General features: G+C 33.2%; 2 protein-coding genes and 2 pseudogenes across 3 annotated transcripts; 2 read left to right on the forward strand and 2 right to left on the reverse strand.

Moving 5' to 3' along the window:
* Positions 1 to 2,538: 2,538 nt before the first annotated feature.
* On the reverse strand, positions 2,539 to 73,594 carry LOC145280044 (structural maintenance of chromosomes protein 2-like). Its single transcript, XM_080131713.1, has 25 exons — positions 73,341 to 73,594; positions 61,971 to 62,120; positions 60,104 to 60,265; positions 59,257 to 59,367; positions 56,545 to 56,682; positions 54,519 to 54,596; positions 52,411 to 52,473; positions 50,919 to 51,068; positions 46,975 to 47,164; positions 42,385 to 42,439; positions 40,712 to 40,832; positions 38,379 to 38,497; positions 35,459 to 35,597; positions 34,612 to 34,758; positions 32,098 to 32,302; positions 30,199 to 30,334; positions 27,759 to 27,883; positions 24,334 to 24,527; positions 21,701 to 21,844; positions 19,589 to 19,783; positions 15,504 to 15,704; positions 13,979 to 14,104; positions 8,912 to 9,063; positions 5,117 to 5,264; positions 2,539 to 2,939 (listed from the first exon to the last, which is right to left on the reverse strand). Exons 1-25 carry the CDS (start codon positions 73,506 to 73,508, stop codon positions 2,799 to 2,801), a joined length of 3,558 nt encoding a protein of 1,185 aa, XP_079987839.1. The 5' UTR covers positions 73,509 to 73,594; the 3' UTR covers positions 2,539 to 2,798.
* LOC145280046 (2-(3-amino-3-carboxypropyl)histidine synthase subunit 2-like) lies at positions 73,595 to 111,146 on the forward strand. 2 transcript variants are annotated; one of them, XM_080131725.1, is made up of 8 exons: positions 73,595 to 73,735; positions 84,841 to 85,003; positions 88,927 to 89,039; positions 95,299 to 95,519; positions 97,996 to 98,640; positions 100,140 to 100,313; positions 105,689 to 105,833; positions 110,671 to 111,146. In XM_080131725.1, the coding sequence occupies exons 1-7, from the start codon at positions 73,695 to 73,697 to the stop codon at positions 105,823 to 105,825; spliced, it is 1,494 nt and encodes a 497-aa protein (XP_079987851.1). In that variant the 5' UTR covers positions 73,595 to 73,694; the 3' UTR covers positions 105,826 to 105,833; positions 110,671 to 111,146. The 2 variants fall into 2 exon arrangements, with proteins under 2 accessions (XP_079987851.1, XP_079987850.1); XM_080131724.1 differs by lacking the exon at positions 110,671 to 111,146 and having other exon boundaries at positions 105,689 to 106,163.
* LOC145280675 (5S ribosomal RNA) lies at positions 80,604 to 80,720 on the reverse strand (annotated as a pseudogene).
* On the forward strand, positions 96,225 to 96,343 carry LOC145280440 (5S ribosomal RNA; annotated as a pseudogene).
* Positions 111,147 to 117,485: the final 6,339 nt, after the last annotated feature.

The following is a 117,485-nucleotide window of genomic DNA, read 5'->3' on the forward strand; positions in this document are numbered from 1 at the left end:
TAATATAAAACTGGAGTATTAGCATATTTAAATAAAAATTTCAAATAGAATTTGATGTGAAATATTAGGTTGATGCAAAAATAATGCTTTTGACGTTCATTTGAACGTCAAAAAATGACATTTTTGTATCAACCTAATAGAAAAACAAATTAAAAAAGATAAAACAAATATGTTTAAATTCACTGCAGACACTTGAAATATAATAATATATATTTTAAACAAGTCTTTTTCGTTTTTCCTTTCGAAATAATTAAGCCTAAATCGTAATGTTTTCAAATTAAATAATAAACAAACGTTAATTTTCAATATCAATAACGAGCGTGTTTTGCGACGGTGAAATCTAAAATGTTTCCACCCCCAAAAAGTTCCTGAAATGAAAAAGCGAACTTTGGTCGCTATTATTTAAAAAAAAAACATAATTTTGCCTTTACAGTTAATATTTATTTTATTAATGCATTATCCTCACTCATTTTATTTAAAAATGCAGTTTAAAACATATTCTAAATAATGATTCCATTTTCTTAACAGTACAGATTGTTTTGATGACGGGACATTCTTGATAATTCACCCAAAAACTTTTAATAGCTTCAATTTTTCAACTTTTAAAGTCATTTCCTCAAGCAAAGATAACGATTTTGAGAAAAATATTTCGTGTAGGTCTTTTCTATGTCAAACCCAAACTATCATCACCATTGCCTCACCGGGGTTCTAATATCGACCTGCCCTAACACCTCATAACACCCAGGCTAGTTAGGAATAAATAACTTGATTGTTAAATATTTAAAGATTTATAAAGAATCGGAATCTGTAATTGTATCGGAATCATCCTATCACTAGTACTTAGTCATTGTCCTTGGTCAATACACCTTTCCCTACAGTTGGAGGGAAAATACTCTCTTCCTATTAACTTTGTTCCAGATGGTGCCTCAAAGAAATGATTATAAAAAAAAATAATAAATAAATAAATAATCTCCAGATTTTGTCCAAAGCAATTGTGGAAAAGAATATCTTGTGTAGTTTTTGCTTTTTAGCTGTAGATAAAAAAAACACAAATAACTGCTTTTCATATAATAGATAAATTTCATTTTTAATTGCCTTTAAACATCTTTATTTCATTTTATTACATCCTTAAGAAAAAAAAAATACATGATTAGTATTGTTCATCTGTATTACATAATAAGAAAGGTAAATTTTAATATTCAGAAAATGTCTCAAGTTAATTTTGAACTTGATTTCAGCTTTGATATCTATTTTAACTCATTAATTTTTAAATGAATACACCACATCTCTATGTTCGTTAGTCAGTCACAATCAGGGGAAGACTTCTCCTGGATGCTCCTGCTAGACATACGAGGAGCAAAATACACTAAACAGGCATGTGTATGTAGGAAATTTATTCTCCTTTATACAAATTCCCTATATATATATATATATATATATATATATATAAAAAGGTTCTACTTCCTATTAAAAACTTTTGAAAAAATATTGGTTCTAAGTTCATTTTATCAATATTCAAACTCGTGTGTGTGTTATACAGATAATATTATAAAAATCTATCAATGCTTTGTATCTACTGCCATTTTTATGCAACATCCAACTTTTACTGGATATTGTATGAAACGCATTGTATAATGAATATCTACATTATAGTATTAAAAAAAAAAAAAAATAATAATAATAATAAAATAAAAAAGCATATATGAAAAACTTAAATTGTTCTTGGGGAAGAGGATTTTTATTTTTCATAATCTCCCACAAGAGCCAAATATGCTTTTAAAATGGAATTACATTTCAAGGCAAAAGCGAAGTATTAAACGGTTTATATTGATGTTTATTTACAGGATTGACCGTAAGTATCACTGATGATAATTACTTAACTATACACGAAAATAAAGCATAACAAAGTAAACTTTTATTGGTTATAATATAGTTAAAAAAAAAAAAAGTTAAAAATCATGAACCTTATAAGACAAATTTGGCACCTTCAATTCAATGATTGATTCAGCTTTTGTAATGTAAAGTTCAAATCTGATTTTTAATGTTAATACTTTGAGAAAAGTATGAACCAATATATCCTACTCGGTTATGGGCATAATAGCAACTTGTGTTCATATGATTGTATACAACAAATTGTTTACAATCAACCTCATAACTCTTGCTTCCTTTATTTTATCCTTTAGTCTTTACATGTCAGGAGTGTTGTTTCTGACAAAAGGGGGAAGAATTGCTGTTTTCTGGATTAGAATCTATCCATCTAATACTTATTGTTAGTTAGTTTTTAGCTTCTTACATCAAGTGGCTTAATGCCTTGTCTGGAGTTATTTCCATTAAAAAAAAAAAAAAGTTAACAGTAAATAATAAATTTGGCTTAAGACTTTTGGGTAACTTTATTATTTATAAGAAGTCAAATTAATTAATGTTCTAAAGCTTTATCCAAAAGGATATTGAGACCTTTGCTTGTGCAACGTCTGCTGTCTTCATTTAGCTCCGGCCAGATTTTGAATGGTTGATTTATATAAAAATTAATTTTATTGATTTTTTTTTTTTTTATAACAATGAACTTTATCACAGCATGTGATTAAATGAAAAAAAAAAAAAGATGAGAGAGGAAGAGAAAAGGGCAGATGAGAAAAAGAGAAAGGCAGAGGAAGAGAGAGATAAGAGCAGGAGAGAAACAGAAAGAGTAAGAGAGGTTATGTAAATAACAGTATGAAAGGTTCAAATGTAGATGAAGATTTTGTAAGAAAAATACAGATGAGAATCAGATAGAATGATGAGGATGATGATAATAATGACTAAGGATTCCTCCGTTCTTTGGATGTGGATTTATGGCTCTGGGTATGTCTGGTGACAGTTGAAACGCCATCAACAAATTTTGTCTTGAAAAGGGTGTTGGCATTGTTGAACATTCCATCTTTGAGAGATACAACAATAAACTGGAATTTAAAAAAAAAATATATTTATGTTAATCAAAAATACAATTATGTTTATTTTTTAAAATTATTGAGTTTCATTCATAAACTGAACAGAGTATTCTTCAAAAAAGTTAAGAATTTCCTGTCTATAAACATAGAAAAAGAAACACTGAGGCAACACATTAATCCAAAATGGTCATGCTACCTGCTTGTGCCCGATGGACGTTTTCTGGTAATTATCATTCGGTTTAATCACAATTTGTACAATTTTTCAGAGTTGATTTACTCCTCCAAATAAGTCATACTTTGAGGTGGTAGCAGGACACATTACTCCCTCATTATTTTCTACTTTCACTCTCCAAGATTCACCAGAGTAAATATTTCAGTCTACACTTATTGTGGATTACCATAAATATTTTATCTTGTGATTATGTGATTTTATATTTCACCTACAATTCACTTCCTAGGAAAATACTATGTTTCCGTTTTTTTGTTTTTTTTTCAATTCTAATTCTAATGACTATTTCATTGGCAACTCAGACATAAATCTTCATTCTATAGTTTGGCTTTATCGAAGACAACAGAATACTTTTTGTTACATTTTTTTTTTAGTAAAAGGTTTTTTATTACAAATAATTAAATCAAAATTTTTGCGATAAGCAAGGGCAAGAACTATTAAATCAAAATTCAAAAGGTTTTTCTTTTTCAGACAAAATGTTCCTGCAAAAAAACAAACAAAAAAAAAGTTATAACCATTATGTCTAGATAGATGTCCTCCGATCATGGTTGAATATAGTGTAACAATGAAAGAAGCAGGGGATTTATTGAACATAAATTATCAGAATCATTCAATCCCGGTAGAGAGTAGTACATTTACATTTAAATTTCATTAAACAATAGCTAAAAAGAAACTTCGATGAATAGTAAAAAAAAAAAAAAAAATTCAAAGTGAAGTTATCCAAGTTTACGTAACGATAAAAAAGACGTGCACACAAGATGTCTGATAGTTTTATAAATACAGTGATGAGAAGTTAAAAGCCAATCAGAAAGTCGATCAACATGAGGAGGGGGAAGAGGCTGTTAATACCTGACAAATGCAAAGAGAAATGAACTGGCCACATGCTTATTCTGTGCAAGAAGGGTCAGAAGAGAGTGAATACTAATTTAGGTATTCATTCATAATGAACTTTTTACCTCACTTCATGTCACTAAATTAAATTGTTTTGGAAATTTTTATATACTAGTGCACCTTATGAACTGGATTTTCGTAAATGTACGCTAAGCTTGACCAGAAACTGACGCAAACTGTCAGAATATGTTGAGCGCTTTATCAAAGTTGACCAGCCAATCAGAAAGCGATAACAAACATGATCAGCCAATAAAAAGCAAAGCAGACAACTTAATAAATTGGAAAAAAAAAAAAAAAAAAAATTTAGTTTTTAATTTTAATCAGTCATAAGAATGGAGCACATGACAATGAATCTAACTATGATGGTAAAATTATTAACAGATGCCGGAGCAAGTCATAACTAGGGCTATAAAACAGCATATTCTTTTCATTGTTTTGACTCTCGAGTATATACCCGACACAGACACAATCAACTGAGAACCACATCATTCTACATAAAAAAATAAGATATCAATGGATATATACCTGAGAATCAAAACAAGGAAAAGAATATGCTGTTGTCATAGCCCTACTCATAAATCTTCAAGATTATTTACCTATGGACACACAACATGGCCACTAAAAAAATCTGAAGAGAGAATGTGAGGTGGGCTTGGAACATACGTTTATCAATTGGGGGAACTACCCCCACCCCTCCCAATTGTTTTTAATCCTGCAGAAAAGAAATGTTTCTACTCATTTAAAAAAAAAGAAAAAAAAAAAAAAGAAAAAAAAAGTCATTTTCTGTTTTCTAGCGTTTTTAATTTCATTGATGCTCGGCATATCCTGGTGGTTTACATTGAATCCGGTTATCAAGATGCATCAGTACCCAATTTTGGTACAAGTCAGTAAGGAGGTGGCAGCTTTCACACTCATGTTTTTACAATTGCATGTGTGCATATGATTGCTGTGTGCATGTGCATTTATCAGCAATAAAAAATCTTTGCATTATTGTAGGTTAATATAAAATTGAAATTCTAACGGAAAACCAAAAATAATACGACTAAATATTTGCAACAAAAATACTGACCTGTGAATGTTTGAAATGGTTCTTGATCATATGTCCAATGTTTTGCGTATGTGACAAGTCCAACGCAGCATCAACTTCATCCAGAATGTATATGGGAGCCGGTTTAAACAACAACATCGCCAGAATTAGAGAAAGAGCCACCAAAGACCTAAAAAAAATAAATAAATAACATTACAAACTCATTGATACTTAGTTTTTAAGATCAATAAATAAAAACCATTAGTATTTGATAATAGAGATGATACATTGCTATTTAAGATATATGCGTGTATGTAATGGAATTATATACTTACTAGTGGGAAATTCCACAGCAGCATCTTTCATATGCAAAACATTGCTGCTGGGTATTTTGTAGACGTTCAGCATGAATGGAGACCCCTTAATATTATTGTAGCTCTTTTATTAAAACTGTAAAAGTATTTATCTAAGTAATCTGGTTAATGCAGTGTTAGAATATATCTGGTTATTACGGTTTATCTCCAATATCCCTATAGGAATCTGTGACATATTTCCATTGCATAGACACCCGGCGTAAACGAAAACCCCACGATATGATTATACCATCTTCAGACATTTGATTTGCACTGGTATACGATGTTCAACATCTTCTCGGACAGAGCTTAATATTGCACAGGGCTCTATGGACAAATTTTTATTTAGTTGAACTTTGACAACTAAATATTTTTAGAAAATAGAAAAGTTACTAGCCAAACTCATATGATTTTTAGAATATGACATCTTCATTCTGTGATGAGTATTTACATCATAAAGATTTTCTGTATAGTTTTAAATTATTGTAATTCTAAATATACAACAAATTTTATGTTGATACTTGAAGGTATAAACATTCTGATTTTTTTTAGATGTTTTTTTTAAAGAGCCTTCGTTAAAAAAAAATTATATTGCTCTATTAAACTTTTATTGTTTAAATAATTTTACTTTGTTTATTTTATTAAAAAAAGTTGAAAAGATATTTTTCACTGAGTAGTGAGCTTTGGAAGATTGTCAGTGAAATACAATCACCAAAAGATAAGCGTTTCATTATTTGTAGTCGCCACTTTGAAAAATCACTCGCAAATGGGACTGTTTCACTCGCAATGTAGAGCCCTGTTGCATTAAATTTTTCTCACATTTATGCATAATAGCCTCCTCGAAACAGCATAATCTGCGACAAGGTTAGGATACAACTGAATTTATCTGAGGATGGACATAAATAACATAAATCTTAAAGAAATTTAGTCAAAGTAATGAAACTTTTTAGTTATTCAAACACGAGTCACAGAAAATTAAAAAATAACATTTCTTGAAATAAATGCAAATTCTAATCAAAAAAAATTTTTTTTTTCCTTTTTTATAAAAATCAACCAAATATTTTAAATTAACATAAAATAAAATGGTAATAGAATATTTATTGAAGTAACAGTAATTAGGTGAAAATATGTGACCTATCCTAAGATGAAAAACAAGTAATTGCATCCAAACCATCATTACTGTTTTGCCGGGGAGGCTATTATGCACACGTGCCAAGGTTTTTTTTTTTTTTTTTTATCTCTATTACTGTTAACATGGTTTTACATAGAGGCGTGATGGCGAGACAAAATAATCTCTGAAGCTGAGGCTGAAGTCACTCCGACCTTAAGGATTCACACACATCTGTCATGAACAATAGTGCTGTTGTTGAGTAGTGAAAAAAAAAAAAACTGTACGTAAGTTTACGAAGAAGAGGAATGCAAAGTGTGAAGAGTGGGTTAGTCGGGATTGAGTTACTTGAAAACAAAGCAAATATTAAGATAAAGAAACGTTTTTATTTCAGTATTAGCAGGGACCCGAGATTGAATGAGGAGCAACGAATGTTTCAATCCATACTTTTATCGATTGAGATTGTCGGAATGACTTCCTCATTTTGGTTGTTATAGTCACAACGGACCACTCGACCATATGTCCTAGTGACATATGGCCGAGCGGTCCGAGACGTTGTATCAAAGTTTACAGTTACCCAAAGGTGCTGAGTTCAATCCTGAATGAAGGCAGTGAAAAGTAACATTCAAAATAGAGAATCAGCAACTATGTCCCAGAGGCTAGCTGGAGTCCGAACACGGTACCCCCGTAATAATAATAAAGGGTTGGGTTCGAGACTCCTAACAAACGGTTCCCCAGTTCGATACAAAACACCTGATGAAGGCTGGAGGGAAAAACGGTTGAAATGTTGTGACTATAACAACCAAGATGAGGAAGTCAGTCCGACAATCTCAATCAATGAAAACACCTCATCTCAAAAATACAGACAATTACCATACTTATATCATCATCAAAATCAGTGAAATTACCCATTTTTCAATTAAATCGATTGATTACCTGTTTAAGTTGGGGGTCTCAATGTGCAGGGCTCTATATTGCGAGTGAAACAGTCACATTTGCAAGTGATTTTTCAAAATGGCAACTAGAAATAATGAAACGATTATCTTTTGGTGATTGTATTTCACCGACAATCTTCCAAAGCTTACTGCTGAGTGAAAAATATATTTTCAACTTTTTTTTTTTTTTAAAACAATAAAAGTTTAAAAGAAAAATATACTATTTTTTTTTTTTTTTATCAAAGGCTGTTTAAAAAACATCTAGAGAAATGGGAATGGATTGTGAAATCGTGAAACAGGGCTCTACGTTGCGAGTGAAACAGTCGCATTTGCAAATTATTTTTCAAAGTGGCGACTAGAAATAATGAAACGCTTATCTTTTGGTGATTGTATTTCTTTCACTGACAATCTTCCAAGGCTCACTACTGAGTGAAAAATATCTTTTGAACTTGTTTTTTGTATATAAAACGAACAAAGTTAAATTATTTAAACAATAAAAGTTTAATAGAACAATATACTTTTTTTAAAGAAGGCTGTTTAAAAAAACATCTAGGAGAAATCGGAATGTTTATACGTTCAAGTATCAACATAAAATTTGTTGTATGTTTAGAGTTACACTTATTTAAAAATACACAGAAAAATCTTTGATGTACATACTCGTTACAGAACGAAGATGTCATATTCTAAAAGTCATATGGGTTTGGCTAGTAACTTTTCTATTTGTCTAGTAAACGAAAATATTTAGTTGTCAAAGGTCAGCTAAAGATAAGTTTGTCCATATAGCCCTGATGTGGTAAAGCAGGAAGAAGCTTCACATACCTTCCTGCAGTGACTCATTGCACCGTAGAGAACTTACTATTGATTTTATAAAATTATTTTTTATATAATGGCTTGAATTAAAGTTTAAAATCTAAACATGAAGTATCATGCTTCAGTTGTGCCCTAAATAGAAAAATTTATTTCGAACATGTCTCTGTCTTGTTAAAGAACCTATTGTTGATTTTATATGCCAGGCCCTTCTGCTTGTACGGTGATAAAACAATTCAAATGCACTTGTGATGTTAGGCTTTATAAGGGTGTTAATTTTGTTCAAAATCAGACTGTTCATTTTTTTTTTTTAAATCGGATTTTTTCAATTATCGATTCTTAACAGAGACATTCTGATACAAAACCTCTCTAAGAACACTCCTAAACACAAAGTACATTTGTGAGAAATTTCAGAAAAACCGGCCCAGCTGTTTCAATGTCTATAGGAACTATCACACACGCACACAAAGTGCCTTTTATATATAAGTAGATTATTAATGCAGAAATAGCCACTTGAATTTAGCTCAGCGTGATCGATTTCAAAGTCTGCTACGGTATCTATTCAGCCAAATATGCACAAACTCACATGTATACTTTAAAAAAAAAAAGAAAAGGAAATGAGCCTCAGCCTTACCTTTGACCACCACTCAGTTCACTAAGAGATTCTTTCCAAACATCGCCAAAGGCCACTTTCACCTCAAGTCCATCCAACACAGTCATCCCCTCAGGCGGCTGCAGTTTGGCTTGCGTACCAGGAAGTAATGTAGAGAAGATCGAACCAAAGTCCTGCAAAATTAGACATTTGTAAACATTAGAAACAGAGGAAGGAGGGAGAATAGTTTAATCAAAGTCATCACAAATTTATATACAAAATTTTCCAATTTCATAAATCCAATTTTGAAGTTATAAATACTGGATGTTTTTTTTTTTAATTTATTTATTTAAAAAAAATTTTTTTTTTGGTGCTTCTCTATAAACGGGCCAAAAAAAAAACTTTACAAGAAAAATCTGTAAAAAATCTTTATAATGACGTACTTGTCACTGCATGAAAATGTCATATTCCAAAAATCATGTAAATCGATCAAGTAGTTTTTTTTTTATTTAAGAAAATCAAATATTGAGAGATTTTATCAAAGAATGACTTCACGCCATCTTGTTTATGAATGATACACTGCTTGCGACACCTATTGGGAATGTTTGGAATAAAAGCCAGCAAGGGGCAGACAATCGACTTTCCACGCTCTAGAAAAAAAAAAAAAAAAAAAAAATTGGAAAATTAAAACATTTATAGGGGACGTTGAAAACGAAAATAATGTTTAAAATTCCAGCAAACGAGTAGTTTCCAAGATATGAAGAAATGTTAGTTTAAAGAAAGTGGAGGATCACTTTTCTAAAACAATTAAACGTATAATGATCACCAGTTTTGGTGGTCAAATAATTTACGCCGCTAAAATACACATTTGCCAAATTTTTGTTGGAGGAGCGTCAACATGTGGGTGCTCCATTTATGTAAAATTCCTCATATCTTGGAAACTACTCGTTTGCTGGAATTTTAAACGTTATTCGTTTTAAACGTCCCCAAAAACCTATAAATGTTTTAATTTTCCAATTTTTTTTTTTCCTAGAGCATGGAAAGTCGATTGTCTGCCCCTTGCTGATCTTATATTCCAAACATTCCCAATAGGTATTGCGAGCAGTGTATCATTCATAAACAAGATGGCGGTGAAGTCATTCTTCGATAAAATGTCTCATAATATTTGATTTTCTTAAATAAAAAAAAAAACTACTTGATCGATTTACGAGATTTTTGGAATATGACATTTTCATGCAGTGACAAGTACGTTCAATATAAAGAATTTTTACAGATTTTTCTTGTAAAATTTTTTTGGGGCCCATTTATAGAGAAGCACAGTTTTTTTTGTTTTTTTTAAATTACATTTTCACTCCAAACAAGGCACACTGTCACTTTGATGTAGGGGGCTACTATGTAGGGAGCTGAGTATCAAGATGTCTGTTTACATTACACTTGAAACTGCATGTCAGTAGTCGGGGAAGCAGAAACCAGAAAGGGAATTCCAAAGTCTAGCAGCTCTAGGGAAGAAACTATTAGAGTAGAAGGCTTTTCTACATCTAGAGATCTCTACTGTGTAGGGGTGGGATTTTGTTACTTGTCAGGTTTGTTGAGGGTTATTTACGTCGAGGTGGTACAAGGGCTTGTAGTTCGGCAGAGCATCCACCATTAAAATACTTGTAAAACAGGCAGAGGAATGCAACATTTTGTCGGTGGGACAGAGGTTGAAACTTAGATTAAAGTTCAGGACCTATCAGGTTGGCGACTCTTTTGAATCCCGTCCAGGAGTGAGAAACTAGTAGCAGATGCCCAAGCCCAAATATGACAACAATACTCCATACATGGGCGAATGGTGGCTTTGTAGAGGTACAGGATACTTTCAGGCGTAAGTAACTTTCTAGTACGGTAGATTATTTAACAAGTTTGATTGTTTTGTTTTTATGGCATATCAACCCTTTTCGGTTTATTTTATGCTGAATCCAATAATTTTGGAAAAAAGTTTTTATGCTTCAAGTTCTTTTATATCTCCAAACATTTATTTATGATATTTGGTTGGGTTGTTTCGTAGACAAAAATTGTTTCTGTTTTGTTTTTGCATCAATGTTTGGTGCATTTTACGTCAGGAAGTCAGTACCTTCAGACAGCTTGGCCTATGTTTCTTCAGAGATGTTTTTCATGTTAAAGCCGGTTTTGTTTTTTTGGTTTTGCTTGTATGTTTACAGCTTATCAACTTTGTTTCAGTTATTTTTACACTGAAACACAGTACATGATTTATTGAACACAAGTTGCTATTTTAATAATAGAAAGGGATGAGAGCATATATTTTCCAACAATATTGGTGTAAAACTTAATTGTGACCATATCCATTTGATCACGCAGTCCATTACTTTTAATCCGTGACAATCAATAACTTGATGACTTGAGTTTTAGAACAGTTATTTTGGCTTAGCATCCTCAGGTTGAATCCTCAGTGATCAAACTTTCTTTTCATTTTCATTCCTGATGACCCAGCATGAGGTAGATAAATCAAAATAAAATTGTAGCCAAAATATTATTTGCAGATACATACTCAAAATGTTTGGATAAATAAAAAACATATCATACATTTATATATATATATATATATATATATAAGAGCAAATAGTTAATAGAACATGTTAAAAAACACTTTGCAAAAGAGTTAAAAAAATATTTAATTTGAAAAGTAAACACTAAATGAGTGGATAGTCCTTAATCCGCGGAGTTTCGAAGAAATACTTTTCTTCTCATCAGAGGGTAGGAATTAGCAAAATGCGGGATCAGAAGTATTTGATGAAACTGCACACACACCCACACATTATATATATATATATATAAACATATATATGTACCTATTTACTATGCCTCCCCACGGGACAGAGTTAGACACCAGGGTCGTTTTTTAACGTGGAGAAAAGGTACAAAAATAAAAATTGTCTCAGTCGTGAAGGATTTCTCCTCCACCGAAAGAGAACAAGAAAATGAAGTGCAGCATTTGAAGAACAGATACTACACTTTGATCTTGACCAAAAGGCCACTTAAACATATATATGTAGCAAGATCCCAGGCAATACCAGATGGTCTTGCTTTACAAATAGAGGAAGAGAAAGTAGGAGAGGGGGGGGTTGATATTTGATCAAGAAAAAAAGAAAAATGTCCCTGGGACTTTATCAGGAGGGGAGGAGGATAGTAGATAATAATTGTTCTTTAAGCGGTTTTAATTTCCATTTTGTACTTATGTAGCGAGAAGAGGCAAAAATGTCCATAAGAAATATAATATTTCAATGGAATAAATAAATATGATAATGAGATTCTTGAGTTTGGCAGAAAAACAATACAGGATCATTTTCTGGTTGAGTTAAGAAAGAATAATTCAAATATTATGGAAACAATGATTTGGGTTCAAAATGTCTGCTTTGGGGTCTGGGAGATGTTGTCATTTGGGTCCATCTGTTGTATTTAACTACCAGGCCACCAGGTCAGATGAATGAATAAAATTGAACCTAGGGAGAGATATGGTCACAAAAGAGAAGAAAGAAGTTCACGAGAGAAGAAAAGGAATATAAGATAATGGGATAGAGGAAAAAAGAAAAAAAGAAAAATAATCTTCAATATGACAGGGGGGGGAGAGGCCAGTTTTATAAAAATGATTGTCTTTTTAGAATTAGGGTCTTTTTACTGGCTGGCATCGAGACATCCACATCACTTTCGCCCCGGTGGGGGTGGGGGACGAAACCCTCATAAGAGCTAAGTTGAAAAGCTCTTGTTCTTAGCTGGGAAATTAACTAGATGAACTTAAGTTATACAACCTGCATCACGAAGCTCAGATCAAAGAACTCGACTTTAAACAAGTGTAAAAGGATTTTTAAATATTTTGCTTGGTTTATATAAAAATGACCCAGAGTTTTTCTTTGTTTCACAATTGCCAGCCTAAATGAAAATGCAGTTTATTTCAGGTATGACCTGACGCCAGATGATGAAAGAGATAGACTGGATCCAGCACGAAGCCAGAGTGACGGCCGAAGTCGACAATGTTGCTACACGGACTTAGGGTCATGCACATTTTGCATGCCCTGAGCAACAGAGAGATATTTTCCAGTGACCGGTGAGAGTCTGGTCACGCTGGAGAGGTCCACCACTAGACAAGTAAAAATGTAGTCCTGCTGGGTTGCATCTATGGTCCTGTGAGCCGGGAGCGATGAACACGGCCAAGAGTACATCACAAGTATGTTCCTGTGAACCAGGATAGCAACGGATGCGGGCCTGCCCCCAGACAAGAGAGGGCATTAGGGTTATATATATATATATATTGTTCAGATCTGCTTGATTTGTTCAGTTATATGCAAGTCAGTCGTCTAGAAGAAAACAATTATCATTGTAATTTCTCTCCAAGTAAAATATTGTTATTTACTTTCAACTGAAGTTGTGGTTTTTGTTTGGAGAGAGAATCATTTTGTTACAACAATGACAAAAATCACATCATTGACATTGTGCACGGTATCAGAATTAAGCACCAACTTCGGATAACAAGTGAACGACCATGTCCTATGCAGCAAACACAGATATAAACACACACACACACACACACACACACATAAATATTAATTTCATAGACCAAAATGATATTTATAAAAGTTTTTTCCCTCTCTTTATCTGTGCTAAAACCAAAATGTAGATTCCATGAACAAAGCTTCTTTCTTAGAAGAGCACACCTGTGGAATTCTCTTCCGTTACCCTGTTTCCCACCTGACTACAACTTGGATGTCTTCAAGTCCAGCATAAACAAATTCCTGATGAACACCCCTTTAAGACACTTTATCAAATCCCCAATACTAACGATTACTACGATACTATCCCATTGATTACTGTACACGCAATAACCCTTATCCCTGAGTGGCTTCCGGACCTTGATAAGTGGTGACTAACCATGTAAAAAAAAAAGAAATAAATAAAAACAATCATGCACTTACAAAATAGAAATCAAAAATTAAAAAATAAACAAAAGATGTGATTTTTAATATGAGCCTAAAAACAACAAAAAATTATTATCAAGTTTTTTTAAAAAACGATTTTATCAAGACTTAAATTTCCACTAAAAATTTATCAACTGACCTTGTTGACCTGTTCCCAGGCTTTTTTCAATGCCTCTTTCTTCATCTGATCCAAGCCAGCAATCACTTCTGCAATTTTCATTTTGTCATTCAACACAATCTTTCGTTTTTTCATCAAATCATTATACTTGAAAAATAAACAAAGCAAAAACAAATAACATTAATATGGACGTGTCTAAAAAGTGCAATGAAAATATTAAATTAACCTTGATACTTAATAATGATAGTATTTATTGCCATTGACAAAATTATGGTTATTTATTAAAAACAAAATTAGTGTTTGTCTACCTTTTTTTTCTTCCGAAAATCCTGTCTGTGCTTATTAAGAATTACACTTAATTAAAAATTTTCTTTAAAAATACAGAAAAATCTTTATGATGTACATACTAGTCACTGACGAAGATGTCATTCTCCCCAAAATTAAAAAATTGATAACGTTTGTATTTTTAAATTAAATAAAATTTTACAATTTTAAGCAATTAATAATTTTTAGCAGCCATAGTTGTAGCAATTAATAATTTTTGGCAGCCATAGTTTTAGCAATTAATAATTTTTAGCAGCCATAGTTTTAGCAATTAATAATTTTTAGCAGCCATAGTTTTAGCAATTAATAATTTTTGGCAGCCATAGTTTTAGCAATTAATAATTTTTAGCAGCCATAGTTTTAGCAATTAATAATTTTTTTTTTACATGGTCTGTAAATCTCAGTAGTCAAATTGAGTTTTCTGCTATTGAATTAAAAATTTTAAAAAAACATGGTGATGGACAGCTCTATAGTCTCATTGCTGGACTTTGAAATTCTCTTCCAGGTCTCTGCTTTCTCAGCTGTATTAAGATATAGAAGTTCAAATGTAATATAGACACAACATCTTGCTGCTCAACTTCCTACAAATTATGTCCTAGATAGTAGCCCCATATATTGAAGTGGCACTGTGCCTTGTCTGGGGTGAAAATGCAAAAAAAATAAAAATAAATAAAAATAAAAAAAAATAAATAAAAAAGCGTTGTTAGTGTTTTTCTATTTGATCATTATTTACATGGGAGGTAGTCGACTGAGCTCTAATCCTGGTTCCTCCTTATAAGACATTCACAGCAAAAACTCATCTCTTTCTATCACAACTGAAAACAACTTTCTTCCTTTTTGTGCCTCATATCAAACACAATTTTAATGAAGACTTTCTTTCAAAGAACTTTCCATCTCTGGAACATGTTGCCACATAATTGCTTCCCTGCAGAATACAACATGGTTGTCTTCAAATCCAATTTCAACAAATACTTCTTATAAACCGTCCCCATAAATAATCCAATTTTGTTCATTACATTTATCAGCAGCAATTATCTCAATATACTTCGCCATTCAACTAATAATCTATTCATTAATGGGTTTTAGTTTTGATAAATGGTAACGCATTCGTTAAAAAAAAAATAAATAAATAAAATAAATAAATAAATAATAATAAAAAAAAAAAATAGAGCATCGGGAGTAAGACAAGAAAAACCATAAAAAATTGAAAAGAAAGATTCACCTCTTCTTCTGCCTTTTCCAACATGTTCATCGCTCGCATGTTGATCGTATGACACAACTTATCCTTTGTCTCCTGCAATTTGTTAATACGAGCTTCTGCAGCCACAGGGTCATTTGCTTCAAAATCATACGCTGTGTTTGACTTGCCGAAAAATTTCTTTTCAGCTGTGATCCAATCGTATTTCTTCAGCAAATTCTCCACCTAGAATACAAAAAACAAAAAGACATTGATAAACAAATGTAAAGAATTAAGTGATGGGAAGAACAGGAGTGTTAGAAGCGATGCAATATAATGTAACCTACACACTTTGTGGGTTCAGATAAAGTGCACTGACAAGGCTCTATGAACAAATTTGTCTTTAGTTAACCCTTGACAACTAAATATTTTCATTTACTCTAGCCAAATAGAAAAGTTACTAGCCAAACACATGATTTTTGGCATATGATAGCTGTTCTGCGACGAGTACATACAAAGATTTTTTTTTTTTTTAAATAAATGTAATTCTAACTATGCACTGAATTTTATGACGAGACTTGAAGGTATAAACATTCAAATTTCTTCAGATGTTTTTTTTTTTTTAGTTTTTTTTTTTTAAAATAGGCTTTGTTAAAGTATACTGTTTTAATAAATTTTATTGTTTAAATAATTTGACTTTGCTTATTTTATTAAAAAAAAATAAATAATGGTTGGAAAAACATTTTTCACTCAGTAATGAGTTTTTGAAGATTATCGGTGAAAAAAAAAAAAAGACAAAAAAAGGAAAAAAAAAATGACAAAAGGAAAAGACAAAAAAAGGAAAAAAAGACAAAAAAAGGAAAAAAAGACAAAAAAAAGGAAAAAAAAAAGGAAAAAAAGACAAAAAAAGGAAAAAAAAAGACAAAAAAAGGAAAAAAAAAAAAGACAAAAAAGGAAAAAAAGACAAAAAAAAAAAGAAACACAATCACCAAAAGATAAGCATTTTATTATTTCTAGTCACCATTTAACAAAAAAGAATCACTCGCAAATATGACTGTATCATTCGCAACGTAAAGTCATGATTGACCCGAAGTATAAATATGCCTCAAACCTCAACTTAAAATGTGAAAATGCATAGAAAAGGCGCGTTCTATTGACGATGGTATTTGCAAAGAGATGGTGCTAGATGATAATACCTTGGAGGTAATAGATTCATTCACTTGTAAACATGCAGAGTTCATATGAATTAGATACGAGTACAAAAATGAAGGTAGTTTGGATGAAATTGTTATCTGATAGCATCGCGAGCTGTCTCTCTACATCTGGGGTAAATTGTATATGACAGTGAATGTTGCCCCTTCCCCCCATCGAATACAATCTGTAATGTAAAATCTGACTAAACCAATACGATCAAGTTCTATCTCAGCATTGAGATAATTCTAAAGATCAACTGATTATGCTTCTTGGATAGACCCTTAAAAAATCATGATGTCGTAAATCACAGGAGCTTGGCCAACCAAAGAAAATTTGGAAACAAGTGATAAGACAAGATTGCACATAGAGAAATTTGGAAACAACCTGTAACTTGTCCTTTACACTTGAACTGTGTTGTTACATTTCAACCACTTGAACCCATATGTTGCCTAGTACCGTTGCAGGAACAAACAAACAAGGAAGGACATAAGAAAAATATGACTCAGCATTTTTTTTTTATGAATACAAGAAGCATTTATTCCAGTAATTTTCGACAATGCATTTCATTGACCTCACAGCGCATTTTTTTTTTTTTCACTGCACACGAGTCAAAACACCTTCGATCGCTTCCTTTGCTCGACCACATGCTATCCATTTTTCTTTTCTTTCCTTCTTCCCATGTCAGCGCATGCACACTTGCCAATTTGCATAAATGCTTTAACGGCTGCTACTGCTAATATTTTCCCTAGTCAGCTATCTTGCGGCTGCTGCTGATTTACCAAGAAAGCGCACCGCTTCATTACAAACCGACCTGCTGAATTGTGGGAGTAGGCTTGCGCAATATCAGAAAACACCTAACCCAGAAAAAAAAAAAAAGCAAAGCTAAATGAATAAAAAAAATCAGTGTGTTTGCTACCGGAAGCAGTGACAAGGAAAATCAATTCCTTTACTTTTTTTTTTTCATTAGGTTTTTAAGATAGATTTTTTTTTTTTTTTTTTTTTTTTTATTATTATTTAATAATCGTTGAAAAGTTTTTTGGTTTGAATTAACATTTATTGAAATTAGTTATATATTTTTTTATTATTATTATTATTTAATAATCGTTGAAAAGTTTTTTGGTTTGAATTAACATTTATGGAAATTAGTTATATATATTTTTTTTTATTATTTAATAATTGTTGAAAAGTTTTTTGGTTTGAATTAACATTTATTGAAATTAGTTCTTTATTTTTTTTTTATTATTTAATAATCGTTGAAAAGTTTTTTGGTTTGACTTAACATTTATTGAAATTAGTTATATATATATATTTTTTTAAAGAATTATTGAAAACATTGTGTTTTTTTTTAATTATTGAAAATATTTTTTATAAAATTTCAAATAAAATAAAATTTTTTAAAAATTTGTTATTAAAAGCGCAAATAAAGATAAAGACTAATTGTGTTATTTTTATCTGTACAATTTTTAAAAACTTTTATTGTATACTTTTCAAGAATGTCCTTTTCTTATATTTTATCTCAATAAATCGTTTCACAACAGAAATACTGAAGAATAATAAAAGTGAAGGAACTGATTTGCTTTGTTACCACTTTTGGTAGCAGACACACTGGAAGTTAGGAAGTACGTTAGCTGACTATAGTTGAAAATGTTTATTAAAGGGTCAAATTGAAAGATCAAGGGAAGATAATTCAGAACATAGTCGTTCAATCCAGCATAAAAACGTCTATTTATTTAGCTCCTCTGCAGAAGATTAAACATAAGATCTGGTGGGTTTTGACAAATCAGCTAATTAAGTGACGTGCACTCTGGCTTACACAGTTCCATCAGTATTCCCAAATAGGCACACCTCAGGCAATTAGCAATAAACTAACCCCTTTTCGGAGGAAGTTAAATGTCAAGAACATGTCCTTAACTGGTATGCACAGCACACAAACTTATATGACCTGTATTTTAAATTATTAAATGTATGGGGTTTCATATATTAATAAAATCCATCTGTATATACGTGCGATAAAAACTACATCTTATAGATCAAAATTTGATATTTAAAAAAAAAAAAATTCTGGCATTTATCTGTCTCAAGAGACAATGGAGTTCTACACCTCCAATCTGTCTGTTGCCAAATTGCACTGTCTGCTGTAATTGTGCAAGGATCCTGGATCGGCAGGCTCTATTGCAGTTGCCACAGATGTCTGTGGCATTTGAGCGCTTCTACACGATCAGAAAAAAATTTTGTAGTCGATAAATGGAGTTTTCAGATAAAAAAAAAATGGTTTCCACTAATTTTTTTTGTCAATTCTAATAAATTACAATGTTAGCTTCCAAATTATGCAGTCAAAATTACCTGAATATTACTGAATTATAAAAACAAAAACAAAAAAAAAAACGACTTTAATTGTGTTAGCAGGTGAAAAATTGCAGCCATCTTGTTTAAATCGAAACAGAAAATTACCTCCTTTTTTAACTCTCCTGTGTCTTACGTAAGCAAATACGATTGTTTTCTTTAAATTCTATTTTCTATAATAAATTATTTTCTACCTTATTGATTTTCGTAATTTCTGGATAAAATCATCTTAAAAATACCAGAAATAAGTAGATACCATTGTTTTCATGTGAAATTCAGTATTACAATTTCCGAAATTTCCTCCCAATAGTGTAGAAGAGCCGGCATTTGGTTTGGAAAGTTTTGATGAAACCCTCTGTAGTCTCTCTCACTCCTCTCAGAGAATTCCTTCACAGCGCTTCTCTAGCAGCTACCAAAAAATATCACAGAAATAATAATATTGACTTTGTGAGAGTTTTTTTTCTCTTACAAGGTCAAACCTAGCTCATTACCAAAACTATAGGTAAACTTTTAGACATGCATATGCAAAATCTTTTCTTTTAACCTTAAAAATATCACTTCGACTTATGGCTGAAATGAGATAAAAAAATTACCTGTAAGAGAGTATCTTTGGACTCTTTTTGTAATTTTGCTTTCTTGTAGTCCAGTTGTTGGATTTCCAGGTTGATTTTCTTTTCTTTTTCTTGAAATTCTTTACATTCTTTGTTAGCGGCACGGATTTCTTGGTTGCAGGCATTTAAGAGTTCTTTTTGTTTATTCAACTTTTCCTGAGCCTCTTTTACTTTGCTCTGGAAAAAAAAAAAAAAAAAAAGAAAACCCTTTTTGTCAGATCACACGTTGATTTCATGTTATAAGTATAAAATAAAATGCAAAACTAATGCACCGATAACAAAATTACTGTTAAATATATGCACTATGTTATTAATAGTATCGACACTTCCGCACTTGCACAGTTTAATCAAGACATTAAAAAAATGAAAATATTGAAAAATGGTTATATTCTACGTATCCGTTTTGGACTGAAGATCTCAAAGAAAAAAAAATTCAGTTAATTTGATCAAGTAGTTTTTTTTTTGTTTGTTTTTTTTTACAGCAGAAAAACATGTTTTTATGACAGCGCGTTGAAGGTAGACATCTTTGAATGCCAAGGGGAGATAACTAAATTTAAAGCGCCCACACTCCCTCCCCATCTTTAATACTAGCTTTTCTTGCTAAAAATCGAACCTTTAGCTCTGTATCATAACAAATTGTTTTTTTAACTGTAAAAAAAAATAAAAAATAAAATAAAATAAAAAAAAAACTGATGAAATTAAGTGAAATTTTTTCAAATAACGAATACACACAATTTAAACTTTTTTTCGATATTTTCATTTTTAAATGTCTTGATTAAACTGTGCAAATACCGACACTTCCTTAATAAGTCTCATACTTTACAATACATGATAGTTAAAAAGATAGTAATAAAACAAAAAAAAAAATAAAATAAAGATAAAATTGTCTTACTGATTCAAAAATGTCCAGAATTCCTATCCATGAAAAAACAAAAATGTTTGTTTGTTTGTTTGTTTATCTATAATATAAATCTTAACTGTCTGTTTTAAATGTATGTATGTATGTATGTATGTATATCTGTCTGTCTGCCTAAAACTTTTGACAGAGGGGAAAGATTTTCAAGAGATCAGTACAATTTTGAAGCTTGGATGACAAATATCGAAAGATTGTCCAAAAACATTAATTCCTTCACCCTCAACTGGGCAGTTTCTACAAGGAGGGGGTCGATTTTTTGCAAGTCATCATATCGGTTGGATTAACTGCCTATTTTTAATGTTCCAAACTTCTGGTCGCGTCATGGAGTAGGTGTAAGATGTCAGATTTTCTTTCACTTTCTTTTCCGCTTTCACGTCACAGGTTCAAGCCTGCCTACTACCACTTTTTTCTTTCCTCAACACACACCTCCAAACACACAATAAAAATTAAAAAATTTAAAATAAATAAATAATAAAAAAGTGATTAAAAGAATCTTTAAATTATCATCATCCTTTTTTTCAATTTAAATTACATGAAAATGATTTGTCATATCTCTACTATTATGCGATTTAAAAAAAAAAATGTCACAATTATACTTTATGTATCTGGCAGTGTTCTTAGATAGGTTTTGTAAGGAGAATTGAAAAAACGTGGAAATAACTATATATATATATATATATATATATATATATATATATATATAGTGAAAGTGTCTGTGTGTGTGTATATTTCCCTACGCAATAACTGTTAATTTTCAGTCTACAGACTCGAAATTTGATATACAGAGTACTGAGATTTGGGAAAATTTTTGTAATCCGTTTTCGGTCAAAAATTTGGCTGTTAAGGAGTCAAGTTCAATGATTTGACCTTTGAGAACTCTACCAAATTCCTCCTCTAAGTTTGGGTATAAACAATTGACATTTTCGATATAGGTTCCTTGGACATGGATCGAGCTTAATAACTTGATTTAAGCCCAAAACAATAAATGTTAAGGGGTCAAAATAGGGATCAAAGTTAAAAATAAAATGACCGCTTTTTTTTTTCTGCTCAACATACACCTCCAAACACCCAGGCAACGCCAGGCTGACATGCTAGTATATATATATATATATATATATAATGAATGTAACTATGAAGGGTCTGTGTTTATTTGTATTCCAATGTGTTACATAGGTTACCTTTGTTTCAGTCAATTTTTCTTGAATTTCCTCAATTTGCTGCTCATAACTAGCAATCGCTGCATCAACATTTTTCAATTGTTCTTCGTAATTAAGAATTTCTTTTTTCAACTCTTCAATGTCAAACTTGATGCTATCGATTTCCTGTGAAGAAAAACATAAAATATTTAAAAATAGGCGTTCAATAAAAAATATTTAAAAATAGGCGTTCAATAAAAAATATTTAAAAATAGGCGTTCAATAAAAAATATTTAAAAATAGGCGTTCAATAAAAAATATTTAAAAATAGGACTTCAATAAAAATTTCTTAGAATAAATTTAGTTTCAATGCAGAGTTACATAGTGAAATGCAGAGCAGCGCAAATCTTTACAAAAAGAAAGTCTTTCTTTCAAGCAAGTGTTTGGTGGAATATCAACCTCCAAGAAATAGTGGCGACGTAGATAACACGGACTGACGACCCGGGTACGCCAAGTTGGAATCCAATCAGTTCCATAGAACCATTTTCACTATGGATGTTGGCAACTTTTACTCATCACGTACCAGATTTGAGATAGAATCAAAGAAACCTATGCCAACACCAAAATCAAGCCGTAAAATAAATAAAAATAAATTACAAAAAGTTATACTATGGTAATTTATACATAACTAGCGAGAAGCGTCCAACCTTACCCGATCGTAAAATACACTTAAATATATTTTAATTCATACAGATTTCATATTTATTATTACAAAGCCAATTCTCTATTGAATATTATATTGTACCTAATATATAGTAATGATTTTAAAAGTTAAAAAAAAAAAAAAAAAAAAAAATTGACTTGGGTGCCATCAGCTAGAATCAAAACTAAAACTTTTAATGCTCCAGCCATATTCCCTACCATTTGAACTATCATCAGATAAATAAGAAAGATTTAAAATTAAACCACTTCAAGCCATGAATTAATTAGGGCATGCACAGAAAGAAATATGTCGGCAAGTTGAAATAAACATTTTGCATTTCAACTTGCCAACGTATTTTTGTATGTGTTATTCACCCATCCAAACAAAGATTTTATTTGTTATAAACCATCCTTGGTATATGATTACTATTTCCTATTAATTTCATTGTTATATGACTAGTAGTTTAAGAGTTTAGTGGCTAAATATTTTAACACAGACACATACATATAGAAGATTAGTTAAAAAAAAAAAAAAAAAAAAAAATCCGGTCCATTTTTAGACCAAGGTTTTTCAATCCTCACCATATATCATAATCCTTTTCACATTTGCTTCCAACCCATATTGGTGGTTTTTGTTTTACGGCATATCAACCCTTTTCAGGTTATTTAATGCCAAATCCAAAGATTTTGAAGAAAAAAACTTTTTAATAGAATATATTTGTTGTTTTCAAGTCGGTTTCTATTTAACCCATAGTTGGGACCCTAACAGGTCCACTCCGGGTCAGAGTGGATCTGGGAGCAATGGCAATTAAAGGGTTGCTCCACACTCCCCAAAGCCCGCAAGCTGGGGCCTCACCACTGGATATAGTTTAAGGTCGTATCCAGGACCATTCCAACCCATAATACCAAGTGTCTCTTAGTCTGCATCCTACTTAACGGGTTTAAAAAGAAAAGCAAGGTTAATCCTGTACTAGATGGAAATCTATGAAGAGTGTGGTTACTGTCTTTTTTGCTATTGCTGATCGTAAATGGCCAATGAATTTTGAGGATTCTCTTGGGGAGGGGGGAGGGGGAAGTCTTTGCTCCCGAGAACAGAACTGGCTTCACCATCACTTTTGAAATCGTAATAAGGTTATTGGAGCTTTTACACTTGCATCGATCACTGTCGGCTTTGTCAATGAAGCTGCTTAACTATGTAAAACCCTTCACTTCTGTCAATGTTTCTCTTTCTAGTTGGGTTAGAGTCAAAATTGTATTCCCTCTGAGATGTTAACATATGAATACATAAATAAAATAATAAACAGTTGAGCCCATGGTCTGTTGGTTAACAAGGCTTTCACCATGACTAATGTTTGTGCAAATTTTTTTTAAGAAATGTACAAACAGATGAATGATTTGGGAGGCAATTTTACCTCTATAATGCCACCTAGGGGGGCAAACAGAGTTATCCTGGAAAATCTGTTCTGGCAAAAACTTACTTTCACCATGACTAATGTTTGTGCATTTTTTTTTAAATCCAAGGCGTGGTTATTGAGAAAAGTTCAAACAATCGAACGGACGAACGCGAGTAAATTACGAGGTCCAATCTCTACTTTATCAGGGAGACTAACCAACAAACATCTTTGACGAGAGAAATTGAAATAAACATTCAGATTTTTCTTTTTATATTATGTATTTCATTCTCCTGATCAAGGTTTCATCAGATTACGGTTAAATAAGAGAAGATGAAAATTAAAATTTCTGTATCAACAGTGATATCCTTCAGATAAGTTAATTTAATAAAGTCAAATTTTATGAATAAATGATGATCATCTGAGAGAAAGGATGGGGGGATTACTAGGAAAAGAAATATTAAAAGGGGGTGAAGTTGAATGAAGCAGAGGTCGTGAGGGAGGATGAGAATGAGGTGAAAATGTAAGAAGAAAAAAATATAAACCCGATAAAGATTAGGACGACTGATTCCTATTCCTGACCTGTTGTTTTTTCTTCATTTGTTTTCCGGATTCTTCCTTCTTTTTCTTGGCTTTTTCCAACGCCGATTCTGCTTGTTTTAATTCTTTCTCTCGGATTTCTTTGGCATTTTTCAGTTTGTATTCCAAATCCTTCACCTTCTTCTTGGCTTTCTTGTCAGTTTCCTCAGCATTCTTTAAAATTTCCTTTTGCTCCTCTGAAATAAAATTAAAAATCCAAAACTCAAACACAAAGTCACAATTTAACTCCTTTCCTCATCAACTACATACTTTACATGGAAAAGAATTGCAGGTTTATTTTTACCCCAGTGATAAATCTACAATTTTTTATTTTTTTAAACCACAAACCAATCATAATACTTAACTTTTGCATACAAACCTTAATTTAAACCAGAAATTACTCCCCAAAAGTTATCTTGTATAATGATGGCATTTTTTATTGGCCATTTAAATTAATATAAAAACACAATCAGTCAACTTTCAGGTAGATAAAGACAAAACTGACAACTGCATTCAAAGTTTAAAGTAAATTTTATATAAAAAAATTCTTTTTTTTAATTTAAAAAAAAATTAGCTTCAAAGGAGAATATTCAAATTATGTTATGTTTGGAATGCGTCTGGATAATTCTATACACTAGCGATGATATGCGCGGATTTTATCAAAACGTGCAGAGAAAATTAATTACACCTTTCTGCTCTGCAAATAAACTGTTTTGAATAACAATGTATTTGATACAAATTACAACTTGATAAAAATGATCAACCAGTTTAGCATTGAATCCTAAAACTATTTTATGACGAAGAAAGCTATAAAAATGCATAGTTATCATCTTGAATGCTATTTTCACAATATTTCGGTCGCAAGGACTTATGGTGCAGTGGTTAGAGTACTCTGAAAAATTTAATTGTAAAAGTTCCGTTCCTCTGAAGGTTGAATGTTCAATCCTCAATGTGGGTGAACGAAAATACAATTACATATTATTTAGGACTTGTATCCAGTCATAGCTGATGGAACCAAAGCAAACTACCCCCATAAATTAAATAAAGAGTTCTGTTCTAAATTCTGTGCAGATTCCCGAGTTCGCCAAATAAACCTGAAGAAGGTCGATGGTTAAATTAATCGAAACGTTATGAAAATGACACTCAAGATTAAAGCAGTAGTCCGAAATATCCAAATAACTAATCCTCATCTTAAAAATTCAGAAACAGAATTTATATAAATCTATCGATTTTTACATGGTATTCACAGTTGAGTCTATGTGAAGTTGCCTTTTAAAGGCATTAAAGGAATTAAAATTGGTGTCGACTTTTACATAAAAGAAAAAGAAACACCTGGATCAGACAGCAAACTGGAGTAAATGATATCACCACATGAATTACATAACATAGATGGACAAGTCACCTTTCAAAATATAAAGATCACAAGTGGATATATATATATATATATATATATATATATATATACACACAGTGCCACAGAATAGACACTGAGGCAATAGAAAAGACCTAGACGAAGACCAAAAACCCAGTAAAAAAACAACTTCAACAACCAACGGGGTCCAATGTAGCTATGCCTAGGGTTTCCTCCTTCAGGAGTGACCAAAAGCCCTAACGATGATGATGATACATCAGCTGCCGATAATCTATACATATAAAAGGCAAAATATACGCAAGCATTTGTGTATGTCTACAAAAAGGCTTTTTGGGTGTGGGTTCTTACGTCAGTTAGATTCTGGGAGAAGATCGTAATACCTCAGATTCGCAAACAGACATCTATCTTTTTTTGATCGAGTTTTAAAAAATTCCCTCGTTTCAATGTTTGTCTTTTTTGTATAAATAAAGCGAAACTAATCAGATGCAACTGCCTTCGGGCCAGGTAGTATCTGTTCTGTAATTGGTCCTTGGTCAATGTAGGGAAAACCTTCATACTGAGACAATTACTATTTATTTGGATACTGCAAGAGTGACTCCTTTTTTGAATGAGCTGCTCCCCCCACCCCATCCACACTAAAAATGACCTTCGTGGGAGGTTTAAAAGCAATGCCATTTTTGCAAGTCATTTTTTTTTTTTTTATTGATATTGCTCAATTTGAACACTTTACACTTCCAGTTGCGTCATGGTGTAAGGGTAAGACGTCAGGTTTTCACTTTCTTTTCCACTTTCGCGTCGCAGGTTCGAGCCTGCCTGCTTACTATGACTTTCTTTTTTTATATACCTACAAACACCCGTCAACGCCGGACACCCAAGCTTGTCTATTATATAAAGGGCAAAATGAGCACAAGCGTTTGTGTATGTCCGCCAAAGGCTTTTCAAATTCGGGTTCTCGTGTCGGTTAGATTCCACAAGAAGTTTTCACATACTTCCCAGATCGTAATATTTCGCATTCACAAACGGACATTGTCTTCTTTTTTTTGACAGAGTTAAACAAAATTCCCACCGTGCCATCGTCTCCAGTGTTTGTTTGTCTTTTTCGTACAAATAAAGCAAAACTATTCGAACGCAACCGTCTGGCCTTCGGGCCGGGTAGTATCTGTTCTATAATTGGTCCTTGGTCAATGTAGGGGAAACCCTTCATACTGAGACACTTACTAATTATTTGGATACTGCCAGAGTGCCCCTTTTTTTTTAGGGGGGGGGGGGAGGTAGTAGTATTTTTTAGCTCCTTACATCAAATGGCTTCCTACTTTGCCTAGATTAATTTCCATTAAAAAAAAGTGTAGCCTTATGATCGTCTTTGTGTTTGCATTAGGATAAAAACGGCAAGTTGTTGGTATAACTCAATTGGGTCCTGAGAGTGTGTGTTATGCACTGATAGCTGTCTATCAAGGCATTTTTGTCAGTCAGTTGATCAGTTCATCTCATATGCTAAAGCTCTGCTTGATTTGCTCAAAGACGCAAACTAAAACCTACCTGTTAACTAACTCTGACTCCTAAATCTATAAACTCAAAATCGAAAATATAATGTCCAATCTTTTGTCTAAGAGTAACTTATAAGTGAAGAATGACTTTCACCCCCATCCACCAATCCCATTTCTGACTGCTTTTGTATCCTTTCATGAATCATTTTCTACCATTTTCCTGGCTTCTTTTATTTAGTTCTTTATTTTTAACTTTTTTTTTTTTTTTTTTTAAATAAATTACTTCCTAACACTTCGGGGAGATGGGAGGGGAGAGAAGTATCACACATGAAAATATTGAAATAATAATTAGAACCCAGTTGCAAGTTCCATTAAAATTGACAAAAGTTTCTTTCTTTTCACTGACGTTTTTAAACCTATTTAGAAATAGTTTTTAAACAAAAGGGTTACAATTTCATGTGATTTGAGAATAAGAACATCACTTCGAATAAACGTGGTTTCGGACAGCAAACAAGCAAGAAGTCTTCAACTTATATTTGGAATATTTGCAAAGGATGATCGTAACTTACCAATATGTGCCAATAGATTGTTAACTTCTTCCATTTGCTGATGGTGAGACGTTTGTTCTAGTTTAGTTTTCAACAGTTCTGTTTCATGCGTCTTCAGTTCATGCTGCTGCTTTAGCTGCTGGAATCTATAGTCATACAAAGAGAAATTCAGAAACTTATATCCTTTGAAATATATTTTTTTTTTTACTTGGGAATCAACCCTTATGAAGGCCACTTGCGGATAGGGATTAATGAATATAAGGTGGTAGTGCAGTAATCGTTAATGGTGCAAATTGAGTAGAATTTGAGTATTTATGGGGGCGGCTCAGCAAGAACTTGTTTACATTGAATTTGAAGGCTATCATGTTGCATTCATATAAATCATATTTTACAGAATATCAGAACAACATTGGTACCATCGGTTTCAAAATCAAAAAGAACAGGTGATCGTCTATTTCCCAAAGCATTAGATCATAACAAAAACTGAAAACAGTCCACAAAGAACAGTCACATGCTGCTCCCCTACACTAATTCAAAAATATATATATATATATATATATATATATATATTATATTTTGCTCACAGAGAGTTGTTAGATCAGACAAGTCATTGGTACCGTTAGTTTCAAGCCCGATAGTTAAGATCGTTGAAGATATCTATATCAAGCTCTCTTCAGCCAATACTCATCTCTCATCTAACAACTTTCTGAACACAAAATATAAATACGCTCTTATATTTTGGATTTTCCTTTTAATTGAGCACTGCTGGATTTCTTTTTCCAAAAAACTAATCACATATATATATATATATATATATATATATATATATATATATATATATACACACACACACACACCTATATGTGTGTGTGTATATATTCTACTTTTACTTGGTGATATTAAGAGGAAGTAGAACTAAACAAACCGCGAAAATATCAAAAGCATAAAATATACTTTCAGAAGGGTTAAAAAATATATACATTAGTTCATTTTTAATGATATATTTTTTAAGTAACAGAAAAAAAAAAAAGTTAAAATTTGAATTAAAAAAAAATTATAGAAAAAGAAAATTAAAATATATAATTCTGACCTAATGTTTTGGATCTGGTTTTACTTGTCTACCTAATCAATAACACATCATTTTTCTGGAGTTGGGCAAGTGAGACCAGGGTAAAGGCCCAACACACACTGCCACATGACATCAGTCTTTTTACATAGTCATCATAGACTTTACTCCTAGGAATAAGGATAGTTCGTGATGGTAGGATTGAGGGAAGTTCTGTTTTGGTTGCTTGAATTTCGTGGCTATAAACTAAGTTGAACCTTTACGGTCAAGTCAGCTTCTTTTTTTTTTTTATTGCATTTTCACCCCAAATAAGGCACAGTGCCATTTTAATGTAGGAGGCTACTATTGGAGACATCATTTGTAGGGATACTACATAGGGAGTTGATGTCTGTTTACATTACATTTGAACTTCTGCATGTCAGTACAGTCAGGGAAGCAGGTACCCGGAAGGGAATTCCAAAGTCTAGTAGTCCAATGGAAGAAACTATCAGAGTAGAAGGCTATCTGGCATTTGGGGATTTCTACTGTGTAGGGGTGGGATTTAGCTGCTTGTCGGTTTGTCGAGGGTATTTACGCCGTTGGGGTACAGGGGTTTGAAGTTCTTCGGAGCACTTACCATTAAAATACTTGTAAAACAGGCAGAAAAAAAAAAAGTAAGTATGAGGATCGAACCCGAACCGTTGAGGCAAAGTTGTAAATTAAAGTGTGAAAAAAAAAAACAAAAAAACCGTGCAACGTTAACGATTGCCCCACCGCGAGATGCTAATGGAAACATGTTTGAATTTATTTAATTGCTTGGATTTGGCAGGTGCCCGTTTTAATGAGTTAATGAGGTCAAGTTTGACTGCGGGATAGTATTTCATTTACTGCGGAACGCTTTTTTTTATTTTTATATTCCCAAGATGTTATAGGAAAAAGACTAACCCACATGCGGCGAGCAACAAATGTTGAATATTTATCTTCCCGAAATCGAGCAAATTAAATAGACAGGCGAGCTTCGTTGTTAATTGTGAGATATTACGATTTATATGTGATATAAAAAGTTTTAAAAAGTTGTGAACCGACCGACCGCTTCTCTGAAAAAAGCCTTTTGTAGACATACAGAAAAAGAGAACATACATACATACATTTTCGCTTTTATATATATAGATTATTTTTCAACTGGACAATTTTTCTATAATTTTTAGAATTTATACTAATTTCAACATGACAGGTAAGTACGTAATAACGTTTTTCTCTAAAACGCATTTTTTTTGAAGATGCACTATAGTAGAGTTGCACCATATTTGCTTATTCTGGAGTGCCTGAAATTTAATTGGTCTCAATTTTTTATGCTTAAAAATTCTTTTTGTTGATTTTATTTGGGAGGGAAAGGGGGGAAAAATCCAGACTTACTTTCCAGACATTTTTTGCATAGCATTTAATTCTTTTACAACTTTATCTAAAAGTGATTTCTTTGTTCGCAGTTGTTCCTCAACTTCAATCAATTCTTGCAGTTTAACCAAAATGGAACCTGTTTGTGCTCGAGAACCTAAAAAAAAGAAAAAAAAAAAAGAAAATTTTTTAATAAATCTATAACAACCAGTAAGCCGTTTCTTTGTTATAATAACAAAAATCGAAATACTGAATTTCAAGTAAAATGAAAAGGTATCTACTTAATTGATCTGTCACAGTAACGGATGTCCAAAAATTACGAAAAACGATAAGATAGAAAATTAATTATTAATGAAAACAGTTTCCGAATAAAAATAGCAAAAAAAAAAAATGAGTTTTGCTAAATTTTTCAAAGATTTCAGAAAATATTTACCTTCCTTGTTACGATTCGAACACTACGGGTTCTTTTTTATTTAGCAAAACTTAATTTTCGCTAATTGTTTTGAAAAACAATTTTCATTAATAATTTTCAACTATCATTTTTCATAATTTTTGGTTTGGTTTTGTCATTTTTGTTTTACGGCGTATCAACCCTTTTCAGGTTATTTAATGCCAAATCCAGTTATTTTGAAGAAAAATTTTTTAATAGAATATATATATATTTTTTTCAAGTCGGTTTCTATTTAACCCATAGTTGAGACCCTGACAGGTACTACCACTCCGGGTCAGAGTGGACCTGGGAGCAATGGCAATTAAAGGGTTGCTCCACACTCCCCCAAGCCCGCAAGCTAGGGCCTCACCATCGGATATAGTTTAAGGTCAAATCCACGACCCATAATATTTGGATATGATCATTACTACGACATACAGATTAATCCCTTTGTTTTAATTGAAATTCAATATTTCGAATTTTGCTATTATAACAAAGAAGCACTCAAGTGTCAATCAAAAAGTATTTCTATAAATCTTTAGAAATAGGAGTTATATTTTACATCTTTTTTGAAAAAAAAAAAATCAAAATTGCTTTTATGAAGTTGAAAATCTGTTGGATAATCAAATTAGTGTCCCAGAATCAATCAAGAATATATCTCTGAAAGGAGAATGATTTACAATCACCAACAGATATGATGCAATAGATGACAAGTGGAGGATGAAATGAAAGGTGATTGGAGAGGGGGAATGGTAAGGATATATTAAGCAAAAACTCTTAGAATCTTAGAATCTAAAGGCTCTAAGTTCAATCCTTGTATGGAGAAGTATATTTTCACTTGCTCTTCAATGATACCCAGAAATAAATTTTGCTAAAAAAAAAATAAATAAATAAATACCTATTTAATCCCACAAGAAATGGTTATGTTAGTGGTTCGTTTAAATCTAGATACATACATAGCAGAGATTAAGAGCAATGCAGAAAACCAGCAATGTGAAATGAAAAACAAAAACAGATGAAATCGTATTGGAACGACGGATTAACAAATATCTATTTATTTTTATTTTTTCGAATAGTTCACAATAATCAGTAAGCTGGGCTACCGATATAAGTCTTTGGATGGTATAAAGTCTTTCATTAATTTGGGGAGAAATCTTCTCCTTTTCAAAAAGAAACAAATCAATAGTATTCAAAATGGCGGAAAACTTAGGCATGCATCCCAATACAATTTGTTCTGTTTGTTTTTCATTTCATGTTACCGGTTTTTCTACATTGCTCTTGGCTCTCTTAATTTCTCATATTTGTTTACCAACAATGCTTTAAGCAAACTACCTCTTCCTCTTAAATCTAAATACATTTTTGCTTTCAAGGTTTCATTGATTTACTTTGAAAAATAAAGATATATAATAGTTCACCTCAATCATTTTTGATCGAGCAAGTTTTCTAATCTTATAAAAAGTTTTTGAAAAATCTTAAAAAAAAAAACTCACCTCCTGTTAAAGTACCGGCAGGATCAAAAGAATCTCCTTCCAAAGTCACACTCCGCTTCATGATGGCTTCATTAAAAGTCACTTTTTTGGCTAATTCCATGTCGTTACAAACAAAGCTGGAACCAAAGACGTATTCCATGGCAGCTCTAAGTTGCTCATCATATCCAACCAATGAAATAGCAGTATGTACATTTTTGTCACCAACCTAAAAACAGAAAATATAAATTAGTTAATAAGAACCCTTCATGATCAGACTGCGTTCTAACCTTGTTCTCAAAACTAAATAAAACTCTCAGTTTTGTACATTTTGATTAAAATCCAGAGTTATAGTCAACTAACGTACTTCCTAACATCCTACTAGAAGTGGTGACAAGGCAAATCAGTTCCTTCATTTTTTTCCCTCTCATGCCGATATCTCTTTTGTTATGTTTTTCCGATCGTTCTTTTTTTATTTAATAATCATTGAAATTTTTTTTTTTTAGTCATATTTTAATTAAGAATTATTGAAATTAGTTTTATTCCTTTTTTTTTTTTTAATTATTGAAAACGCTTTTAAAAATCTTTTAAAACTATTTTGGGAATATTATGCATTGAATACATTTTTTTTAATTTGAAATTTTGTTATTCAGATTTCAACAATTTTATTTTTATACTTTCATAAAAATATTTATTATATAAATTCAAATAAACTTAAAATTCAAAAAATATATTTTCATACTTTCATAAACAGTTTTCTTATAAAATTTCAAAAGTAAAACTTTATTTTTTTTCAATTTTGTTATTAAAAATCCAAATAAAGAAAAAATGTGTTACTTTTATCTGTACAGTTTTGTTCATTTTTATTGTAGATTTTTCAATAATGTCCTTTTCTTATATTTCATTTCAATAAATCGTTTCACAATAGAAATACTGATGAACAATAAAAGCGAAGAAACTGATTTGCCTTGTCACCGCTTCCGGTAGCAGTCATGCCAGAAGTTAGGAAATATGTTAGCCGACTATAACCAAATTCAGAATAGTTAATATATCTATATATATTATGGTCTACGTTCAGTCTTCAGAGAGTATGGATAACCCTTATAAGGGTTGGTGCACATGTAATTGTGAAGCTAGTGTTGCACAATTGCAACCACACCTCTCCTGAATTTGCAAAAACGGAATACAGTCACAAAAAATCCAAAATAATGTCAAGCAGAGAGCACATACAGTAACTGGTATTCTCAAATTTGACCATTTAATACTGGCCAAGCTCAACACCATTTAACCATGAGTATACTAATATATATACACACACACACACACTGAAAACAAAATGGTTTGGTATGTCCATTTTATGCAATCAATTCCATTTCAGGATTTAATGTTGAATCAATATATATTCAGGCTTGTTCATTGCATATGAATATATAAACAAGTTATTTAATTTTTTTACCATAGCTTAGGAGTAATTTGGAGGTTCATACCTTCTCCCAGTGGCATTAGTGCATAACTGAATACAAACAGATTTAATAGGATTTAAACTCAGCATAGCTAATTCCGTAGTGCTCTATCTGAAGGAGTAAGTTTCTAGGAAATATCAAACTCAAAAACAGCCTCCAGTCACACTACTAGCCAGTATCCTCGAGTGTCTAAGGTTTCTCTGTAGAGGGTTTGTCAGGACAACCTGGCATGAGGAAACTTTTCCATATAAGTAAACTGATTAAATATTTAAAATCACATAGTATTCGCAGCCCAAATAATATCTCCTCGGTATTGCTAACCAACACTGGCTTTTATGAGGAATAGTGCACCTTCTTCAAGTGATGTTACCTCAAATAACAGCACAAAGCTGGATACTCCACCAGACAAGACAAATTCTTGTCCTGGAATCGAGTACGACCAAGAGACCACAAGAAATGTATACTATAACATATTTTTGACCACAAGAAATGTATACTATAACATATTTAAATGGTCAATTAGGGAGAGGAACATTATGTTCTTAACTTCTTTACTAACTTTGTGTTTGAGATGTAAAGGAGAAATTTGTTGGAATTTTCAAATATTTATGTATTTCATATCGTATAGAGATCAAGTGTTAACCCAAGGAATTGGGACCCTTGATTTCTGAGAATTTCAACTGAAGTAAGATGAAGCAACGGGAGATAATTTTACTGTTATTTTTTGCAGTTTATTGAAAGGAGTTGTCACTATTTGCCCATAGACAGCATGGTCACCCATCCAATACTGAACAGGTTCAACATTGCTTAATTTCTGTGACCTAATGAAAACCAACATGTTAATGATTAATCCATATATCCATCATATCTATTAGATCAATAAAACATCCATGTTTACAATATCGTTGAATAAACAATTCGATAAAATCTGCACATGTGAAATGGTTTAAAATTTTTCTATGGTTTCAACTTAAAATTTTAACGTTCTCAGTAGTTGCATTTCCAATGTAGATTTCTATTCTGATTTGATTTTTCAATAAATTTTTTTTTTTTTTTGCTCACTAATATTACTTACCAAAGATTTAGCTTTTTTCACAATGTCCGGGTTTATTTTCCGGGCTACAATCTTATTCAAAGGAATAATAGTGTAGCGGCGTTTCAATTTTCCTTTCTGCACAAGCTTTTTACCAATAATTTCTGTTTCTACGACAACATTGTAGAGCTTAAAAAAAAAAAAAAATGTTTAAATAAATAAAAATTAATAATTAAATTCAAACACAATTCCTTGCATACTACACTTGAAGCAAATTACAACACCCTCCTCATAAAAATTAATCTTATCTAAAAAAACAAATCATAGCATCATCATCATCTTCAGTTAATGTCCGTTTTACATGAGAGTATATTTTGGCAATGTCAGTTTACATAAAAAACTAGAAACTTTATTATTTTGGGGTCTGCCTTTCATGCAAAATAACTTCATTTTTTTTTTTTTTTTTTTTTTTTTTACATATGAATAAGCTTTTGCATGTCATATAAATAAGTTTATAAATAAGCTCTAAGCTTTTACACATAAATAAGCTTTTACATCTAAATAAGCTCGCCCCCCCCCAGGAAACAGGGTCATCTTCAATAGGGTCTCAACAAAGCATAAATGCAAAGTAATAACATCAACTCATCCAAGTATCAACACGAGTATACATTTGACATGAAGTGAACACTGTTACAAAGAGACAAAAATACTTTAAGCTGCTTTCAAGAAATAAACTTTTGATGAAATAAAGTAAACTGAATTGCATTAGTAATAATACCCCAACAATAGTGACGTTATATTAGCATATTCAACACAAAATCTTGTAGAAATAGAATATATTTTTAAAAAAGAAAAAGGGGGGGGGGGATGAATTAAGTTGAGCTTTTACCTTGCCGCCTGCAACCACTTCAAGCGCAGTTCCGGTCTCAGGATTTTTAACTTTTACCAGTTTACACACTAAGCCATGCACTTTACTCCGGTCAAAGCCAGGTTCAGGATCTGTGTAATTGAAATTTAATTGAGGGATCCTGATTTAAAAAAAAAAAAAAAAAAAAAAATTGGAAAGTTAATAAAATGACTAAAATGAGAAAGCGAACTTGTAATTACCATATTTCCCTCAAGATAAAACAAATATTAGGAAGGTGGGCTATGTATTATATTGAAAAGGTTTCTACAACAGTGATATTCTGAGAGTTTGGTAAAAATTGGTATATGACATACTTCATATTGACAAATGTCTTTTGTGGATCAAAAAATTACCTTGCATTTATTTTATGTAATGTACATTCTGTTGCACTTTAAAAAAAAAAAAATAATTGAAAATTTTATATCTATATCATTAATTGCTAAATGAAAGATAATGGTTTTAAAGTGCACCAAAATGTACATTACATAAAATAAATCCAAGGTAATTTTTTTGATTCAATTTAAATTAAATTTTTATACCTTACTTTGTAAAAGTTATAAAAGTGCACTTTGAAGATAAATAAATTTCAAATTGAATCTTGTACCTTTATTTTTAAAGCCTATAGTAAAAACATTTTGTTTAACAATTTTCATGCCTTGGATGAAATGTTTTTCTAACTTGTATCTTATCTTTTTAAGATTATATTTTAAAACTCTACTCTCTATTTCAATTTGTATTTCTCCTCACACCACAACTCATTTTTGCAACCTCCTCTTTGTAATACAGGTATGAATAATGAGAAAATCTGAATTACTAACTGAACTTTTGTAAAAGCAATATCGCTTAAAGAGGTCTCTAGTTACTTGTAACTGGCTGACTGAAACATGCTCATGAATGTGTAGCGACATATTAATGCTTATGAAAAAGATGGCTGCTGGAACAAACATGGTGTTGTGTTTTCTATGAAGTTTATTTTCTTCTTGCAGCATTATACTGTCTGCATATTTCTGTATCTAACCAATGAATTTCTAATTTTTCTGAAAAGTATAGGCACGAAAAGAGATAGTATTGACCTAATAATAATCGTTTGTTTCTGCATAACAAAACAGATCTGTAAAAAATGTACCAAAACTTTAACATGCTGGGAGAGCCATTTTGCATGAAAAATAAATATTTGGATCTGTATAGTTACATTCCAAGAGATTATATATATATATATATATATATATATATGCACATACAGGGTGAAACAATAAAATTTTCGTCCTAGTAAAAACGACATAATTCCATTTCCATTCGATGAAAACTGTTTTTTTTGTTGCTGACCATCTACTAGTTGGCCAGTTGTGTACAAATTCCAAGAGTGATAGGAGCCTTATACCATGTCTGAAAGTGACACAATGTTCAATGAGTGAGATCGGAGATGTGCCGCTGTACAACTCATGCTCTCTACAGATCCAAGTTATGGCAATAGGACTATTGCAAGCGCCCTCAAAATGCATCGCCGAATTGCCACAAATAACAAGGACATGCCCAGGGTGATAAAAACAAAGTTCTGACCATGATTACAGTCTTTGGTGTGGTTTCAAGTAAGCTTCGAAGTTGGCTTGAAAGTCAACACCAAAGTATACCTGGATGTGCTGAAGAGTGCATAGATCCCCTGGTGCAAACTCTAGATGTGGCAGCAGGACTCGGTGCCAACCCACAAGTCCGAAGAGATCCAGGCTTCACTTCAGAAGTCCTATGACTTTGTATCCTTCTCTCACCCTCCATTTCCTGACCTGAACCTGCTGGACTCCTTTGTTTGCTCATATGTTGAGAACATCACCAACATGACCTTCCACAACACCAAAAGCAAGCCTGGTTGCTGCCATGTGCCAAGTATTCGCAGAGCTCTCGCCGGCGTTTGTGGAAAGAACATGCTTCCAGTTCTGGACCCATAACAAGGTGATAATTGAGGCTGAAGGTGGTTACATTGAATAGATGTCAGCTCTACTACATAATCAAGTTACCTGAATTGATTTTTTCAATAAAAGGGCAACAAATTTATCGTTCACCTATATATATATATATATATATATATATATATATATACATACACACACTTCTCCTCTGTCATGCGAAAGATGTCGGAGGAAACCATTTCAAGTGTTTAAAGAAAGGAGAAAGTAAATGGCAAGTTATCACTCCCATCCATTCGAAATGGATTTGGAAAATATTCTTTACTATTTTATTTCCATCATGAGATATTCTTTTTATCTTAATTCTTTTCTATTTCCATCATGAGATATTCTTTTTATCTTAATTCTTTTCTATTTCCATCATGAGATATTCTTTTTATCTTAATTCTTTTCTATTTCCATCATGAGATATTCTTTTTATCTTAATTCTTTTCTATTTCCATCATGAGATATTCTTTTTATCTTAATTCTTTTCTATTTCCATCATGAGATATTCTTTTTATCTTAATTCTTTTCTATTTCCATCATGAGATATTCTTTTTATCTTAATTCTTTTCTATTTCCATCATGAGATATTCTTTTTATCTTAATTCTTTTCTATTTCCATCGTGAGATATTCTTTTTATCTTAATTCTTCATATAGATACAATTTTCCTCTTTTCTTTTTTTTTTTTAACTTTTCTCCATTTGAGACATTATTTTCTTTTAAGTTCATTGATTGAGATGTTTTATATATTAATTCAAACATCAGCAAAGCATAATCCCTTCCCCACCCTTGTATCATTTTTGATGGAAGGTGTAATATTTGTCAATATTGACCCAAGAATAAAATCAAAATATTTGTATTTTGGTTTTATTCTTAGGTCAATATATGCAATAAAATATTTTCATAGGATTTATGAAGATTAGAAATAACAGTATCAAGAAAGTCATTCATTTACTTGGACTCGAGGGCATCAAATTGTTCTTGTAATCTATATACTTCTTCCGTCAGGTTTTTCTTCTCAACAGTCAAATTTTTTTCCTTATTTTCATCGTAGTTCATCTTCTTCAGTTCGGCCTAGAAAAAGAAATAAAAGAAAATCTTGAGAAATAACTGTTTTATCAATTTGTTAAGAAATGTGTAATAAAACATAAATTAAACCAACAATGCGAATAATTACTGGTAAAAAAGCAGATATTATCACCTCCATCCTCAAGAGCTGACAAAAAAGCAAAAGCTTGTATAGGTGACAAAAAAGCAAAAGCTTGTACAGATGATTAACTGACAAGTCATTAAAAAAAAAGCAAAAGCTTGTACAGATGATTAACTGACAAGTCATTAAAAAAAAGCAAAGGCTTGTACAGGTGATTAACTGACAAGTCATTAAAAAAAAGCAAAGGCTTGTACAGGTGATTAACTGACAAGTCATTAAAAAAAAGCAAAAGCTTGTACAGGTGATTAACTGACAAGTCATTAAAAAAAAAGCAAAAGCTTGTACAGGTGATTAACTGACAAGTCATTAAAAAAAAAGCAAAAGCTTGTACAGGTGATTAACTGACAAGTCATTAAAAAAAGCAAAAGCTTGTATAGGTGATTAACTGACAAGTCATTAAAAAAAAAGCAAAGGCTTGTACAGGTGATTAACTGACAAGTCATTAAAAAAAAAGCAAAAGCTTGTACAGATGATTAACTGACAAGTCATTAAAAAAAAGCAAAAGCTTGTACAGGTGATTAACTGACAAGTCATTAAAAAAAAGCAAAAGCTTGTACAGGTGATTAACTGACAAGTCATAAAAAAAGCAAAAGCTTGTACAGGTGATTAACTGACAAGTCATTAAAAAAAAAGCAAAAGCTTGTACAGGTGATTAACTGACAAGTCATTAAAAAAAAAAGCAAAAGCTTGTATAGGTGATTAACTGACAAGTCATTAAAAAAAAAAGCAAAAGCTTGTACAGGTGATTAACTGAAAAGTCATTAAAAAAAGCAAAGGCTTGTACAGGTGATTAACTAACAAGTCATTAAAAAAAGCAAAAGCTTGTACAGGTGATTAACTGACAAGTCATTAAAAAAAAAAGCAAAAGCTTGTACAGGTGATTAACTGACAAGTCATTAAAAAAAAGCAAAGGCTTGTACAGGTGATTAACTGACAAGTCATAAAAAAAGCAAAGGCTTGTACAGGTGATTAACTGACAAGTCATAAAAAAAAAGCAAAAGCTTGTACAGGTGATTAACTGACAAGTCATTAAAAAAAAGCAAAAGCTTGTACAGGTGATTAACTGACAAGTCATTAAAAAAAAAAAAGCAAAAGCTTGTATAGGTGACAAAAAAGCAAAAGCTTGTACAGATGATTAACTGACAAGTCATTAAAAAAAAAGCAAAAGCTTGTACAGGTGATTAACTTACAAGTCATTAAAAAAAAAGCAAAAGCTTGTACAGGTGATTAACTGACAAGTCATTAAAAAAAAGCAAAAGCTTGTACAGGTGATTAACTGACAAGTCATTAAAAAAAAAGCAAAAGCTTGTACAGGTGATTAACTGACAAGTCATTAAAAAAAAGCAAAAGCTTGTACAGGTGATTAACTGACAAGTCATTAAAAAAAAAGCAAAAGCTTGTACAGATGATTAACTGACAAGTCATTAAAAAAAAAAAGCAAAGGCTTGTACAGGTGATTAACTGACAATTTATTAAAAAAAAAAAAAGAAAAAGAAAAGAAATATTGAGATCAATTTCTGCTTTCTGGACGTTCCTGGAACGATTGCTGGGAACAATGCCTTAGCTTCGAATTAGTTTCGCTTTTATACAAAAAAGCTGAATGAACGCAAGAGGGGCCAAAATAGCCAGAATTTTGTAAAAATCGACGTAAATAAATCTAGCCGTGACACGCGTTCGCAAATCATACATATCATGATATGGGGGTATATAAACAGACATAGTAAACCCCTCCCCCTCCCAGAGAAGCCCAGCGAAAAAAGCCCGTGTTGGACATACAAAAAACTCGCGTGCCAGTTTTGCCTTTTATATATAGACTAGCGGGGGTTACCCGGCGATGCCCGGGTGTCTTGAGGTAAATCAAAACTGGAGGATGGGGGTGTTTAAATAATAAAAAAAAATGTTTGAAGACATACACGAAATGGTCACACACATTTTGCCTTTTATATATATAGATTAGCTGGGTTATTTTTTCTTCTTAAGTTCCTTCGATAGGGATTAAACTCACAATAAAAAAAAAAGAAAAAAAAAAAAGAAAAAAAAAAAGAAAAAAAAAAAAAAGAAAAAAACTCAAAATCTACCTCAATTTTTTGTAAGCAATCTTGTGCAGATTTGTATTCTGCCTCATTCTTCTTATAACTTTGATCCGTTTTCTTCAATTCCATCTGCTTTTTCTTCACTTCCTCTTGGGAATGTTTCAACCTGTACAAAAAGAAAACAAAAATTAAGTTTCAAGTAATGTCAGCATAATATTCAGTTTAACGTCAATTTCATATGAAAGCAAGAAAAAAAAAAAAAAAAAAAAATTATTTGTATCACATTCCAGGTGCCCTACCCTCATAATAAGTACTGGTGATAACAGATCAGGCCGTCCAAAGATACTGGCTTCCCAACCTAAATACACTAAACATCAATGCCCCTCCACCTTTGCAAAACTATCATGCTTTTCTTCAACCAAACAATGAATAAATACTTGAAGATATAAAAAACTGTAAGCAAAAAATTTTTCCCAAAATTAACAGATTTAACATTAAATAATCTGATAAGGGTTGATATGCCATAAAGCAAATCAAACCAAATTCATTACAGGTCTAGAAATTGCACTGTTTGAATATGTATGGAAACAATAAAATAATCTAATATAATATGCTTTGTGTCTGTTTTAACATTTGTAGACTAATGTATACATATAAGTGATGGGACGATTCCAATATATTTACTGATTCCAAACTAAATTTCTGATTGCGATACAATTACCGATTCTGATTCTTTATAAATCTCTAAATATTTAACTATAGAATTGTTATTTCCCCCCCGATTTCTGTATAAAAAAAAAAAAAATAAAAAAAAAACACACACACACACACACACACACACACGTTAAATATGTGGTTATTTTCCTAAACATAAAAATACACTTGTGGGGAATAGTCTGTAAATTTTATCTTTACTGGTATTTTAAAATCAACAAATATTTATAATTTTATCATTATTACCAACAATGGAAGATTTTGCTTTAAACAAATCAAATAAAAAAAGACAAAAGAATCGTTTTGGCATTGGGAAATAGACACCAATTTTTTCGATTCCGATACCCCCAAACTTGTTGATTTTTCCGATTCCAAATCATGATTAATCGCCCCAACACTTATGTGTGCGTATATATATATAAAACTCTTGTCTTCGATGATAGAGTGATTACATCTTTTAAAATATATATAATATAATATATGCATATGGGCATGGCTTACGGGCTAAGGAATCAGGGTTGAGAGTTGTAAGTTTTAGTTTCGATTCTGGCTGATGGCACCCAAGTCATATATATATATTTTTTTAGTTTTGATCTCATTATATATTAGGTTCAATATAATAATCTACAGAGAATTATCTCTATAATAATAAATACGTAATCTGCATGAATTAAAATATCATATTAAAGCATATCTTAGGATCGGGCAACACCAGCAAGCTTGCTAGTATATATGCCAGGTTAAAAATATTCAAAGAGTGATAACTAATTTAACAAGTAATTAAGAGTGCTCAATAAAAGAAGAGCAACATTTTTATTAATATAAACAAATTTACATGATCATGACAATGGAATACTAATGTTTTGAACAAATGGTTGGTTAAAACCAGAAGTCCTTGCCAAACAACTTAAACGGTTGCTTTCACAGAAGAAACCAATCCTCAAAATATATATATGACCCTCGTATTAATATTACTAATTAAATGAGGGAGAAAAAAGCCTTACCTCATTTGAGCTTGTTTTGTTTCTGTTAAAGCATTGCTGATTTCATCTTTGGCAGCTGTGAATAATTATGAGAATAAAAAAAGCCATTAACATTTAAATATCGTAAAATTCTATTCCCCAGACTAACCGCTATATGTAATACTGCTTGTAAAATGAAAAAGAGTGCAGTACAAAAACTGTATTTATGTTAGGCCCCCCCCCCCCAAAAAAAGATAGTACACCAAAAATAACAACTTAATCCAGTATTTTAATGTTTGTTTTGTTTTTAAATGCAACCAAATTTTATCGGAAAATGTTAGCAACTGTTTTCTGTGTTATTAAAACCAATGGACATAACTCAAACTTTAATCCAAGCAAGGACAGAAATAACAAAGCCACCCTCCTTTCCATAGTAAGAAGAGCTTTCTACATTTGCACAAGATTGGTTTTATTTTTTTTAAACTATTGGACGAATTTATGTAAATTTTGATATCCAGTCTTTTTTAACCAAACAGATAAGTAAATAAAAAGGTTTTGTGCGTTTTTTTTGTTTTTTTTATAGATATAGAGGTTAATTTAGGGAATGGCCAAGGGTCATAATTCAAACATTAATTCCAAACACGATCATCATAATAATACCAGCTAGAAATTGTTTACTTGTTAAATTTAATTTATTTTAGAAAAACAAAAAATACTGGATGAATTTGTGTATATTTTGGTATACAATTCTTTTTGTTTTTGTTTTTTTTTTTAACTAAACAGGTAAGTACATAAAGATTTTGTGCATTTTTTTTTTTATTTAAACAATTTTTTTTCCCCCTTTTTTAGATATAGAGGTTAATTTGAAGAAGCACAAACAAAATTCAGGAAAAATACAAACTACCAGAGTAATTATAACCAAATTTTATCGGAAGCTGTCGGCAATTGTGTTATTAAAACTTTAATTCAAGTAAGGGAACAAATAACAAAGCCAGCCTCCTTCCCATGCTAAGAATGGCTTTCTACATTTACACAAAGTTGGTTTTATTCATTAAAATCTATTTGACGAATTTATGTAAATTTTGGTGTACAGCCTTTTTTTTTTTATCACCAAACAGGTAAGTACATAAGTTTTAGTGCATTTTTTAAGTTCTTTTTTTTTTTTTTTTTTTACACAGTGGTCACCACTTATCAAGGCCCGGAAGCCACTCAGGGATAAGGGTTATTGCAAGTACATTACATTAGTGTGGACATTTGATGAAGTGTTTACTTAAGGGGGCGGTTCATTAGGAATTTGTTTACGTTGGACTTGAACACATCCAAGTTGTAGTCAGGTGGGAAGCAGGCAGACGGAACAGAGTTCCACAGGCGTGCAGTTCTAAGAAAGAAGCTTTGTGCATGGAATCTATGTTTTGATTTAGGCACAGATAAAGAGTGGGGGAAATTTTTCACAGTGAATTCAGCTAGACGGATGTTTTCGTGAAAGATTGGCGAGGGGGGACCAGAGATTGGAGTTCAGATGAGCACCTGCCATGGAAATAATGATAAAACAAGGATAGGCTCGCAATGTCTCTTCTGTGGGAGAGAGGTTGCAGGGTAGAGAAAAGGGCATCCCCCACTAAGCCACAAAGTCTATTTTGTACTCTGTCAAGGCAGGATAGGCTGTTTTTAGCAGCTCCTGCCCAGATATGGCAGCAGTATTCCATCCTTGGACATACTTGGCTTTTATATAGATAGAGAATTGCATCAGTAGTGAGATATCTTCTGGAGCGGTAGAAGGATCCCACCATCTTTCCAGCAACCTTGGCAACAGACTTGATGTACATGTTCCATTTCAGATCAGGAGTAAAGGTCAAACCCAGAAGCTTATCAAAACATGGAGCCTCTCCCAGACGAGAGCCATCCATCTCAATTGATGCCAGATGGGGATCAGAGCGTTGATGATGTAAGGATAGGAGTTTGGTTTTAGATGCATTAAAGGTAACCAGCCACATCTTCCCTCACTGAATCACGCGCTCGAGATCAGAGGAGAGAGAATCGGAGAAAACTTTGTCATTTACAGCCTTTGATGTGTTGCCGTAGAGGGTCGTGTCATCATTTTTAAGATATAGGGGTTAATTTGGAGAAGCACAAACAAAATTCAGGAAAAATATAAACTACCAGAGTAATTATAATGAAATTTCATAATTATACAATTGTGATATGAGGTACAGTAACATAGAAGCAGAATTAGAAAGAAAACAGAAAGTCAATGTATTAATAATGTATTACTTAAACATTAAAATTTTATTTGAGCTAAAAATATTTTGAGTGCTCAGTTATTTCTAACACATCCTGTAGATATTACAAATTTAAAAAAGCTACAAACCATTTAATTAGTGCAAGTAAAATATCAAAATGACCAGGCAGTTAATGGATTTGTACATTTAATATATTACCTAAATACAAATAATTTCTAGGTACTTCTTTTGGAATTTGTATTTCAAGCAAAAACATTTTTGTACTTACTTGCCATGATGAAAAACTTTTTAATAAAAATTGGTTTTATCGCATTTTCTCAACCTGCCACAAAAGAACAGAACTATTGGAAGTTCTCGTATTGCCCCGCAAGGCCGCTGCAAGGAAGGTGGGCTCTCTCTACCGTGCTAGAAAACTTCTAACACCCGAAAGTATCCTGTACCTCTATAAGGCCACTATTCGCCCATGTATGGAATATTGCTGTCATATTTGGGCCGGTGCATCGGCTACTAGTCTCTCGCTCCTTGACAGGGTTCAAAAGAGAGTCGCAAATCTGATAGGCCCTAAACTGGCATCTAAGCTTCAGCCTCTGTCCCATCGTCGAAACGTTGCATCCCTCTGCCTGTTCTACAAGTATTATAATGGTGAATGCTCTGAAGAACTGCAAGCACTTGTGCCCCCACGACGTGAACACCCTCGACAGACCCGACAAGCTGCAAAATCCCACCCCCACATTGTAGAGATCCCTAGATGTAAAAGATCTTTCTACTCCAGTAGTTTCTTCCCCAGAACTGCTAGACTTTGGAATTCCATTCCAGGTCACTGCTTCCCCAACTGTACTGACATGCATAAGTTCAAGTGCAACGTGAACCAACATCTCGCTGCCCTAATCCCTACATAGTACCCCAGTAGATGTTTCCCCTGATAGTAGCCCGCTATACCAAAGTGGCAATGTGCCTTGTTTGGGGTGAAAATGTAATAAAAAAAAAAAAAAAAAGGGAGATAAATTGTTCTTTCATTAAAGCAAGCAAAAATGAACAATGTTCGTGCTACCCGACTCAACAGCTTGCCGACTCCACACGTTGTGTGCAATGGATTTCTTCTCCATTTTATGGCTGTATCGACAACCTCTCAAACTGGTGGCTGTCGACTGGGGCGTACAGGCTCACAAGTATAAAACCAAAATAAAATGAGGAAAAACAAAAAGGAAAACACAGATGCCGACACTTCACAAATATACTGACTGGACTGTATGCGTGCGAAATCATTAACCCTCTACATGCTAAGGCCAACATTTATATCTACTGTTGAGGCCATTTCCATCAGTTAGTTGATCAGCTCATTTCCACATCTGCTCCAAACGCATCCAAACTCCAATAGTTCGTCCAAATTATGACTGTTGTAAAAACTCCAGATCCCCTGAAAACTGTTCCTACTATTAACCCATAGCCACTCCCCAGTGTCATAAAACTCATTATCAATCCTAAAATACCAGCAAACTTAATCTAAATATACCTCAGGTTCATTGTTACCTTTACTCTGACCAGCAATCCCATGTCAGGTTTCTTTTGTCAACCTTACTGTTTATTGTCTAATGATAAATCCTATTTCCTATTTCTTTTGTTAACCGATGACTTACTTTTCTTTTTTTTTGTTATACATGTTTTTTTTTTCTTTTCTTTCTTACTTCTTTATACGCGAGTAGGGTGATCAACATTGATAGTATCACATTATGATAAAACTGCAATTTATTATAAAATTGATTTTTATCTGTAATTAATTTTCTACTTGGTCATTTATTCTAATCTTTGTTGATACTTATTTCAACGTGACATGTAAGTACATCGAAACATTTTTACTTGGAATGCAAATTTCAATTGTAACTAGTAAAGATCCAACAATTTTTATTTCAACAAGCCGAGCATGCAGGGTCCCCCTCTATGAGTGCAAAATGTATTTTTACCGTGACTAATGTTTGTGCAAAAAAAAAAAAAAAAAAAAAAAAAAATCTGAGGCATGATTATTGTGAAAAATGTAAACTAATGAACGGATGAATGATTTAAGAGCAATTTTACCCCTATATTACCCCCTGTGGGGTAACCAGAGTTATCCCGGAAAATCCGTTGCAGCAAAAATTTACTTTCACCATGACTAATGTTTGTGTATATTTTTTTTTTTAAATCCATAGTGCGATTTTTGAGAAAATTGCAAATAAATGAGCGGACGTGAATTACTAGGTCCAATCCATGCTTTGTTGGTGGTGGTGGGGGGTGATGTGATGTGATGAACTAAAAATAGTTTGAATTTCCTAATTTCTTCTCATGCATGTGGATTTATAAAAAAAAAAAAAAAAAAAATAGGAAAGGGGGAAGGGTAGTATAACAAAGCACTTACTAAGAAGTTGGTCATTTAGAGTGGCTGCTTGTCCATCATCGTTACTGGACAGTCCAGCCGTTATCGAATGGAGATGTTCCTGCGCAGTCGTGTAATTCACTGCATCCTCCTCACTTTGTTTTTGTAACTCTTCAGTTGCAGCCAGCATCTTCTCTAAATCTTTTTCACGGGTTACAATAGACTTGCCATTCTGCAGTGAAAAGAAAAACAAAAATAAGAAAACCATCGACAATGGAGAATTTAAGAATTATGTTCCGGAGTTTCTTTTGAGATAACGATCGTGTTACCTGGATTATTCAGACTATGATTCTCACCAAGATTCGGTTGATATGATCTCCAACTTTCTTCAGGTAAATATTTTCAAACTTGGGAAACTAGCAGTCAAACTATAGAATTTACAACAAATTTTGAACTGAACCTCTTAAAAAGAGTAATATTATATGTCTAGATAAAATTAAGTTTTAAGGTTTCCAAAATTCATATAATCTCATAAGGAAATTAATGAAACTCCCCTTATATGACTCAGCAGAAAGCTACAGTCTTGAGAAAAAAAGAAAGAAAAAGGTAAATTGCATCAGACTTTCTGTTAACATAAGCAAAACAGAGCAAATTATCAGAAAAATAACGAAACTCCTTTACAACATGCAATGACTACCGAAAAATCTTAGCTCCAATGTTCAGAGTTCAACTGATATATGCATAAAAGCATTAGAATGTGTTTTGTTTTTTCCCCACACTATTTTATTTTTAAACTTGTGAGCCTGTATGGCCCCCTCAATGATCGTCAGTGTGAGAAATATGATGATATGGCTTGTCACATGGGGTACCATGTGGTGTCACCAATTAATCAGACTTATTTAAGAAGATGGCTCAACAAGGATTTGTTAACAGTGAACTTGAAAATAATCATGTTGTAGCTAGCTGGGAAGTAGCTCTTTGGTATTGTGTTTCACAGATGGAAAGTTATCGGAAATAGAGTTTGTTAAAGTAATAATTGAAAAATCGTTTTATGTGAAATAAGCTTTAGTGTATATGAAACTTTTTTGTCTTTAGATACGTAAAAACCATTAAAAAAAAAAAGAAAATGTTACAAATAAAGATGATTACAGAGTCAAAGAGAAAACAGACAAGAAAAAGGAAATGGGGGAGGGCGTAGAAATTGATTTTGAGTGACTTAAGAGTTCAAACTGTAGATGTCACATGATTGAGATCTATTTGTTCTGCAGGTATACACAATCTATTGCATAGTACTGTACTGAAGTGGCAACTTTACCCAAGACAGGTTGAGCTGGCTTCACCCAAACGAGGGAAGTTTCATATGAATATCAAATTCATAAGTGATCCTCAACTGCTCTTGCATAGTAATGTTTTGATTCAGTTGGCTAAAACAGACATATTTAAACTCAGGTAAAAATAAAAATGATTGGTGCATCACTGGGTGTCAGTGTGTGCGTGTGCAACAGCATTAACCCTATTCGGGCTTAACCAGCTTCCTCCAAAGGAGGAAGTTTCATGGGAGTATGAAATTCACAAGCGGTCCCCAGTCATCATCTCCCCTAACAAGGAGATGACAATTATACACAAATTAACATAGTTACCCAACATTGTCTGAGGTTATTGACAAAAAAAAATGGGGGACAAAACTAACCCTATGCAGGTTTAACCAGCTTCCTCCAAACGAGAAAATTCCATGGGAGTATGAAATTTTCAAGCCATCTCCAGTCACATGTATATCCCCATTAGGGGAGATGATGACATTAGGTTTTTGCAACTCTTGCAGGGAGGTGTCAACGTCCTCCTACATACAGCACCTGGAATTCCCAAATTGGTTACCCATTTTAGTAATGACCAGGCTCAATGTTGCTTAACTTTAGTGATCCGACAGGAAACAGTGTGTCAATCTGATTATGCCGTGTATGCACACTCTTAGCCTTTTTTCATAATTTCCATCCAGATATTTTTTCAGACAAATACAATCTATATAAATCACAAGACATTAAAATACTGGCTCGTCTTATCATTTGGATGAAAGACTAGTCCAAAAAGTGCAATACAAATTCATACTCAAGATCAACATTGACTAAATTACATTGCTGCACTCGTGTTTGCCTAACTTGCTTTGCGTATTTGATTCCTGTATTTCTATTTTCTTGTTAAATAAACTTGATTTTACTGCAGTTGGTATGTCCTAAGATGGAGTACTGTTGTAACGTAGTCGTTACATGTCAACACTCATGCAGACGATCACAAGGAAAACAAAGACAAGGAAAAAAATTTAACTCGCTTGTTTCTTAGTGAAACAGACATTTATTAACAGGTACTTTCCAGAATGAACGATGCCTTGTTTCTTGTTCAAAAGTCTTTTCATACGCCAATGGTCTTAACAAGACTGCTGTGTCGAACACATGGTACTCTGTCTTTGTCCGACCATGTTTAGGACACATCTTTTTCCTGTCACTCTCAGGCCACCTGTGTAAACGTTTCTCTCTCTATTCTTCTCAACCAGGTTTTTCTTTCTTATAATCATTTTCTTTTCTTCTTCACTGTGACAACTTGCACAGGGCTCGGTCATTTGCATACAGCTACTGCTGCTATACGCGTTCTGTTACACTGTTGCCACATCTGGAGAGGTGCTACTTGGAGCACCCTTTCCTACCTGGACAAGAGTACAAAACCAGCTTCGAAATCTAGTGGGTAAATACCCTTTTCTCCTCTTTACTACCATCTTTCTCACAGAAGAGACATTGCTAGCCTTTCTCTACCCTATCACTATTTCCATAACAGGTGCTCGACAGAGCTTCAATCTATGCCCGCCTGTAAAACATTCACAACAAAAACTCATCCTGCTACAACTAGTCGATAGTTTCCCTTTATCTCATTACCTAAAACTAAAACAAAATTTCCGTGAGCAAAATTTCTTTCCTGTCCATTAGTGGAACACAATACTGCAGCTGACTACAATGTAGTCATTTTCAAGTCCAATGTAAACAAATTCGTGTTTAGCCACCTTCTAAAATAATCCAATTCCGTCCAGTTTTAACCATCATTACGAATCCTCAGTGTTGTCTCACCATCCACCTAACAATCATTCAATCCTCATCCTCGAGTGGCCTTTGGACTTTAATAAGTGGTGGCATCTTAGTAAAATGTTAAATTAAGAAAAAAAAAAATTTGGAATATGGTGACTCTTGTCTTCATTTCAAGTCAGATAAGTATAGACACAGCTGACTCAACAAAATGGATTTCTCCTACCTTGCCACCAACCACTCTTCAAAATCTTTTGATCTGTACACTCTTTCACGTTCAACAGAAAAGGTCAAGTGTATAACTAAGCAAGAGAATTACTTATTTTAACATGGAATTATTACAATAACCATTTGCTTGATAAAGAAAAAAAAAATGGGGGGGGGGGTAATTGTACAGTTTAATCAAGACATTAAAATATGAAAATATCAAAACAAAAAAAAAAGTTTAAATTGTACATATCTGTTATGGAATGAAGTTCTCCGGAAAAAAAATCTCACTTAATTTCATCAAGTAGTTTTTGTTTTATAGCGACAAAACAATTTGTTATGATACTGAACAAAAGGTTTGATTTTAAGTATTAAAAGATGGGGAGTGTCGGTGCTTTAAACCGAGTTATCTCCCCCTTCTCGTTTCTAAAATCCAAACAAAAATTTAAAAAATCCCAAGATGTCTGTCTTTAACGTGCTGTCATAAAAACGTGTTTTTCCGCTGTAAAAAAAAAAAAAAAAACTATTCGATCAAATTAAATGAAATTTCTTTTTTGGAGATCTTCAGTTCAAAACGGATACGTACAATATAACCTTTTCCCCATATTTTCATTTCTTAATGTCTTGATTAAACTGTACAAGTACCAGCTTTTTTTAAATAAAAACACTGAAATTAAAAATGTGTGAATGTTTCATAGTACAATCACTTACATCATCTTTCTGTTTAAGCAGAGATTTCTTTTTATTTTGTTCGGCCTTTAAACTTTCCTTTTTGTTGTCCATGGCACATTGAACCTTGGCATTTACCATTTGGGCTTCACTCAGTTCTTTCTGAACTATGTCCATTTGCTGACCGCTTTCCTATTATAAAAAAAAGTTTTGTATTTTCAAGAAATTGAAATTATGAAAATAATGAACAAAACAACACAAACAGAGCCCTTGAAAATACTGCTACTCTAAAGTAGGAGTTAACATAATATTTTTTATTTTTTTTTATTTTATTTATTTATCGCAAAGGTTATTTTATTTTGTGTATATGAATAATTATTAAAAATAAATTAATTTTAATTATACCAAATCTGTTACATAACATGTTAGGGAAATGGACATTCCTCACATAAAAAAATTTTTTTTAAAAAACCTTGTGTTTAACTTCGGCCTTGTAGGGAGTCAAGTAAATAGCGACAACAGTATTAACATATGCATCTTAGTAAAAACATTATGCAACCTCCACTCACAAAAAAAATGCTTATACAAATAAAAAATTAGGAAAATACAAAAATTAGGAAAAAAATATCAAGTAGAAGTTTAATCAAAATTAAGTTAAAGTTGCAGTTTTTGAACGCCATTCTTAACTTGGGGAAAGAGGGGGGTGTCACATTATGTAGGAGTATCACCTCATATGAGAATTATCTCCCCTGTTTTAGATAACTCTTCACAAGGGGTCATCGTGAATCATGCAAACTACGATGAAAGTGATTGTTAATTGAACTTCAAATTTTTCCTAATTTTTTGTGAGGATATTTTTTTTTTTTTTTTTTTATACTTGATACATAAGTATATCAGAGTTTTTATTTAAAATGTGATTTTCATCTGTATAAGCACCAAAAATTTAATAATTTCATTATCTGGTACAGTTTAATCAAGACATTAAAAATGAAAATATTGAAAAAGATTTATATTGTACGTACTTGTTATGGAATAAAGTTCTCAAAAAAATAAAATTAAAAAAAATTTACTTAATTTGATCGAGTAGTTTTCTTTTTACAGCCGAAAAATCCATTTTTACAACAGCGCGCTGAGGTAGCCATGTTTGGATTTTTAGACCACGCCACAGAGAGATAAATCAGTTTAAAGCGCTGACACTCCCTCCCCATGTTAAATAATAGCTTTTCTTCCTAAAAACCGAAACATGGCTGCCTTTTGATTGGTTCATAACAAATAGTTTTTTCGCTGTAAAGAAAAAAAACTACTTAAAAAAAATTCATTTAATTGAATTTTTTTTTTTCCGGAGAACTTCATTCCATAACAGATACGTACAATATAACTTCTTTTTTATATTTCCATTTTTTAATGTCTTAAATTAAACTGTACAAGTACTCACTATTTTTTTTTTTTTAATCCATATAACTTCTCATAAATTCAGATTCTTTTCTAAATAAACAAAATTACAATAAAAAAAAAAAAAAAAATTAAAAATCACCTGATTCCTTTTCTTTTCCAATTCTTCAATAACATTGCTCACGCGTTTAATATCTGCTCCAACCTTTACACGCAAGATAAAACAAAATTTTTAAATAAAAAAATTTAAAAAAATAAAATAAATTCTGTATTCACGTTAACTTCGAAAATACAGGGATTTTCACAAGTTGTGTCACTTACAAACAAGGCCGATAGCCATTAGTCGCGTGCTCTTGTGTAATGAATGAATGCGTGAATGTAAGATTGACATGAAATTCTTACAGATAAACTAAAATGACCGAAAAATGGGCTGAAATGACTTAAATAAATAAAAAGTAAATGACTTAGAATGACTAATGAACTTAAGGATGAATTGAATGACCTTAAGAATAACTTGAATGCTTAAAAATAACTGGAATCCTTCAAAAACAACTTCAATGATCTGGAGAATGACTTGAATGGCTTTGAGACTGACGGGTTGTAAAGTGGGTGATCATTTTACATTAAATTAATACAGAAAAGTGATCCCCCACTTTATATCACAACGTTACAAACATAAGTACAGCATGTAGTAAGAACAGATACTACACTTTGAGATATTAAATCCTTTATTCATGTTAAAAATACAGTGAAACTTGGCCAAAAGGCCAGGAAAAGCTTAAAAAGCTAAGAACAGCATCTATTAACAACAGACCTTTGATCTTAACCAAAAAGCCAAGCACAAAAGTGTTACGGACAGACCGACTTATAGAGTCGCTTGCACGCGACAAAAAAATTGAGGATATATAAACACAATCTGAAAGTATATATTTTTACGTTTCTGTATGAAAATAATAAACACAAAAATCAGAAACCTTTTACAAACATTGAATGTGTGCCCCGTTGAGTTATGTAACATACATGAAAATGGTAGTTCCTTTTTTTTTTTCCTATGTTTGTATTAACATGTATATATATGGCATAATCACGTTGACATAACAATTACCATTAGATTACTAAAGTTAAGCAACATTGAGCCTGGTCAGTACTAAATAGGTGACCATTTGGGAATTCCAAGTGCTGTGTGTGCTCTCTGCTTATCTCGGCATTGTTTCCAGTCGTCTAGTACTTCTCATTGCTACTGAACTTGAGCAGTGCCGATTAAGGAGAGGTGTGGTTGGTAATTGTGAAACCTTTGCTTCACAATTACATGTGCAGCTACCCTTACAGAGGGTATCCATTGTCTTTAAAGATTGAACAGAGGTGACGATATATAATTAAAGGTATTTAATTATGAATTTGTACATTATTCATTGTATTTTTAATACATGTGAAATTTATTTAAATTAAATTAAATCCTATTTTTTTTTTTAAATAAAATAAAATCAATTACTTTGTGACCTTTTGAAATTTAGAAGGATTTACATTATGTGGAATAGAATCAATTTTTCTGGTTTAAAAAATTCTTAGCAAATTCTCATGTTTTGAAAGTTTTCAAAGCTATTTAGATCCAATCATTTTTATAGAGATTAAAAACAATACCATAACAAAATTAGTTATAGTTTTATAACAATTTAGTTAAAAAAAAATTGAATAACCAAATGACATTGTAATGATTCAATGCAACTTTCAAAATCCTATGCTTGGGATTGTGCAACCTTTGCCTCACAACCACACATGCCGCTACCCTTACAGATGGTATCTGTTGTCCTTCGAGACTGAACGGAGGCATCGATTATAACTAACATATCAGGATTGATAGTTGCTAAATTAAAATCACAAAAATCTTGACAATAGAAAAAAGGGTTGCCTTTTTTCTTTCTTGGCCTTCGAGCCAAGATCAAAGTGTAGTATATGTTCTGACGCTTCCATACACTCTTTGGTCTCGTTAATGAACGAGAAATCCTTCATGATTGATACATTTTTTATTTTTGTTACTAACCAGGGAGCTCCTTATCAGAGCTGGTTCCCCCACCCACCCACCCCATATCAAAATAGAAAAAAATTACATCTTGACAAACTGCACTTTCAAATGGCACCAGTCTTACTTTCTGCTATTTATAATTTCTGAGAATGTGACAAACTTGTTTAATAATTTATATAAGTTCAGTTTAGGAAGAAGAAGTACATAAACTAAATACAAAAACTCACTGAAACAAGGTTTTCATTCAACTTCTCAATCGTTTCAACAATTTCAACCACTTCATCAGCAGATTTCTTTTTTCTTTCCTAGACAAAAAATAAAAATAAATAAATAAAAAAAAAAAAATTATTTTTAAATTAATAATTGAATTTATTTATTAATTCATTCATGTATTAATGAATTTTTTCAGTGACCAAAAACAATAAACATCTGTATTACAGGCTACTTACACATACAGGCTTAAAAAAAAAAATAATCTGATTTTCTTAATCATTTGAAAGAAAAAAAAAAAAAAAAAAAAAAAGGTGCTGCTTTGGTTTATTTTATTTACCTCCTTTCCAGAAGGTTAGACATAATGTTACGTGTTGATTTCGTTAAAGTGTTTCTGTAGAATGAACTGGATTCAAACTTGGCACACCCAGGTTTTCAGTTTGTGTCGTTACCATTTACATCTATATATATATATATAAAAGCGAAAATGTTTGTGTGTGCATTTTCATGTATGTCCGCAAAAGGGGTTTTTCCAATTCTTAATACTTAAATAAATTCAAACATGTTTCTTCTACTACTTCTTGCTGGCCCAGTGGTTAGCGTCGCACGTTTCTTTTCACACTTTATTTTCTAACTCGCCTCAAGGCTTCGGGTTCAATCCTTCCTACTTACCTACCAAAACTTTATTTTAACCCCCCCCCCCCCGACACAAACACCCGGGCAACGTCTTTTGTTTTGATTTACCCAAAAGCCACCTTAATCACCCCCCCCCCGACACAAACACTTGGGCAAGAAGTCTTTGCTTATTCTTTTGTTTTGATTTACCCAAAACTACCCCTCGAAACACCCGGGCATCGCCGGGTACCCCCGCTAGTCTATTATATAAATCTCATCTGTCTGTTTAAATGTATGTATGTATGGATGCATGTCTGCCTAAAACTTTCGACAGAGGTGACAAATTTTTACGAGATCGATATCGTTTTGAAGTTCAACCCTTCTGATGACAAATATCGAAAAATTGGCTAAAAACATTAATTCCCTTACCTTCAACAGGGCACTTTTCTGCAAGGAGGGGCCCGCTTTTTTCAACGATATTTTCAAAAGTCATCCCCTCTTTTTGATTGACTAGCCTTAATTTAAACCTTTGCCATTTCTGGTTTAGCGATGGACGCAATGGCAAAGAAGTCACGTTATTTTCCACCTTTGCGGTACAGGTTAGAGTTTGCTTACCTACTACCACTTTTTTTTTTTTTTTTTTTGCTCAACACACACCTCCAAAACACTCTAGCAACGCCGGACACCCAGGCTAGTATCACATAAATCTACTTTGGTATGATATCATCTTGCAATCAACACAGTAAAAAAACAAAGAAAACACTTCTATTTTGTTAACCCTGATGTTGTGCAACTTTTAAGTCAATTATTCAACAAAAAGTTGCTAATGACTCAGTAATCTATTCTGACAAATGGAGAGCTTACATAATCTAAAACAACTCAGTTTTTGCAGTTCTGAATTTGCTAATAACACTGAAGATGAGAATAATAGTCCGATTAAATCAACATAACACAGGAACTCAATTTTTGTCCTTTATTTTTGTAAATCATTCAAATTTTGTCAGCATTAACACCAGAGAATATGCACAAGGATTTGAAAGATCATGGATTGATGCGAAAATTCATATACTAAGAGGGGGGGGGGGAGTGGAGGTACTTCTATCTTGTAGATATCTAAACCAAAGTAGCACCAGAAAAAAAACATTCTGATTACAAACAATAAGACTTAATGACAAAAAATAATCTGTTCCAGATACCAAATTCTATCAGACCTGGATTGATACACTCATAATTCTACAAATACACACACCGACATAAGAAAAAAAAAACATTTTCCTTAAATTTTTTTTTTTTTTTTTTTTTTTTTTGAAATCTATAAATATCAACTTTCTTGAAATCTTGTTACATAAGTTAAAAAATGGACGCCAAAAAAAATGTTTCAAATCAATAGGTAAAATTGAAGGAAAGAAAAAAAAAAAAACCACAAACCTCCGCGCACATGAACTGGTAAGCAATGTAGAGCTTGGTTAAATGCTCAAGTTCACGGGTAATCTTTTGATATTCCAGGTAAGAAGATCGCTCCTTACGTAACTTTGTTAATGTGGGATTGATGTCCTCACGTAAAACCTAAAAAAAAAAAACATCAGCAAAGAATTAACACAAATTTTAAGGAATGATTCAAAGTTAAATTACATGTCAAATTTGGGCACTAAAGGTTTTTTTTATAAGTGGATATGTTTAGAGATGCTCTCTCTAAATGACTATGTCTGGTCAACTCCATTTAACTGCAACATCTTGAAGCATAATTTACTCTTACAAGCATTAAGAGTCTTTGGTTGGTTGGTTTTACGCCATATCAAGTGGTCATTTAATTCTGAAGTCTTTTTTTTTCTAATTTTGGTTATATAACTATATACATTATAAATTATAAGTTTTATGCATCTAAGTATTTGGTGTTCAGTGTCTATGTTTATATAGTTAAATAAGGGACTTTTTTTTTTTGGGGGGGGGGTTGAGTTATCTTCAGATATTTGAGGAGGGTAGTTGGGTCTACATGAGTGAATGTCCTTTATAGTTTTTTCATTATATAGATTTAGGCCGCTTATTTTCAGGTTTTCACATCTTGTTAGTATATGATTGACTGTGTATGGCTCCTAGCAGGGTATGCAGAATGGGGCTTCCTCTTTTTTTGAGTAGATGTGACAGAAGTATGACCTATTCGTTGTCTTGTTATTATAACTTCCTCCATTCTGGTCATTCTTTAAGTGTCTTTATTTTAAAATATTTTTACTGCAATAAAAGCTAAACGTGAAAGATTTTAAATTTGAAAAAAAAAACTTAAGATTTTTCGGTTATAGATAAGATTGTCTGCTCTTTTTCACTTGAGGATTCTGTCGCCTGATTGGCTGAATAATGAGACATGGTCAAGTTGACATGAAAACCATTCTTAACATGAGGAAAGGGAGAAGCTTTTAGATTAAGCGAGAGGAAGATAAGCAATCACTAATCAAAAGGAACCATGTCCTGCTTGTCACAGTCGTTCTGTCTGCAAGGCAAAGATTGCAAATTAAAAAGTAGACAATTTTGACTATAACCAACTTTTTTTCATTCGGCTTTTCTAATCTAATAAAATTCTCCTTTGAAAAAACAAAAACAATAACTATCTTCACTAAATTCAGCTGTACTCGTTTATAACTTAACATAAACAAGCAGCAGCAGCTTAAGGTAAAAGGTTACAGTCAAGGTTAATTTAAATTTAAAATCTTTTTTTTTTTTTTAACTCGTCCAGATAAGTTCGATTAATATTAGAAGAAATCAAATTTTTATTGAAATAAAAACAATGCAATAGCATGAAATCAAATAATGTTTTTAAAATCTTATTTCAAACTTTGTTAATATTCATGCTCCCCTCCCCTCCACCCACACACGAGGTAGACAGCCCCCACCCACCTCCTTGCATTTAATACTTCCTCTCTATTGGCTTACCAATATGACATCTTTGGGATCTGACTTCTTATATATCTCAATGTTTGTATGTATGTGCATGTCCCCCATAGAAAGAAAGGTTAAAGAATCTACATAAAATCAAAGTAAAATTTATCCGGGAAGACAATGGAAGTGTTCCTGAATCTTTGAGTGCACTCCTAAGATGACTATCAGAGTGTAACCCCTTAAATATTCAAATATATGCTATTTAAAGGAAATTTAAATCCTATGTATACAATTCTTCAGGAAAGACAAATCTCTACATAACCCTCTGTGCACCAAATATCTAAGTGGTCCGACCTCTTAGTGACACACGGAGAGAAAAGCGCCTTAAAATTTCAACTATATATATTTGATTTTGATGAAATGTAGATCATATATGTAAGACACTAATCTGGAGTTTTCCAACATTTCGGTTTATTCCAACTATATTAGATGGAGAAACAAAGAGAAGGTAGAGCAGTAATAAATAAAGTAATATGGTTTTATGATCATAGTAAAAAAAAAAATGTACATAGTAATGAGCCTTATTCAATCCCGAGCAATATCAGTTTTTTTCTGCTAATCTATATATATAAAAGCGAAAATGTATGTGTGTTTGTTCGCTTTTCCGCGATGTCCGCAAAAAGCTTCTTTCGGAGAACCGCTCGCTTGCTTCGCAACTTCTTAAAACTGTTTATATCATCCATAAATTGTAATATCTCAGAGTTACCCACGGACCTCGCCTGTCTATTTAATTTTATTCACTTTCAAACCTAAATTATTCCACATTTCCTGCATCGGCACGCGTTACATTCGCTTTTCGGTATAAACAAAAGCGAAACTCGACTCTACTCACAGGCCCAGAGCCAGTTTGTTCAATGTCGAGCGTGGGTTTTTCAAAACAAACAATTGACCTCATTAAAAACTGTCCCGAACAAAATCACCGTCACGTCAATCAAAAACGCGCACCTGTTTCTTTTTTCACACTTTACTATTTTTCCAACTGCGCGGCGTAAAAGCTTCCTTTTTTTTCAAACCCACCGAAAAACACCCGGGCAACGCCGAGTACCCCTCGCTAATTATTTATAAATATAAGTAAAAAAAAAAAAAAAAAATCAAAGTCTTTCATCCTATGTTTATCCTCTGAATATTTGTCAAAAGAAAATAGCTTCTAATGAAAAAAAAAAAAAAAAAAATGTCTGAATCATATTTTGGAAACTTTGACAATCTTACCGTTTCAATTTCAGCAAGTTTGGCATCTTTCTTTTCAATTGTACGTTGAGCCGATTCTTTCTTTGTTTCATAAAGTCGAGTTCCTGCAGCTTCTTCAATCATTGAAAGAATCTAAGACAATACAAAAAATATATATATTTGCAGTAGAGTATCAATATATTAATATCAGTGCAGCTACTTAGATACCTATCTTTAGTAAACTGATATTACCAAGAATGTTTGATCAATAAAAGGAAAAAGAATAAGGCAGGGCTCTACGGACAAATTTCTGTTTAGTTGACCTTTGACCACTAAATATTTTCATTAACTAGCCAAATAGAAAAGTTACTAGTCAAACCCATGTGATTTTTAGAAGATGACATCTTCGTTCCGTGATGGACATGTACATCATAAAGATTTTTATGAATTTTTCAAAAATAAGTGCAGTTCTAAATATACATAGAATTTTATGTTGAGATTTGCTGGTATAAACATACAAATTTTTTCAGATGTTTTTTTTAAACAGCCTTCATAAAAAAAAAAGTATATTGTTCTAATGAACTTTTATTGTTTAAATAATTCGACTTTGCTTATTTTTATTAAAAAAATAAATAAAAAAAAATAACGGTTAAGACAGACATTTTTCCACTCTGTAATTAGCATTGGAAGATTGCCTTTGAAAAAAACATACTTGTGAAAAGACAAGCATTGTATTATTTTTAGTCACCACCTGGGGGGGGGGAAGAGTCATTCGCAAATATGACTGCTTTATTCGTAATGTAAAGCCCTTTAAGAAAAAAAAGAATGTAATAAATAAATAGATAAATAAAAAAATTTTTTTAAATTATAAAGGGATATTTCAAATTACCTCTGGTGGTTTCATATTGAGCACTTTCGTAATTCGTCCTTGCATGATGAGAAAATGTGGATTGTTTACATTCAGCTGCACAGACTGGAACAAATCCTGGACACGCTTGTGCTGCGCAGTGATTCCATTGATCATGTATTTGTTACGGCCTCCGATAACAACCTTTAAAATAAAATTAGTTTCATTTAATAATCTCAGAGGAGATTGCAAATTGCATTGTTATGATGACTGAACTTATGCATTCATGAAATGAAAGTCTCAACTCTCTGTTGAAGATATTGACGATGTGAGATTAATAAAACAACCCCCATCATGGATGCGTGTCAAAAAACAGAGATACATCCAGAAAAGCACAAGAAGACATGCGTTCATTTATTATCGGGTTACAAAACTTGCATTAGACAGCAAAGAACAATAGGGCAGATACAATTCAACATAAAGGCACGCAGCCACAAAGGAAGAAGAAACACAACAGGTACGTTGCACGATATCATATTGTAATGAACACATTTTGGTATGAACGTGTAATGTTGTATGAGCAGCTGAAACAACATGACCCACATGCTGCAAAACACCTTTCTAATATAGAACATTTGTTATAAAACCCAAAAGGGTTGATGTGTATATACACAAGAGAGTATCATCAAGACAAGAAGCATTTTTCAACGTAAAGCAAAACAAAGGGGGAAAAAAATCTTAAGTGTATTTGATACCCAGTTACTATTTAAAATTGTCTTCACATGAGGGTAAAGTTAAACACAAGATCCGGTTTTAATGGGGAAAATTTAGTTACTCTAAAAGGGACATTGTGGATTGGAAGAAAAATAAAAATTGACTAAATCTAGAAAGACTTCTCCTTCATTGACTAAGGGCAATAGAGCAAGTGCAGGATCAGAACAGATACTACACTTTTTTCCTAGCTAAAAAGAAAAGAAAGCTTGTATCTGATATCCAGTTATTCATAAAATCTCCATATTAATTTTTTTTTTTTTTTTTTTTTTTTTTAAATCAAGGACAGAGTACTGCTCAAAATATTAAAAATATACTGGGTTTGCTGAAAGTTTGTTTTTTTGAAAACCATTTTTCCGTCCTACTAAAGATCAGTTTATATTCCTATTCTTCAAATCCTACATTGGTTGGTTGGTTGGTTGTTTTATGGCGTATCAACCCTTTTCAGGTTATTTAATGCCGAATCCAGTAACTCGGAAGAAAAATTTTTTAATAGAATATGTTTATTTTTTTCATATCAGTTTCTATTTAACCCATAGTTGGGACTCTAACAGGTACTACCACTCCAGGTCAGAGTGGACCTGGAAGCAATGCCAATTAAAGAGTGGCTCCACACTCCCCAACGCCAGCAAGCTGGAGTCTCACCATATAGATATAGTTTAAGGTCATATCCAGGACTAAATCCTGCATTTGGTGTAGCGAGTGTGTTAGCGTCAGTGTGTAATAAGTCTCTGGGGAGAGGGGTTCATATATTTTTGGTTGTACTTAAGGCTTTGAAATGGAAGATCAATAAGAGCACTATAGACATCTGATGATTTTTTTTTTTTTTTACAACAGAAAATTTGAAAAAAAAAAATACAGAAACCTGTATAAAGATATGTCAGGTATAGAATTGGAATGCAGTTACAGAACAGGTGTGCTAGAAATGGTTTGCTCGATTCTAAAAATGAAGTTTTTCAGTAGGACATACTCCTTGCTTTGGCCAAAGATGATTGGCAACAATCAGAGTTGAACGAGTGACAATCAGACAAAATCACAAACATGGCCTTATTTTTTTTTTTTTTTCAGAAATAAAACCAGTTTTCGCCAAGACAAACAGTCACGTACAGTAAAAGAGATTATGATTAAATCAACTTACCTGTCTGGTGACAGTAATGTCATCATATTGTTCATAACCAATAGGTCCATTTTCTTTATCAGAATTGTCAAAGACAATACTAACTGTTGCTTTGGTGACACCAGCCTGACCACTTTTATACACCAAGTCTTGTAAATTTGTCGCCCGAACCTATACACGGAAAGAAACAAATGTAATATGTAAATAAAATCAATATTTACTGATGTAAACTTTCTTTTAATTTTAAGTCGGATTTCAAGACATTACACAAATACTGTTTTTAACATTACAATATAGGAAGTTCGTTGGATAGAAAAGACTGCCCCCCTCCACCTGCACACTTTGTACAGCTTTCTTGTATAGCTTGTTGGTGCATGTAGAGAGATAAAAAGAAAACATTTTAAATAATTCAATTAGATATCATTTAACAAACATGAACATAACTCATATCTAATAAATTTCTTTATTAAAATATACTAGTCCTGTGTGGAAGAGGAGGGGGGGGTGAAGGATGAAGGAAATGGTGTTGATGCAAGAGAAAATGGAGACATAAAAAAATCTATATATCTATAAAAGTGAGAATGTGCGTGTTTATGTGAAGACAACTCTTAACCTATATACTCAACAAATTTTTGATCCAGGCTTGAAATTTGGTATATAGAGTATTCAGATATGAACTTTTTAATCAGGTTTTCATCCAGGAAAAAAAGGGGGGGAGGGGCTGCAAAGGAGTCAAAATTAAAAAATTGGTGGTGGTGGTGGTGGTAGAGGTGGAAAATCAGATTTTTATCTGTTAGTCAACTGTTTTATGACTGCGTGCATGAATAGTTCACATGACATGTTTGAAAACACTTTAAAGATCGTGGCAAACTGGCCTAATGGTTATCGTAAATTGACTCACTGTCTTTAGGTTTTGGTCTCAGTTTGAGTACTTTTTTTTTTTTTTTTTTTTTAACTTTCAAGAAGTGAACTGTTTAGAAAAAACATACTACTCGCAGGCACATGTCTCAGTTTCTTTCTATTTTTTTAAAGGAATTTAACGTTAGGTTTAATATCGGGCAACGCCAAGTACATCTGCTATTAAATAAAATGCAAGAATACATACAAGTATCTGATATTATTGTATATAAGAATCACATGCTAGTTTACCAAAATAAAAATTTTAAGGCTGACCTATACAATGCACACTTCCCTTATATATATATATATATATGTATATATATATATATATATATATATATTTTTTTTTTTTTTTTTTTTTTTTTTTAAGGCATTTATGGAGAGATTTCTTACCAAAATTCTTTGAAATTTAATGAATAATTATTTTCTTATTGAAAACTTGTAAGAAATGTATGAAAAATTGAAAAAAATTTCTGAAGAAAAACACCCCAAACCTATACCAGTTTAGTGTCTTCGTTGAACGATTCCAACATGAGGAATAGATTTCCGAGAACGTTGTATTAGAAACTGAGTATCCCCCTAAAACAACTTTAAATATTGAACTGCTGGGCATTTTTTTTTATAATCTGGTAGATTAGTGTCAAATCGATGATAATCCGCTGCAATAAAATGAAAAGATGAAAAAAAAAAAAAATTATAAAAAGGTGTGTGTGCATTGGACAGCCACTTTTTTTAAATGAGATTCTATTGAGGGAGAGAGGGGTACGTTTTAAACACCCAAAAAAAACTTGTTAGTAAAAATAGATACTTTAGATTTTAAGGTGGGGATTTAGTTTCAAGACACATTAATTTGTCATAGTTTTAGTGTCATTATCCTTTCGCTTATGAAATGTCATAGTTTTAGTGTCATTATCCTTTCACTTATGAAATGTCATAGTTTTAGTGTCATTATTCTTTCACTTATGAAATGTCATAGTTTTAGTGTCATTATCCTTTCACTTATGAAATGTCATAGTTTTAGTGTCATTATCCTTTCACTTATGAAATGTCATAGTTTTAGTGTCATTATCCTTTCACTTATGAAATGTCATAGTTTTAGTGTCATTATCCTTTCACTTATGGCATTTGGTGTCAGGTCGTGATGGCAAAGCCAACACTTTGGGAGCAGTGTTCTTCTAGTGCTTTACCCTTTCAGAAGGTGTATCCTGGCCCAATTTCAGATATCTGACCTTCACCAGGTAATCTTGTCTTGCTAAGAGCTGCCAAGCCGATGTTGAATCTTGCTAGTTCTCTTGAGACTAGAGCTGTTCTCTCTGGGCGGTCAGTGTCTCTTGCATCCATGAGGGTGTGCACGTTCCAAGCACCTACTTTGAGGTGCGGTTTACATATTTGTTTTACTGCTGCACTTACGGTGCGTCACTGGGTACAGAAACCTAATGATTGAGAGGTGTGGCTACTAATTTTAAGCTCACTTTTTATAGGACCCTCCTCAATTTGGGTGAGCAGTGATGCTCCTGGAAAGGCCTGCTCAGTTGCAGGTGCAGGACCGAGTTCCTGTGTGGTCACAGGAGAAGCGGCCATCACATGCCTGCTGCCAACATGCAGGTCCGGGCCAAGAGCTTCCAGCTACACCAAGCCTACTCCCACTACTCTAATCCCATTGCCACTGGTTTTTCGCATGAGGAAAGGGAAAGGAAAGGAAAAGAAAAGATAGTAGAAGTAGCAGTATTTGGACTAAAAAAGCCATTGACGTATCTTGTTTAGGGTGGACAATACCGCCAGAGTGAAACTCACATTAGGGGTCTATGCTTTCTTCCTGTGGCACTCATGTGTAACATGCAGGATTCTAGTACAGCGTTGCATCGGTCTGCCGACGACCTTGAAACAATCTCGCTTTACAGCCAGACAGACTGGCATGGTTTTATATCGGAGTGTCCTTCTAGCCTTTGCTTAAAGAAGCAAACTCTACAAGGCAGCAGGAGAATAGGGTCTGATTATACCGTCAGATGCTTGGTCACTTGCATGCATTCTTTAAAGGAACGGGGTGGGAGGAACTACAGGAGGTAGCATGCAAGCAGTTAGGAGGCAGAGGCTATAAAGGCTAGCTTAACCACCTATTACACAAGTAATCCAATCACCCCTATCTGGGAGTAATAATACTAGTGTCTTCAATGAGTTTCCAGATTTTTGTTTTTGTACAGGCATTTAAATTTGTCGTAGACTCTTGAAAATTCAGTGTGTTATTGCTATACATCTTATGAGATGACCAATTTTTATGATTTCACGTTCAAATGAACAGCTACAGCAGGAAATGGAAGAATACACTCTAATAAAGCCTGATTGTTACAGCTGGTGAATTTCAAAAATGCAATCTGGATGTGAGGACACTTTAGAAGAACGATATGCAATGAAATTATGTTATAAACTTGTAAAAAATGCCACAGAAACATATGGACCATTGGAATGCTTCAGACTGCTTTTTGACCATCTTGCATGAATCGAGCATAAGATTTTGAGTAGATAAAAAGATTCAAGGAAAGCAGGGAATCTATGAGGGATGAGGAGAGGTATGGGAGGAATAAGGAAGTCGGAACACCAGAGTTGATTGGTCAAATAAAGAATTTCATGGATAAGAACTGTTGTGTGTCTATAGAGACAATAAGTGCACAGTGTGATGTCAATGTAGGAACTGTACACACAATTATTCGCGAGGAACTGAAAATGCCGAAGATTTGTGCAAAGTTTGTCCCAAGAGTGCTCAGAAAAGATAAAAAAGAAAGACGTTGTCATGACAGCAGGAAGATGATCAAGCTAACCAATTCAGATCCCGCAGTTCTTAATGCTCTGGTGACCCGTGATGAAAGCTGAATCTGCTGCTATGACCAAGAGACAGTTTCCAGTGGAAGCATGCTGGCTCTCCCAGATCCAAGAAGGCCAGACAGAGCAAATCCACTCAGAAACTTATGCTGATCCTTTTTATGACAACACAGGCATGATCTACATGTAACGGATTCCTATTGGACGCTCAACAAGGAATACTATGTTCAGGCTTTAAGGGAGTTCAAGAAGAGATTCCATTGGAAGAGGATAATACTCTTCAAATCGGGTCAGCAGCATTTCCACCAGGACAATGCACCAGTCCACAACTCCATCTTGTCACAGACTATTTGATCAAGATGGGCATCAAGTCAGTTCCTCACCCTCCCTATACTCCAGACATTGCTCCCTGTGACTTTTGGTTATTTCCTATGCTAAAGTAGATGAAAGTGCCTGTGGCAAAGGTCACTGACACGCTTACACTAAAGGACTTCCATGGGGCTTTCAGAAGTTGTTGGAACGGTACAAGCGCATTGCAGCCGGAGGAGATTACTTTGAAGGGGACTAGAGTTTAATGCGTGTAATATCAATAAAAGTGCCCATACGAAAAAAAATCTGGGAACTTATTTAAGGCATCTCGTATCTAGGAATATCAGGTTTGACAACCACTTGTCTCATGTATCCAACAGGGTTCATAGCTTTACATGTTGCATATTCTGAGCTACCAAATTCCTCATGAATAGCATTTCCTGACTAGGCTTTACAAGGCAATGATTCGTCCTCATTTGAAATACGGGTCCCTAGCGTTCGCCGGAGTTGACAGGGTGTTCTGATTCTCATTCTTCTGAACATCTACAACATTGTGCCATCCAATATATACTACATGTTCCCTGTCAAGACTGTTCCTTCTGGAGTATATGATCTGCTGTCTACTCGCCGGAATATGACGTTTGCATCTGCTGCCTACAGACTATTCCATGGTTCTTGCCCCACCATAATGCTTAATATCATCTTGTGCTGTGGCTGAACAAACCAAACATGCGACGATATATATTCACATTAGACCCACTGCATAATCACACCAATGTTTGCTCAGAGATGTACTGGCAATCTCCTTGCACATCGTGCTCTGCAGTCCTCACTTAAGGGAACAACGAGGATACTAAAAAGAGCTCTTGGTTGGTTTCAATAAAAAGCAGGGCAATGTTGGCAGCCGGTTTGGTTGCCCCATACCTAGCGTTACAATCTTCAAAGGAAGAAAATAAAAAAAAATTTAAAAAAAAAAAAAAAAAAAAAAAACATGCAGTCTCAGAATTGTGTGAATGAACATGTCATCACCGTCATATTTTCAGAGTTCTGTATTGTCTAAATATTGTGATGTCCCAAAGTTTTATGCCTTTTCTAATTAGCTAGGTAGCCTCTGTCTATTGCAAATGGTCATAGACCATCTATAAATATAAAAGCAAAAATGTATGTATGTACGTTTGCTTTTTGTGTATGTCTGTAAAAGGCTTTTTTTCCAAGAAGCGATTGATTGACTCACTTCTTAAAACTTTTTATATCACATCTAAATGATAATATCTATGAGTTAACAACGGGGATCGCCTGTCTATTTAAATTTCTCGACTTTGAAAAGATAAACATTCAACATTTTTTTCATCACCGCATGTGGATTACGCTTTTTCGTATAATAAAAGCGAAACTAATTCTGGCGGCAGAGTTCCGGTCACAATCGCCGGAAACGTCCAAAAGCAATCAGCTTTGATCAATATGGAGTTTCTCCTTATATCAGACAATTGCTATTCAATTTGGACAATCCCCTTTTTATGGGGAGCTGGTTCTCCCCACAACATCTTGGAGAAAAAAAAAATAAAATACTGCCCCGCAGTTAAAATTGACCTCATTAAGTACGGGCACATGCCAAGTTTTAATACTTAAATAAATTCAAACATGTTTCTGTTACTATTTCGTGGTGGCCCAGTTGTTAACGACGCACATTTTTTTTTCTCACGCTTTAATTTCCAACTTCAACTCAAGGGTCCGGGTTCAAGCCTTCATACTTACCTACCAAAACTTTTTTTTTTATTTTAACCACCCGGGCAATACCGGGTATCCATGCTGGTGACTTAAAGGAGAGAAAAAAGGTTAGCATTCATGTAAAATGATCCTTCATTTTCTGACCAGATAGTGTTTGAACACGTGCCTATTTTCTAGTTTTAGTTAAATCTTTAGTTTTTTTTTTTTTTTTTGTTTTGTTTTAGTTTTTTTTGTATCAAGTTGTCTGTTGCCATGTGGGGTTATTGATAGTGTTAATGGAGAACATGGAGAACCTGAACTATCATTTTTTTGTAATTTATTTGTTTTTTAATTTTTTTTTTTTTTTTTTTATATTAAATTTTTCTGACTATTTCTTATAACTTGTGAACCTTTGAAATTTATGATGGGCCTGCATTTGAAATTTGATTAGAAACTTCTATCCCGGAAAGAAGTGATCATTTTAAATTGAATTTATGTGAAACTGACCCCCCCCCCCCACTATAAATTCTAAAAAAAAAAAAAAAAACTTTTACCACTAAATTTTTCAATGTGTTTTCATATAAACACCTTAAAAATAAATCCGTTTTTCTTAGGGGGGGGGGGGGTTAACACGGGGTCCTCATATACAAATTTACCGCGTATGTTTTTTTTTTTTTTTTTCGTTTTTTTCTCTTAAAAGTCGTTTTCATTTTTCTATCACTACTTTTGTATCTTGTCACATATTTCCGAATTTTACCATCAAAATATTTTTTATTAAACTTGTTAAACATGAAACTAAAATCAAAAAGAAAAGATTAGAACAGCAACTTTACTTGCGTTACCTTTTTTTATATGTAGATTATTCGGCTAAAAAGGTAAACAAACTATGAAGCAAGCAACTTACGGAACAAAAATTCTTTGTTCTTCGTTTACCTATTTACAATGCCCCACCCCCACGGGACAGAGTTAGACACCAGGGTCGTTTTTTTTATTAACGTGGAGAAATGGTACAAAAATAAAAAATTGTCTCAGTCGTGAAGGACTGTTCCTCCACTGACAGAGAACAAGAAGTGGAAGTGCAGCAGTGCAGCAGCATCTGAAGAACAGATACTACACTTTGATCTTGGCCGAAAGGCCAATTCTTCGTTATTGTAGCAAAATTCGAAAAATCGCAAGATTGAATTTCAAGCGTATCCCTGAAATGTCATGAGTATTTTCAAGTTAAATTCAAATTTTAAGGTATCTTTCATTTATTAAATTGTTAGGTGAAAGTACAGAATATTTACAAAAAAAACTCCCCATGTTAAGAATGAACTTTTAAATAACCTTCTCTGCACAAATACCCTTTATATTATAAGCTAAAGGGGTGAGATTATTAATAAAACTTTTATTCGAATAAAAATGTTTTAATTCTCTGGTTGCTTCAGAGTCCAAATCGCCACGGCGATTTCTCCATGTCTTTTCGAAACTGATTTTGAAGCCTTCAAAATGTCAATTGGAAATAATTTTTAGTCCAAATCAAAATGCCAAAGTCGGTTTTGTTTTATCATACATATTGGTACGAAAAAGTTCTAAAAAACAAATTAATGTTACCAAAGGCAAGAAAAGTTATTCTTCTACCTATCTTGGAAACTTTTTAGTGGTTTTATTCACTTTAAAATGTTTATTAGATTCGAAAAAAAAAAAAACATGTAGTGTTGAGCATTAGGTAAGAACAAGAAAAATGGCCGCAAATTGACACCTAAACATTTGAAATCTTGAAAAGGATTTAAAAATGAAATAAAACAAAATACCGTTCCAAACCTACCCAATAAATGTCACGGTAATATTTACTGGGTGAATTTCAAACAGTAGTATTTTGTTTTATTTTGAAGTAATTATCGAAACTTCCAATACTTAATTGTCAATTCGCGGTCATTTATCTTGTTCTTGCATAACGCTATTTGTTTTTCGAACTGAATAAGCATATTTAGAGTAAAACCACTAAAAAAAAATTTCCTTTTTTTTTTTTTTTTTAAGAACTTTTTCGTACCAATGTATATTGTAAAACAAACCCTCAAAGTCGAGTATTATGGTTCATTTGTGTGCTGTAATCGTCATTTTTTATCATATATATATATATATATATATATATATATATTACAAAGGTGTCACTACTTATGAAGGCCCGGAGGCCACTCAAGGATAAGGGTTAATGAGGGTACGGTAATCAATGGGACGATATCGTAGTAATTGTTAGTTGTGGAAATTTGGTTAATTGGATTACTTAAGGGGATGGCTCAAGAACTTGTTCACGCTGGACTTAAAGACAACCATATTGTAGTTAGTTGGAAAGCAGGCAAACGGAAAACAGTTCCACAGGAGTGCTGCAGTGCACTGCAGTAGTTCTAAGAAAAGCTTTGTTCATGAAATCTATGTTTAGTTTAGGCACGAATATATGTCAACCTATGTCACGGTAACATATATTGAGCGAGTTTCTAACAGTATTTTGTTTAGTTTTATATTTATAGCACCTTTTCCCAAACTTACTGTGTTAATGAGAGAGTCGGGCGCCGTTTTGAATTTTCCAATACATCGGTAAACACAGTATGTTTTTCGAGCTGAATAAACATGTTACATTAAATAAAAACACGAAAAATTATCCAGTTAGGTAGAAAAGTAACTTATCTTGCCTTTAATAACATTTATTTGTTATATATTTGTTTTTTTGACAACTTTTTCGAATCTATGTGTACAGTAATACAATCCAAAAAAATTTAAAAAGTTATGATTTTGAACTTCGTCAAGGCAGGATAAGCTGCTTAGCTTCTAGCAGCTCCTGTCCAGATGTGTGTGGCAACTGGAAACAGTACTCCATCCTTGAACGTAGTTGGTTCTTATATCAAATAAATAACGAAATGTCCAAATAATTTACCCCCCCCCCATTGCCCGAAAAACAAAATAAATAAGATATTTTTATCGGATTTCGAATTCTGTAATAATTTGCCGAGTCAAAGCAGTACGGACTTTATTGTAGTAATTCGAAAATTAGTTTTATTATTGAAAAGGCAAAAACCGGTGTATCAACAGGACTAGACATTTCAGAATTAAACTGACATTTTAATGAAGTTATTAAAAAAGTGACAACGGATTTCGGTATTTGAATACGAATCGTGCTGAATAATATTTACAAACCAATTTTTAACATGGTTGGGGTTAAACTATTGTATACTTTCAGCTAAAGATTTAATAAACAAAAGACGGTAAAAAAAAAAAAAAAAAAAAATTGAATTTAATTCAAACATCACAAATAAAAACCAGCACGGCCCGTATTCTGTACCCAGATTTCTACACGCTGACCAAAGTGATCATTTACTTACTAAATAATAAAAAAACTTTTTATTAAAATAAAAAATAAAATCAATCGTCAGAGCAAACGCATAATCGATAAATACACAAGAAGACCAACATTTGTTGCGGTTGAATTATCAATTAATCATTAACGAAAAACTAAATGTTTTTGAAAATGCTAAATCTTATCAAATCACCTTAAAAAAAAAAAAAAAAAAAAACTATGTAGGTAATATTATAGAAGAAAATCAGTTAAACCCGATTTTGTTTTGCCCTCTCGTCTGTGACCTATTTGAGTTAAAAGCTTAGCCACACAAAGTTAAGTCCGTCATGTAAAAACAAGAGCCTAAACAAAGTGATTTACTTTGCTCAGAACCGATATTTACGGCTAATCAAAATGTTTATTTTTATATTATATATATATATAACGTAAATAGGTCTAGATTCAATAAGTAAACCCAAATATTTCTTTATTTCTCGACTAATTCTTTTAAAATATTTTTGTCGAAACAGTAAAGAATATCGTAAGGAGTTTCGTAATTCTTTGTTGTCAGTCTTCCTAAACTGATGTAATATATATATATACACACACCTGGTTGAGATTACTTTATTAATTCTTTAATATTTATAATTTACTTTATTTTTTTCCATCTTGGATCATTTTGGTAAATTTAACTGTAATTCTTATTTTATTTATAGAAATGCCCTGGAAAAGTCACTTCTAATTAATGTCTATTAGCTTTAAAATATGCAAACAAACTTGGCTGCTTTTTGTTTTTGATTCTTTTGTTTTGTTTTGTTTTTTTCAGAATAACAGAATATTTTAGAATTGGTAAACATTAATCGGGAGTAATTTTTCCAAGCCATTCATATATGATGAATAATGATGATGAAGAATGTTAAAGTACAGAACTTGATTTTATTTTTAACCAACTTCCTTCTTGATAGAAAATATTTCGATATTACTGTGAAAACAAGAATTAAAAAAAGATTAATTTTTACGACGTGTCCCAGCGTAACCTCCAAATGTTAAGAACGGCTTTCGAAATAAACACCACCCCCAACCTTGAAAGCCGTTCTTAACATGAGGTAGGTTGGGGTGTTTATAATACGATGGGGCACGACAAAATGAGAACAATCTACAAGCCCCCACACGTAGATTAAATAAAGGGTTTAGCTTGAATCCAAACTAGTGGTTCTTTTCATTACGAATTGCAGATTTTATCTTTCGCAAACGAATTTGTACATGGCCGGTTTACGATCTTTAGATAAAACGAAGTCAATTTTCAAATTCTCAGTTTCCCTATTGTTGAAAGTAAAAACCATTTTGGTGCTTATCATAAGCACCAAAATGGTTTTTACTTTGCTTATGTTACCGTGCTAGTTTTTAAAATAGTATTTTCAAGTTTTACTATATATCTTTATTAAATTGTTAGGTGAAAGTACAGAATAATTAGAAAACATGTTAAGAATGGCTTTCGAAATAACATTATTCTGAAAGCTAGGGCGTTTTGTAAATATTTTGTACTTTCACCTAACAATTTAATATAAAACAAATCTTAGCATACCATAAGTGAATAAGCACCAAAAAGTTATTTGTGCAGTTTACGGACCGTACTGAAATAATAAAAAGGTGCTAATGCACTTACTGATCCGCGCTATTTTTTTAAATCGTATTTCCAAGTTTAATTAAAGTTTTATGATGTTTTTTTTTTTATTATTCAATTGTAAGGTTAAAGTACAGAATAGGTACAAAACACCCTCCCCTCCCCATGTTAAGAATGGCTTTTTTAAATAATAACGTTATTATTTCCAGCACGGATCAATAAGTGCATGAGTACCAATAAACAAATATATATATATATATATATATATATATATATATATATATATATATCACGGTCTGTTAACTGCACAAGTAAAAAAAAAGTTGTTTTTTTTAACTTCGATATTAATTCACCGATCCAAAATTAGTATATCGAACTACGATGACTTCAAATGCAACACCTTTTTATATTCTTAGAAATATAGAACGATCGATAAACATCAAAATCATTTTGGATAAACAAAATTATGAGTGTTGGCGATTGTCAGTGGAGAGGCTGGAGAGAAAAAAAAAACCGTTGGGTTGAATTATGATCAGTTTTGAAAAAAGAAATAAATAAAAAAACACCCATGCATAAACTTTTTATCAAAACAATTTTTAAAAATATGCAAAATTAAAAAAACATATTCAACCCTTTTCAGAAAAATATGTTTCTAATTATAAAAATAAACTAAAAGATTAAAATCGGAAAACGTATTTTAAAAAAGAACGATTTGACCGACCTGTGAAAGGTTTGAAATACCCAGTAAAAAACATATCGAATCCAAAATATTCGATTTACCGCTGCCATTTAAACCTGTAATGGCATTAAACAACGGATCAAAACCATTGATCTCTGTCCGATGTGCGTATGACTTAAATCCATCAATTACTACCGATTTGATGTACATGTTTGCAACAAAAAATGAAGAAAATCACGACAATTGATTGAAACGATTCAAAATTAGAATCGTTTGCCTCAAAAATGGCGCCGAATTGTTATTTCCGTTAAGACATGCGCACTACGTGCAAACGTACACAACTTCCGCTTAAGTCCACATGAGTTTTCTTTTCCAATCTGATCACTCCAGATTATTATGTCTGATGACGACCATGAACATATTACAAATGGGGAAAGGTAAATATTAATGCTTATTCTATATATATATATATTTTTTTTTTAACTAACTGCTGTATAAAAATCTGATCATTTCAAATTTTGGAATTTTTATAGATGAGAATTATCATTCGATCTATGGTATTCTTATTTTGGTGTTAGATTCGCAATTCTTCAACTAATGAACGCTTGAACCTTCTTCAGATACAATTTATCGAACTTCGAATTGTGGAACCGGTATTGAATTTCGAAATGACCCCTTTATTCACAGTAGCTGGATTCTTCGAACTATTGTTCTCATTTTGAGTGTTATTTGCACAACGTTTCAGTCGAGGTAATCTCCGGCCTTCTTGTCGAACTCGAGAATCTGTATGGAATTTCGAACGGGACGATAGAAAGATGTCCGAGTTCGACAATATACATCTGAAGAAACGTTGTGCAAATAACGTTCAAGATGAGAACAGTAGTCCGAAGTATCCAAATAATACGAATAATCAAACCTTATCTAAAAAATTTAGAACCATAAACCTTTTATTTAATTCAGAGGTTTAAATTGTTTTCATTCCGTCAGCCATGGATCCATGGTCTTACGATTAACAACGTTAGTTAGTAATTAGTTCTAAGTGACAGTCTTATGAAGATTGGGGGTTCAGTTCTTGGCTAATGAACACTTTTACTCGGCAATGGCTGATAGAATAAGAATAATCTACCGGCTTGATTTAAAAAAAAAATCCTGGTTCTTCTCCAGTCGTACCGTACAGCTAGATGAAATATGGCTTTTAAAAACAAAACTAGCAATAAACCTCCTTTGTGATTCTCCAATCGTACTCGCAGATAAAATTCGCGAGAAGGGTTTTCAAGTTTGAAAAGATACATCGACCGTTGTGAATATAGCAACGCAACGGCGCAACAACGCAGATGAGAATAGTGTATTTCAGTGTATATACAAATAAATCAGTTACATCATAACACAAAGAAATTTAAATCATGACCGCATAATGAAATGAACAACAACAGTAAATGTCGGATAATATTGATAAAATTCGCTTTGAAATTCAAGAATTGTAATTTAAGTACAAATTTTATTATCTTAAGTAAAGGTCATTGGTTACCTGACAAGAGTATTAAGACCATATGTCAAGGTTTGACCATCTTCTATCGAAGAGTGTCTATGGTATTAGTTGTGTGTTCATGGAAAATAAATGAAATAAAATATGGGAAGGTTCAGTAGGAAAATTGGTAATGGTATAAGTCTTTTTTTTCTTTTTACATGGGGGTCACCACTTATCAAGGCCCGAAAGCCACTCAGGGATAAGGGTTATTGCGTGTACAGTAATCAATGAGGTAGTATTGTATTAATCATTAGTATTGGGGGTTTTGATGGAGTGTCTTACTTAAGGGCGCGGTTTGTCAGGAGTTTGTTTATGTTGGACTTGAAGACGTCCAAGTTGTAGTCAGGTGGGGAAACCGGCAAGTGGCAGAGAGTTCCACTGGTGTGCAGTTCTAAGAAAGAAGCTTTGCTCATGGAATCTACGTTTGGATTTAGGCACAGATAGAGAGTGGGGAAAATTATTGACAGTTGTTTCAGCCAGACGGGTGTTTCTCGTGAAAGATTGACGAGGGATTGGAGCTCAGACGAGCACCTACCATGGAAATAACGATAAAACAAAGACAGGCTTGCAACGTCTCTTCTGTGGGAGAGAGGTTGCAGGGAAGAGAAAAGGACATCCCCCACTAAACCACAAAGTTTATTTTGTACTCTGTCAAGGCAGGATAGGCTGTTTTTAGCAGCTCCTGCCCAGATGTGGCAGCAGTACTCCATCCTTGGACGTATTTGGCTTTTATACAGATAGAGAATTGCATCAGTAGTGAGATATCTTTTGGAACGGTAGAAGGATCCCACCATTTTCCCAGCGTCCCTGGCAACAGATTTGATGTATGTGTTCCATTTCAGATCGGGAGTGAAGGTCAAGCCTAGAAGCTTGTCAAAACATGGGGTTTCTCCTAGACGAGAGCCATCCATTTCAATTGATGCCAGATGGGGATCAGAGCATTGATGATGTAAAGATAGAAGCTTGGTTTTGGATGCATTAAAAGTGACCAGCCACCTCTTCCCCCATTGTACCACATGCTCAAGATCAGAGGAGAAAGAATTAGAGAAAACTTTGTCATTTACGACCTTTGATGTGTTGCCATAGATGGTCGTGTCATCAGCATAGATGTCAACGAATGATTTAAGTATGTGTTTTGGTGATCATTGATGTAGATCAGGAAGAGAGCTGGGCCCAGGATTGACCCCTGGTGTTGGTGGTTCTTCCATTCTGTTGAGAAGCAAGACTTAAAGGCAAAAACTGAAGGGCATCAACAGTGTGGAAAACTTAGCTCATCCAAACAGGAGTAACTCTGCTAAAGAGGAACTGACTGACCACGAGAGCCAGGATGATGTATCTTCATCTTCGGATTATATCCCTTGGTGGATGGATTGAGGGCTGGAGCGAACAAGCAATTGCCGCAGTTGGTGTAAAGTCTGTTATGGTAGGCATTATCGAAACCCTTTACTATCTGGTAGGCCTGTCAGTGCGTTTTCAGCAGAATTCAAGAGTAGGGAGGTTGAGGTAGGCAAGACATTGTGAGTATGGCAATTATCAGTGATGTATTTATTTTTTTTCGTATCCTCTAAAGTTTTCTGATTTAAAAAAAAAAAATTTCATCTCTATCTTTTTTTACCAGATAAAATAAGTTGAAGAAAGTATTATTAGGCAATTCTTTTTACTTTTTCTTTCATTTTATTTCAATCAAAATACTTAGAAATGAAGGGACCCCTTATTGGGGCTAACGCTTGATCGTTATATAAGATGCATGTGTTCTATTAAATTCTCCTTTACCGCTCAATTCTTGAGTTAGTAAAAAGTGAAAAACATTCTCCCTTTCATTAATTGATAACTTTGTTATAGTAGTATATCTTTGTTGTGGTCAGTTGGTTTTGCAGGATTTCAGGATAAGAATTCATCTAGTCTGGTGGAGTATCTTGTTTAGTGCTGTTGCTCTAGACAACATCACTTGAAGAAGGTGCACCATTCCTCATATTAGCCATTGTAGGATAACCATACTGAGTACATTGTAGCAGTCGAAACTTGCTACAATATCAGGCAGGGGCAAAATCTTACGGCTCGAGATTAAAATCAACCATCTCCCTGGTTTGTTCAATCACAGGCCAGCTCTCAATCACGTCACCGAGTACATAAAAGGTGAAATCGGCAACTCTTCCTTCTCTTTCTTCCCTGTTTTACTTGACAGCAGACCTCACTAATGTATGTATACCTGGCAGCAGACCTTGTTAATGTGAGTTTTACCTGACAGCAGACCTCGCTAATGTGAGTATACCTGGCAGCAGACCTCGCTAATGTGAGTTTTACCTGACAGCAGACCTCGCTAATGTGAGTTTTACCTGACAGCAGACCTCGCTAATGTGAGTTTTACCTGACAGCAGACCTCGCTAATGTGAGTTTTACTTGACAGCAGACCTCGCTAATGTGAGTTTTACTTGACAGCAGACCTCGCTAATGTGAGTTTTACCTGACAGCAGACCTCGCTAATGTGAGTTTTACCTGGCAGCAGACCTCGCTAATGTGAGTTTTAACTGACAGCAGACCTCGCTAATGTGAGTATACCTGGCAGCAGACCTCGCTAACGTGAGTACAACATGGCTATCTTTAAACACCAACTTATTTCCTTGTTCGGTACCCACACAAACTTTCTTTATCATGCTACAGAACTGCTCTCATCAATACACCGACACACACTCCTAGTACACACGTAAATACACTGAAGACTTTGCTCTTTCTTTCTCCTTTAACCGACCTCCTTTGTCCCTACGACTACTAACTACAACAAGTGTATAAAGAACTATTCTCTTCTTCAACAAACCGGCATAATATTAAATCTATCTCTACACAAGAACACTTCCATCTATTAACCCATTTCTCTTGTGTACATGCTACTAACGAAGATAACAAATAAAGTTGCTTCTGAATATAGAATGAAACTCCATTTCGTTGTCTCTTATTCTTTAAGATCTTATTTGGGCTGCGAATACCATGTTATTTTGGATATTTAATCAAGGTTTACTTATAGGGTCAAATATCCTCACGCCAGGTGGTTGTGACAAATCCTTTTACAGAGAAACCTTAGACACTTAAGGATAATAACCAGCTTCAGTTCAAGACCAGCCAGTGTTTGTTTTGTTTAACAGATCTTATTCTAGTTTGTTAAAACAAATAAACTTCAGTCCATGTTTGACTTGTCCACCAGATTTCAGACATGAATGTCCAACAGTTGTTGTTTTACCGCCATACAATGACAGCTACACTTAGACACGGCATGCAAAATTGTCAATACTCTGACACACTCCTCTCTTAGTACTGCTCTGATTTTTGATACAATGGCCAGCTTCAGTTCAAGAATAGGTTAGGGATTGTTTTCATAGCTATTATCTTTGAAACAACTCAATGGATATAAAAATCTGGAGGATTAAGGTCATATAGGCAGAATTACTTGAAGAAAATGCACCGTTCCTTGTGTATGTCAGTGAGATAGCTATACTGAGGAGATCTTATTTGGACTGCGAATATGATGTTATTTTGAATATTTGATCAGGTTTACTTGTAAGGGGAAGTATCCTCATGCCAGGTTATCGTGACAAACTTTTGTACAAAGAAACCTTAGATATTTGCGCATAGTGTCTAATAAACAGTCAAGTTCTTGCCTGTTTTTTTTCTAATTAGTTTGTTCGAGCTGGGGATGGGGCATCCTACTGAATGCCAAACATTCACCCACTAACTCAGATATTCCAACTGAGAGATCTTTTTAAGATTCTGACCGTCCCTTTAAGTGCAATTGTTTGAATCACTCTTACACTTGGTTCACCGGGTGTATTAGATTTTCCAGGTAATTTTTAAAAATTCTTTTTCATGCATCTAGTTGCTCCTATAATTATTGGAATGATGGAGCGCTTCCTTAGATTCCAGTTTCTTTTCATGTCATACATATGACCTTGGTATTCTTTTCCCTCTCAGTTCTGTTTAACCCAACACAATTGGGGACGCTAACTTCTACTAAGGTTGCTTCTTTCTCCTTCCTGTCTCATATGACTATGTTAGGTTTTATGGCTCCGTTTTCTAGGTACGCAGCTGTAGGGATTGTATAGTCATATAGGCTCTTATATAACAAGGGAGATAACTGTGAATTTTCAACTTTATTTCTTAGCATATTCTCAAATCTACTCAAGCATCATATATGAAAAGTGATGCCGCTTCCTTATCCTGCCTTGACAGGATAATGTGCTTCTAGCAGCTCCTGCCTAGATGTGGCAAAAGTACTCCATTCTAGGACGTACTTGGCTCTTATAGAGGTAGAGAATTGCATAGGCAGTGTTGCTTCTTCCACAAAAACTCAATTAGATGGCTTTCAAAAGGTGTTGTCAAGTACCAAACACCTTTCTGATATTTTCTTTTGCCATGGCGCCCATGCCTTCCACAGTCTGCATGTGTTTGTAGGGAACTGATACTGATGGTGCACTAGTTTGAGCACTCTTGATTGTTATTCCTAGCTTAGATTGTGTTTGGAAGGTGAAGCCTTCCTGTGAAGCTCCCACAAAAAAATGAAGAATCTAGGTCTCCTTGCTAAGAACTGATCCTATCTTGAAGGTAAAGTAAGAACTAAATATCTTTTATTGTTTTTTATAATGCTTATCTTTCATAATTGATCCCCAAACGAAGCACGGATTGGACCTAGTAATTCACTCCTGTTCGTCTGTTCGTACTTTTCTAACTACGCCTTGGATTTTTTTTTTTAAAGATTTTGCGTGGACATTAGTCATGGCGGAAGTAAATTTTTTCCACAACAGATTTTCCGTTCTGACAAAAATTTGTTCTGTTTGATAACTCTGGTTGCCCCCCCCCCTCTAGGGGGCTATTATAGGGGTAAAATTGTCCCATTCGTCTGTTCATACTTTTCTCGATAATCAAGCCTTGGATTATTTAAAAAATTTGCACAAGCATTAGTCATGGTGAAAGTAAATTTTTAACTCCTTGAGGGGTATCCCACATGCTTTGCTTGTTATCAACTGTAAATAAATGTGTTAACCATACTTTTGTTCTAATGATGGATATGTTTGGAATACATGTTTAATACATGAGCTGTGAAATAAAATAACATATATTCCAACTTGTGTATGCCCGTAAATCTTCAAGATCTTTAACAATAAAGCTACAAGTCAATCGTAATGGTATGTTGGTAAATTTCATCTTGAAGAATATCCAAACAGAGCTCATGCATCAGATAATCTTTTCTTTTTTTTTTACGCGGTGGTCACCACTTATCAAGGCCCGGAAGCCACTCAGGGATAAGGGTTATTGCAAGTACAGTACGTTAGTGTGGAGATTTAATGAAGTGTTTACTTAAGAGGGCGGTTCATTAGGAATTTGTTAACGTTGGACTTGAAGACATCCAAGTTGTATTCAGGTGGGAAGCAGGCAGATGGAACAGAGTTCCACAAGCGTGAAGTTCTAAGAAAGAAGCTTTGTTCATGGAATTCACGTTTTGATTTAGGCACAGATAAAGAATGGAAAACTCCAGACTCCAAACCGAAGCGCCGTTACTTAAAAACAATGACTCAGACTTAAATGGGCTTTAGATTAACCTTACATGGTTGCTTACTTTTAGTCTTGACAAACTATGGATACCAACTGTAAGAATGTCTGCACATGGAATTTTTGTGGCAAGAGTTACACAATCTCCAACCACATCTCTCCTGTGTCCGTGTTGCTAAACATCAGTGGCAAGTAGAGGTTCAGAACGACTGAGAACAAATGCCGAGATAAACAGAGAGCACATACAGCACTTAGAATTCCTAAATAGTCACCCATCTGGTACTAGCCAGGCTCAATGTTGCTTAACTTCGGTGATCTGATGAGAACCTGTGTATCAACATGATAATGCCGTATATTAACTGTAGAACACAGCATTGGTTACTTACATTTTGTCTACCGTTCTCCTTTGATCCAAGACTGTACCCTGTTTGAGTAGGTCTTTGATAGTATAGAGACAGCACTCTTGTTAGATCCAAGTGCCCGGATACATATATTTGAGAATTTTAATGTTCACCATCATAATTGGTTTGGATTCTTGAGCAATACAGACACAGCTTGCATCATATTAGATTATAGTGTTAAAAAAGCTTCAACCAAAACTTGCTCCCATACTTACGAAACTATTTAAGCGCTGCCTTAAGAAGTGCTTTCCGACTCCCTGGAAGACCTCATCAGTTTGCCCTGTATTTAAGAATTCAGGTGATAAGTCATCTCCCTCTCAGTACAGACCTATAAGTCTCCTGTGTGTTATGAGTAAGTTGCTGGAATCCATATTAAATAGAGAAATAGTCAACCACCTCAGCAGAAATAACCTTCTTAGTGACACACAATATGGTTTCCGCTCTGCAAGATCTACCGCAGATGTGCTGACGGTTATATCCCACAGGATTAGTGAATCTCTTGACAAAGGCTTCCTTTCTAGGGCAATTGCTCTTGACATATCAAAGGCCTTCGACAAGGTATGGCATAAGGGTCTACTTCACAAGATTTCCAGCTACGGTATAACTGGAAATGTTTTCTCAATCATTAAATCATTTCTCTCTGATAGGCTCATAAGAGTAGTGGTAGATGGACAAAAATCAGAGGCCTGCAATATAAATGCTGGAGTCCCTCAAGGATCAATCCTGGGCCCAACTCTCTTCCTGATCTACATCAATGACTTCCCTAAACACATACTTAAATCATTCGTTGGCATCTATGCTGATGACACCACCATCTACGGCAACACATCAAAGGCTGTAAATGACAAAGTTCTCTCTGATTCTCTATCCTCTGATCTCGAGCGCGTGGTTCAGTGGGGGAAAATGTGGCTGGTTACCTTTAATGCATCCAAAACCAAACTCCTATCCTTACATCATCAACGCTCTGATCCCCAGCTGGCATCAATTGTGATGGATGGCTCTTGTCTGGGTGAGGCCCCGTGTTTTGACAAGCTTCTGGGTTTGACCTTTACTCCTGATCTGAAATGGAACACGTGCATCAAGTCTGTTGCCAAGGTCGCTAGAAAGATGGTGGGATCCTTCTACCGCTCCAGAAGATATCTCACTACTGATGCAATTCTCTATCTATATAAAAGCCAAGTACGGCCAAGGATGGAATACTGCTGCCATATCTGGGCAGGAGCTGCTAAAAACAGCCTATCCTGCCTTGACAGAGTACAAAATAGACTTCGTGGCTTAGTGGGGATGCTCTTTTCTCTACCCTGCAACCTCTCTCCCACAGAAGAGATGTTGCAAGCCTGTCCTTGTTTTATCGTTATTTCCATGGCAGATGCTCGTCTGAACTCCAATCTCTGGTCCCCCCTCGCCAATCTTTCACGAAAAACACCCGTCTAGCTGAGTCCATTATGAAAAATTTCCCCCACTCTATATCTGTGCCTAAATCAAAACGCGGATTCCATGAACAAAGCTTCTTTCTTAGAACTGCACGCCTGTGGAACTCTGTTCCGTCTGCCTGCTTCCCTCCGGACTACAACTTGGATGTCTTCAAGTCCAATGTTAACAAATTCCTAATGAACCGCCCCCTTAAGTAAACACTTCAGCAAATCTCATCACTAACGTAATGTACTTGCAATAACCCTTATCCCTGAGTGACTTCCGGGCCTTGATAAGTGGTGATCACTGTAAAAAAAAAAAAAAAAAAAAAAAAAATCAGAAGGCATAGTTATCTCTATTGCACACATTCCTTCACAGACTGTCACTTTATCAACCCACATCTCAAATTATTGGGATCAGCAAACCTCACTTTTCAATCTATTCTTGACTGCACTGCCTGAGGCTTGTATGACAGAGGCCAGTAGTCCAATCAGGAATGCTGATCACGTGATAATGGTTGATATCACCCTAAACCTGAACACAAGGCAATCAACTGTTACTCAAAATGCTGAGATACTATAAATGGGCTGTTTGGAAATCCATTAGGGATCACGTTAGAGATGCTCCATGCTGATCCGTGCGCAGATGAAGCAACAGAATTAGTTCAAGCTAGGTATAAAAGCTTGCGTCTCCATGCGGAAATTCTATAGCAAGCTCCACTCTCCTCCAATCGTTAATTGTGCAACTGTTATTGTGCATAGGCAGCAATCGTTCTGACAATTCAACCACTACAAGTCGATTAAAAATAGACAAAAAATTTATAGCATCAAGAAATCATTGTTTTGAATTGAAATCCATTTTTGGTTTTGAAATAAAAAAAAAAAAAATGTTGTTTCAAGCAAAATGACAATTAAATTTATTTGGTTCCAGGTGAGCATTGTTTTGGGTAGCTGTTTTAATCCTACCCAAAGCAGGCCGGAGAATTAGTTGCCCAAAACATGGTAAGGCAACAACAACTATGAAAGACAGTAATTATTGGCGTACAGTTAAAAGACTCAGCATTCCTATTCCATCATGGTTAACTACCTGAAGAAGGCTAGAGGAATAGTTGGCCGAAACATTGTGAAACCGCAACAACTATGAGAATGAGGATAAAAGTCCACAAATAAATAAATACACAAATTACTCATCTCAAAGGATTCCAATAAAAAATATACATAAAATGACAGTCATCAATCAGAAGTTTTGAATTGAAAAACTCAAGACAAAGACTAGGGTTTTCCATTGGATAGTTGATCTGTACAAGTGTCGGATTGTAAAAGTCTGCAGGCGGAGAGTAAATTCCTTCTCATGTTGAATATGAAAAATCATGTACGTGAATGCTAAAAGATCCAATATCTTTTATGGAACATTTCTGGTTTCTGATTGGTTGCTAGCAGAACATGGCTCCATTTGATTGGTCAATTCTTGTTGCCAGTGTCTGTTAGTAGAACTTTCCAACTTTCCACGGCTAATAGCACCCTACCCAAGTCTAGCATTCCAGCTCCTCAAACTAACATTCACAGGTAACTTGAATTGGAACAAATACATAAAAGCTATAGCCAAGGAAAACGGGCTCCCTATACTGTATTAGAAAACTTTTCACATCTGCCACTATCCTATATCTCTACAAAGCCACCTTTCTTAGTTAGGATCTAAAAAAAAAAAATCTCAAATCTTATAGGTGCTTCACTATCTACCAGGCTCCAATCCCTGTCCCATCACCATAATGTTACATCCTTGTGCTTGTTGTACAAGTAATTCAATGAATGTGCCATGGTATCTCCTTGACGTAAATATCCTGACCAACCTGAGAAACGGCTAAATTCTACCCCTTCACTGGTAAGATCCCCAAAATACTTGTAGGCTTTCTGCTCCAATAAATTCTTTCATTGAACCTTTGGAATTCTCTCTCTGCTCTGTTTCTCTGACAGTACCAATATGCAGAAATTTTCAATGTAATGTTAACAAAAATCTTGCTGCACAACTCCCCACTTCGAATACCCCTTTAAATATGGCTTCTGATTAGCAGTAACTCTTACATGTCAGTGGCAATGTGCCTTGTTTGAGATGAATAAAAATAAAAAAAAATATTCACAGAATATCGCAACACTGCGGTGATGGGACAGATGCTGAAGCTTGGTAGACAGTGTGGGACCTATTAGATTTGATGCTCGTTTGTGGGCCCCTCTCTAAGAAGGAGAGACTAGTGGTTAGTGCACCAGCCCAGATGTGGCAATAATACTCCATGTATGTGTGATTGGTGACTTTGTACACGTATAGGATACTGGCAGACATGGGAAGTTTTCTAACCCGGTAGATGGCGCCTAAATCACAGAAAAATATTTATGATGTACGTACTTGTGACAAAATGAAAAATCATGGAAATTGATGGAGTAATTTTATTTTTTATAAAGAAAATAATTTTTAAACAATTAATGGGAATTTGTAGGCATTACAAGGTTCATATTACGTTTGCATTTTTGTTGAGTTATTTTCCTTTCTTTCTTTAAGATGGTGACGTGAGACAGTCTCTCTTTGCTTACTTATAAAATGTGATTTTTCTTGATTAAAAAAAGTTGAGCCTTAATTTTTTTCTTTCTTTTCTTTCTTTTTTTTTCAGTACTGATATGACTTTGAATCCGATATCGTTTAGTACAACCAGTGGTGGCATTCAGACAGAATTAAGTGTCGAAGCTGTTGCTAACACTGATCCAGATGAATTAATAACAAAGTACCAACTCGAAGAATGTTCTCACTGGATTAATGAAAACGGTTTCAAACGGGTAAAAGAAAAGAAAAAAAAATTTTTTTAATTGCAGTAGAATTGCACTTTTTTCTTTTTTCTTTTTCTTTTTTTAATTCAGAAACTGTGGAATTCCACTTTTTTTTTAATGAGAAAAGGTGCTTATTTAGAATTGCACTTAGTTAACAAACAAAAATACAGAAAAATCTTCATGATATACGTACTCGTCACAGAACGAAGATGTCATATTCCATAAATCACATGAATTGATCAAGTAGTTTTTGTTTTATAAATTAAGAAAATCAAATTTTCATGAGGAAACAAGGACGCAGGGAACTGTCATACTCTTTAAACATTTTTGACAAAATTCAAAGATAACAACTCAATTTGACTACCGAGATTTTGTTTGTATTCAAAATAATTTAAAAAATTTAATCACTAAAAATTGTAAATTTGATTTTTTTTTTTTTTTTTTTTTTTTTAAACTACTTGATCAATTTGTATGATTTTTGGAATATGACATTTTTGTTCCATGAGTATCTACATCATAAAGATTTTTCTGTATTTTTCATTTTTTAATTAAGTGCAATTCTAAATAAGCACCAAAAGGCAAAATAAGTAGAGCTTTATATCCTTATTTTTTTCTCCATTTGTCTCTATTTCTCTTTCTTCCTCTCTCTCGCTAAGCATTATTTTCACAATGTTTCAGCCAATGTAACCTTCGACCTTCTTAAGACATATCTTGTCAAAACCTTTCTGTCAAACTTTCTGCACAGAATTTTTAATGGAACCCTTTGTTTAAACCATGCGGGTAGCATGATCTCATTCCATCAGCTATGACTGATTACAACACAGCCTGCTTCAAGTCCAATGTAACCAGATGCAATTCTCTATCTATATAAGAGCCAGGTATGTCCAAGGATGGAATATTGTTGCCACATCTGGGCAGGAGCTGCTAGAAAGGATCTGTCCTGCCTTGATAGGGTTCAAAATAGACTTCGTGGCCTTGTGGAAGATGTCCTTTTCTCTTTGCTGCAACCTCTATCTCACAGAAGAGATGTTGCAAGTTTGTCTCTGCTTTATCGTTATTTTCATGGAAAGTGTTCGACTGAGCTTCAATCTATGGTCCCCCCTCGCCAAACTTTCACAAGAAACACTTGTCTAGCTGAAAACACTATCAATAATTCTCCCCACTCTTTATCTGCGCCTAAACCTAAACATAGATTCCATGAACAAAACTTCTTTCTTAGAACTGCTTGTCTGTGGAATTGTCTTTCGTTTTCCTGCTTTCCAGCTGTCTATAATATGGTTGTCTTCAAGTCCAACGTGAACAAGTTTCTGATGAGCCGTTCCACTTAAGTTAACAAATTAACCGAACTTCCATTACTATCGATTACTATATTGCCCTTTTGACTACTCTTCACTCTTTAACTCTTATCCTTGAGTGGCCTATCGGCCTTGATAAGTGATAACGCCTATGTAAAAAAAAAAAAAAAAAAATTGTTGTGCTGCCCCCTAAAATAATCAAATTTTATTTTATTTCCATCATTAATGACCACTATGCAAGTAATTTGCAGTTGTATTCTTAGTATCGCCTGCACTGAGGATTGAGCCTTCAACCTTCAGAAGAGCGTCACTTAAAACTGAATATTATCTAATACTTTATTTGTCATCCACAGGTCTTTGCAAGCACTAAGTGTGACACTCCTCTAGGACTTCTATTATTGCACAGTGTCATGTACAATAAGTTGAAGAACACCAACATTCAAAATTAGATCATCTGTCACTAAAAATAGTAATTTAACTTGGAAAAAGATTATTAATGACACAAGAGAAAGAATTTTACTTATAAATTATAAAATTATATATTTAATTATAAAGAGAAAATATTAAATTTAGTTTAACTATAAATTTTATCCTCATCCCCCAAAAAATGAATTATCACAATTGAAATTGGAGAGAATTTTACTATCTATACTTCTTTCTTTTTTTTTTGTGTGTGTGTGTGTATTGGTATTCATATTAAAACTCCTTTTTTTCTATTTATTAGTACTTATTTGCTTTCCCACAAAAGCAAAATGTGACACAAGGTCGTTTTTAATGGCCCCCCCCCCCAAAAAAGACAATAGGAACACTCTGGTAGGGACCAAAAATAATAATTGTCTCAGTACAGAGGGCTCTCCCCTCCACTGACCGAGACAAATCAACTCCAGTGCAGCATCGGAACAGATACTAGACCCTGATCCCGGCCCGAAGGTCAAGAATAACAGAAAAAAAGCAAGCCTTTTTTCTATTTATTTAAAAAGAAAACACAACTTTGCATATTCATTTTAATTAATTCTCTTTTAGTTTTTTTCGTTTTCTTATGGGATGATCATCTTTAGTTAACTATTACGTGTAATTCATGCAGATATTCTACATGATTTATACTTGCGTAATATTTGTGTAAAAAGGTAATAGTAAACACAAACCTCTTTCTATATATATTTATGTATGTGTATATATATTTGTTTAAAAAATTTTACTTACCAAACTCCTGTCAGTTTTTGATCTACAGACATGAAACTTAATATATAGGATATTCGAACCCATGCAAAACTTTATAAAGTAATATCAGCAATATGTAAAACTTCCAATTAAAATCTTGAAAATATTTTCATATTTTTTTATCATAATTTTTAAATGATGTTACCATATTGTTTTGTTCATTTCTAATTTTTTAAATTACTTAGTATTTTCAACAACGTTTGTTCATACAAAGTTCAGACATTATTTTTCAACAAAAACCTTTCTTTGGAAATGTTGAGTTCATATAGGTTTTTACAAAGGGAGAGTCTAAATATTTTAGTTTTTATAGATTTAACCAGGCATGCATACAAACAGACGAATGCCCTTTATTTATATATAGATAACCAAAATGTGTGATTATTTCATCAGATAAATACAATAGAACCCAGGATATAGCATTAAAAATTAGTAACAAAATACAGTACAGTATATAATACACATGTATATACTCAAATAACATAAATAATACTGTAATCAAGGGCCAGAAAAAGCATATTCCACATCGTAACCTGAAAAATCTGTATCCTAAGGTCATTGTATCCCGCAGTTTAACTTTATTTTTAATTTCCACTAAGCATGTAGTGATACAAACAGACATCTATTTATCTTTCTGGTCAGACTCCTTGCCTGGACCAATGTGACTCTCTTTCTCTCCAGATTTCACTATCTTCCATCAGCTGCCTCCGATATTCAGGATTACGATTGACATCACGTGCAATTTGTTCGATGTACGTGGATCTAGGTCATCCTATGCTCGTGCGCCCATGCCGTTGAGTCCACAGCAATACATTTCTCACCAGCTCTTGCTTGCTCCTCTGGTAGTGACCGGCAAAACATAGGTGTTGTTGCTTGATGGTACTAGATATGGCAGATAGGTTGCCATAAAGTTGCTGCTTCATGGGATGATCTTGCAAAGATATATTTAACATTGTTCATAGCATACGAGCGTATGTGCCGTCTAGCTTTCTTTCCAATCTTTTAGTGAGTGTCCAGGTTGTAGCACCATAAACAAGGACATACTCCACCACTGCTCCAAAGAACTGTTTTTTCAGTTTGTCAATTAGCCTTGAAGTTCATACTGATCGCAGCTTGTCCAATGCAGCCCATGCTTTTGAGATGTGAATTTCAATATCTCTTTCAGTGGAACCCATATTGCTGCACAAATACGTAAACTCTGTAATTTCTTTCAGCGTTGTTCCATCTCGAGCTTTGCTCTCCCCCTCCGCATTGAAAGTCATACAGACAACTGTCCTTTATATAATAGATTTGACTTTACCCCAAGGAAATGTAAGAAATTCTGAAACGATAAATGTTGTAAAAATCACAAAAGAACACGAAATTGTATTTCTTCATTAAATTAAAATTACATTTTCTTTTTTTATTTTTTATTCTTAGATAGCTCTTCAATTTCCTGATGAACTGCTTGTTGATGCTGCTCAAATCACATCCTGGCTTGAAGAAAATGTTTCCGGACTAATATTTGTTTTGGGTGACACGTCTTATGGAAGGTAACAAAAAAAATGTTTCATGAACCAATTCGAATGCAATCACTAATGAAATAGATATTGAAGTACAAACAATTTCTTAACCTTTTTTTTAATTTTTTTTTGTATTCTGTTATAATTATTTGTTGCTGAATACATTTTACGCAACTAATAAACGTAATCTAGTAAATTGTTTCCTATTTTACTTTTATTATATCTGTATACTTATAGATCTTAGATAATCATGAACAATGGTAGCAACTTTATTTTTAGGAATTCGATTAGCCACCGAATTATTCAAACTTATTTAAAATTAAATAAAAACTTTGCCATCTTATATGTTACTGGCCTAGAGGACAAGTTTCATAGTGTATAAATAAAAAATGAAAAATCCTTACAAATGTAATGTCCTAAAAAATTGATTAAATCCTTTCTCTCTGAGAGGCTTATAAGAGTAGTCGTCGATGGCAGAAATCAGAAGCTCATAGTATCAACACTGACACCCCTCAGTGTTCCATCCTAGGCCCAACTTTCTTCCTGATCTTCATCAATGATCTCCCAAATCACATTCTTAGATTATTCATAGACATTTATGCTGACGACACCACAATCTATGGTAACACTTCAAAGGCTAGCAATGACCAGGATTTTTCTGATTCTCTCTCTTCTGATTTTGAGCATGTGGTGCAATGGGGAAAAAGGTGGCTGGTTAATTTTAATGCGTCTAAAACCAAGCTTTTCTCCTTTCATCATAATCGTTCTGACCCTTATCCATGGCTCTTGTCTTGGGGAAGTAGCATGTCTTGACAAGCTTCTGGTACTAATCTCCACTCCACAACATAGAATTTGACAATAGGGGAAACATTTCTTTTTCACTAAAGTTTTCAACAGGTAGATTTTGTGAAAGACCACTTAAACCCCTTTATATATATATATATAAAATTTTATTATATATTAAGCATACTATATTGACAGCAAGCCTTTTTTCTTTAAGATGAAACTATCTTTATATGCATAGATATACAATATCATGCGCACCAAATTTGAAAACAATCATTTGTATTTGGGCTGTGGGGCGGGGGGTGTAAAGATTAAATTATCAACCAGCAAAAATAGTAGCCTCATTTGAAGTAGCTGAGAAAAATATATTGATGACACAAGTGAAAGAATTACGTATCTTCTATACACCTATAAAGTTGAGTTTTTTGCTCTGACATTGATATTAAAAACCCACTTTTTCTATTTAGAAATTATTAAAATGAACCGCATATACCCAATCTTGGATATGTAAGCAAGTACATGAAGTTTAACTAATTTGCATATTCCGTTGAAAAAAAAAACATTAATTAATCAGTTTTTTTATGGCTTCTTATTAGATGATTGGTTTTATTTCACGATTTATGCATAGTTTCTACATTCTACATAATTGTGTAGAATTTAAGATGAAAACATTCTAGCAAAAAAAAAAATATATATATATATATATATATATATATATGCATGTATAAAAGTGACCGTTTCGGCGTGTGTGCAAAAGGTCACCACCAAACTCCTTTCTGAATATTTGATTGACAGTTGAAATTTGATATACATAGTATTTGGACTAGTAGCACACTTTCAATTTCCAATTTTCACTATTACCAATCAAAACGGTGTTGTCTTACTGGTAAACTGACACTGATTAACCGTTATCCTTGAGTGGCTTTTGGGCCTTGAGAAATGATGACTCACTGGTATAAAAAAGGAAATAAAAGAAAAATCATTACATCATTGTTGCATTACATATTATCTTTTTAGGTCTATTATCATTTCTGATGCTCATAACCTTCCATTGTCACAGCCTTTGAAAATTCTTTGAGACATCTTTTCTCAAATAAAAATAGAAAAAAAAAAAAGATACTTCAAAGAGCTTTCTAAACTCTAATTCACAGAGGTCTTGTGCTCAAGTTCTGATCAAGACTGTTAAAACACACTGTTTCATTATAACAAGGGACACAGCAACACAGCTTCTTATTCCAGTAGCTCCTTTCCAAGGACTGCAGAACTCTCTTCCTGCTGACTGTTTTCCTCCTATTTTTAAGCTTGGTCTTCTAAAAATTAAAGTCAATAGGAATCTCTTGTCTTTGTGATAATCATCTTTCATTTTTGTTAGTTTCTTACATTAAGTGGCTTCATATCTTGTCTGGAATGATGATTTCCATAAAAAAAAACGTCAAGTATATTTAACAGACTTTATTAAAAAAAAAAAAACAACAACTTTTTTTATTAACATATCATCTCACTGAAAAAAGGTTTTATACCCCCCAAAAAATTAAGACAAAAGCAACAAAAAAAAATTTGCATATCATCAGTAGCTTTCAGTATTTTTTTTCTTGAATTTCAAATTTAATATTTCATTTAAAGTTACATCAGCAATATGTAAACTTCCAATTAAAATCTTTAAAATATTTTCATTTTTTTTATCATAATTTTTAAATGATGTTACCATATTGTTTTGTTCAGTTCTAATTTTATTAATTACATATTTTTTCAACAAAGTTCAGATATCATTTTTCGATAAAAACCTTTCTTTGAAAATGTTGAATTAATATAGGCCTTTACAAAAAGGTGAATCTAAATATTCTAGTTTTTATAGTTTTAACCAGATACACATAAAAACAGACAAATGTCGTTTATTTATATATAGATAACCGAAACATGATTATTTCGTCAGATAAATATTTTTAATTTCCACTAAGTATGTAGTAATGTTATTACTTTCTTCAAAGTTTTCTATATAGTCTAATCTTACTAACTTTTTGCTATAAACTCTGTTAAAATAATTTATTATTGGAAACTTATCGTTTACTTTTCATTTTTTGATTTTATAATTTAAACAAAAATTTTAAATGAAACTCTTATCTCTTATAAAACAAAAAATAATTAGTTAGTTTTCTATAATTACATCCATGACTGTCCCACCTTTACACAATGGTTGACTCTCAATATAAATTTCGCATTAAACTCGCATTCGCAGCACGATTACTGGATTATCTGCCCTTTGTCTGACACTTTTTTACATGGCCGGCTGAGCATGACGTAATTACACTGACCTCTTTAAAAAGATATCTCGCTGTCTTTGTTAATTTGAAGTCCTTCCTTTTTGAAGTAATAGATTTTCTATTTACATACACAGAGCTTAAATTAAATGCCAGGACCAGTTATTTATTTTGCTTTTGAAGAAGCTTAATCTCAGTGACAAAATATAAATTTTTACAAATCACAGATTTAATTAACATTTTTCTATATTTTGAATTCATATTAAGAGACTTCTGCTAAACTTGTTTAAAATTTTACACTTTTTTTGTAATATAATTATAAAAATAAGATGAAAATGTTCAACAAAAATTTGTTGTAATTGTTTATGTTTACTTGTATTTGAAACTGTTTTTTTTTTTTTTTTTTTTTTTTTTTTTTTTTTTAGAAAATTTCAGATTTAACCTCCAAAGCAACATCTATATTAAGCCTCCAGTCTTGAGAGAAAGTAGATATCCCCTGTAACGATGCTTGTGCGTTGTGAGGAAAATAGAGAAGGCTTACCGTAAAAACGTGCTCGTGTCTGTCTGTCTTGCGGGCTGAGGAAGAAAAACGAAAAGATCCAAGATGGCGACCATAGTCTTTTAATGTTCATAGTCTTGAACGGTTCTCGAAAAATCGCATCTCGTATGTGATTTTGAGGTGTACCCGGGCACCATAAAAGCAGGTTGCTAGGGGCAGAAGCGCTCAGACCTGTGTAGAGTGAACATTGTCAGACTTTTCCAAACTTGTCTACATTGGACATGAAGGCAACGATATTGTAGTTGGTCAAGAAGCAAGCCAGCAAAACAGTGTTCCATAGGTGGGCAGCTCTAAGAAAGAAGCGTTCAGACCTGTGTAGACGTGCGACTCAGACTTTTCCAATTCATGCATGAAGTCAATAATGGGGGGGGGGCATAATCCCCAACTACACCTCACCTGAACTAGCATTGCTTGAGTTCCATAAAATTCAGGACAACTGAAAGCAATGAGCAGAGAAAGACTGATATTATTTCAGATTGCATGTCTGTTCTAGCCTACTGCATCATTTTTATTTCCTCAGGGAAAAGTCTCAATCCAAATATCCTCTCTCTCGTTCTCTCTCACTCTCTCTTTGGCTTTGAATCAAATAGTAGGATAGACTAGGCTCTCAAGCCTTAATTGTGTAGTGTAACTAGTCTATATATTTCATGAAAATATTAATGCAATGAGAAATCTTTTTATGATGAAAGAAGTATTTTGATTCTATGTAAAATTACAATATGGTTTCTGTCCTGCTGATGTAGTACATCAGCAGGACAGGAACCATATTGCATAGATTGTTTTTGCCAAGATGGTTGACAATTTCTCTATTTAGCATGGATTTCAAGCACCTTACTTTTGATATATAAAAGATTAACTGGTCTGTACTGAGACATAGAAGACCAATCTCCAGTATTTTTAAGACTAACAAGGTTTTCCAAGATGTTCGGAAACAATTCTCTTTTAGGCAACAACTGAACAGCGTTGCAAGAATAAAATGCTAGTTCCAGTTGCAGCTTTTTGAGTACTATGATTGAAATACAGGACCAGTTGCTTTACTGGCATCAAGGTTTTTGTTGAGTATGGAAACATCTTGAACATATATGTGAATGTCACCCAGGTTATTTTCTTTTGAGGAAATCTGGGAGGTAGGTGGCCCTGATCGCATAGGGTTGAGTTTGATCCACATTTCTTAGCAAAGAGTTTGCCTTTGTCAAATGCTGACAAAATTATCTCAAGCTTGTTGATGATAATCGGGACAGAACACGCATCTGTTCAGGATCTTGTTTGTTATAAGTCAAAACTCATGGGAGCGAAGCCTCTGTTCTACTTTGATTTTGATGGACTGTGCATATGACTCTCGCGTTTTCTATTATCCTTTTACAGTAATTCTAAAAGCGATTTTAGTTTCAAAACATCTATTATGTTTAAAGCAATTGAAATAGTGGTTTCTATGTGCAATGGTGGCAGCACATTCAGAGATGTACCATGGCTGGCTGTTCGGTTTCTGTTGAAATATCTTAAAGGTTATGTAGTTGTTTATGCCGACGGTTAACCAATCAGTTAAGTCAAGTGCTATAGCAGACAGATTTTTTTTTTTTTTTCAAGCATAGAGCATAGGGGCAGTTCTGATATGAACTGTCATGCCTTTCCCAGCAGTATTAGTACATGCATTACTGCATTAGATCTGATAAGATTTGAACTCCTTCTCAGAAGACATTTTATTAACATGAATTTTCTTCTATTTGTTTTTATTGTTTTGTTTTATTTAAATAAATTTTCTTTTTCCTGTTGAACTCTGGCCATGTGATTCACTGGATAGATTATTTGGTAAAATTCAGTTGTAAAAGTTACACTCTTCTGAAGGTTGGAGGTTCAATCCTCAGTGTGGACGGCACTCTAAATACAATAACTAATTAGTTAGGACTTTTACCCAGTCATGGTTGACAAAACAAGAGCATGCTATCCCCATGGATTAAATAAAGGGTTCTATTCGGAATTCTGTGCAGATTTGAGTTCAACAAAAAGATTCCTGAGTTCGACAAGATGTACTTAAAGAAGGTTAGAGGTTACATCAACCGAAATGTTGTGAAAATAATGCTTAAGATGAGAATAGTAGTCCGAAGAATCTAAATACAAATAATCAATCCTTATCTCAAAAATTTAGATCCATAAATTTTTTTGATTTTTTTTTAGTTGCTGTGTTCGTAAAGTAGTTTCCCAACATTATAATGCAGTCAGCATTCTTAATTTCAGTCATGTAACATCCAACCTTCTTCAGATGTATCTTGTTGAACTTAGGAATCTTTCAGTTGAACTTGGGCTATGTGAATAGAGTATTTGGTAAAATTCAGTTGTAAAAGTTACACTCTTCTGGAAGTTGAAAGTTTAATCCTCAATGTGGATGACAAAATACAATTTGCGAATTACTTAGGACTTCTACTTGGTCATGGCTGACGGAACGACTCGCATGGATTAAATAAAAGGTTCCATTCAAAATTCTGTGCAGATTCCCGAGTTCAACAGAAACATTCCTAAGACATTTGACAAGATGCAGCTGAAGAAGGTCAGAGGTTACATGGACTGAAACGTTGTGAAAAATAACGTTCAAGATGAGAACAGTAGTCCGAAGGATCTAAATAATACAAATAATCCTTATCTCAAAAATTCATAACCATAAATTTTTTAAATGTTTTCTTTTTTTAAGCTGCTGTGTTGATGAAGTGGCTGCCCAACATTACAATGCAGACAGCATACTCCATTTTGGTTATGCCTGCCTGAATCCAACTAAACGTCTGCCAGTATTTTTTATCTTTGATCAGCAAGCGTTAGATGTGGCTGACTGCTGTGAAAAGTTCTGCAACTTTTTCCCTGATCCCGAAAATAAAGTCATCGTATTCTATGATGTCCGTTACTCTCATGCCGTTGGTAAGTAACAATTGTTTACGATTTACATATTTTTGTAGCATTAACTCACTGACCTAAACATGAAACTTTGACGCAAAATACGTACATGAACTCCATCTCAATAAAATTGTGTGATCACTTCTCGTACGACTGTTTCTTGTCTCTACATCACCTACACATTATTTTTTTCCTTTTATACTCATAAAATATTGCCACATGGTGGCAAAGGGTTGCTATTCAGAAGCATGCTTACAGGAGCACTGTGTAAGGAATTGAACAGCAAGATGTCTATTCATATTAAATTTAATTTTCTGCATGTTGGTACATCTAGAGAAGCAGGAAACAGAGGGAGTTCCAATATCTAGCAGTTTGAGGGAAGCAGCTATTAGAGAAGAAAGCTTTCCAGCATTTACAGACCTCTATAGTGAAGGGGTGGGATTTTACTGCTTGTTAGGGTTTGTCGGGGATGTGCATGCTGACGGGTCACAAGAAATCTGATAGTTTAAGGTACTAAAACGAAACTTTTAAAAACTTCTATTTAAAAAATAATTTTAGTGTAGCGTAATGTAATTAAATCCACCAAAATGCATTTCCATTTTTCTTCAAAGACGTTTCGGTGACCAATCTGTGATCCATTGTTGCATTGTGTCTAGATCTTATTACAAGAAAGATTTCTAGATTGCAGGATCTGTTCGTTTTATTTATTGTTATCTGCATATTTTAGTAATATACGGCATAATCATGTTGGCACACCGGTTCTCATTAGATCACCAAAGTTAAGCAACGTTGAGCCTGGTCACTACTAAAATGGGTGACCAATTTAGGAATTCCAGGTGTTGTATGTAAGAGGACATTGACACCTCCCTGCAAAAAAGTTGCAAAAACCTAATGTCGTCATCTCCCCTAATGGGGATATACGTGCGACTGGGGATGGCTTGAAAATTTCATACGCCCATGGAATTTTCTCGTTTGGAGGAAGCTGGTTAAACCTGCATAGGATTAGTTTTGTCCCCCCCCCCCAAAAAAAAAAAAAAAAATTTTTTTTCAGAAGAGAAAAGAAGGAAAGGGTATAGAGAGAGATAGAGAAGTTTTAAAAGAAAAATGTTCATAATTTAAAAATTTTTTTAGCTTTTCTTATTTTTTTTTTTGTCCATGATCTCAGACAGTGTTGGGTAACTATGTTAATCTGTGTATAATTGAGCACAGGGAGGAGCTGGTGCCAAAGCAAGAGTCAAAATTGGTTGGAGTAAGTACAGGAAACTTGTACCATTATTTAACCAGCAGAGCATTATTAGACGAGAGTTGTAACAGTAACAGCGTTACTCCTGGTTGGGTTGAATTTGCTTCTTTCCTGGACTAGTGTACTCATGCACAAGCCCGTCTTTAAGACTCGCATTACATATTCATGGTATCATTTTCATATCATTTCTCTCCATGCAACATATGTCCTCAAGCCTCGCTGTACACACATGCATGCGAGATGTAAAAGAGTTGAAATAGCACGGTCAGTTGGCAGGGAAAAGTCAAGAAAAAACATGGGAGTAACTGATAAGAATAAACGTTAGAGAAAGAGGGGTAAATAAAAACCTGGCCAGAGATAGATGAATTTGAAAGTCCATTTCTAAAAGCCATCCAATATATGAAACAGGGCTCCACAGACAAATTTATCTTTAGCTGACCTTTGACAACTAGATATTTTTGCTTACTAGCCAAATAGAAAAGTATCTAGCCAAACTCATATGATTTTTGGAATATGACATCTTTGTTCTGTGAGGAGTACGTACATCATAAAAATATTTCTTCATTTGTATTTAAATAAGTGTAATTCTAAATATACACCGAATTTTATGTTGAGACTTGAAGGTATAAACATTGAAATTTCTTCAGATGTTTTTTTAAAAAAACAGCCTTCATCAAAAAAAAAAAAAAAAAAAGTATATTGTTCTGTTAAACCTTTTATTGTTTAAATAATTTGACTTTACTCGTTTTATAAAAAAAAAGTTGAAAAGATATTTTTCACTCAGTGGCTTTAGAAAATAGTTGGTGAAAAAAATACAATCGCCAAAAGATAAACGTTTCATTATTTCTAGTCGTCACTTTGAAAAATCACTCACAAATGTAGAGCCCTGTGAAATAGACATTAAACGATGGAGATTATGGAGAGTAGAAAGTGGACTTTAGGTTTATAATCTGCAACCTCGTAATTCTCAATTCTCTTATTTTGTCCTTTAGTTCTCACATTCCTTGAGCAATGTTTCTGACAAAGAGGGAAAAATTACTGTCTTCTGGGTCAAAATCTATCGATATAACACTTATTGTTGGTTCGTTTTTGACCTTGAAGTATTTTTTTTTTAGCTCATTAAATCAAGTAGCTTTATGCCTTGTCTTAAGCGATTTCCAGTGAAACAAAATAAAAATCCAATATGATGTTGATGATACTGCATTGGTATAATTCATATTATTGATCATGTTTCTAATATTTTTTTTTTTTTTATAGATGAGATCCGGACATCGCTCGAAACGTATACCAATGTTGTAATTACTGACTTGGACATTCCTCAGAACAAGAAAGAACCAAACTGTAATAGCAATGGGCAACATTTCTCAAAATGCCAACGTCTCTTTACCATTCCTGAATCGGAATCAATTGAAGACTATTCTATTTTTTACATCGGAGAACCAGGCCATTTCTTATTGAACCTGATATTCAGCTTTTCAAAATGTCCATCTTTTACATACAACCCAAAACTGCAGCTTGCCAAGCAGGAAACCTTGCAGAACCGGCAACTGATGCGGCGCTATTATCTTGTTGAAAAGATCAAAGATGCTAATGTGATTGGTGTTTTGGTTGGCACGCTTGGAGTATCTGACTATCTTTCCTGCGTTCATCATCTCGAGAATCTGATCAAGAAGGCTGGGAAGAAAAGCTACACTTTCGTTGTTGGTAAATTGAATATCGCAAAGTTGTCCAATTTCTTAGAGATTGATATCTTTGTGCATGTTGCTTGTTCGGAGAACACTTTAATCGATTCCAAGGAATTCTATCAGCCGATTGTGACTCCATTTGAAGTGGAAATAGCATTGAACCCAAACAGAGAATGGACTGGTGATTATTACACAGACTTTCGACTTTTACTTCCTGGTAAGAAGAAATCTGTACCTTTTTTTTAAAAATTACACCATCATGAAAAAAGTGCCCTATTATGTTCAGAAAAAGTCCTAATTTTTGGGGAGGTGGGGTTAAACAACCTTAAACATTGTACAAAATCCTATTTACCCACTCGGAAAAAAAAAAAAAAAAATGACAATGAATCATAACTTTGATTGATCATAAGATTTATTTTTCAACAGCTAACACATTCAATCTTCTTAATATGATTCATAGCACATGAGAGATCAAGCTAGATTTTTCTTTTAATAGGAAATCAATAAAAAAAAAAAACTTCAGATTTGAACTATGTAAAAACAAACAGAAATACATTTTTAATGGTGCAAACATTTCATATTACGTTGACTAAAGTTTTCAATTTGAATTTTTTTTTTTTATAATATCTATATTAAGCTCACCATATTGGTTAGTGGCCCTGTTTCTACATGCATGAAGATACACAATATCACATGCACTAAATTAAAAAAAAAAAAAATTTTTTTTTTTTTTTTTTGTCCTCCAACAAAGGAAGGTGGACCTGTAAATTCACCCTTGTCCATTCGTCTGTCCACACTGTTGTCAATAACTATGTCTTGGAATTTTTTGAAATTTTGCACAAACATTAAACATGATGTGAGTAAAAAAGTAACAGAATGGATTTTCCGGAAAAACTCTGGTTGCCCCACTAGGGGTTTCCTTTTGGGTTAAAATGGCTAAAATTGACACTTTGTGCTTATTAAAAAAATTGATGCCTGGAATTTTTATAAAACTTTCTGAAAAGTTGTAACTAACTGATTTCTATATAATTTTGTTTGTCTATACTTTGCGACAACTCTTGGATGTGCCCCAGGGGCTCTTTCAGGGCTAACAAAAACACTCTATTTTTGGGACTATTTTACCATATTTGTCCAAATTTTCTGTGTATATCTATTTAACAGTTTTGCATGGTGCTGAACTCAAACATTAAATATGTTAAGACCATGGGGATTTTTGGGGCTAAATGTGGTGGTGGTGGGGGGCTTTTTTTTTTTGCATAGAACTCAAATTTACATATGTTAAGGCTTAAAATTGCACTGTTTGTTCATTTTCACCAGGATTTGACGTCCTCTTGGGACTTTGGGGTCTAATGGGGGCGGGGGACATGATGAACTTAGTCATTTTTTTTATGCCTCGTTCTCTGTGCATTCATGAGGGACCACGCATGCTTCACTTGGTCAACATAAAATATAAACGACCAGTCACTGCAAATAGAAACCTAACTTGAAGTAACTTGGAAAAAAAATATTAATGACACAATAGAAATAATTTTACATTTGTAAAGAAAAAAAAATTAAACTTTGTTTGGATTCATATTTTATCAAAATAACCCAAAAACTAAATGAGATCATAAATCAAAATTGAAAGGATTTTCACTATTTTTTTTTTCTTTATCTTTTTTTCCTTTTCTTTTTTTTTACCCTTTTTATTTCATCCATCTTTTTTCTTTTGTGTAGGTGCTGCTTGTTATGTGCCTCAGCCTGAGGAAGCCTTTGATAATACAGATGTTTCCTTGATAACGGGGAAAATGCGTTCCCTGGGGGAAGATCCAGATCAACCTGAACCATCAACTGTCATCTTGAGCCGTCCAGATGCCATGTCGGTCACTACAATTAATGTCAAAACAGCAGGTAAAAATAAATCTTCAAAGTCTGTTGCTCTAGAAACTTCTCTCTTTTTTTCTTGTGTATTTGTAGTTGATTCCAAAGGAAACCCTTGAGTGTTAAACGGCAGCTCCCCATTCATTTACATTGCTATTAGACTTTTATAGCTGCTCAGTTGTGCAAGGAAGTTGACATAATTATGGAGAAAGTATAGCGTTTGTGTATTTGTTTTTAGAATAATACTTATAATACTTATTTTGTTTTTAAAAAAAATATTAGAGTTTAACTAGCTGATTTACCAGGTGTCAAATATGTTTAACATTAAATTATATTATATATATATTCGTTTCCAAGGTGAGGAATAATAGATGAATAAACAGTTAGACATTTCTCTACTCAAACATACCTGTCTATTTGCTTGTTTCTTTTTCTTTTCTTTACTCTCATGATTCCGGTCCTTTCCGCATTGCTTTTGGCTTTTAAAACTTCCATATAAATTATATATATATTTCATTCAAAAGGTAAATAATTACATTTGGTCACTACAAACAGCTATCTGTTTGTCAATGAGACTTCGTCAGTCGACCCTGAACCATTCAACGCTATAGAAAAAACACTAATTGTTTACCTTCAAATAAACCATAAAAAAAATATTTTGCTCTTGTTATCGAGCAATATTTTAACAACCTCGTTGTGTTCATTAGTTCCTACTTTTGAATGCCTCGAGCCTGGATAGAGATGATATATATAATTATTTACTATAATACTTATTAAATACATACAGACACTAGTGTTTTATCCTTTCGGGAATCATCAGTGCAAGGTGTCACGATTAACACCAACCGATAGATTCGAACCCGGCAACAGAAGCCATCTCTGACCTCATTAGCAAGGACCTAATCCATCCAGCTATCGTTAACCGCGAGAAATACTGTTGAAATTTAAACATTTATTTTTTAAAAATGTTTTTAATGTCTGTCAGAGTGATCTAATCATTATATGATCTAGACATACAAGCTAAATTGACCAACTTTATTTCAACTGAACGTGCTCAACAATTAGAAAAGAGTTTCCTTTATACTTTAATCACCTATTTTTATACGTAATTTTTGAAACGTTAGAATTTACAAAAGTAATATTATACGGACACTAATTTATTTACACGTTAACCATTTATTTTATACGTAAGTTTTTTTTAAACGTTAGCATTTACAATGAATAATATAACTGACATTATCTCGTTAATTATTCATTACATCGTAAACTTTTTTCAAAAAACGTAAACTATTTATTTTACTTTAAACGTTAGTGGCCTAATGAATTATTCACATAACTATATATTTTAACTGATTAATATTAATGTTAATAAATAATTATACTTATGATATACATATTACAATTGAATACAGCCGTTACCTTTTTTTAAAACTGGGGTTCCTATTCTACACAACTTACCTACTGAACTAGGAGTTTACTGATAATATTGAAACTCTACTTGAAACTCTTGACGCACTATAAATAAAAGAAAATAAAAAAAAAAATAAATTAATATAATTAACATAAGGGATGATCACATTTTAATGTATATACTTTCTCTTTAGGTCCTGTCTCCCCCTTTACACTTAAATATGATGTAGTCCTAGTTATAAATAGGCAATGTTTGAGTTGAAACAGCCAGAGATGTCCTTGGCCTGACGAAGCAATTCCCTTACTGGGTTTTCGCTGAAACATGTATGCTTATGTGTAGCCATTTGTTTGTAAACTAAATTCACTTATTTTGGCTCTGTCTAAACATTGTAGCACTCTTTTGGGTGACACACTTATATATTTTGTTTTGAACAAACAAATAATTACTACCAATACAATATATATATATATATATATATACACAATGTCAGCAAAAAGAGTCTGCACTTGTAATTTTTTTTTAAAAACTGCAAATTTAAGCTAAATTTAATATAACTGTTTAAACAACCTATACCTCATTTGATTTGCCTTTTATTCCTTTATAATTTTACCTGTTCATATTTGACTTTTAATTAAAATATTCTAGTGTTCACATCAATTTAAAAAAAAAAAATAACTTCAAATTGAGGAGGCAAAAAGAAAGTCCGGAGCAACAAATTCGCTTATAACCAGCTTAAATTATCACCCCTAAATCAGTTTAAAATATCCACCAAGAAGCAACAAAGCATCTCTAATCGTAATTGTTCTTGTTCCAGGTTATACAACGTAACATTTAATCCATATGCCACAGCTTACTCTTAATGATTGTCAGGAGTTCATTAATCTCCACCTTTCTGGTTAATCCAATCGAGAAATCAGCCGCAGATTGAAATGTGATGAGAAAACGGTACAAAAGACTTTGCAAAAGCACCAAAACACCAGCAGTGTTAGTGATGCCCCTAAATCTGGTCATACTAGTGTTACTTCTAACAGGGAAGACAATGCTATCAAGTTCTGCAGCCTAAGAAACAGATTTGAAACGGCCCCCCCAAATTCAACAACAATGCAATCTTGTTAAAAAGTGTTCTCTTTCTACTGTCAAGAACAGATTAAAGGAATTTAATTTGCGAGGATATGTTGCAAGACGCAAACCAATGATTTCTGTAAAGAACAGAAAGTGCCGTCTGGACTTCGTCAGATGCAATGAAGATCATGACTTTTCATATTGCTTAAAAGTGCTTTTTAGCGACAAAAGCAAGTTCAATAGGCTAGGCAGTATGTCCGTCAGAGGAAAGAGGAAGAATTTAATCCTAGGCGGTCAGTTTCAACTCTGCAACATGATGGAGGTTCAGTTTTGGTGTTGGGTATTATTAATACCAACGGTCCAGGGCCTATAGTTTGCTTGCAAGATCGAATTAATTCAACCAAGTACATTAATATGTTGACTGAGCATTTTTTACCCTACTTTGGTTGGAATTTGGATGATAACCCCATCTTCATGCAGGATAATGCTCCCATTCACACAGCTGGCATTGTCAAGAGGTTCCTGGAAGAGCACGATATTCCATGTTTGGATTGGCCTGCACAATCTCCAGACCTCAATCCTATTGAAAACGTACGGCATTACATACAGGCAACAGCTATGCAATGATAAAATTTGAAATTTGGAAGAACTTTGGACAAAAATTAATGAAAAGTGAGATGCCCTTTCCCTGGACTATTGCTGCAGTACAGAAATTCCCAAAAGATTGCTAGCTGTCAAACTGCAGAAGGGCTATGCTACTTAATATTAACTAATTCATTGTATTTGTGTTGCATTAATGTCCTTAAGTTACATTCAAATAACAATTTTCCATTGTGCAAACTTTCTTTTTGCCTCCTTAATTTGAAGTTATTTTTTTAAATTGACGTGAACACTAGAATATTTCAATTAAAAGTCAAATATAAACAGGTAAAATTATAGAAGAATAAAAGGCCAAATAAATGAGGTATAGTTGGTTCAAACAGTTACATTAAATTTGCAATTTTTTAAAAAATTACAAGTGCGGACTTTCTTTTTGCCGCCTGTGTATATATAATACACACACAAGAATACCTTGCCCAGGATGGATAAAATGAATTCCTTGAATAGAAAAAGTTTACACCACTTTTATGTCCTACTGATAAAGACTAAAATCAAGATAGTAAACTTTATATCTAGAATCCTTAATTTAATTTGGATTCCAGAAAATATCTTTAACTTGAGACCATTTAAGCTTACATCTTAAGAAGTTGAAATTCAAAAATTGAAATTGTTCAAGTTATGTCTAATGATTATGGATTAAATTCAAATCAGAAGTTGTACCCCCCCCCCCCCAAAAAAAAAATACCTCTTAAATATCCAAAAGAAACTGAAATTTGAGGAATTAATTGATTTCTAATATCTAGTGTTAAAATTTCATAGAAATCAGAAGTACCTGAACTTTCACAAAAGTCTTCCACCTTTTTTGCATCAAACTAAATATATTCCACATTACAACCCCTTGCGCATATATATATATATTATTATTAATGTAATTATTACTACAGATATATATAAATATTTTTTTTAATGATATATAAACAAACATACCTAACTTATATATAAACAAGAAAACCAACTTCTCAACTGGGATAGAATTAAATTAAGACCGTAGATCTTGAGCAAACAAAGGACTCGATATCCTATGGGATAGTTATATTAATAAATTATAATAAAATTCACTTAGCTTAATACTTTAACAGTGGTAATGCCTTGAACCTGTACTGTAGTAAACTGTTAAAAAAAAAAAAAAAAAAATTTTTTTTATAAGTGACACGTATTAATACTGTTAATTCTTCAGTTTCACTTTTCTATTTGACTAGCCTGGGTGCCCAGAGGTTTGTGTTGAGAAAAAAAAAAAAAAAAGTGGTAGTAGGCCAGCAGGCAGGCTTGAACCCGTGACGCAAAGATAGAAAAGAAAGTGAAAGAAAACGTCTTACCCCTACTCCATGATGCGACCGGAAGTTCGTAATGTTGAACTTAGTACAATCATTCGAACCGGTATGATGATTTGTAAAAAAACTGCCCGGTTGAGAGTGAAGGAATTAATGTTTTTAGCCAATTTTTCGATATTTGTCGTACGAAAGGTCGAGCTTCAAAATAATACTGATTTTGTGAAAATCCATCGCAAGTTTTAGGCAGACAAATGTACATGCATACATTTAAACAGATAGGTGAGATTTATATTATAGAAGTTCATTCGATATAATTTTGATACATATTATTTGAATTATTCAAACTACGATTCTAATCCTGAGTTATTTTCATGTCTTGGCCGATGTAACTTTCAGGTATATCTTTCTGTCAAAATCGAGTATGGAATTTGGAATTGAACTCTTTAATCCATGTTAGCTGCTCTAGTTCTGTCAGCCATGATCAGGTAGAAGTCTTAAGTAATTTGTGATTGTATTTTGATTGTTGCCCGCACTGAGTATTGAAACTTCTACTACTAATACAGTAAGTTATACTTTATTCACTATACCACGAGTCTTTGTATACAATTTTAATATGCATTTTGGGAAACTTAAAACATACGTTTTTGGATGTATAATCTTAGTACTTATAAATATAAATTGCTCTTATTTTTTTATGATTTATGTTTTTAATGATTGATTAAGCTAATTATATTATTGATATTTAATAAATAAAGCCATAAAGATCACCATTCCTTTAGAATTGATCATCTTTGAATTTCTATTCAATGCTCAGTAAATACAGGTAAGTTATGTAAAAAGTCTTTAAATCCAAACCAATTGCAACGTTTTGAAATGACTCAACATATTTTTCTTGTCCTTATTCTAGCAATTGCTTACAAAATATATCTGTAGATCTAGAGAAAAAAAAATTAAAAACTCAGAAAAATAATTTAATAAATTTACATATATTTTTGTTCCAGATGAATTTTTAAATCAAAGAAGTTGGAAAGGACTGGAAACCAAACTTGGGGAGACTCCTGTCACTAAGGCTGTGGAAGGAGACACTGGTATTGCTTGGACATACACCAACGAGTTACCACAGACCGAAAACAGCTGACAGTTGAGGTAAAATACGCACTTGAACGACTCGCCCCACTTATTACCTGCCCTTTGTTTGACACTTTTTCAAGATGGACGATCGAGCAGGACGTAATTTGGCTGACCTCTTTACAAAGGTCGCCTTGAATTTTTGTTGTTTTCAAGCCAAACTTTTTAAAGCTGATATATTTGATATCTACACAGTCTAAGCTTTGATTTTATGTATTAATTAATGATTTATCTATATTTTAAAAATTTTTTCTTTGGTTTTCAAAAATGGACTTTGTTAAAAAAAAAAAAATTCATGGACATATCACCAATGTTTTCAGTTATTAAAAGGATTTATTTATTTTTAAATGGTTTGACATTTTTCTTAAATTGAAAAAGAGTATTTTATTTTCAATCTTCATATTCAACAGCTTTAACTAGCAAAAGAACACTGGAAGATTCCATTAAAATCGTTTATTTAAGCAATTAAATTTGAATCAATTTCATTTCTTCCTCTATGTACATAGAACTAAGCTGGACTTCTATGAGCAAAGTTTTTTTTCCTAGAACTCATCTGTGGAACATTATCATGGGGCTATTTCCCAGCTGACTATAACATTTCATTTTCAAATCTAATATAAACAAATTCTTGCATCATCCTGTAAAATAATCAACTTTTCTACCAGTTACAACTATCATTACAAATACTCTCAGTGCGTCTACCTGCCCAACCAAATGAGTATTGTTTGGAGCGATTTAAAAAAAAAATAAAATAAATAAAATAATAAAATAAGATGAACACACTTAACATTCACTTTTATAATATAAATTGTCTTATTTTGCTATTAATACTAGTTATTAATATGTACAGTCTTAGATTTCATTATTAACATGCAGAACTTATTTTTATATAACCTACAATTATATATGAAATAAATAAAATTATAGGTTTTATATTTAAATTTTTTTCAGTAAAATACAGAATTTTTTAAACAAATTTATTATTTGAACAAAGAATACACAACATTTAAAGTTCTTTCCTTAATTCATGGATTTTCGATGTAAGGCTCATCTCTTCAGAGGAAATGTCTTTATCCATAATGAATATTTTGCTAAACATAATTTTGTTTTAGCACATACCTTGAAAATTAATTAAAAATATTTTTAAAGGAACATAGACAAGGACTTCATTTTATGGTGATCCAATATATAATATGGTAAATAAATTAAAAAATGGCATAAATATAAAACACAATGCAAATACTCTTTAGATCAATTTTATTTTTCTTTCCTTTTTGAAGTTAACGAGTTCTTCTGAGGAGTCAGGGCAGAAAATATTAAAAAATTGCCATAATTCCATGATTGTTTCTGCGCCACGAAACAGGTGCTACCAAGAATGAAATATTTTAACATGCTGAAATGTTAAGATGAACACATTGGAATTTGGAACGTAGACTTTTTTTGGCATCTATTTATATAAATATTAAAGCTAAAACAATTAACATTTTTTTCCCAACTTTTTTTTTTTTTTTTTTTCATATATATAATTTTATCACATAAAAAAAATCTGTTCTCCTTAGCCGTAATTTATAATTAACTGAACAAGTCACCTATATCATGTTTAGCTATTTATGTATTTGCATATACAGCACAATCATTGACACACTGGTTCTGCTTAAATCACCGAAGTAAAGCAACATTGAGTTCTGTCAGTACTAAATGGGTGACCATTTTGAAATACCAAGTGCTGTATGTGCACTGCTTATCTCGGCATTATTTCCAATTGTCTTGCACTTCTGTGCCACTAAAATAAGGTAGTAACAACTCAAGAGAGGTGTGGTTGGTGATTGCGCAATTCTTGTTTCTTAATTATAGGGTGGAGGGGTATCTATTGTCTCAAGATTTATTTATTTATCTTAGCTCTTCTCATTCCGTTGATTCAACCACTTTTCTATTTATTAACGTGCTGAACATTTTAGAGAAAGTGACTCTTACTCAGCATGGCCATCTAATTTACATACGTGTGTATGCACCACAAACGCATGTGTAAATTAGATAGGAAAATTAGTGTCTTTACTTCTAAATCATTATTATTTAGGAACATTGAATATTTGTGCCATGTGTGTTGATTATTTTTGACAAAAACGTACCCTTGCATTATCAAATGTACCAAAAGGTCATTTGAGTAAAACTTGTGAACCTAAAATTTTGTTAATATCTAAAGAGATAGTTTTGACAAAAGCATGCACCTGCAAGAACAATAATTATCAAATGTACCAAAAAAAAAAAAAAAAAAAAAAAAAAAAAAAAAGAATTTGTCAGAAAAGTTAAAAGTATTATGTTTGAAGGGTCATTTTCAGCAAAAAGTTAAAACAGGTGTAATCGAAATCAGCCCAATCCAGTGCTTGACGATGGCTGAATAAAAGTCCTTGGAGTGTGGCTTCAGTGACAATACCATCCTAAAAGAGGCATTTGAAGGGGGTCAGAAATTGTTATATAATAAGTAGGGCTCTGACAATAGAATATTAGTTTCATTCTTTTGACTCTCAGGTATATATCAGACACAGACACACTTAATCAACCGAGAACCACATCCGTCTATATAAAAACATAAGTTTTTTTTTTTTTTGTTTTTTTACATAGGCATAGCCACTTATCAAGGTCAAGAGGCCACTCGAGGATAAGGGTTAAAGAGTGTACAGTAGATGTTGGACAATATAGTAATCGTTAATGGAAATTCAGTAAATTTGTTAACTTATATGGAACAGTTCATCAAAAACTTGTTTACATTAGACTTGAAGACAACCATATTGTAGTCAGCTGGAAAGCAGGAAAACTGAAAATAATTCCACAGGCGTGCAGTTGTAAGAAAGAAGCTTTGTTCATGGAATCTACGTTTAGGTTTAGGCACAGATAAAGAGTGGGGGAAATTAGTCATAGTGTTTCTGCTAGACGGGTGTTTCTTGTGAAAGTCTGGGGAGAGGGGGGGGGACTATAGATTGGAGCTCAGCCGAGCACTTGCTATGAAAATAACGATAATGCAGAGACAAACTCGCAACATCTCTTCCGTGAGAAAGAGGTTGCAGCAAAGAGAAAAGGACATCCCTACAAGACTACGAAGTCTATTTTGAACTCTATCAAGGCAGGATAGAGTCCTTTCTAGCAGCTCCTGCCCAGATGTGGCAACAGTACTCCATCCTTGGACGTACCTGGCTCTTATATAGATAGAGAATTACATCAGCAGCGAGATATTTACTGGATCACTAGAAGGATCCCACCATTTTTCCAGCAGCCTTGACAACGGATTTAATGCATTCCATTTAAGATCAGGAGTAAAGGCCAAGCCCAAAAGCTTGTCAAAACATGAGGCCTCCCCAAGACGAGAACCATTCATTTCAATTGATGTCAGATGGGTATCGGAGCGTTAATGATGCAAAGATAAAAGCTTGGTTTTAGATGCATTAAATGTAACAAGCCACGGATATATACTCGAGTAAAAACAATTAAAAGAATATGCTGTTGTCACAGCCCTAATAGTAACAACCGAAAAGGATATTGCTGTTGTTTTATGATTAGCCTGATAAGAATCGACCCGTCAAATTTCCATATATGCATCTCTAACACCCAACCATCTGTAATCGTCGCCAATAATAATGTTTTCATATATCAATGTGCCATCATTCTTTTAAACACAGAAATACAACAGAATTAGAAACTTATTTTTATTTATGCAAGAAGAATGTTTTGAAAGTTAGTTCGCAGAATTTTACAATGTGTGAAAGTATACAAATTCTTGTTGGGTCACTAAGGTCAAGCAATCTTATAGTCAGTTTTAGAAGCATTTGAGCCCCACCCCTCAACCCTAAGTGAAAGGTAGGATAGATTAAAATTTTAAGCCCTCGTTAGGGCAACCAGTGTTGGAGGAGGAAAACGCCCAAAATAATCAGTTACTCTGCTTATCCCGGCATTGCTTCCAGCTGTTTAAAATTTCTTTCTGTCACTGATAATAATGCGAAATCAAAAAGATAATGCAAAAAATGTACAAGTAACTTTTACCAAATGCAAGAATTTAATTTTTCACTGACCTGTATAATTTTAAAAATCTGAAAATGCAGGTGAAGTGCTATTTTACTTTGGTCAGCAATCACCCAGAGATGGTGTCCTTATCATACCACTTTGTTGGTGTCAGGAAGGGCATCCAGCCTACAAAAATCTTACCTCAACTAAGGAAATGATTTCCAAAGAAAATCTGTTGCATGGTTATCTAGTTCAAATAATGTCCTAACCAGAGATAGGTTAATTTGGAAGTATTTTTTCTAAAAGCCGACCAACACATACATACCAGTAGGTAAAACAGACCATAAACTGAAGATGATGAAGCTGTTTATTTATTTTTTTTTTATTTTTTTTTTTTTTTACCCATTTCAATATAAGATTTTGTCAATGTGCCTTTTAGATACAATAAAAAAATTCAATATGGTTGACTGGTATCGGTTTCATTTCTTAAAAAAAACTTACCTTACCATTAACCCTAAGTTTGACTGGCAACACCCCCAGACTTAGGATTAGTGGAATTTTTTTCTTCTATCTTTTAAGCCTGAAATTAGCAACCACCATTTTTTTTTATTTTATTTTATTTTTTTTTTTATTTATTTATTTACTTGGTTGGGCTAAGTGAAAGTGACAAGAACATATTCAAAGATAATAAATATTACAATCAGTTTCCACACTTTAAAATTGTACAAAATTAAATTTTCTTGCATCTGGTAAAAGTTTTTTGTTGTATATTTTGTTTGTTTACAATATCTTAGCTGTTAACTATACTGAATGAATGTAGAAAAACATTTAAATAAATTTACCAATATTTTTGTTTTAGGCAAATTTTGCAGTCAGAAAAGTTGCAGAGGTTTGGAAACAAATATTTATGAGACTCCAGTCTTTAAAGTTATGAAAAAAGATAATATTATAGCTTGAACTCACACCAACGAATTACTACAGACCAAAAACAGCTGACAGTGGAGGTAAAATACGCACTTGAACGACTCTCGCTCCTGATTACCTGCCCTTTGTTTGACACTTTTTCAAGATGGACGATTGATAAGGACGTAATTCAGCTGACCTCTTTACAGAGTTCACCTTCCATCTTGTTTGTTTGCCAGCCAAACTTTTTTTAGACTTTAATATTTGATATCTACACAGCCTAAGGTTTTATTCTATGCAATAATTAATTATCTACCTCTATTTTAAAGTCATTAACTCTTTGTTATCCAAAATGGATAAAGTCAAAAGAGAAGGAACTCATGGTCTCATCAATGATTTCAGCTATTAAAAACTTTATTTTATCCAAAAAAAGTTTTTTTTTTTCTTTATTAATCCAATAACTGCAGACTGTTTTATTTTCAGTACTTATATAATTAAAAAAAAAAAAAAATTTTTTCATTCTTATACTTAGTCTTATTTGGGGGGGGGGGGATTTAATTAAGCAAATATCATTAATTTAGGTAAATAATATTTTTTCAAATTCTAATTTTAACTTTTTGAATAAATATCTTTTTAAAAAAAAAAAAAAAAAAAAAAAAATTAAACTAAAATTGAACAGTTAAAAAACAAGGTCATAGCACTAATAATAAAAGCACCCAGTTCAAAACTTTTCTAAACATAATCGAATGTAAAAAATTTTATATATATATATATATATATATATATATATATTTCTTAAGTTCATACATTACAAATTAAATGTTTTTAAAGTTACTCATATCGAAAGAACAGAATTAAGAAAAAGAATAAGTGGGATCAACCAACATAGCAAATTCTAGAATTGCAATGTTCACATTTTAAAGCATGATGACAATCATTTTGAAATAGGCTAGTCTTAAAATCGTGTCTTATCTCAATGACACCAGATATTTACATATAACACCACACATACTAGACCACTCCAGAGATATATATAAAAATAAGACAAAAGTATCCATGCATCGATTGTCAATGGTAGATTTTGAATAAAACCAATGGCAAATTTGGAAGCGGCAGGTTTTAAATAATTAAATGTTTGTTTTTCTATTAATATCTAATATAAAAGGTGATTATTTTCTTTGAAGGAGAGGATCCTCATTCATTCTTAGGGCAAATTTGAGCAAAGGCGGAAAAGTCTTTGCAGTACAATTGGTCAACTGTTGAATAGTGCAAAGATAAGATTTAAAAAAATAAATAAAAAATGTAAAAGTGAATGCTTTAGTCCACAGTATAGACAATCATCATGCTATCTGGATATCATCTATAACATTGGGAATGGGGGGCACTTATGAGGACCTGAAGGCCATTTGAGGATACATGTTAATGAACGAAGGTGATAGTAATCGTTAATGGTGTAAACTGGGTAGAATTAGATTATTTATGGGTACAGCTTAACAAGAACTTGTTTACATTGGACTTGAAAGCTACCATGTTGTATTTAACTGGGAAGCAGACAGGCAGTTCTGGGAAAGAAGCTTTCTTCATGGAATCTCAGTTTAGATTTAAGTACAGATAGAGAGTGAGGGAAATTGTATATTGTGGTTGTAGCTAGTCGAGTGTTTCTATGAAATGTATACAGATATCTGGTGCTGCTTGATGCTCTCATTATTTTAAGTTCCAAAGACACGAGTATAAATCCTTTTTTTTTTTACTCATTCAATCCAAACGAAGCATATTACCACTTGGGCTACTATTTGGGATGGTATCTAAAGGGACACTATGTAGGGAGTTGAGCAGCAACAGTACATTTAAATTTCTGCATGTTATTACAGTCAGGGAAACATTGGTTTGAGGAAAGAAACTATTAGAGTAGAAGACTTTCTAGCATCTATGGGCCTCTACAGTGAAGAGGTGGGATTTTGCTGCTTGTCAGAGGTATTGTAAAAGGGGCACAAGTGCTACAAGTTTGTCGGAGCACATTCCATTAAAGTACCTGTAAAACAAACATAGGGATGTAACATTGCAGTGATGAGGCAGTGGCTGAAGCTTGGTTGATAGTGCAGGACCTATTAGGTTGGAGATTTTTTTAACAAGGGGAGAGGTCACCACTTATCAAGGCCCGAAGGTCACTCGAAGATAATGGATGTACGGTAGTTCTCAGGATAACAATGTAGTAATCATTAGTGGGAATTTGGTAGAGTTTGATTGTTTAAGGGGACGGATCAGTAAGAACTTGTTTACATTAGGCTTGAAGACAACCATATTGTAGTCAGCTGGAAAAACAGGCCAGTGAAACAGAATTTCACAGGTTGACAGTTCTAGACAAAGGCTTAGTTCATGCAGTCTACATTTAGATTTCTAAGAACGAGAGACTAGAGGTAGATGCACCAACCCAGATGTAGCAACATTACTTGTGCATGGGCGAGTTGTGGCTTTTAGAGATACAGAATACTGTCAGGTGTGAGTAGTTTCCAAGTACAGTAGAGAGTCCATCTTTGCAGCAGTCTTGTCAATGTCTTCAATGTTCCAATTCATTTTGCATATGTATTTTTAGCTGAGGAATTTGGATGAAGAACTCTCAAGTAGGGTTTTATGGCAATCAGTGGTTCAGAAGGATTTCATAATTGTTACAAAAAAAAAAAAAAAAAAAAAAAGCTCAGTCTTAGTAGCATTGAATGTTACCATCTATTGACGCTTAATTCCACTACAGACTAGAGGTCATTCCCAAAGGTTTTTTTTTTTTTTGGAGGGGGGGGGGATATATGTGTATATTTGTTTTCCCCTATTCTGCTATAGAGCATACTAAGAGTTTGAATATGGCACTGCATGATATGAAGAGAGGTGGCATATTCTTTGATAACTGGGTTTTCATTTATACTAGTGAGGGTACCCAGGTGTGTCAAGGTGGTGTAGTAAGGAACCCTGTACAAAAAAAATTTTTTAAAAGTTGTAGGCAGGCTCGAACCTGTAACATAAAGGAGGAAAAGAAGGTGTAAAAAAAAAAAAAAAAAAAAAGTAATGTCTTAGCCAATGCGCCTATGGTGCAACCAGAAGTTGCGAACGTTGAAATTAAGGCTAGTCAATCAAAAGGAGATGATGACTTGTAAAAATGTTGATGAAAAAAGCGATCCCTCCTTGTAGAAAACTGTCCAGTTGAGGGTTAAGGAATTAACATTTTTGGCCAATTTTTTTGATATTTGTCATCTGAGACATCGAGCTTCAAAACGATGCAGATCTTGTCAGGATCCTTTGCGTGTGTTGGAAATTTTTGGCAGACATGCAAACACATTTTGCCTTTTAGTGGCCGGCGTTGTCCGGGTGTTTGTAAGTATTTGTTCAGCATAAAATAAATAAGTTGTAGGCAGGCAGGCTCGAACCCATACCGCGAAGGAAGGAAAGAAAGTGCAAAAATAAATAAATAAACGTGACACGTTAGCTGTTGCACCCATTGCTAAACCAGAAGTGACATAGGTTTTAGTTAAGGCTAGACAATCGAAAAGAGGCAATGACTTTCAAAAATATCAGTGAAAAAGTGACCCCTCCCTACAGAAAAGTGCCCAGTTGAGGGTGAAAGAATTAATGTTTTTGGCCAATTTTTTTTATATTTGTCGTATGAAGGGTCGAGCTTCAAAATGATACTGATCTCATGAAAATGTCGCCTCTGTCGAAAGTTTTTGTGAGACATACAAACATACATTTAAACAGACAGGTGAGATTTATATTATAGATTAAATATTTTACAATAATATTCTGGGTTCAGAGTTGAAGTGGGATATCCATGAAGGGTAAAGACAGTTTTAATTGTTTTATTATATAAATTGAAAATTTAAAAAATAAAACTAGTAATATGTGGTTCATGGCTAGGAATACGAGTATACAAGGATCCTCAGCAAAGGCAGGAAAGTCTTTGTGGTGCAATCTGCCAAATAGAAATGATATTAAAATATCTGTGGCAGTGAATGTTTTAGCCCACATTATGGATGATTATCACATTATCTTGATACCATACACCATCACAATACCAATTTTTTAGGTTTTTATTGTAAAAATAAAATAAAAAGATTTGAGAGAATACATACACACATAAATGTTGGGATGATCAATCAAAATATTGGAACTTTATGGAGTATTAGAATCAGAAATATTTGTTTATTTTCTGATGCCAAAGACAATTCTTGTATTTTCATTTAATTTTTTTATATTTTGTTTAAAATTTACTTTTTGCATTGCTGGTATTAATGACAATTGACATTTGAGTACTTCTCGTAAAATTTAAAAAATCTATAGATCACCCAACCCTTTTCCTCAACCTTCAACATAAAAAATACACTTGTTATGTGAATGAAGATTTTGCATATTACATGGGTTTAAAAAAAAAACAAAAAAAAAACATAACTAAATATTTAGAGAATTTAAAAGAATCGGAATCATAATTTAGAACAGAATTGGTAATTGTATTGAAATCAGGGGAAAAAAAAAATATTGGAATCGTCCCATCACTAATACATAAATTTTTTTTAAAAATATTTAATCATCTATGATGAGCAGCCTGATAAGTTGAAAGACGTTTTTCATTATGAACTGCAAAACGTGAAACACAGTAAAGAAAATATAGGCATTCGCTGGAAAAAAAAAAAAATTATGTGGACCAATTCTTTGCTTTGGTCATTGGAATGAAACCAATTAGTATGTATACAAGTATTTTTTTTTAGTTCTGGTTTCACAGGCATCCATTAATATCAATGTATGAAGGTATATAATCTCAAGCTGAGTATACAGTGTGAAAGCAATGCAAAAGATTCCCACATCAAAATCAACGAATGTAAACCATTTTCAGGATAAAGAAACGAAACGTCTTGCATGCAAATTATGTACAGAATTATAATTCTTTCAAGTTTGGCAGCATTCTTTTTATTGGCGATCATGATGGAAACAGACAGGAAAATGTCTATTCTGTAACTGTGGTGACTAGTTTCCTTTGCGACAATTCCAGAAACCATTGCACAGATGCCAAAAGATATGAAACGAATGATAGACAACCAACTGATGGACCAATGCAGTTTTATGTCAGCATCGTAGAGAATGAGGTCATATTGCTTTTTCATTCAAGTTGGAAAGTTGACAATAAGCCCCGTGAAAATTGTGACTGTTCTATAGCCATTATGTCGACTTAGATACGAATGAATTAGCAATGATTAAGAATGTACACTTATTTTTTGACGAAAATAAAAAATTAATATAAATAAAAATTACTGACCAAAAGAGTATTGAATTAAATCACATCACAATGTAATGCTCGTATTATTCAAACCAACAAGAGACATTGCTAGCCTTTCTCTATCGTTTTCATAGTAGGTGCTCGACTAAGTTCCAATATCTGGTTCCTCCCTGTAAAACATTCATAGCAAGAACATGTCTAACTACCACCACTACAAATGAACAGTTATAGTCAGCTAAAGTACTTCCAAACTCCCAGTATGTCTGCTACCAGAAGCAATGACAAGGCAAATCAGTTCCTTCATTTTTATTGTTCTTCAGTATTTCTATTTCGAAGCAATTGAAATATAAGAAAAGGATATTGAAAAGTATACAATAAAAATTAAGTCATACCAAAAAGAAAAAAGCCAAAGGAAAAACAATTAGTTTAAAGAATTATTGAAAACACTAACTTTAATAATTCTTAATTAAAATAAAACCGAAAAACTTTTTAAAAAATTGATCGTGAAAACAAATTAAAAAAAGAAAAGAGTTCATGCACAAAGGAGATATAGGTGTGAGAGGGGAAAAAAAAAAGCGAAGGAATTGATTTGTCCTGTCACCGCTTCCAGTAGCAGACACACTGGAAGTTAGGAGATATATTAGCTGACTTTTACCCAATGAACTCTTTCTTCTGTGTACCTAAAACCAAGTAGAACTTTCATGAACAGGGTTCTTTCCAAGAACTTACCATCTGCGGAACAATACTACAGAACTGCTTCCAAGCTGACGAAAACATGGATAGTTATATGTAAAAAACATATGGTCAAGACATCCTTTTAAGTAATCAGATTCTGCCCATTCCATCCATTATTTCCAATCCTCACATTTCTTCATCATACAACCTACAATCCACCTAATTAACCCCTATCCTTAAGTAGCTTTTGGCCTTAGAGGTAAATCAGTAGTTTAAAAAATTAGGATACTATTATTTATGTAGAGTAACATACTTTTGGAATGCATTACTTAATCAAGTTCAGGGTGCATGATTAGCTCAAATGGACATCATCACAGACTATGGGATGATTATGCCAAGTTTAAGTCACATTAGGTTGATTGGAGCGATTCACATTTTAAAAAAATAATTTTTAATATTCTAATGAGTTATCACTTATGAAGGCTTCAAACCATTTGGGATAAGGGCTATGAGATTGATAGATAAACTGTTGAATGATGAATAATATTATGAGAGATTTTAAATTGTAGGAGCAGTTTATAAATGTTTATTGATGTTGCATTGAAGACAACCCAGTCCCAGTGGTTCCGGAGAGGGGGGGGGTACTATACATGGAAATTTTGTTTGATAAAGAGTTATTTACAGTGGTAGTAATAAAGTGAACTCTTGCTGTGAATGTTTTACAAGATGGAATCAGAGATTGAGTCTTAAACCATCTTCCATTGAAATAATGAGAGTAGAGAAAACACACGCATTTATGTTGCTACACATTCACGAGCATGTTTCAGTCAGCAAGTTAC

The sequence above is a fragment of the Euprymna scolopes genome, chromosome 7 (assembly GCF_053919585.1).
Source record: "Euprymna scolopes isolate OS-2025 chromosome 7, ASM5391958v1, whole genome shotgun sequence".
NCBI classification, from domain to species: domain Eukaryota; kingdom Metazoa; phylum Mollusca; class Cephalopoda; order Sepiida; family Sepiolidae; genus Euprymna; species Euprymna scolopes.

What these genes read in the sequence shown, in the direction of transcription:
- LOC145280044 (XM_080131713.1), bottom strand. Translation starts at nt 73,508, where the DNA reads ATGTACATCAAATCGGTAGTAATTGATGGATTTAAGTCATACGCACAT. An exon ending in TGAAAAAAGCTAAATCTTTG is followed by an intron (nt 32,303 to 34,611) that starts GTAAGTAATATT and finishes TTCTGTTTTTAG; the next exon opens with GTTGGTGACAAAAATGTACA. An exon ending in AAAAATTGACTGAAACAAAG is followed by an intron (nt 19,784 to 21,700) that starts GTAACCTATGTA and finishes TTTTTTTTCCAG; the next exon opens with AGCAAAGTAAAAGAGGCTCA.
- LOC145280046 (XM_080131725.1), top strand. Translation starts at nt 73,695, where the DNA reads ATGTCTGATGACGACCATGAACATATTACAAATGGGGAAAG. An exon ending in CATATTACAAATGGGGAAAG is followed by an intron (nt 73,736 to 84,840) that starts GTAAATATTAAT and finishes TTTTTTTTTCAG; the next exon opens with TACTGATATGACTTTGAATC. An exon ending in CCGTTACTCTCATGCCGTTG is followed by an intron (nt 95,520 to 97,995) that starts GTAAGTAACAAT and finishes TTTTTTTTATAG; the next exon opens with ATGAGATCCGGACATCGCTC.